The 144,179-nt window shown below is 38.3% G+C and overlaps 2 protein-coding genes across 4 annotated transcripts; one reads left to right on the top strand and one right to left on the bottom strand.

Moving 5' to 3' along the window:
* Positions 1-40,611: 40,611 nt before the first annotated feature.
* Ccdc59 (coiled-coil domain containing 59) lies at positions 40,612-47,404 on the bottom strand. 2 transcript variants are annotated; one of them, XM_076920119.1, is made up of 5 exons: positions 47,266-47,404; positions 46,853-47,029; positions 45,620-45,926; positions 42,530-42,629; positions 40,612-40,993 (listed from the first exon to the last, which is right to left on the bottom strand). In XM_076920119.1, the coding sequence occupies exons 2-5, from the start codon at positions 47,004-47,006 to the stop codon at positions 40,832-40,834; spliced, it is 723 nt and encodes a 240-aa protein (XP_076776234.1). In that variant the 5' UTR covers positions 47,007-47,029; positions 47,266-47,404; the 3' UTR covers positions 40,612-40,831. The 2 variants fall into 2 exon arrangements, with proteins under 2 accessions (XP_076776234.1, XP_076776233.1); XM_076920118.1 differs by lacking the exon at positions 47,266-47,404 and having other exon boundaries at positions 46,853-47,192.
* Positions 47,213-118,101, top strand: Mettl25 (methyltransferase like 25). Of its 2 annotated transcripts, XM_076920117.1 has the most exons (14): positions 47,327-47,465; positions 52,701-52,794; positions 53,368-53,497; positions 56,028-56,192; positions 59,136-59,242; positions 63,397-63,987; positions 66,664-66,811; positions 84,602-84,696; positions 87,324-87,353; positions 88,376-88,449; positions 100,227-100,320; positions 115,687-115,761; positions 116,442-116,513; positions 117,861-118,100. In XM_076920117.1, the coding sequence occupies exons 3-14, from the start codon at positions 53,422-53,424 to the stop codon at positions 117,945-117,947; spliced, it is 1,614 nt and encodes a 537-aa protein (XP_076776232.1). In that variant the 5' UTR covers positions 47,327-47,465; positions 52,701-52,794; positions 53,368-53,421; the 3' UTR covers positions 117,948-118,100. The 2 variants fall into 2 exon arrangements, with proteins under 2 accessions (XP_076776231.1, XP_076776232.1); XM_076920116.1 differs by lacking the exons at positions 52,701-52,794; positions 53,368-53,497 and having other exon boundaries at positions 47,213-47,465; positions 117,861-118,101.
* The last annotated feature ends 26,078 nt before the right edge of the window (positions 118,102-144,179 follow it).

Genomic DNA, 144,179 nt, shown 5'->3' with positions numbered 1-144,179 from the left:
AGTACAGGTGTCTACAATACAACACAATCCCCTCCCCTCAGAGATCAGGGAACCTGATGGAAGAGGAAAGAGTGGAAGAACCAGAAGAGATAGAAGACACCTGAAGAACAAAGGCCCTCTAACTTTACTGAGAAAAGTTCATATGGACCCATAGGAACTGAAGAAGCAAGAATAGAGTGTGCACTAGTCTAACCAGGTCCTCTATGTATATGTTACTGTTTTCAGTTTAGTATTTGTACAGGACTCCTTAGTGTGTGAACAAGTGGGTCTCTGGTCTTTGTGACTACTCTTGAAGCTACTTTCGTCCTAATGGTTTGCCTTGTCCAATTTCAACATAATGATTTTTGTTTTATCTTATTGTATTTTATTTTGTTATGTTTTGTCGTTGACTTTTACTTTTATCTCTAAAAGTGTATAATATTTTTAAACTAATTCCCTTGGCACTTATGAATGTTAACTCTTCTATATATGTTTTATCTTTATTTTTTGATGGGATAAGTTGTTTTTTCTTTTGGGCTTTATTTGTTTGTTTGTTTGCTTGCTTGCTTGCTTGTTTGCTTGCTTGTTTGTTTTTGTTTTTCCAGATTTTTCTTTAAATTTATTTTCTGAAACTCAAATAATGGCCACTCATTTCTGGCGGGAGTACAAGGTTGTATATAGTCACATTAGAAGACATTTGGGAATTTCGCATACAGATAAACATTCTTAACACCCAAGCCAGCAATCATACTTTTTAGTATTTTCCCAAATATAAGTGTGTTCAGATGATAATTTGCATATGAATATTATCAACAGCATTATGTACAGTTGCCAAAATATGAAGGCAACCAACATACGTTCTAGTAGATGACTATGTAGTACAGCTAGAAAGTGGAATATTACTCATAACTACAAGTAAATGATCCTATGGAAAGATACAGAGAATTCTTGAATGCACACAGGCTGAAAGAAAATCTGAAAAGACCATAAAACAGGATTCCAACAATGGAATGAGGGCATGACCTGATGGCTCCAAGGTATAGTTAGGATAAGATTTTTATGATAGATTTGAGAGAAAGTACAGCCAGAGGCATTTGGAAAAGTTCAAAGCCATGGCGGGGGTAGGGGGAGGAGAATGTAGTAGACTAAACATGACCAGAAAAATGAACTAGGCCATGAGAAGAGGGAGTGTAGGAGAGTGGAAGAGAAAGAGAAAAGAGAGGGGAGGGGGCCAAGAGAAGGGACTAAGAGGGTCCAGAAGGGTTCATGTGTGAAATGGGAGGGTTACGTAGGAATGAGTGAGAGGGGAATGGGATGGACAAGTTTGTGTTTGGGGTAGGTGGGGATGATGAGAAGAGCAGAGAGATGCCATGTGTACTGAGTGACACTGGAGGCCAGCAGACACTTCGGTATGCTAATAGGAACCACAGTTAGCCATTTGTCCCCAGCTTCCTTTAGACCTGACACTAACTACATGGAATCCTGGAAAAGGCAATAGTAGGCAATAAAACACCAGAGGTTGTCAGGAGTTATCAAAAAAAGAAGGATGCATACATAGGACAGAAGACTGTAGGACAGTGAATTATCCTGTGTAGTATGATTGTAGTCACAGGCTATATTACATGGGCTCAAATCCATAGGATGTACAACACAAAGAATAGCATTCTAAAGTAAACTGAGCCCCATGTAATAATGGCATGGCTGTAGACACTCATTATTTTAAGCTGTATACCACTCCATTAGGGGTGTTGATAGTAAAAGAAACTGAATGACAGAGCTCAGAGAATATAGACACTCTGTATTTCATAAATTCTTTCATGAGCCAAAATTGCTCTATTAATTAAAATTTATTAATGTATAAATAAAGAATACTGGATCAAGTATCAAAGGATTTCAACTCATTCACTAAGTGCTTATGAATTTGGGTGACAAAATAGTTATATAGCAAACAAAAAAACTGTACTATGTTGAAATATGATAATTAAGCTTCTTTCTAAAATAAGAATAACCTCTAGCATGTATAGTGTGCTTGCATAATAATGCTTTCAAGGGTAAATCTGTTGAAATTTTTATTCAAAATAATTTTTTAATCCTCTATGGTATCCAATCTCTTACCTAACTAAGTATTATTAATATCAAATTCATATTAAAAGCATGTATGTCACTTTGCAGGAATATTATTGTATGTATGATGTTACCCCAACAGAAATTATTCTAAAGAAAGAAAACAAATATATAAACACCATATATTATTCTAGTAGTTTTTTAAATTATTTCTTCTTTTAAATAAGTTCTAAACCTATATAAAAACCTCAATGTGCACTATACTGTAAATGTAATTAATAATCTCTATTTGATATGCAAATAATTATGGCTAGGCCATATTTAAATATTTAGAGATGAGAATTATTTAATATATAGTCTGAGTAGATATGACTAATACTCTTGATCAATGATCCTCTAAGTCTCCTCCTTTGATCAGCAATCTAATAACTTCTAGTGTTTCTAACCCAGTGCCTAATTAATAAAATATTCTGGGAATACTGCCAGATAATATAATTCTTAAAGCCCTTCAGCTTCTTCTCAGCCCTACTAAAGTTTAAGAGGTCATATTCTAAATATTTTATGAAATGATCCATTTAAGGGTCTGGGGTGATGGTTCAGTGGTTAAAAAAGGTTTGCTAATCTTCAGAGAGCCCGAGGAATCTATTTGGTTCTTAGCACTCACACTGGTCACCTCACAATTACCTGTAACTCCAGGTCCAAGGAATCTAATGTTCTATGCTAGCCTCCATGGGTGCCTTCACGGATATCACACACACACACACACACACACACACACACGCACACACATGCACACGCACATACACATAAATAAAATAAATATGAAAAATAGATTCAATACAGGCCAGGTACTTATAATAATACTAGAAAGGCTGTAAGAACACATGCTGAGTAACAGCTCCAGGAATAAACAGCATGTTCAATAACATGTTGGGCCAGCATGATGAAGTCAAACCACCATGTGATTGATATTCTTGGTTGTCAACGTAACTGAAACTTGAATGAACTAAATCCCCAAAATGGAGAGCACACCTGTCAGGGGATTTTTGCTTAACTTGAAGTAGGAAGACCTGCTTCCAATCTATATTTTTGAGGAGGACGATATGTCTTTAATCTACATCCTTTGAGTTGGAAAAACCCACCTCTAATCTGAGCCATGACTTCTGGTGAAACCTATATAACGGTATATAAGAAGAAAGTTTTTGCTCTTGACCTCCTAGCAAGTCCATTCCTTCACTAACATTAGAGCCTGCTTCTTCAGAATTCCATAATATACTCAATACCAGATAAGACATTTAGCCCCATGGACTGAACAACTACTGGATTTTTGGACTTCCTGTTAATAACTAGCCATAGTTGTATTATCTAGACCACAGCCTGTAAGTCATTGTAATAAATTCCCTTTCTTTACACACACACACTTTATATCAATCTCTATATATGTACATTATATGTACATATATAAATACACATGCACACACACACGTGTGTGTGTGTGTGTGTGTGTGTGTGTGTGTGGAAAGAGAGAGAGAGATTACAAGTTCTGCTCCACTGGAGAACCCTGACTAATATACCATTACTGTCTAACAGGTATGTGTCTCTTAATACCAAAACTGGAGAGAAAGCCTAAAAATAAGCAGCAAACAGACATTACATTTTATGCAAATTTCTTATTATTTATTAAATTTAATGAAGAATTTAATGAAAACACAAATGCTGAACATATCTCACAAACCTCCCGACTGCATTTGGTTGATAAATAAGGGAAGAAAACCAGAAATATAGATGTTATCTGTTGACATTCAATGAACAACATAGCTAAATTAGCACTTAGATATGGCCCATGAAGTAGCTATAACCATCATTTTTATCCAAAACTGTATTCAAGTATAGCTAAAAAGATGTAAGAAAACAAAGGGTTTTACAGTAATAATTGTCAACATGTTAAATTGCTATATGGTCACATGGCCAATAAATGAGTCAAAGAATATGTGTCTTCTACTCCTGGGTCAATGCTTATTTCAATATATTTAATCCCTTGTATATGTCTCTTGAGGATACTTACAGCAACACAGCATGATTGAACAGAATGGTACCACTCTGGAGACAGGAGAGTAAGTATGAGTCAGTGGCAAACAGGGACAAGCAATGGCCAAAAGAGAGGTTTTAAATTACCATCACAGCTAACTGAAGACACTGTGAGTCTAATGCAGTTCCATGTACAAGTATCAGTTAGTGAAACAGGCTTGACTACACTAAGATAACTAGTACTAGAATCACAGTGACTTCAACAATAAAGCTTTATTTCTTGCTCCATGGAGGGATGGATGTAGACCTTAATTTGCCTTCTCTTCTCTCCAGAGCCAGAGCTAATGAAGCTGCTATTAGCTGTAACATCACTGATCATGGCAACAGAGGGAAAGCACACTCTGGAGAGTCTCTTGCCGATGTTTAAATGATACACATCACTACTGCTCACACCTCATTGACCCGAATAAGTTACATAGTCTCACCCAACCATAATGGAGTATGGAAGCATTATTCTATGAGACATATATGAAGGGGTAAGAAAATCAAGTCATTGGTGAGTAACATTACTGGTAATTGAAGAAGCATCAAAGTTAAATTACCAAAAAAGGTTTTTGGTTTGGGGTTTGTTTGTTTGTCTGTTGTTGTTGTTGTTGTTGTTGTTGCTGTTGCTGTTGTTTTAAAAAATAAAACTTGGAATTGAAAGTCAGAAACAGTTAAGATAGACTGAACAATGTTGGTTAAGTCAGTGCCTGCAAGTAAACAGAGATATGGAAAAGCAGAAGAAACCACTCCCCAACAATAACAACAAAAAGGAAAGCAGGTATTAGGAAGTGTCATCTTAGGGTTTCTATTACTATGAGAAGTACCAAGATCACAGCACTCCTTATAAAGGAAGACATTTAGTTAAGGCTGGCTTACTGTTTCAGAGGCTTGGTCCATTATCATCACGTTGGGAGGCATGGGGCATTCAGGAATACATACTGCTAGAGAAGGAGCTGAGAGTTCTGTCTCTTGATCTGCAGGCAACAGAAGACTGTGTGACACACTGGGCATAGCTTGAGCATAAGAGACCTCAAAGCTGACCCCACAGTAACACACTTCCTCCAACAAGGGCATGCCTACTCCAACAAGGCTAACACCTCCTAATTGTGTCACTCCCTGTAGGCCATTCAAACACATTCAAACACATGACTTCTTGGGGGCCATCCCTATTCAAACCACCACAGGGGGTGAGAAAGAGAAAGGGACCAAGTCTAACAGAAGTCCTAACATATTTTGTGATCTTGACTACAGCCAAGACCACCCCATCTGCCCTGTAATACTATGGATAATTCATCTATTAATTGTCTTTTTAATATGCTTTGAGTAATTTCATTGGATAACATACAAGTTCTAATTAAGAGAATAACATTATATCTTTAATATCTCTTTATCAAATAAACTGCAGTACTGATTCTAACACAGTATGTTAATTTGTCTTAAAACTGGTGGACTGAAAACTGGATATGGTACTGAATGTCTTTAATCTCAGTACTCAGGAGGCAGAGGCAGGCATATCTCTAAATTCAAGGCCAGCCTGGTCTCCGTAGTGAGTTCCAGAACAGCCAGGATTTTATACAGAAACTTTGTCTCAAAAAACAAAAATAAATGGACAAGCCTTGTGGACTTCACTTTATTTTTCTTTTAGATGACACATTCATTGAGATAGAAATTACTTCGAACTTTAAATAAATATCACAATATGGGAAATAACAGAGTGAGTTATGTTTCTGTTTAGAATTATTTTTTGATGAAAGCAAACAAGCAAAAGCAAAATTAAAAAAAGCAAAAGCTGTAAAGACAGACACTTAAAAACTGATAAAATGCCAATTAACCAATCAACTGACTTATAAAGTTTAAAATATTACCTTAAATATAACAGTGAGAGAATGGTTTTTCTCACCTACCATGACATTTAAACAAAAAATTCAAAAATAGAAATCTTTGAATTTTCAAATTAGTTAAGCAAAAGATAAAATTTTCACATTCAGAATGGAATTTTATTACCCCTTCAAGATAAAATAGAATACAAAAATAAGTACTTAAGGTTATTAACATAATCCTTAAAAGAGCATTTCAGGTTAATAATACATGCCTTTGAACTCATTGCAAAATAACAATTATGGGAAATAACTCTTATTGCTAAGCTCATATGCAAGGAAATCATTTGGTTTACACTATGAAAAAAAAAAAATCAGACAGTCATTGATGAAGGCTGTCAGACAAGCTAAATTGTTAGTTTGGCTTGAACATTTCCCAAAGGAGGAAGTAATTTGACCAGAACTGCCAAAAATATGCCAACTACTTCAATGCATACTTCAATAAACATAAAATAATATTTATATATAATTGATTAAACATAAGATTTTGCAATAGATTATAAGATTCCACCCAAAACTGTTTTCTATTATTAAGAAGACCAGGAATGCTTTCAACATAAATACTAAAATCTGCCTTTTAAAGAATGTAGCAAGAAAATATGATATTAATCACCCAAAGGGCATATTTAATGATCTAAAGAAACTCATGTATTGCCTGCCACATGATTATGCTTTGATAATTTGTATCCTTCTATGACCTTATACTTTTCAGTAGCAAAACATATCTCTCCAGACAGAATTTAAGTCCTTTCTTTTATAATTATATATTGTAAAAATATGATATGCTTTATATCTATTCTCTAGCCTGAGTAGGTCCACACAAACAGACAAGCCATGAACTGAGTTCCTGTGGTGTGTGGTTCTCTGCAATGAGGGGTTATTGATTTGCTTTAAAAATAGTCGAGTGTCTCCTGGGTGCCAGATTTTATTTTAAGCATTTAAAATTCAGTTGGGGACATGGTAGATAAGTTCTCTGCTTCATTTAACTTCATATTAACTAGTGGGAAAATATTTTTCAAGCAGCCAAATAAATATGCAATGCAAGTGCTATGCAGAACCATTAAATCAGAAACTATGGGAAAACTACAATGTAATTCCACTCATCAGGAATCAGATTCCAACAGCTTCTTTTAATCTTCCCTAGTCACATCAACAAAACCATTTTCATTTATAACATTCATGTCTTTCTTTTATTTTTAAATGGTCTTAGTTCTACAAGAGAAGCCTGTACCTGTGTCATTCTTGAGGCTAAGAACTTATTTATAGAGAGGTCATAGGTCTTAGAACACAACCTGAATTGAAAATTTAAGGGTTCTTTGGAAAACCAGTTGTGTCAGATGGTGTTTTGCTGGGGCAAGGAGGAGAAGGGGTATTTTTCTGAAGCAGACACAGGTAAAAGGATGTTTTGCTAATGTCAGCTGAGACAGACTCACATGATGAGCCAAGACTGGTGGTGAGGCAAGACCTGTGGAGGACACATGATGTTTGGAGCGAGTATAAATGGACTGTGAGAGGGGATTTCTGGTACAGCTAGCTTCTTTGTTTCACAATCTTCGTTTTGCTGAAAGAGGCACAGCCCAGAACATCTCCTGGCATCCCTGATAATCCAAATGCCTCCTGCTGATTTGTGCTGATTTGGCTAAAGCCTCACTGTCTCTGCTAGGTAGTGCCACAGCTGCTGAATCATGTTTGCTATCCCAGCTCTACCGAACCAGACTGCTGGTATATTGGTGAAGTATTTGCCAGTGGAGTGAATTGCTGCTGCTGACCTGTGAACTGAACTGCCGGTTTCCTCACAACACAAATGAAATTTGCTCCAAAGAACCATTTCTAAACAGATCCACTTCCCTGTATCGTAATATCCTTTCTTTTCTTATATATATATAAATTATATATATATATATATATATATATATATATATATATATATAATTTCTTTTGTATACCCATAGATTAGTGTATCTCTCAGCCTTCATTGGAATGTGTCTTTTAGCAGAATGTGACAATTAACACAAAGACCCACAACTAGTCAATGAGCAGAGGATAGGAGATATGAAGTTTGAACGGGATAGCTACATCATACCTCTTTTTCTAAGGCTCAAAGATCATCATAGGAGAGGGACCTAAAGAGCCAGAGGTTGGCTTCAGTGAAACAGTGCTTTCCAGACACAGCAGGAAAGTCCACAGCACTTGTGGCAGCACATACAAGACCTCGATGAGACCAAGACATAACAAAATTGAGCACGGAAGGATGAGTTGGTCATGAGGTCCTACCTGTAGCTAAAGCGCCATTGGCACTTGATGCCTTCTAGGGAGAGGTTTTCTTTAAGGATACAAACCCCAAGAGGCTACTTATGCTAAACTAGATGATCCTACACCAGGCACTTTCAGGTAGCAGTCAGTGTATTCAGTGGGAGTGGGGCACAAAACAAACAAACAAAACTCAAGCAAACAAACACCATGAAATCAGGAAGTGAAAAGGAAGGTAAAGGAAGCATGAAGAGAAGGAGATAAGGAGTGGACTTGATTAAAACATGCCATACAGATATACAAAATGACCAAATAATAAAAAATAGTTATTTTTTAAAAAATAAAATTCATTGATCTTAATGATCTTTGACCCACAATGGTGCTTCTTTGAAGTGTATTGAAGAAAAGGAATTGTAAGCCAAAATAAACCCTTTCTTCCTTAAGTTTTCTTGGTCAAGAAAGGCACTGTGAACTTGAGAGTCATTGCCTATGCTCCAAGCCAAGTTTGGTTACCCTTTCTCAACAAGCTAATTAAAAGAACCAAGTGAATAGGGAAGAGGGATAAAGACCTGGGGACTCCACAAGGTCCATCTTTGATAGGGGCCCTAAAGTAAGACTGAAGCTTAAATGAAGGAGCTAGTGTGGCTTGTTTTTTGCTAGTTTGTGGGTTCTTCTTCCCTCCTCTCTTCTCTACTCCTTTCTTGGACACTTTTAACCCTGTAACAGTAGATAAGATTGAAAAAATAAATAGAAAGGAAAGGAGAGGACTCTTGAATAAAGTCAGGGGTTTGAAAAGGAATGATGTTATCATTAGACTACTTCTTGTTGATTAGGAGTGTCAAGTTACTTGGGGCAAGTTTGATTTTTACCATAAAGATATTTAATTTCTTCTTGTCATTTCTTCTTTGTGCATGACTACTTAACAAACTGTGACCAACAACCAACCAATATCCCACCAACAGCTAACCCCATCTCTCAGGGGCCTTGTATTTTTATACCCTCTGAAAAGTCCCCAGAGTTCCAAACATCACACAACGACAGAAAGTATCACACCTCTGCCAGAACATGATGCAAATTATAGTCAGCTGCTATGAAGCAGCCCCATATTACACACCTGGAATTAAAAGGAAAATATATTCAAATAATATTTTTGTGTTTTTTTAAAGAAACCAAAAGTCCAAAATTGTCACTACAGACTAGAGAGATGGCTCTGCCATTAAGAAGACTCACTGCTCTTTCAGAGAACCTTGCTTCCATCTTCAACATCCACTTGGTGTCTTGCAACCATCCACACTCTTGTTCTAGGGGATTGGTGTCCTTTTATAATCTCTCTGGGCACAAGGTATGCATATACATAATATATGTAAGTTATGTACATGCATATACATAAATGCAGGCAAAAACCCATGCACAAAATGTAAGAAACATTAATCTAAAGTTTAAATAAAGGACCAAGAATATGCCCAACACTGATCCATTATTAGGTTATAGCCTCATCTTGTAAAGTGATCTGGCAAGCAGTTAGAACTGTGAGAAATTTCTTTCCAAGAAACAAGTTCTCCTTCTGCTGGAGGCCTTTTTCTCCTCCTAACATAAGACTCTCATGGAAATTTCCATTTCTCTGCACCACATTGTTTCAAAAGTCTGATAGAATGAAAGACATGGTGTCTCTAGAATAATCTTCAATTCTTCCAGGTTAGTTTCAAGGGTGATTGGTAAAAACAATGAGAGAATTAAGTACCATGCTCTGTAAGGTGAACATCTGGACTAAACAATGAAGCCAAGAGGAAATTGGTAAGGGCTTTCTTGTTTTTCCTCATATATGACCTAGATAGTCATATTTGAAGTCTTGGAAGTAGGACTAGATTTTCCACAATCCCTGCTGTCATCAACAATTAGAATGAGCATCCTCTGTTAGATGGCGAAGGAATTTTTTTCACCAGCTAAAGTGGGATCTTATAAAAGTAGATTCTTGAGATCACTGAAGTGCTGCTAAAAGGCTTTCAGAGAATTGAACTCAACTAATTGAAAGGCAACCCAACAGATTTCCCTAGAGATATACTAGATAGATTTGAAATGTAAAGGGTTGTTGAATTCCTAGAGGTATCATCTTTTGAATGAACTTCAAAATGGAAGTGTTCACGTTAGTGGTAAAGGGCTTAATAGTGGCTAATGTCCACAGCAGGATAACACGATTAGGAAGTTTCTCTCATGTATACTTCTAAGACTGAAGGGAATGTTTGCATAGCAAGTTATTTTTTGTCTGAGTGAATTGGTGGTTATTAATAAATATAACTTTTAAAGAATGTTATGCTGCATCGAGATCTCTTTCACGTGTAGCACTCATTACAAATTGCTTATAACAGCATTCAATCATCACACATAAAATATTAAAATAGAACTCATTCACTAATTTTTCATTTCTACACCCTAGCTCTATCATCTTGCCAGAATTATTTAACAGATGTAGCCAACTTCCTTGGAGAATATACTGAATATTCTTCTTCAGTTTTCTTTGGATATAGGCATGTGGCAAACAAGGTTAAGAAAATAGGGTCTAATATATTCACAATTGTCCCCAGTGCTTTCACAAAGTCAGTGTCTGTGCAGGTCAGGTTCTATCTGGAGCCCCTGTGCTCAGAGCAAGCAGCCATGGTTCTCTGTTTAGGCCAGTACAAAGGGGAGACTGACTCTTTAAACAGTCACTACAAGACCCACATCACAACCTCATGCAAGGTCCTGTCCCTGAACTAACAACTATAGGTTCAAGATTTAAGTACAAGTTCACTGATTAAGATACAAAAGGAAAACATAAAGAAGAAGTGGGGAGAGAACTGTAAATTGTGATAGTTGTTAATTAATTAGGAGAAAAGAAAGTAGTAGAATAAGAAAAGGATTACAGTGGTGTCAAACTTAAGTAGCAGGTGAGAGAGTCAGCTCATGCAATAATGGTAAGAACTTATAATACATTTGATGAATCACAAAATGTGAAGTATGCCCAAGTGACAGTTGTAAGAATCCATGGAGTTCCAGAGTGTCTTTACATGATTTCTGTGTTCTCAGAAAGGCAAATTTCCAAACTAACCAAACAAACAGTTCTCTCATCTTCTCCAGAAAATTCCCTAGAGACGAGTGCTATCTCCTTGAACAGATTGGCATAAAAATTGCATGAGAATAAACCTGACAGTGTTAGAGACGATTAATGACTATGCCATTTTCAAACATGCTTTTATTCTAATATGTCATACATAAAAAATATTTCTACTTAATTTTTATTTTTCTTGTAGTAAGAAAACTATTGGACACTACATAAAATTAAAATCTATTGTCATTATAGAAATATTGGAAGATAATGGAAATCATTTGAAGAAAAGCCAACCTTCTACTGATAGGGATTCCATTATTAGACTTTAAATATTTTAGTCTATTCCTATGGACTTTGATATTATTGATTCAAAGCTCTATTAAGAAACAAAATTACACTGAGTGAGGTAACCCAGAGCTGAAAAGACAAATATGGTATGTATTCTCTTAGCATGGATGTTAATCTTTAAGTTGTCAATAAACATCCTATAATCTGTACAACAAACACAGGTTAGGTATAAAGTCACGGGGTAGGAGAGAAGGAAGACACTTTTAAGATAGAAGAAATAGTAATATAGAGTTGTGGAGAGACATGGGGGGATTCTGGCCCTCCTGTTCTCCACGGAGGCTCTTGGACATCTGCCTGTGGGGAGAAAGGAAGCAGAGGTTGAAAGCAGGGTCTGGATTGCTGTGACTATGGACAGAATTACCTCCAGAGACTGCTGGGATTGAGACAAATCTACTTTATTGTTTTGAGGATAGCATGGAGGCTGGAGAGATGGCTCAGCCTTTAAGAGCACTGACTGCTCTTCCAGAGGTCCTGAATCCAATTCCCAGCAACCACATGTTGGCTCACAACCATCTGGAATGGGATCCAAAGCCTTCTTCTGGTGTATCTGAAGAGACTGACAGTGTACTCACATAAAATAAAAAAGTAAATCTTTAAAAGAAAATGGAGGAGAGACAGATGGACTGAATGGAAGTAATTCGCTCACTGCCATGGGCACTTGATGAGGATAGTGTATATAAGGGCTTTTATAAGGACATGGGTGGAAAGGGCTAATTGACATGACATCGAATGACCAGGAAGGGCTGATTGGTCATAGGAAAGCACCTAATTATCATGCGGGCAGGAATCCAGAGCAGTGTGTATGTCTGTGTCTGTGTCTGTGTGTGTGTGCGCGCGCGCGCGCGCGCGCACACGCTGAATTATGTAGCTTTCCAGAGGCTTTTTAGAAAAGGTCAGACAAGGCAGCCAGCTGTGTTCAGGTACACTCTTTAGACAAAGACAGGCAGAGAAAAGGAAGTACCATTGAGAAAGGGAGTCCTCCATTTTATGATGAGCTTTGAAAGCCATCTAGTCATGGGAAACTCCTACCTTAATTGAAATGTTTCCCAACAGGGGGAGACTAGAATGGGAGGATTACACAGAGAGGATGAGTAAAGAGGTGAATATTAGAGCCAACAGAGAAAGGATAGCTAATACTAAGGGCCATTTGAGAGGTCATATGGAAATCAAGTACAATAGAATCACATATGAGAGCCCATAGAGAGAGGGACAGCTAACACTAAGGACCATTTGAGAGGTTATGTGGAAATCAAGCACAATAGAATCTTCTTAAAATATATACATATATGAGAAAAATCTCAATAGAATTGCCAAAGAATTGGGGAAACAAAGCCCCAAATAGACTTCTTTCGCAACCAAGTGAAATATTAGATATTAGAAATGATTTATGTCTAATTGAGTTCTTGGCCCAAGAGGAGACCCCATGGAAACTCTCAAGCAATCAAGGCTATTGCCAAGGCTTGTGCTCCACAAACTTACAACAGGCCGTACTGCTGAAGACAACACTTGCATATCGCATTGAACACAGAGAAGTTGGTCTGATGTCTAACTATAGTGCTCATTCCTATGGACTAGTGTTCATGCTACTGGAAGGTACTCTGCAGTGCTATCAAAAAAACGAACAGACAAAAAACAAAAACAAAACAAAAAAACCAACACCAACAAAAACTGTACCCAGCTATATCCTCTTCAGTCTACAATGGTGATTATTCTGCATGATAGGTTGATGGAATAAGCCGTGGAAGAAACCAGTCACTATCTGAGTGGATTTAAGACCCACTCCGTGATATGAAACCCATCCCCAACACTGTTTAGGAGTCTAAGAACCTGAAACTAGATAGGTTATGTAACTAGAGGAAAAAACAAATATTATGGTTGTGCTAAAGGAACATAGCCATAAGATGACTTCTAATGACATTCTTCAGTGTTCATCAATAGATCAGTGTCTCATGTAGCCAGCACCCAAGACGCTTTATCTTGAAGGAGATAGAAACTAATACACAGACCCACAACTAGACAAAGTGTAAAACATGAGAGACTTTGGAACACTCAACCCTAAATGGGATATCTTCATCAGCCCCTCCCCCCCTTTAAGGTTCAGGGAATTTTTGTGGAGGAGAATGTGGAAAGTTTGTAATGGTTACTGGGAACAGAGGACACCAAGGAACAAGGCCTTCTAGAGACAAAATAACTGATAGACATATGAACACACAGAGAACTCACTGTGGTGATGGGGACTGGGCCTACACAGATCCAAGACAGATGGGTTCCTAGCACTGAGAGAGGAACTGGACACAAGCCCTCATCCCTAACCCAGAAGGTATCTGCAACTGACAATGGCTCACAAAGAAAAACTCAATTTTCCCCAGTAGGATTTGACTGGGTATATAAACCACAGTTAAGGGTAGCTCCCAATGCCCCGCAGTAGACAGCCATCACAAAATACACCCAGTGATGCTATTGGAGATGTTTTGTCACATGATATTTTGGGTTGGCACCTGTATTGTGAAATGTATATGTTTTTCTCCCAATTCGAAATTGAGAGAGTTTATCCTATGAATTTAAAAAGTTTACTTTGAGATTTATGATTTGTAATACATTGTAAGAAATATCTTACCAGTTTTGATCCTGTTATGTCTGATAAGATTTATTTCATATGCAAAAATATATGTAAGTCCTTGTACTAAAATAAACCCATTTTCTTCTTTGATTCACTTTGAGGTACTACTTGATTATTCCTCAGTGCTAAAAATATATGGATAATCAAATACATATGCAAATGTTACAAGTGTATTTATGCACACATGTTACAGGTGTGAGGGTTTGTGTACGTGTGTGTATGCTTGTGTGCGGAGGCCAGATATTGATGTCAGATGTTTTTTTCTATTATTCTCTACATTGTATGTTAAAGCAGGTCCTCTCACTTCAGTCCAGAGTTCATCACTTCAGACAGTCTAGCCAACCAGTTTGCTGCAGGAACCCCATCTCTGCCTCCAGGGCTCTGGGATTCCAAGTAGCCTGCTATACTCAACTTTCCTTTTCCTGATTGCTGAGGATAAGTTCTGGTCCCCATGTGTGGTGGTTTGCATAAGAATGGCCCACACAGACTCATGTGTCTCAAGGCTTGGCCCATATGGAATGGCACTTTTAGAAGGTGTGGCCTTGTTGGAGTGAGTGTGTTATTGTTGGAGGAAGTGTGTCACTGTCGGTGTGGGCTTTAAAGTATTAGATACTCAAGCTCTGCCCAGCAAGGCACACAGTCCCCTTCTGCTGCCTGCACATCAAGATGTAGAACTCTCAGCTCCTTCTCCAGCACCATGTCTGCCTGCACGCTGCCATGCTTCCTGCCATGATAATAACGGACTAAACCGCTGAAACAGTAAGCCAGCCCCAATTAAATGTTTTTCTTTATAAGAGTTTCTGTGATCTGGATGTCTCTTAATAACAATAGAAACCTTAAGACACCATGCTTGTATGATAGCAGGCTCTATGTCCACAAATATATATTTCCCTTTGTACTTCATAAGCCTACTTTCAAATGAGCATACTTCATAAGAATACTTAAGTTTCCATGAGTCATAACTCCACTGGAGTATGTGCATATATGTGCCTCTGTGTGTGTGTGTGCTGAGAATTGAATCTGTAGTTTGCACATGCTAAAGTGAAGGAGCTGTATTCTCAACCATAAACAAAAATTTGAAAGTACTGCAGTTAAATTTGTTTCCATTAGCAAAGTACAAAACAAAAATGTTCATACTATGTAAAATATTTTTAAGTGGAAACTTGGAAATCTCAACAGTAGTAATTTTTAGAGTATATTATCTGGGCAATTATTTTAAATTTTAAAGTTTTTCTACACTACAAAATGCATTTGTTTAAGAAATTTTAGATTCAGCGTAAATTTTTAAGCCACTGTAAATACTTTGTTGTCCCTATTTAATTTTATTTAGAGTGTTATTTTTAAAGTATATTCACACATCATGTCTCTACATATTAAAATATGTAGACACACTTATACAGCAGAGACTGTATCTTGACAACAAACTGAACTATATCTGGGACAAAAATAAAATGGATACAGCAAACTCAGAGTAATGAATTGGCCTGATAGAGCATTAACTTAACACTAGGCTTCCTGACTTAAAAAAACATTGACACAACAAGCTCAGCTCTATCTGTGCTGTCCTGTAACAGACAAATGGCCCACAGGGCTTTTATAACCTTTGCCTGATTGAATTACTGTCCCTGAGAGGTTCAGTGGAGCGTTTCCTACTTCATGCAGTCTCCACCATTCTAATATTTATAAATAGCAAAAAGCAGCAGGCCACAAACAAAAACAACACTGGAATAACGAAGGTTTTCGAAACGCCCAGCAACAGCCCATTTATAAATTCTCATTCAATTATTCTCATCTTTGCTTGTCGGGTGCACAGGGTGTTCAAGTTTCCTGCAGAGTGTGCAAACGAGCAGGTACTTTACAAGTGTCTATTGTGGCTGTTCACAGACGACTGTTTATATGTCTGTTCTCATATTAGAGCATGATTCATCTTCAGAAGTCTATGGGTAAAAAATAACATGCACTTATTATTGTACAGTCATTTGCAATTTTCCATGGCTTTGATCTTTTAAAGAAATAAATAGTAGTCATATCAAATATACACCATGTTCTTTCAATTTCATGTTACTTGAATTGTTATATGCATAAACTAAATTTATGCCCCAAATTCCTCCCTTTCAAAAAAAGATCTCGGTTCATCCCTAAATTCAGCAATGCATGGAAGACATGAAAATATTTAGGTAAGTTTTGGTTGTCTAGGAGTAACTTTAATCAATAAAAATACCCAAGTGAGTAAATATTTTGAATTCTTTAAATTTATTCCATAAATCAGTAAAATGATTCACTTAAAAATTATTTTCACTTCCTCACTAGCAATACAGTTACTTGGCTGCCCTCTGCTGGCTTGAAGAGGATAGTTCAACTGTACAAAGAGGTGTATTTGTAAAGTAGTTTAGCATAGAAAAATGAAAAACACTTATAAACACTTTAAACCTTACACAATTATTTAAGCTATAATTAAAATCTAAATAAAATTTAACCCTTTATATACTTTTTCAGGATTAAAGCACAGCTTAGAGTCATAAGTTCTGGAAAGTGAGGGTATCAGCATGAAATCAAATTAATTGAAAGTTTTTAAGCAGGCAGAGGGAAAGACTAAAAGATTCCAAAGAGCAGAAAATTCTTTAGTAAGTACAAATAATACAGGTTAAACAAAGAGTCAGTCCTGTGTTAATAATTTATGATTCATATTTGTAGAAGGAACCAGAGACCTCAATCTACACACCTCACATAAAACTAAATTTTAGGTGGCAGACAGTCTAAAACTTTAAATATAAAAATCTAAATCAATAGAAAGACTACCTGCAGTTTGAAGAATTGCTTATCTTTAAGTAGGCACTGTCAAACATAAGAAACATAGAAAGTCACAGAAGAACTGACAGTCACAGTTAACTGCCAATGCATTTTTGGAAGAGGAACACTCCGTAAAGGCAAAGGCAAAGACTGATGTCAAAAACTGCAAAAGGCATAATGTACAATTTCCCTGATTGCAAAGTCTGACAATAGATTGGTGAGAAGATAAAAATAGCCCAATGAAAAATAAAGATTTATTAAAAAAAAAAAAAAAAAAAAAAAAAAAAAAAAGCCTAAAAGAAATTTGAGCTCATTGTGGTGATGTTCATCTGTTACCCCAGCACTCAGGAGGCTGTGGTAGAAGAATCACAAGTTCAAAGTTAACCTGACCTAGTCAAGCCTGCTTTTCTGAAGAGGAAGTGGAAATGTGGCCAGGGGAGAGAAGATATAGAAACAAAATTCTAAACCATCAGTAAGTGTGTAAATGTTTTTGAACCTACATTACTACTCAAGGAAAATAAAAATGTGTGATATATAATGAAGGTTATAAATCACTGATGGGCCAGTTAGGTCAAGTGTGTGCTGACCAAAATTGAAAACAATAACATCACATCTAATCTGCTATAAGAGTTATAATATATTGTGGCACTAATTGTAAATTAAAAATACACATAGATTCACACACACAAGTTTTGGTGAAGTAATTCTACTTAGTATTTATTTAACAAAGATTTCAATAGGTCACTTCCCAAGAACATGCAGATAACAACACATGATGTGATGTATTTTGATGTGGCAAAAGTAGGGAAATTCAAATGTGAAAGAAAAAATACCATTAAATTTTGGTATATCCATCTGTCTTAGTTAGGGTTTTACTGCTGTGAACAGACACCATGACCAAAGCAAGTCTTATAAATGACAACATTTAATTGGGGCTGGCTAACAGATTCAGTCCATTATAATCAAGGCAGGCATAGTGCAGGAGGAGCTGAGAGTTCTACATCTTCTTCTAAAAGCTCTTAGCAGAATACTGGCTTCCAGGTAGCTAGGACTAGGGTGCAAAAACCCATGCCCACAGTGACACACCTACTCCAACAAGGCCACACCTACTCCAACAGGGCCACAACTCCAAATAGTGCCACTCCCTGGGACAGGCATATTCAAACCATGACACCATCCTATTATACAATAATTAAAACGATCTTTTAGATACATATGCACTGATCATAAAGATGAGTCTGTCAGATGGATCATAATGAATCACTAAGGAAAGTATACATGATGGTTATATTATTTATATATGATTTCTGGAGTGTGTGTGTGTGTGTGTGTGTGTGTGTGTGTGTGTAAGAGAAGTGACAGGAAATGACTAGATCCTTTATATTAACCAATAAGGAGGTAGGAATGGGTAGGGTGGAAGTAATTTTCAGCTTTATATTTACTTCTAAATCTTTAATACTTGGTAATGTTTTAATTATTTCAGTTAAGAAAGTATTAATATGTCCATGACATAATAGCTTAGCTTGCAGAGTCATTAGGAAGTATTCATGTATCACATCTTTAAGGATGTGTGGTACAATTGCTCGGACTGTTTCTTTTTTGTTTGTTTGTTTGTTTTGTTTTCTTTTGTTTTTTTCTAGACAGGGTTTCTCTGTGTAGCCCTAGCTGTCCTGGAACTCACTCTGAAGAGCAGGCTGGCCTCGAACTCAGAAATCCACCTGCCTCTGCCTCCCAAGTGCTGGGATTAAAGGCGTGCGCCACCACCACCCGGCAATAATCGGACTGTTTCTTAATTCCTCTTCTTAGCACATCCTTACATGGGAGAACTCTCTAGTGGCTTATAGATTCAGGCTTCTAACCCAGCCCCTACCTAGAACTGTAGGCTTACAGATTACCCATAGTAAGCATCTCTCCAAGTGGCGTTTCATATGATTCCTTATGGTTGGATGTGATCACAGGTGCTGGCGATACTGAGATTCCCAAAATAGCTTCCAAAATCACCGTGCACTGTTTTGTTTTTTCTTCTTTCTTCAGCCTTGGCTCCATGCTAGGATCAACTAGGGAACAAACAGAATACCCTGCTTTGACTACACTTTCCCTGTCTTGGAGCTGGGCAAGGTTTTCTATGCTACTATTTTTAGACAGCTCTCCAGGTGATTCTGAAGCAAAGTGGGGATTAGAATCATTTGCATGCCTTAAACCTGTGCTGGAGAAAGGGTCTGGAGTCTGCCTCAGCCAAGCAAACTGAAAAGGAAGACGGTAGGAGGAAAACGTAGGTTTTTCACAACGGTGCTGTATGCTCATTGCTGGATTTGCCCCCCATTGCACACTATCTTAAAATGACTTCGATGAGTTGAATGTAAATGTATCTTCCCATTGAAATATTTTGTTTGGTGAGTTTCAATAATTTTATGTTGTACAACTACCACTGTGACCAAGAGTGATGACTAATCTTGGTTGTCAGCTTGAATGTATCTGGTATTAAGTAAAACACATCTTGATATGCATCCTTTTTTAAGTTTTTTTTGTTTTTTTTTGTTTTTTTTGTTTTGTTTTGTTTTGTTTTGTTTTTTGTCAGATTATCTGAAGCCAGAGGGCTCTCCTTGAACCTCAGCAGCACCTTGGAGAGGTGGCACAGATAAAAGAACATGAAGAAGGAAGTGATTATTTTGCCTGCTTGCCTTCACTCTTCCTGGTAAGTCTGTCTATACCACTGCTGTGGCATATTAATTAGAACTGATGTCTTCTGGATTCTAAAGTGTCCTAAAACCAGCTTTCAAGGATTTCTCCAGAACTTCAGTACAAGATAAGGACTGCTGAGACATCATCCAGCCTCGTGGACTGAAAAAGCACTGGATTTTTGCTCTCCAGTGTGACATGGCCACTGATGGACTCCTGAGACCACATTCTGTAAGCCAAACAAATAAATCCTTTTATATACATATGTGTGTATATTTATACAAATATATGTATACATACATACATACATTCTATCAGTTCTGATTCTTCAGATAACAGTCTTAGTTTGAGTTTTTATTGTTTTGAACAAACACGATGACAATAACAATTCTTATAAAAAACAAACATTTAATTGGGGCTGGCTTACAGTATCAGAGGTTTAGCCCATTGTCATCATGGCAGGAAGCATGGCAGCATGCAGACAGACATGGTACTGGAGAAGGAGCTGAGAGTTCTACATCTGAATCATCTGAGTCTGCAGACAGCAAGAAGAGAGAGACACCTAGACTGGGTTGAGCTTCTGAAACCTCAAAGCCCATCCCCAGTGACACATTTCCTCCAACAAAGCCACACCTCCAATAACGCCACTCCCTGTATGTCTATTGGGCCATTTTCTTTCAAACCACAAGAGGAACTCTGACAAATTCTAGAATAATTCAGTCACTATCACTCCCCAAATCTCCCCATACCCATTTATAATCTATCCCAAACCCTAAGCCAGTCTGAAATAGCCACTGATTTTCTTATTATCTATAGTCATCACTTTCCTAGACCATGGACAGTTTCTTACTTCATGCTTTCTTCACTTAGCAATATATATATAATCAGAACTACCAATACTGTCATATATAACTGTGGTTTCTTATTTCTTGATGCTAAGCAGTATTTCTCAGTTTGTTTAGTCTCTAGTAAAAAAGCATTTGGACGTTTTTCAATTAGACAAATCTATGTGTAGATATTGATTCATTACTTCATAAATTTCTTTGATTGTATTGAAATTGTGTAGATTTGTTTCATTGTATCAAAAAGTATAAGCTATACCTTTTTAAAAAAAAAAAATGTAGAACTCTCAGCTCTGCTTGCACCATGCCTGCCTGGATGCTGCCATGTTCCCACCTTGATGATATTGGACTGAGTCTCTGACCTGTAAGCCAGCCTCAATCATATGTCATTCTTTATAAAACTTGCCTTGGTCATGGTGTCTGTTCACAGCAGTAAAAGTCCTTTATCAGATACCTGACATAAATATTTTCTCTTAGTATGTTGTTAATCTTTCCAGTTCCTTAATATTGCCTTTGCAGAAGACCAAAGTCTTAATGTGATGAAGTCAAATGTATCAATTTCAAGGATTGTATTTTGACAATATATTTAAGTAACCTCTTCACAAGCTAAAATAATGAAGAGTCCTATGTGTTTTCTTCCATGGGTCTTACAGTTTTAAGTTTTATATTTAGGATCATGAGTGTTTTGTGTTTTATACAAAGCAAGACTGATGATTTTATGTTCTATTAAATTCTTGCAATATAAAAATGTTGTGCTAAATCACTGGCATGTGTTGAAACAATAGTGATCTTCACAGTGAGTAAACATGTCAAAAATGGAAAAACTTGATTTCAAAAATGGAAAACACATAAATGGATCGATCTCTGGACTTAACAAAGTTCCATTTATCTCAATGACTATTTCAGTACGACTAGCACTTTTTTTTTTTTTTTTTTTTTTTTGATGATTGTCACTTAGTGGGAAGTTTTGATGTCAAACTGCAACGTTCCCTAAAATGTTTCCTTCTTTTTCCAAAACTGTTTTGCCTTCTCCAAATATCTTGCCATTTGCTTTAACAATGTAACAATAGCCCAGTCCAAATGGAAGATGGAAATGGAAATTGACATAGTGTTCAACTTTGCTAAACAATAAAAAAGAACACAGAATTGTGCCGCGCTACGACCCCGACCAGCAGGAGAATAACGACAGCACAACAGGTTTCTTCTATCAGTGGTTTACTCAGGAGTTCTTGATAGCACAAGGATAAAATGGTGGAGTCCCCGGGACACCCAAGTCCACGGCTTATATCCACTACTGGGAGCCAACAGGAGACTGCCACGCTTCACCCAGCCATAGGCCCAGCACTGCACACGCAAGATCATCCCATGCACAAGTACGCCTCAATGCCAAATAAGGAGTTGTTTTTCTCAAAGCACTCAGGGGCTCAGCGCCATCTTTAGGTGTGGCTCAGGGAGCTCCCAACACAGAATATCCTGGACATTACCTGGGAATATGTGTACATGGTTTACTTGTGGTAACATGTTTTCTTCCAGAAGTTTTACAGTCTTAAGTTTTATATTTAGAATTATGAGTGTTTCATGTTTTATACAAAGCAAGATTGAGGATTTTATGGTCTATTTAATTCTTGCAATATATGAATGCCCCACTAAATCACTACCATGTGCTGAAACAATAGTGATCACCACACTCAATAACTGTGTCGAAAATGAGAAAATTGATCAATGCATATAAATGGATCAATTTCTGGACTTAATAAAGTTCCATTTTTCTCTATGACTAGTCCTGTACCAGTAGCACACCCGTTTTTGGATTAAAGTCACTTAGTGGGAGGTTTTGAAGTCAAACTTAAAATGTTTTCTTCTTTTTCCAAAATCATTTTGCCTTCTCCAAATATCTTGCCATTTGTTTTAACAATGTACCAATATTGTACCAATCTTCCAAAAGGAAGATGGAAATGAAAATAGACATAGTGTTCAACTTTGCTAAACAATAAGAGAGATGACAGAATATCCTGGACATTACCTGGGAATGTGTACATGAAATTGGTTCACTTATGGCCAGAAAGTTATTTTCTACTCATGGGCTCAATGAATGGGAATCTGGTTTTATTGTCTGACTGGTGAACATTCCTCCTTCTAATAGTTTTGATTTAAAAATAAAATGTACCAAAATGATAGTGGGTCTGGAGATATAGTTCAGTTGGCAACATATTCATCTAACATGCATCAGGCTCTGAATTTGATTCCCAGGATCCCATAAACTAGGTAGATTGGTACACACCTGTAATGCCAGCACCTAGAGGGAGAGGTAGGGGCATCAGAAATTTAACTTTCTTAGCCACATGGAAAGTTCCAGAGCAGCTTAATGTATTACATAAAAATTTGCCTGAATTCAAAAAGTCTAATATTTGATTGCTCTGATGAGTAGAATACTTACACTCAGTCACTCAGTCTTTGAGGAAGCTAATAATTCCTTTTGTATGTTTTCTCAAAGGCAGTGCTATATAAATACATGCAAAAAATAAAAGTCAGTCTAGATTCATTGAAAGGACTGTGGCAGATAGCTTTTCTAGAAAGAGTTTCATAGTTGCAGGCTTTGGAGTTTAAGCAGAGATTTCTCAAGCAAGTTTCACGTTGTATCAGAGAACTTAATTATGATGTCCAAGAACCACTTTGGCTCAGAAGCAGATTTCAGAGAAGCAGAACCAGAAGAATTAGTTTAACAGAATCACCAGCATATGAATGAGGCATATTTAATGGTAGCTATTGGGGGAGACAATATTGCTACTATTTTAAATGACTGATGTTTTGGTTGACTTTTTAAAGCACTGCCTTCCTTGAGATTAAGTTTTAATGGTTTTGATAACATTTCAAACATGTATATCCTATGCTTTGCTCATAGTCACCACCCTGTATTTTTCCATCTCCTTCTTTATTAATTACCTTTTCTCCTTCTAAATAGTCTCCGCTAAACCTGTGTGTGTGTGTGTGTGAGAGAGAGAGAGAGAGAGAGAGAGAGCACAATAATTTGTCTTTCTGAATTCAGCTTGTTTCGTTTAACACTGTAGAGTTATAATGATGCCTTCCCTGTTATTACTAATCTATTACTAACATGATTTAATAGACTATATTTTTACCAGTAGGTCCTTCTTCAAATGATCTTATTCTCCCCTCAGAACTAAGAAACAGAGACATTTTACTGTGTCTTCTTCCTATTCATGCTAATACTTTTATAGGTGATACTAGACAAATACAAGTGGTATAATGGAAAGTTATTGGTTTTGTTTGTTTGTTTGTTTTGTCTTAAGATGCTAGAGCTCACTATTAAGAAATAAATGATTCATTTCACATATGGAACCATTATACGTGACATCTGCATAGAAAGCTGCACTTGTAACTATTATATTACTTCCAAGATGCTATTTCTACAATTGACAGGCAACATCACTTCTGAGGGCTGTTGAGATGGCTCAGCAGGTCAAAGCACTTGCCACTAAGTGTAACAACCTGAATTAGATTCCCCAGGACCTATACAGTCAAAGGAAGGAACACATTCCTAAAAGCTGCCCTCTAACCTCTCCATGGATGCTGCAGCATGCAAGAATCCCCTTAATTACACATTAAATCATTAAAATATTTCAAACAAAGAAATGCTATTTCTTTTTTTTCTCTCTCTTTTTTTTTATAGGATATTTTATTTACGTTTCAGATGCCATCCCCTTTCCCCATTTCCCCTCCCTAGAAAATCCCTATCCCATGCCCCCTTTTCCTTTTTGCTTTTATACAATGTTTTAAAAATATTAATCAAAGGCTTTATAAGTTTGGTATTGCTCAATCAGAAGTGTAACCCAATACCCAACCTAGATACAGCAACTATGTATGACTGGTGGAGACACGTGAACATCTGCCTCCATGCCCCCTCCTCTTTCTCTCTCTATCACCTAGCTTCTCCTCTCCTTCTTCTCCTCTCCTTACTCCTTCTCTTCCCCTCAGTACTCCTTCCCCCTTAGCTCCTCCTACATATCACCCGTCCTGTTAAAATAAAATCTTCCTCTCTAAATACAATTAGAGCATAATTATGCCTATTTGTATCAGTGAGGTACAAGATAATCCTAATACCCAGTCCATCATTTTGTTGACTAACCAGAACTTCTGTCATCTCTCCTAACTAACACACTTAGTTCTGAACCTGGCTTTTTTCTTGGCTTTAGAAATTTAGAATGAATTTAGACATTTAGAATGAATGTCAGCTGAAGACCATCCACTCAGATCTTTTCTCTCAAAGTGAATAGCCAGGGTTGGCTATGAGACTATATGTTTTCAACCCCATCAGAAATCCAGAATGACTGAGTTAACTGAAATTATGGGAAGCACTAAGCATAGCTTCTAAAACTTAGACAATTTATAGAGACTGCTGAACACCTGGACAGTCCTTATACTACAGAATGTTGGAGCATCAAATCTTCAGCCTTCTGGCACAGAGTCATCTGACAGAGCTTAGTGATGCAGAATTATTAAGGGCTGATTACTCTGTCTAGGCAGATATAATCAGTCAACTATTCTGTAAGTGTGTCCTTTTCTGGACAGTAATTTGTCTGTAGATGGATAGAGGCAATTCTTGCCTAGTGGCTGTCTCCCCACAGCTGGAGTAACTCCAAAGATGCTCAATTTCTTCTTAGAATCCAAGACAGGAAGCTGTCAGGAGCAGACAGGTCTCTAATCAAAATGAACATTAATACAAAAATGTTTATAATGTCAATTCTGTGGACTTCTGATGTTTTGAAAACCAACTACCCATGTAAGGTAATCTGGACTCCTTGTCTGTTAACTCCTCTCATCTATTTCTAAATGAAATATAGAAAACACTGTAACAATAAACTCAAAGCCATGAATTTGCTATAGGCCCTTAACTCACAGGCTAATTATCTCAAATCAGTTTAAAAAGTTAAAGAAGGACTGGGTCTAAGCCTTGTATTCCTAAATGTGTTATACAGGCACAATGCCCATGAGAGTATCAATATTCATCTCACTTTTATATCAATAAGAAGCTCATACCAATAAAAACCTTAAATTTGAAGTCAAAGTAAATTTTGTACTATTCAAGAAATTATAACTTCATCTTGATAACAATTATACATATTTCTACCAATAGGTTATGGCTATGTAATAAATCCTAGCTAATCCTCCCTGTTCCAACAAAACCACTACTTTTCCCTAGAAAGACAGCCCAATATTAACCACCTTAGTCACCAAGCCCAGGGAATAGGGGTGCTGACTCTTCTTTAACTTCTTCAAGCTGATTAAGGGTGTTGAGATATTAGAAGAGGGGTGGGGGGAAGAGTAAATTGATAAGCCTCTGACGCTGTGTCTTCACTGCATCCAGATGGAATTCCAGGACATCGGAGGTCTGAGCAGGTCTGCTCAGTTTGCTTGATGAGTAAATGCACCAAGGCTGTGTATTCTGCAGCTCTGTGGTCCGTGACCTCTCTAGGATGCCTCTGGAGGCAGTTTCCTCAGGGGAGCAGATCAGTTGTGTGACTGCTCCAGCCTCTGGGATCTAGGCAATGAGAAATGCTATTTCTTAGAAGGCCAACGATTTTAGATTCTTGGGATGATATGATGGGAGAGCAAACAGCTAAAATTTAAAGGGAATTCCAAGAAGAACTGTCAAAGGAGATTTGTCTTTGCTTTTCTAGACTTGAGCATCAGGTACTATAGCATGTCAGCACAGCAGTTCCGACACTTGGGGTCCTAAATAAGAAGATCCTTTGAGCTTCGAACAAGGTTGGCAATATAGCAAGAAGAGGTAGAGAAGGAATGGGAATTTCCTTCCCAGTACAGCATCAGAGGTCCATGTCAAATAAATTTTAGTATAACACAGATTATTAATACAAAGGCAACAAGGGATGAAGTCGCAGTAATAGAAGGAATAAAGTTTCAAAGGGGCTCCTGTATCATAATAAGAGACTACTCTTTCTTTACAGCAAAAGATAAAAACAGGGATAGAATAGCCATTTACCTCTCTGCTAGTCTTGTTTTTGCAATGAACGCTCAGCTTGAGAAGATGCATTAATACAATACAAGCCAAAAGTTGTGAATTTTAATAAGTAGCAATCCAGCTAAACCACCACAAAGAGAATTAGGAGGAAGGAGCTGTAAACATCCGACTGCAATTTAAGCCGCCTCATGCTGTGACTTGATAGAATGCAAGTTTTATGTCCTCATCTCCTTTTAGAAACCCTAAGTGTATGTTAAAATATCAATGTATATTATGACCTAGAAATTATACCCTTCAAGTACAATTTAGGGAGAGCAGTATATTGTTGGATTCTTTTTAAATACAATGTATACATATTTAATTGGTCTGTTTAAAACAGTATCAATTATTTAAGGTTTCTGTACATGTTTTTATCATTGCCACCCAGCTCCCAACTCTTCCATATCCACTGTCCTTCCCTTCCCAGCTAAATTTGTGTCCTTGTGTTTGTTGTTGGTTAAAACCCTTCAAAACAAATCTGTATTGCCCAAATGTTCTTCAATAGATGGACTTCCGCTGGAGTGTACTTGCATTACCCACGGCTACACTCTAAACTGTCTCTCCTTCAAGCAGCTAGAACCAGCCAATAGTTCCAAGACTAGCGTTGGGATTTCATGTGCATCTCCCATCCCCATGCTGGGGCTTGGTCTAGCTTGGACTTCACAGGTCTTGTGCACAATGTCACAGCTGCTGTATATTCCTATGTGTAGCCATGTGGCTGTGTGGCTGTGTGGCTGCGTACAGAGGACAGTGTTTCCTTGTAGTCATCCATACCTCTGGCTCTTACACTCTTTTCACGACCTCCATAATAATTGGCAATGAACCCTGACCCTTAGGGAAGATGCGGTACAGTATGTATATTCCCTTTAGGGCTTAGTATTATGTAACCTCTTATTCTTCACACCTTGACCAATTGTGCGTCCCTGCATTTATCACCATCTACTGAAAGCAGAAAGCTTTCTTTGATTAGAGCTGAAAGATGCATGATATGTCTTTATAACAATAAGTCACTAGGAGTCAGCTCAGTAATATGTCCATTTAACAGAAGAATAGCCTGTAACCTGTCCAGCTATAGATTTTTGGCCTCAAAATCACACCAAGTACAGGTTTCATCTTCTAGAGCAGGACTTAGGAATTCAAGACCAACAAAAGTGCATTTGTGTTTGTGTGTGTGTGTGTGTGTGTGTGTGTGTATGTATGTGTGTGTGTGTGTGTAAATGGTGGAAGGAAACAAAGGAAAAGAAGACATACTATACCTGTTGGGTGTCTCTCAACAGGGTCCCTTTCCTTCTCTTTCCTTTTGTTCTTTCTTTTTTCTGTGCTGGGAACAGAACCCTGGGATACATGCTAGTAATCATTGGTTTTTTAAAAAACGGTATCCACTTGGAAGGCAGAGGCAGGTAGATCTCTGTGAACTTTAAGCCAGGCTGGTCTACAAAGTGGGTTCCAGGACAGCTAGGGATATTACACAGAGAACCCCTGTCTTGAAAAAGCAAAACCAAACAAAAATAAATAAATAAATAAATAAATAAATAAATAAATAAAATGAAGAAGAAAAAGAAAAAGAAGAAAAGAAATGAAACCTTGTAGTGATGTATTAAATTACATTTTCAGTATCCCCAAATCATTTTTGTACTGCACAGAAAGGAACAAACCTGTGGATCGTTCTATTAAGCAAAATAATCCAGACAAATCATTCAATTTTCTGTATCTTTCCTTCTTTCCTTTCTTTCTTTTGATGTCTTTGTTATTTTTGACATTTAATCTTTTCCTTAGGACACAGATTTTGTCAGTACACCATAAAAATTCATCCAAGACATATTCGGTATATAAGAGCTGATTTGTGTTATGTCCTTGTAAATAAAATAGTTAAAACAAAAAGTAACATCTTTAAAACTATGAGATGTACAACATTATAGTAATATGGATAACATATAAGACCCAGTTACTCTTCTAGGACCCTTGTATAATCTGTTTCTCATTTAAGTGACTCTGTAATGTTCATATTATCCCAGATCTACAGTCTCCATCCAACAGTTTTGAAAGCCCCACTTGGTTTCATTTTTTTTTCCACATGAGAGAAACCTGAACTGACTAATGCCCTCCTTCTCTCTCCAACTATGATAATAATTCATTATAAAAACAAAAAGAGTTTGCAGCCATTTACAAAAAATTCAAATGTTCTGGACTCTGAACACCCCACACTCATCCAAAAAGATTTAGAAGTGAGTTTTGAGCCACTTTCTTCTTCATGCCATAGACAAAGAAATGGGGCAGAGATAAAGTAGGTAATTAGACAAAAATCACACAGCTTGTAAGCAGTTAAAATGTGAATTGTTTCCATGTAAATATTCACCGTGAATGTAAAAGTTTTTCCCACCCTCTCTTTTTCCATGACTCTCACATCTTGAGGGTGGGCATGTGATACACAGCTTGACGGTCATTAAAATCCTAAAACTAAATAAAATTACTGTTCCTAATGTTGCCAGGTAATAAATAATTTTGTCTTTTAGGGAGAAGGTCATACCGGTTACCCAGATGACTCAATGCAAAAATATTAACTTATTTGAGTGTGTGTCTTGTTTGTTCTAATAGGACGGCAAATGCTGTGCCAGCACAGACAATCCAAAACCCTGCTGTGAATTACTATATAATAACCAGCTTGAGATATGGAATTACAGAGCAAGCAAAGCTTTTCAAGGGCTTAAATATATCTGTCTTGATTGAAATTTCACAGATGCAATTTCTAGAGCTATATCTCCCAGCAGCTTGAGTTGGATGTTAGGAAACAGTTTCTGTTTCTAACGCAGAAACTAAAATGTTGTGTGACCTTGAATGGAAACTAAGCGGGATTTTTCCCACCACATATTTCTACTCTTAAAATCAAAATCATATGTAAAATTCTGTTTTCAGGAATCATAAGTGGGGTAGATGGACATGCGTGCAGTGAATTGAGCCATTTTTAGGAAGGCCTGTGGGTAGCATTGATTATTTCAGGGTCTAACACTGAAAGTGGTGTGTCCTAGTTTCACAGAAGTGAATATTTGTCATCTGCAGTATAGCCTCAAGATAGAAGACTTAAACTCGTCCTCAGAGACCTTAATAGTGTTAAAGCGCTGAGTAATTTGATAATCGCAACTCCAAAGTCAGATGCCAGAAGCAGTCAAATTGTAAAAGTGTAAGGCAATAATCATTGAAGGGTTTAGATTCCTATCATACTCCATATGAATTCTCAGTGATGCTTCAGAACTTTGAGTCATTGTCGGGACAGCTGCACACTGAAAACAGATTAGTAATTTCAATCAAGAACAAAGATAAAAATCTCTCTTTTTATGCTGGATTAATAATTTCTAGAACAATCTATACTCTATGCTGCTAAAAGTTCTGCTTGACAAGAATGATTTCCACACGTGATTCATGTAGATACTCCACTTGCTAAGCCACTAATGTATAACCATTCTTACAAAACAAAGAATTTAGAGAAGTCTTTTTAGCTATTGGAATAATATACACCCCATGAAGAATATATTAATGACAACCACAATATTTTTAAATGATTAGCCAGGTATTGCTATAAAGTGTCAGTCTCTGCTCTCGGATTCACTTTCAATCTACTGATAGAGATTTATCTCCCAGAAGCTTGAGAAATTGAGCCAGCTCTAGCACAGATTCAATACTTAAATGTTGAGTTGTGTATCTTATCAATGGTAACTAACACACACACACACACACACACACACACACACGTATATATTTGTGATATAAGTGGTCATGAGCTAGAAACAGAAAGTTTCCAGCTTTCCAACAACTTACAGAAGGATCTGAAATAGCTTTACCCAGGTTTTCAAAGTTTAAAGAAACTTTGTTCAGCTGGGCAGTGGTGTCGCACGCCTTTACTCCCAGCACTTGGGAGGCAGAGGCAGGTGGATTTCTGAGTTCAAGGCCAGCCTGGTCTACAGAGTGAGTTCCAGGACAGCTCGAGCTACACAGAGAAACCCTGTCTTGAAAAACCAAAAAAAAAAAAAAAAAAAAAAGAAAGAAACTTTGTTCAAACCAAAGTAGGAGTCAGAATATAGTTAATAACAACAGCAGTTTCTCTGAATGAGAATACCTTAGTACCCCCAATTACTGTTGGGCTTCCTTAAAAGAGAGCCTTATGGAGATTGTTCTTAGTTAGGGTTACTATTGTTGTGATGAAACATCAGGACCAAAGAAACTTGAGGAGGAAATGGTTCATCATCAAAGGAAATTAGGACAAGAACTCAAACAGGGTAGGAACCTAGAGGCAGGAACTGATGCAGAGGCCATGGAGGAATGTTGCTTATTGACTTGCTCCTCATTTCTTGCTTAGACTACTTTCTTATAGAACCCAGAACCATCAGCCAAGGGATTGGCACCACCCACAATGGGCTGGGTTCTCCCCCAATCAATCATTAATTAAGAAAATGCCCTACAGGCCAGCCTACAGCCTGATCTTAAATAGAGATGGTTTTTCAATTGAAGCTCCTTCCTTTTGTTATTCCTAAAAGTTCACATAGAGGTCACAGTCCACTTTATGGCTTGTGTACCCAATACCAGTTTAGGCCCAAGTGGTTTGGGTTTTACTGCTGTGAACAGATACCATGACCAAAGCTAGTCTTATAAAGGGCAACAATTAATTGGGGCTGGCTTACAGATTCAGAGGTTCAATCCATTACCATTAAGGTGGAACTATGGAAGCATCCAGACAGGCATGATGAAGGCAGTGCTGAGAGATCTACATCTTCATCTGAAGGCTGCTAGTGGAAGACTGACTTCCAGGCAGCTAGGATGAGAGTCTGAAGCCCACAATGACACATCTACTCCAACAAGGCCACACCTCCTAATAGTGCCACTCCCTGGGCCAAGCATATACAAACCGTCACACTGGGCACATGCCTTGGTTTTTAATATGTTCCCTAACATCTTTAATGGTGGTTTGAAAGAATGCCCTTGATAAGCTCATATATTTTCATGCTTAGTCCTTGCTTTATAAGTTGTTATGGAAGGATTAAAAGATATGGCCTTGTTGAAATAGATATGGCCTTGTTAGAGAGGATGTGTCACTAGTGGTGGGCTTTGAGGTTTCAAAAGCTCAGCCCAGACCTAGTGCCTCTCTGTCTTTCTCTCTGCCTGCTTCCTTCAGATCAACGTATAAAGCCCTAGCTACTTCTCTAGTACCATGTCAGTCTGCGTGCTACCTTATTTTTTTGCCATGATGATAATGGACTAGCTCTCAGAAACTGTAAGCAAGCCCCCAGTTAAATGCTCTTGTTTGTAACAGTTGCCTTGGTCATGCGACTAGAACAGTGACTTAGACATGCTTGGGTAGAAAAAGGTCATTATCAAGGGATTTCTGAGAGGTAGTCACTTATTTCCATTGTTTAAAACAGGCACATGAGCAGTCTAAAGCTATAGGGTCCTGGGTTTCCAAAAGGTTGCTAGGTGTATTGTTTGGCACGGAATGTACATGCATAGTAAGAATCTCAGGCTGCCACATATATTAGTAGAAGAGGTATGTATATAGCCGAAAGCAAGTAGAGCCTCAGGTTCCTTGGGCCTTATTTATGCAAAGCCTATTCGAGACCTTGTAGAAGAGTCTCACCCTTACACATTTCCCTGGCTTATATTAGTTTTTCACCACCACTAATGCAAAAACAATTCCTCACTTCCATATATTGAACAATCATAATAATTTGATCTGACTCAAGATACCGGCATCCAAAACCTATCTGTATAAAAAAGGGATCCCTGTGGTGGCCAATTTTATCTATAGAAGTCGAACTTATGGACATTAGTCAAACAGCCCACGTAAACTGGGCCTATTACTTTTCTGAAGGTTTAGTAGTTTTATACATTAATTTGGAAACAACTCATTAATTTTGTAGATGGCAGTGCTATTTGTCTTACATATAATATCACAAGGCACTGCCCTTGAGTTTTAGTCTACACTAAAATGTAGTAATGTAAAATTTAAAAACTAAATGTTTTTAAATTTTTAGTTTTGTAGTTACCTTTCAAGTAAATGGTTTCCATGTGACATTTCCAGGCATACTTCCCAGACCACATCCTCAACTCTGCTCCTCATCATCCCTCCATCTCCCCTTCCCACATTTCCATTTACTCTTTTACCTCAAAGATTACTTCTATCTTCATAAACTGACTGTTTAATAGTTTCTAACTATTGTTCTTTTCTACTCGTAATCAAAAGGTATGAAGGAGTCTTAAATGCTTTCAGTTTTCATAACATCAAATTTTTGAGCAATTCTTACAGAATATCTACCTACTCTTTCATCTTTTATCTTTTGTGCCAATACAGGTTTGAGTCAGGGCTATTAATTCAGTCTCCTGGGAGGACTGAATGCAGCAGAATGGAGCTGTCTGGATGACTGAGATTTCAATGAATACAGCAAAAGAAGATGATACTGTTACCTTGACGAGTAAAATTCATCAAATGCATATCTTTAAGATCTGACTCGGCTGCACTAAACTTCCATTATTGCTCAAAGTATTTTCATTATAAAGGGGAAATCCAGTTTCAGGAGTGAGATTTGAACAATGCTAAACAATGACATTTAGCAGATAATGCAACTCGTGAGGCATGCACAGGCCTTCAGTTTGAAATCCTGCTGCCTCAGCTGCCCGAGTAGCTAGCCCAGGTCACCAAGCCCTGTTGCAAGCACCATATTAGCAGAAGCTTCAAATAGTTTGCCTGTAGCCATCTCTTGCAAACGTAATACATAGACTTTTTTTTTTTAACTGAAGGAATATGCTATAAGAGGCAATAAAAAGCTTCTGCTGGATTATTACTCATAATGTGCCATCGTCCCTGTCCCCCTTTTAAACAAAGAAGACACTCAAGTTGGAAGATTTTGAAGAGAAAAACAAAAGATAAAGTTTCATTCACCTGGGTAGCCATGAGGAGACTTAGGAAGTGTCATCTCAAAAAGTTCCTGCTGTGGGGCAGTGGGTTGTGAGAAGCAGCTGGGTGCTTGGTCAAGCATAGCCTGGAACCCTGGACCCTTATTGGAAGGCAGGAGTTCCGCTCTGCTTCTGGCCAGGTTCTTTTCATTTAGCTTCAGCTCTCCACAGCCCCTCCCACAGAGAGGTCTATGGCCATCAGTCACAAGGAACAGGCCTCAGGCCCTAGAGAGATTTACATTCTAATGAGATGCCTGAAGGCCAGAGGGTGGAGCCAATTAAGCATTCTTCCCCAGCCCCTCCCCCCTTTCTCCCTCCCTATTTAACTTAGGTCTGCCCTGAGTGCACATCCAGATTCAACTATCATCCATCATGTCAATAAAGCCATTTTGGAAACCCAAGGACTTTCTTGTGTCATTGGGGTTGAGCCATGAAGGCCTTTAATGAGCTGCTGTAGCCACAGCTGCCGTGCCTAACTTCCCACCTGGAAGAACTTTCTGCGTTTCCAGATACCCTAACCACATCCTGCAATGACTATTCTTTAAAAGGGTCTTATTATTTATTTTTCTTTCAATTACCAGTCAGTCTTTATAATATTTTCATTCTCTTTTAGTGATGTGGTCTGTTCTTTGCAGGGCAGAAAAGATCCACATTTATACAGTGATTCAAATAATTTCTCCAGCTTTGGGCAACATTGTGACTTTTTCTAGATTTTTTTTTTATATAACTGTTCAGCAAATTTTGAAAAAAAGATATACAGTTTCTTGTGTTCTATTTAGATCACGTAAGGATAGCAATGTACCAACTATGCATTATATAGCCAGCCCCTCACATACTGTTCAGATGAAATAATATTCAAAACATACTTAGAATCTGTTGGAGTGATGTTTTTGTACACTTTGTAAAGATTATCATTGTATTATTCAAATGCTGATTTCTATACAGGCAGAGAGTTGAGTACAGGCTAGACTTTATTATTGTTACTTTGATGAAACATCACCTGTCTTGGTGCTTTGTAAACATCCTTCTCCATCACCTTCTGATTGGTCAATAAAGAGCTGATCAGCCAATTACCTGGGCAGAGGAAATAGGAAGGCTGGACATCCAGTCCCAGGCAGGGTCCCAGGGAGAAAGAATTAGGAGAAGGAACATGTGGAAGATTTGCCACAAAGTCATAAGGAGAGAGCAGACATGGGGACACACCAGAGCAAGCCAAGACAAGACTAGATAGGCAAATAATGGGCAGTTGTTTTGTAGTAATAGCCTTAGAGGGTTAAAATAGCACAGAACCTGCCCAGCCTAGGCTTATAGCTTGTTAACAAACTTAATAGGTCTTTGTGTCAATTATTTGTCTTTGTGTTGATTATTCAGAAGCGAGAAGGGGAACATATAAGCATTTTGTGCTTAAATTACAATCTACAGAATCCTTCTGTTTAAAACATTTATAATTGAAAGAAACACAAGGATATTCCATAAAACTCATACATGATAGAACCTCCATGCAGGCTACTAATTTATACCTAAAATAGCAAACAAGTGCCAACTATTGTATTGCTATTATGTGTACTAGTATGTACTGTATACATACTTACAAAGGACGCATTATCTAGCTCTGCAGGAAATTGACAGAACACCTTGTCACTGGGAGCTACCACAGCCTAGGAATCCTTTCCATTGCTTCTACTTGAATTTGAATGTTCTTGAATATGAGTTTCCTTCTTTGACTGGCTATTTATCTAAACATAATGGGATGGTGTCAGTGTGGTTTTAAAGGACCCATTTAATCAACTACAAATATTCTAGTCATATCAGTAGAATCTCAAAGCCCCATAACAGAAAAAGCCTGGTGTAACAGTACCTCAAGAGAGGCCAGTCCATGCAAGAAAAGCATTGAGGCTCACTGTAATGAATGTGCTAACATCTGGTGAGTACTCAGTTTGATAATGCTATGGAAGTCTTGGTAAGTTAGTTGAAGTTGGCACATTGAGATTGGTAAATTTGTAGGACTAGTCAGGCTTATAAGTTATCAGTAAGTATTTAAAAAATACACCACAGTCGTTACCTTGGCATGTAAGAAATAAAGTAGAGATAGTTATGATAAAGTTTATCCACTAAGAATGAGAAGGTCCACTCTGAAAGCAGACATAATGCCCAGGATATAGTGGGGGTGTTACAGAACTTTTTGGAAAAGCAACACTGTTTTTCCAATTTGACTTCATAGGTTCCTTGGGCATCTTAGCAAGAAGATATTCTTACAGTATCTAATCGTTTCACCCGTGTTGAAGTTCCTAAAACATAAAAAAGCCTTCTACCATATGACACAACCATTTGGTACCTTCAGATTTACCAAAAGAAAACTAAAGCACTGACCCATACAAGATTTATACCCAAATGTAAATAAATAAATAAATAGCTTCAGTTGTTATGACCAAACACTGAGAGTACTTCATGTAGCAATCAACAGATGAATGGATAAAATATATCTGTCCAATAAAATATTCCTGTTTCAGTAGAAGCCAACTATTTGCAAATCTTGCAGTAATGTATATGAATTGATAAGTATTTGTACTGACTAGAAAAACTGCAAAAATAGAGCACAGTATAGAACCCTTGCTGCTGCTATTGTTGTTGTTATTATTATTGTTATTATTATTTTGAAAGTGCAGACTAGATTGTAACAAAATATGATCAGGTGCTACTTTGAATCAGTTTGGGGGCCACTGGAAGGATGGATTACAGAGGCCTAGGAAGAACATTCTGAAGCTGATGCTAATTGCTAGGAGACCATACAGAAGTTTCATGTGCAGATATATGTCAGAGTCAGTAAGTTTTCTATTTACATATTTAATAACACGCCTCAGTGAAGCTGGCAGCCCTATGAATGATTTAATGGTGGTGTTCTTAATGAAAGCAATTCAAAAAAAGCAGAGATCCCAGGGAAAAAAAAGGAAAATATTTATGCTTTCCATTTCAGTATGTTTTTCCTAATCAGGCTCCTGGAATAAAGAGAAATCTTCAGATGAAATCACCATCTAGGTTAACGTTCAAATTAAAAAAAGAAATTGCCCCTAGATTCACACTTTCAGACTTCATACTGTTAAAAGTTTAAAAAAAAATTTAAAGAAAATTGACGTTCTCCCCAGTTTCATGTTTCATTCACAAGACACTCAGCCAGAAGTGTGCCTAACTCTTGGTCAGAGCTGTCAGCAGGTGTAGCCTCATTGTCTATTTTAAGAATGAACATGAGTCATTGAGCTCTTCAAAAGCTAAATTGATTCAACACTAAGTCTAGAGTGTCTCTCGATGTTCAAAAGGCCTGACAAATTAATAAAACACCCAAGATCATCACACTTGTCTCATACCCTCATTTAAAAGGCAGCTACTCTGTACATGATTTAACTCCTCCAACCCAATTGTTGCTCTGAGCAAATGGAATCCGTATCAGAGCTTCTGAATTACAAAGTCATGGATCTAGAGAAATGGGCAGGACGGCTGACGATGGCTTTAGGCTCTTACCAGCATGGTATTCACATCAGCTGCACACTTAAACTGGAAGGCATCTGTCAATGAGGAGTTAAATTTATCACCCTTGTGCATTCTGTATGGTAGATCGATTTTCTCCTCTCAGCCAGCATGTATTTGAGATACTGATACAACCTTAAAAAACAAAGCATTTACAATGGTGCCATATCAACAACTGGGGTCCTTTAACTGCTTTTGCTCTTTCCTACTTACAATAGTCAAATTGCCATGTATACTGAAATTCAACAACTGGTATGAACAAACTAGACCTTAAACTTTTTCGGAGCTCTGTACTGTACACAAGCCATCTATCTTGAAGCTGTAAAAGCAGCAAACACTGATTAATCGATAATGTCTATCGTACCCAATTATCTTTTTTTTTTTCTGTCATTGAATCTGTGTTCTAAATAAGATTGTTATCTAGTTTTGAAGCCACTGCTATTCACACATGCATTTTAAATATAGGTCAAGGTCAAGCCACAACAGTCTGTATCTGAGGCTGACTCCTTCTGCCATTACCTTGCTTGATTTTAGCACTTAGGAGAGCATGCCAAGCCTCACGTTGGCTGCCATCTGCTGTGGCCATCCAGGACACCAGCTTTTATGAGCCACAGTCTCAAGCATAATGACAGAGAGGATTATTGGCTTTTAAGTTTGGGAAGAACAAGGGAGGAAATTCTGTGCCTTAGTTGAAGGCCATGTCCAGCACCTTTACATCCCATCTCATTTCGTGTCTGAGGCCAAGTATTCCACCTCTGTAGAATATTTTTCTAGTAAACAAGGATGCTCTGAATTCAAGCCAAACTCTCATCATAATACTTTAAGGATTGAAGACAGAAAGTTGAATGTGGTTGGTATCTTTAATGCCAGCACTGGGAAGGCAGAGGTAGGCAGATCTCTATGAGTTTAAGGCCACCCTGGTCTACAGAGTTCCAGGACAGCCAAAGCTATGTAGAAACCCATTTCAAAAAGAAGATGAGGATGATGATGGGGGAGTAGGAGAAGGAAGAAGGTATAGGAGGAGAAGGAAGAAAGGAAAGGGAAAGAAGAGGAGGAAGAGAAAGAAGAAGAGGAAGAAGAGGAAGGAGAGGAGGAGGAGGAGGCACAAAAGGAAACAATATTGCACTTTTACGAATTAAAGCTATGGCAAAACTTCCTGTGTATGGTAAATTCAAAGCCTGAAACCAGGCTCTGGGCATCTAAAGCTTCTTTGTGTTCATAGTTATATTTTAAATTTTTCTCTTGGTAAATTGGACATGTGTAGCTTAACTTTTTAATTATTTTGTTTTGTAGCACTGGGGCTTTAGCCCAGGACTTTGAGAGGCCAGACAAGCAATCTTCCTCTAAGCTGTAACTTCAGCCTACAGAACAAGTTCTCAGATACTACACTGCTCAGAACACTGGCCTTTTCCTTGCTACGTGTCTATTCCCATTTTTATCCTTTCTAAATAGAATTTGTTTTTATGAGAATGATGATCAAGAGTATTTGAAGTCTATCTAGTATGCTAACATGTGTCTATACTAGCTCCTAGAGATGTGGGAGACCAAGTATAGTAGTTGAGGTCAGCTTAGGCAAACAGCATGAGAATCCATCTCAAAAGATGTCTCAGTTGGTAAAATGACTCCTGTCCTGTCCAAGCAGGTAGATCTGAGCTGGGATTGCCCAGCACCTGCTTAAAGGCCAAAATGCTGTTCCTTGCAAACCCAGTGCTGGAGAGGCAGGGACAGGAAGGCCATAGGGTAGTGAGAAACTCTATCTCAAAAAATCAGGTTCTGGATGATTGAAGGCATCAACTGTTGGTGTCCACCATATATGTCCAACATAGTGACCCATGTATACTTGTACATATAAACATATAATGTAGTATATGTACATCTAACATATATACAAGTAGGGTAGGTTGGGATATGGAGATTATATATACTCTAAACCAACTTGTATGTTCTCAAATTTAAGTTACAATACTGTCCCAAGGCAGAACAAGTCAGCCAATATGGAGACAATATTTCCTCTGTATGGGACAATTAGGAAGAGAGAGGAAATATTATCCCCACTCCTCGTTAACTGTTTTTATATACTTCACTACATCTCCAACACTTTTCTCTCATTTCTCTTCTGCTTTATTTGTCTCTAGCTTTAGTGACCTTGAAGCCTTTTCTTAAGCAATTATTTTTCTCTCTGTACATGGACCAGGATGATTCAGCCTCCACACCCAGCTTCCCTACTTTTTTTTTTTTAAAAAACATTAAATTTCCCTCATGATGCTGAGGCTGAGGTTTTGGTAAGTGTAGCATAAGAATCAACAGCCATTACTGAGACAGTCTCTGCTAGTCAAACCTCAGGGTGTAGCTTTCAGATGAGCTATGTGGTTTTTTTTTTTAACCACACTCATGTCTGAACCTTTCATTTTGAACCTAATGCTGATTGCTGTCCTCAAACATCTCTGGATATAAACAAAATGAAACAAATCCAAGCAAACAAGACTAAAATAAAACAAAAAGAGCCCTCAGTTGCAGACCTCAACAATGTTATAAAAGATACTTAATCCTATTTTTCACTTAAATCTTAAAAGGACCAGATGTCTACATTTTAACCTGAAGAATCTAGAACACAGATGTGAATAAAGGAGTTCAAGGAAACTGTTTACTGTGTGTGCTTCCTTAATCAGATTGTGGCTTTCTGGGCTGTTCACGTCCAACAGCATATCACATATTTCTAAGCATTATTTTTCTATGCAGAGAGCAAGTTGTGTATTTCCTCAGTACATTACTGAACTTTTAAACTCATGATGAAGGCCATAACATGCAAAGCGTCTCTAAAAGCTTTAAGACAGTTTTAGAATGTATTTGCTACCATTTATAAAGCACACAGTTTTACAACCATTACTGTGCAGTCTTTTTGCTTACAATGCTGAGGCTTTCTAGTTCTGTGGCAACTGATGGCAGAAAGGTTCTCTCAGCTCACAGAGGTACCAACAGTGTTACATCATGACAATACAGAGCTTGATGACTGTGAAAATGCTGCATGTCTACCATTATCTAAAAGATACTAAAAAAATGTTTCCACTAAACAGAATGCTTCTATGAAATTCAATCCATAAATCAAATTTATTAGGTCTACCTTATTATGGAAATACAAGCTCTTTTAATGTACTTTCAGGTAGCCTAGAAAATCCACTTTCCTGTACCATGTACTAAAAATTAATAAATAAAAACACCAAAGGTGAGTCATTCCTTCCCTTAATTAAAATGACCTTAAACACTGAATAATCTATCAGGGCTAGAGGTGCCGGTCTGAAATCCCAGTCCTGACCGAGGCAAGGAAGAGCACCAGTTTGAGAGCAGAAATAAACCGCACAGAAACCCTATCTCAAAACTCCCAGGGGCTACAACAAAGCTTTAGTGTTAGTACAGCTGCCAGGTCAGTGCAAGGACCTAAGTTTAATTTCCAGTAACTAACTGAAACATGTTCACGTCACTGAGATATTTCACTGTGAGCTCAGGCCTCCTATTTCAAAGCAGTTTATTTCATACAAATTCCACTTAAGTTTTTAAAGATCTTCAGGATAAAGTCTATATAGAAATTTTTCTTTCACAAAAATAAAATTTAATTCAGCAATCCATTTGATGCCAGCAAGTAAAGTTCACCATGAGGAGGCTCCTGATACAATATAAAAGGATGCAACAGTCAGTCAGAATTCAGTGCTTATAAACAAAGTGTCCGCTTTAACTGTTCTCCTGTATTTTCTGAAGAAGGTACTCCATCTGTACATTCAGGTTAGGCTGGCCCTTTTTAGTCTTTTTGCTCAGTATTTTGAAAGCTTCCATTTTTTTCTTTTTGTAGAGCTTTTGAGCCTCTTCTCTCTCTTGCTTTCTCATTTCATATTCCTGCAATTGCAAACACACATGATGTGCATCAGTCATAAACAAGAATATAGGTCAGAAACTGTTGTGAGATTGCTGCGCTCTGCAAGCCTTGACAGCCTGTCTTTTCTGTTGTGTATGAGGGGAACTGACATAGTTGTCCTCTTTGCTTTAATACCATAGTGACATAAGGAACAGCACAGAGTAAGAGGGTCAGGCAGCACTTTATGCATTGGCATGTAAGTAAAAGAGAAGTCAAGTCTAACAATTTCACTGAGAAGTCAAATACTTAACAATTTCACTGTTTAAATCCACCAATGAATTAGCCCTCTAATTCTTTACAAAACAAACAAACAAAAACAAAAACAAACAAAAAAGGATCCTTTCCAGAGATTAACTGTTAATATCCTGGTAACATTAAAAAGTTCATTCCCAGAAAACCATACTTGTATTTTGTTGTTGCTAAGTAATTCAGATTTAACCTAGAAAATGCTGACTACCTACTTACTATATAAGTGCAAAACATTCTGCTAGACATGAATTGTACCATCTAAGGACTAGGATGCTCATTTCACTTGCTATGATGAAAATTCAAATCTATGTATAGAGGACTATAACTGAAAACGTTAACAGTTGTGAAGATCCATGATTCAACAAGCACTCTAACATTATTACTAGCATCAATGTAATAGCTGAAAAGACGCTTTACCATTTCTGGTCCAGGGAGCCACAAAATGATACACTATAGACTAACACTAGATTTACACTTACTTGTGACTACAAGTAATTATAACTAGCAAGGAATCGTACGTGCAATTTGTGAACCTATAGCACATATTATCCTTCTAAGAACCTTACAGTTTGCTGTGTTGGTCTTACACACAATGACTAAGCTCGGTGATAAGGATGTGACATCCTTGCTGGGGACCACTCTGTGGCAGAGCTTGGCTTTATAAACAGATCCTCAGGTGCTTATCATGCTACATCACATTACTTACAATCAGTTAACCATGTATTTATTTTAAACATACATAAGGATAAGAAGCTGGGCTTAGTAGAGCATGTGTTTAATCACAGCACTGAAGAGGCAGAGGCAGGTGGATCTCTGAGTTCCAGGCCAGCCAGAGCTACATAGTGAGACCCTGCCTCAAGAAAAATCTGAAAATTATTCATTAATTTTCTTAAATTAAGAAAATCATCAATATTTTTAACACTTAGGTCTCAAGAACTCAAATGTAAGCACATAAGAGTTTCAAGGAACTTGCTAAAAAACCCAGTTCCTAGGCCATAGTTTGAGAAACATTACCACAGATGCTCATTTTAACTTAACAGCAACATTTTTTTTTTTTTTTTGCTCGTTTGTTTTTTAAATCTTATCCTTGACCTACTAGGATTGTCTGAGTCAATCAAGGACTTTGAATATTATACAATTCTACAAGTCTACTGACTAAAGCATAAAATAAGTATTAAAGCAGACAGTATTATATGTCAATACTCAGAAGCATAGCGTCCCACATGTTGAAGATAAACTAGGCTAAATAACCACAAAGCAGGACTTACAAATCTCTTAGCAGCTCGCTTTGCTTGTACTCGCTCATAGTCTTCCTGTGCCTTTTGGTTTGAAGTTTTCTTTTTCTTTTTCTTTGGAAAAGTCACAGAACTTGCAAGATAGATTAAGATAGGTAAGTTATATCATTCAAAAATGATTCAACCAAAATTATGCAACTGTGTCAAATCCAGTATTCATATACAAAAACGTCACTAATTCAAATGGAAGGAAGCATGAAGAAAATACCAATACCAACTACAGTAGCAACATAAGGAAGATGCCCAAAGACATCAAAGCTAGAGAACAGTCACAATTACAGGTTAAAGGATGGTAAATGGGGATTTGGGGGGAGAAATATTTAACAAGCATAGATGAATTGATAGTAACCTGTTAGTAACAGAGGGTAAGTACCAGATGCAAGGAGGCATAAACAAACCTCAGTGTGACTGCTTTTGTCACCTTGTGTCTGTCTGTCTCATCTTACCACAAGTCATCCCTTCATTTGTCTTGCTCTACATTGAAGTGTTCTAAGCTCTTGGAAAGGAAAGTCACTAGTGTGTCACTTGTTACATGACTTGGTAACAACCTTCCTTTCCTGTGAGTCTCACCTTCTCGTGTCATAACTACAATCTATTTCAGCAGCTCCCTAGTTAAAAAATAAATGCATATGTCTTCTATTACCAAAGTGTATCTGGTGGTCTGCTAATGTTTAACTTTTCATAGTAAATAATAAAGTAGTCATGACTTCCAACTCACTCCCTCTCTGACACATGATTTCTGCTCCACCATTCCAAACTGTCCTTATCAAGTCAGTACTGATCTTCTAGCCCCAAACATCCAATAGGCTTTGTGCTTCCTTCTATTATCTACTTCTGAGAACTTCAGTGTTGGGCCTTGGATGAGGTAACTCCATTTAACCTGTGCTCATCAATCACGTAGGACACAGGTAGAGGGCATGATTAACACGTCTCCACCTCCAGAGATTTAAATATTAATGAGTTATTTAAAGGCCAGGGGCATAGCTAATTAAGTTATTCCCTCCCCTCTTCCCCCTCCCTATAAAAGGCCAGGTGAGCCTGGCTTTTGGGGGAGCGCTCATCATCTACACCCATTTGTCATGCCATGAACAATAAAAGCTTTTGGAAACTCCATGTGTCGCCTGGGCCTGCCGCCGCCAGATTGCCAGTTTCTGGAACCCCGAACCGCAGCCACTGCCGCCTGCCCACTGCAGCTGTGTGAATGTGGGACCCCGCCGCTGGACTCCTCCCCCCCGAAAGGTTTCCTCCCCACATTTCAGTTTGAGATAGTATCATTCTTCACTTCAAATTCTCATGCACGTGAGTGTTCCTCACGTAGGTTTGGGCATAGTGTACATGTACACTATGTACAGAGACTAAGGACTGCTCATCACTGTATTTGAGGAAAGGTCTCTCCACAAACCAGGGGGCTAGCTAATGAGCTCCAAGGATCTACCTGTCTCATTTATTATTTCATGACAGAAGAGTCTACTGAAAACCAAAGCAAACCAACCCTCATTTCTTCCTTCATCCCCACTGTATACTTTGTTCTTACTGCAGCACAACTAATGCTCAATTTTATTTTTTTTAATTGAGAATTATATATATTCACACAAAGTATTACTGAGCAAATGCGCCCACCATTTCTTCTCCAACGCCTTCCCCATCCTTTACTTTTCCCTCCTAGCTTCATGTGCATCTTTTATAATTTTATTAAACCGAGTCCACTTCCTGAAGCCAGCATGTGCACGTGCATGGGTGTGGAGCCATCGACTGGAGCATGGGGAATCTCTCAGGCATGTCTGTGGAAGACAGACTCCGCCTCCTCAGCCATAAATTGACAAAATCTCCTAAGCTACATATGGAACTTTCTGAGTCCCTCCCCAGTCCATGATGGAATTTTGCCTGGCTTCATCTTGCATATGTCATTGCCCTAGTTTTGAAAGACAATAGTTTGGTGAAAAAAAAAAAAAGTTAAGATCTAAAGTGATGCCTTGCTATGCACATGATAATATAGTTTTGCTTGAACTGTATGTGTCAAAGTTTTATAAACTAGCTCTTATAAAATCAAAGTGGTAAAGAGGGTCTTGTTTTAAGATAAAGTAGTATCAGCTGGCCTGAAACTCACCATCTACTCCGGCTTAACCTCTAATTATTCAGTCCTCCTGTGTTAAACCTCCTCAGTACAGGGATTATCAGGGATGAGTCAGCACTCATCCAGGAGAAAGTCCACGTGTTAAACATTTTGGTTGTTTCGTAGGATGGTATCTTACTATGTACCACAAGCTAGCTTTGAATTAACAGCAATCTTCCTGCATCAGCCTTCTGAGGTTACCAGCATATAAAGCCATGCTTTCCTTGGTTTTCATTAACTGCAACCTATTTCCTGTACCCTTTGCAGAAAATGCAAGTTAAGATACAGAGAACAGCAGTTAGCAGACACAAAATTACCACCTATCAAGTATGACTTAGAATACCTGATATAAATGAACATGACAAAATGTCATGAACTATAATGTTTAGGAACATCACTGACCTGAGAAGATGATCCAGGGTGAGGCTGTGCAAGATACTGGCCATAGTGGCTCTCAAAGACTTTTACACTATCCTTCCTGTCATGGTGGACACTGGTTTACCAGCATGGAAAGTCTGGCTTGATAATCCAAAGTGCCCATGGCTACACACTTGCATTATTTTTCTACTATCTGGTTATGTTGCCCATGCTGGCCTGGTCTCCGATTCCCAAATGTTGGGTTTACAGATCTACAACGTTAAACCCAGCCCCCGCCCCACATTAAGAAACACAAATTAATAACTGGGCTTAATTACAGTCCAATTATATTACTTGTTCTTGAGAGGCTGCAATTCAAAACTCAGATCTATTAATTCTCATTTCATATTTTCCCCATCTATGCTCAACTAGCCTACTGCAGTCATTTAACATTAAACAAGGAGACTCGGTGAAATATTATTACACAACTTAAAAAATGTGTTAGAAAAACTCTAATTCTTACACAAGTTTCTCTGTCTCTTCAATAAAACAGTATTTACACTTAAAGAACTTCCAAAGAAGAAAGTACATACTTTACTGTATTTAGCTCTTCTGGCTGAGGCTGGTGAACACTGGACTGTTCTTCAGACAAAGTCTGCTCAGTGTTGCCTTCCACTTCAGGCAAAGGCTGGTCAGCTTGTTCTTCTGACAAAGCCAGGCCAACCTTTCTTTGCTGTTTTCTGAGTCTTTCTTCTTCGGCTAGATAGAGGTGTTTCAGGTGCTCTGGGTAATGATCAGTGAACTGGGATTCCTGTGAGGTTGGTGCCTTCTTGACCTTCCCCAGTAATTTCTTATAATTTTGCTGGATCTTCAGTTTTCTCCGAAATGCAAAGCCTTGCCCTAGCATTGAAGAATTTCAGTCACAATTACTTTAACAGAAAGTGATAAATTAAATGAAGATTTTTTTCTTTTACATTATACTCAAATGATAGACTTACTTGGCTTTGCTTTAAAGATTAAGTTAGGCAACACATTTATTGATACTGAAGAGCAGGCTGGCCCTTTACCTGAATATAAGGCTAACATTTGTCAGACATCACATAAAAAACTTCTAAGTACAGTAAACTTAACTTTACAGCTCAGCTTGAATTTATAATCATATTCACAAATTACATTTTTCTTTAATTCACACAAAATCTCACTTGGGTCTTCAGTAAATACTGAAAATTAAGGTGGGGTAATCTACTATTTTCCCCTTGGAGAAATTTACTAATCACTTATTTTCCCAAATAAAACACAAAACAACAAAGCGGGGGGAAAGGGGGTACCTGTACAACTTTCTGAACACCTGTCAGTTATTATTAGATCGAACAACAACAAAAAAAAACACTTAGCCATTTGACTGCAATGAGAGGCCTAACAAAGACAAGACATCGAATCTAAGGAAGACAGCAGTATGAGACGAGGAGGGCTACTGTGGTTTTCACTTATTAAAGCTTTGGGGCAGTGTATGTTAAACCCGATCTTTCTCTCTTCCCTTTGCTATAATATAGATGCAAGTATGTCTGTATGCTACTCTGAACGTGCACCTCGACGCTCCGTGCTTCCCCTTAGACGAAAGAGCAGCGTTAAATGATATAAGTTGACAGCACCGTCCGATTCTTCCACGCACAGGACTGAGAAGCTCCCGGGTTTGGCAGGCTTAGGAACCGCTTCCCGGATCTCAAGCCGGACCCAGTCTACGTCCTTTTCCCAAGCCGGGACTCATCGCGCACCCTCGGATCCCCCGGGCCCGACGACTCCTCCACGGCTGTCTCCTTACGTACCCTCGCGCACGCTCCCCAGGAAGGCTTGCTGGTGGTTCGGCCGCCAGGTCCTGCGTTTCCCATTCTGGTTCCCGAATCTGACCTGAGGAGTCCCTTCCCCACGCGCCGCAAATCCGCCGGTTCGCCACCTCGAAGACGGTCGCCCGGGCGCCATTTTGCACCAGCGGGTTCTAGGAACTACGGTGGACGCCGACATAATACGTCACCAGGCAAAAGCAATCAATCGCCCGTTTTCCCCCCCCTCAAATTAGCGCCTGCTCGGAGCTCGACTGCTTCAGCCTGTGCTGCTTCCGGGGAGAGGGGGAGAGAGGTGTCCCGCGGCCATGTTGGCGCCACCTGCAGCCCTGGAGGGCGAGCGTCATGGCTGCGGCCTGCTCTCTCCCCAGGACCCCGGACCTGCCCACGCTGCACACCAAGTTACAGGACTTGCTGAGCTTCCTCAGGGGCGCCCTGGCCATTTCCAGCGCGCACACGGTGGACTTCTACACCAAGTCGATCTGGCAGGAGCTGGTCGACCTGCCCCCTGAGAGCGTGCTGGCGGCGCTGAGGAAGTCGGCGGCGGAGGCCGAGCCGCGTGAGCCGCTTCCCCTGGGGGAGGCAGAGGCGGGATCAGGTGAGTGGCGGGGCGGGCGGGAGGGGCGGCTGGCGGCGCGCCCCCTGGTGGAACTCGGCGGAAGTGGCAGGGACTGGAAGGATGCTGTCTGTCCCTTGCAGACGAATTGGAGGGATTGGAATAGCGAGGGTGGGCGTGGTCCGGGCGGGGTCCCCTCCTGGTTCTTGTCTGGGTGTCGGTAGAGTTCCACAGTCTAAAAGTAGTCAACACAGGGAAGAGGCGTGCCTTCACTTAATGAGTCAACAGTTTAGTTTTGGAAGCATCCGAAGACTATGTGACGATCCATACATACAACCGTGAAGTGAGTTTGGGAGACCATTTAAGAGCCGGTTCCTAATCAGTACAAGGACGATTGCATCGTGCATTAGGATGGTGATAGTGAAAGTTCTGAATGCTCGCTAGTTCATTCGAAAACTATGTGTATTCAATATCAGTTATGCGCCCTGATGTTTTCAAGGCTCTGGAGTTTCACACCCCTAAGAAACTTCTGCCAAGTTTCTGCTTTGGAAATAGACAAAGAACAGTAGCAGCTAGCTCCTGGAATTGCTTGTGCTTTGCTTCCAGGTTTTCCAGGTGTTGTCAACGTTAGAGAATATACTTCATCACTTAAGTATCCTGTAAATGCACACTGCCACCAGGGATGGAGATGGGCCTATAGGGGTGTTTTCATCATAGAACTTGAGAAATAATGGTTCTTTGCAATCGTTCTTGGTTGTTGGAAAGTTGGGCACCCTTTCAGTTTGCTCCCGTAGTATTCTGTGTTGATAATTTGGTTCATAAATTTTTAAAGAGCGGGAACTGCGTTTGCCTTAGCAACAGATGGATTCCAACATGTGGCAAAATACTTGGCATACATTAAGTGCTCCATAAAATATTTGTTGAACAAATGACTCTTGTTGGCTTTCGAAAATTAAAAAAAAAAAAAAATAAGCCAAAGAAAATGCAAGAAAACAACTTTTAAGTGCAGAACAAGACTTTGTTTAACTTTGTCTCTACCTGATGGGATATTACCTTAATTCATTGGTGCATATTGTATGTTCTGCAGTTTGCTTTTGCTAGGTGCATGAGTATTTTTTTTCTTTTTTCTCTGTCTCTCCGTGTGTGTGTGTGTGTGTGTGTGTGTGTGTGTGTACACCTGCCTGTCCTCATGTTGAAAGTCAGCTTATAGTATTATTTCTCAGGAGCTCTGCACCTTGTCTTTTGAGACAGGGGCTGACAATTAGGATAGGTTGGTCCCCAGTAAGCTTCAGTACCTAGCCAATTCTGCCCCGTCCCCCTCCCCCCTAGCCCAATACTAGAATTACAAGTCCATACCACCACGCCTAGCTTTTACTGTGGATACCCAGGCCCCAATGCTTATAAGGCAAGCATTTTTACTGTCTGGCCCCTATTTTCTCTTAATCTTTGTATTGCAAATCGGGAATTCCTTAATTTCTGATTTGTGACTTCACAGCTTAAATTAATTTACCAGGGATGCAGGCTTTTGTGGAAGATTAGACTCTCAATTTTGCATCGCCTGATTCCACGGAATAGCCTTTCAGTGTCCATGTTTAAACCCGTTGATTTGTTTAGCAAGCAATTACTAAGTCAGGTTTTCATGAGAATCATTACTTAGTCCTACTCCCTTCCTTCCTTAGCTTTTTTCTTGTCTTTTCCCATAAGCAGTAATGTTAAAAGTGTTTTGTCCATTACTTTAGAACAGTGCCTGGTCATTGTAGATGTTTAATAGATATTGACAAAATGTAAAGTGTAACGAGAAGGTCAGTGATACCACTTCTTTGCTTCCTTAGGCTAAGAATGAACAATAATATTTGTGTCCATGCATACGTGCATGCATGAAAGTCTAAGAACCAATTTGTGTGTGTGTGTGTGTGTGTGTGTGTGTGTGTGTGTGTCTAATGACAACAGAGACTAGACTGGACTATCGACCTTGAAAATGTCTCTGGACCTGATAACTTTTTGAGTATAAAACTCCCAATTATATAAATTCCCAGCTGTTTTACAAGCTAATTTATTGGAAGCCTTCCTTAGGCTTTCCTCATCTAGCTTTGTGAAGAGACAGCATGGTGCCATGCAGGCAGACATGGCTGGAGAAGGAGCTGAGGCCTACTTCTTGATCTCAGGCTGCATGAAGAGACTCCGCCATTAGGCCAGCTTGAGCTGCTGAGATCTCAGAGTCCGCCCCCTAGTGACACACTTCCTCCAACTACTTCAACAATGTCAAATCTAATAATGCTACTCCCTGTGGGCAAGCGTTCAAACACATGAGCTATGGCACCTCTCCTATTCAGTCCGCCACAAGCTCTTTCTAAACTTGTGAGGAAATCCAGCAGAGGAACAAGTTAAGCAAAGTTCACATCCAAATGGTCGAGAACACAGACCTCAGCAGTTGTATAGAGAGATGCAAAGTCAAGTATTCCTTTCAACTGGAACTTTATTCTCATTTCTCTCACAGCAGTTTAAGAGTTAAATTATTATAATGTTTACAGATGACTATAAGAAAGTCCTGTGTGTTGAGCATTGTCCAGAGGATACTTTTGGTGTGTATGTGATGTGATGTATATGCACATGTATGTGATATATATGTACATCCATGTAATGTGATATGTATGTACGTGTATGTAATGTGACACATATATGAGACACGGCTTTTGTATTCTCAAATCTAGTTGTGTGTCTCAATTTGTCAACATTTTAAATCCTTTTTAGCATATAAAGGGAGTTTGAATTAATTATTTTGGAAATTTTGTACATCTATATAATACGTCTCAATCATATCCACCCATCATTACATTGCTTTGTTCGCTCCCTCTCCTGCTTAACTCCTTACGTTCTTCTTCCTAATTATCCTTCTTCCTACTTTAATGTCTGTGTGTGTGTGTGCGTGCGTGTGTGTGCGTGTGTGTTTGTGTGTGTGTGTGTGTGCATTCCTGCATGTGTGACGTCCCACTGAGTTCCGTTAGAGTTGCTTGTATGAGTATGCATGTAGTGTTGTTTACTGGAGCACGAGCAATTTGCCAGTGGCTGGACTCCTGAGGAAAATGTGTCCCAACATCAACTGCCACAAGCCATAGAGGATTTTTACTCTTACAACATAAAAACATGTTTATATCTCAGTTGTTGCATTGCTCTCCAGTTAATCTCTCCAATACTATACAATAAAATTCTTACTGTGTGCCCAACAGTCAAGCTGTTCCTCACTTTAAAAAAACCCTTTTTTCCACATGTTGGTGTACATGTGTGGTATGTGTACATGTGTATATGTATGTTTTTGTGAGGGATGCACATGCATGTGGGTGTACATGTGGGTGTACCTGGTATTGATGTCCAGTTTCTTCCTTGATGCTCTCCACATGGTAGACAGGATCTCATGACGAAGCTGGAGGTTGCCTTTTTGGCTAGTCTGGCTGGTCAGCTTTTTCAAGGAGTCCCTTGGAAAAGCTGACCACAAGCTGGAATCATAGGGAGTGGGCTGATTAGTTTTGTCAGCTTGATAGGAACTGGAATTCTTTGGGAAGAGAAAACCTTAATTGAGCAGGTGCTCCCGTCAGACTGGCCAAGTCTGGTGGGAAGTTTTCTTTAGTCAATAGTTGATGTGGGAATGCCCGCCCAGCCCACTGTAGGCCCAGCTACCCCTGGGCAGGAGGTGGTCCTTGGTTATATAAAAAAGCAGGTTGATAGAGCCATGGAGAGAAAGCCAGGAAGCTTTACTCCTGCTTGGCCTCCACTTCAGTCTCTGCCTCCAGGGACCTGACTGCTGGAGTTCTTGCCTTGGTTTCCCTCAGTGTTGGACTGATTGGGACATGTAAGCCAAATTCATGATTTCTTTCTCAAGAACGGTTGGTTGTGGTCTTTTCCCAACACAGTAGGAAGTCACCTAGGACAGGGAGGCTACTGAATTCATCTGTCTTTCACAGAGAATAGAGGATCCTGACTGTGGTGTTTGTGATTCCGTGGCAAGCATTTCATCCCTGACCTTTCTCTCTACCCTGTTCTGTATCTCTAGTGTGCTGTAGGGTTTGCGAGTCTTCATGCCACCTTAGTGTCCATGACTACAACTTCACAGTAGTGCACACTGAATTACTTTGCTTTTTATCTATTTTTTTTATTTAGCAAATGCATTTCTAAATTTGTCGCATTCTATAGTTTATTTCTGAACAAATTAAGCTATGTAAAGAAATTTTAAATTCAACTATTATGGTTAATTCTAATTTTATTTCTAATTTCATTTCAAACGTAATGTAGTTCATTGTGAAGATGGTTTTAGAAGGATTGACTGTATTTATGCATTCATTATGGTGTTAATATTGGTGTGGTAACCATCTGCATGTCAGACCTTCTTAATATGTACTGTTTGACCCAAAAGCATGGGTTGAATGTTGAAATAATATATTTTTTTCATTTTATATACAACTATAAATTAAGCTAGAGTCGTTTAGGAAAAAAAGAAAAAGTCCTAGCATATAATTGGATCATGTAATGGATTCATATTAAAGCAACAATATGTATTGTATTTGTTCTCCTTGTACATTACAGTATGATGGATATTTGTAAAGTTTGTAGGATTTAACAGACAGATTTAACTTTTGGCTATTAAACAATTAACAATTAAACCCTGTAGTCAACTATCGTAGAAGTCAAAGCCTTAAAAACTTTTTATTAAATTTTCATGGGATAAAAATTTTTTTTTTAGAAAAAACACATTCAATTCGTCCACCACTTGGGGAACATTGTGCTTTTTATCCAAAGGGAAACTGCCATGAGGCTTTTGTGCAGTGCTGGAACTGACGGGGTTTGCCCCACAGCAGTGATGGCAGGGGTTTTCAGATGAAAGACAGTTTCACATCAGCTGGATGTGAATGGGAGGCACACAGAATGTGAAAGATAAAAAGATGTTTTCACTTTAACAGTAAGTGAAATGCTATTGATCAACACAGGAAGATGGAAAAGAGAAAGATATGTCAGGAATAAGAGTATTTGTAGAAGTAAATACAAAAATACTTTTATATCATTGTGAAGATAATTATCAAGAAGATACTCTTGCCAGTATCTTCCTGAAATTCTGGTCCATTGGCTGTGTGATTAATGATTTCCTCAACCCCGATAATGCAGTTATATCTGTAACTAGTACATATTTGTATCTTATACTGTGCTCTGTCTGCTCTAAGTCACTCTTGTCTCCCACTAACATTGTCAGCAATCAGGCTGACACGAGATTTTATGCTTCCCTAACAGGCTCAGTGGTGCTATTGAAGTCCTCGTAGAGGCCTCAGTGAGTACAGCCACTACGGAGTCTTAGGAGAATTCCGTAGTTGATGATGCTACAATAGTAAGTGAATTGAAATATGCTGTTGTTCATGCATGCATCCATCCATCCATCATCCATTCATTCATGCTGTGTGCAAAATACTTTTGCTTTATAACTGAACATGGAACAGTAGTAATTGTTTCTAGTAGATGTCACAGAACATCTTACACATGTATTTTACTGTCTTTTCATAGACATTAATTATCTCATATTATATTTTAATTTCTAATTATATTTTAATTTCTGAAACCAAGATCATTCTAGTGGAGAGGGAAATATTAAGAGGAGTAAAGAAAGTGGCTACAAAAATAAGCAAGTGTGTAATATCTTAACATACTGCTTCAGATTGATATCAGCCAGAGAAGTTGCCAGACCTGATTCTGATAGTCACATCCATCATAATGCCTGCTGTTGTTTTGCCTGGTGTGGCATGCAAAATAACGTGGGGATTAAGAGCAGAGTGTGAAGTCAGACTGCTGTGGTTTTTCACCCCTGACAGTGTGTGCACATTTGAATCAGTTACTATCTTGTCAAGTCTTAGATTTTTCCACTGCAAATGACATAAGAGCAACAATTAACTTACTCAAATGACAGGTAAAATATTTAACCGTGCCTGGAATGTGGTGTTAAACATTCAGTATCTTAGCAATGGGACAGTGTGGTATGAGACCTGATGGAGCTCGTCTTCCCTTGCTTCTTATAGGACACTCAAGTGTGGTAACAGGTAAGGAGTTTTGAAATCTTACTTAATTACCAGTATACACTCATTGGTTTCATTTCTATTTTTAAAGCTTTGTGCATTTTTCCTCAAAGGTTCTCATGGTCTGTGTGTTTGACTCCTGTTTTCCTGTATATATTGGCATCTGGTAGAAGTGTTAAAAGCAAGTTAGAGGTATCTTGGTATCATGTTTTGAAAGTAACCTCTCCTGCCTCTTTTCTATCATATTTTCTAAGTTGTTATTGTTTTTAAATCTTACTTTTATTTATTGTTTTGTGTGTGTGTGTGTGTGTGTGTGTGTGTAGTGTATGCATGATTTGTTAGCATGGATGCCTACATAGCATACCTTCCTGAGTCTGTGGAGGTCAGAGAACAAGGTGCAGGAGTCAGTTCTGGCCTTCCACCACATGGGGCCTGAGGATAGCCTCCAGGGCCGGCTTGCTCACCAGCTCTCAGTTAATCTGTTTTACATACTGCCTTGTAGCCTCTCTTACAAGAGACCCACCATGGGATAGTGATAACAAAGAAAATAGAAGCCAACACTGGAGTAAGATCAGGAACCTCCAGTAGAGGGCGCTGTAGGCAAAACAGTCAAGCCTTGGAGTGTGCAGGTGAAGCAAACAGGCTGCAGATTTTAACAATGAAACTTCCCTGTGAGGAGGAATGTCTGCACCCAACTGAGAAATAGCCGAAGCCCCACTGCAGCTGCAGCTTCTCTGCTCCTAGCTGCCAACCACAAACTGTCACACATCACCATGACACACGACACACAGTGCTGTGAGGACCGGAACATCCGGAACATCAACTTCAGCACTGGCCGGTGGCCGCCTCATGTGTGGATCACAAAAGAAAGGAAAGATCATTCTCCTTTCTCCTTCTCCGTGAATCTCTAAAAGCAACAAACCGAGTCTCTCTCAAAGAGAGAGAGAGAGAGAGAGAGAGAGAGAGAGAGAGAGAGAGAGAGAGAGGAGAGAGAGAGAGAGAGACAGACAGACAGACAGACAGAGAGAAGAGAGAAGAGAGAGAGAGAAAAGTTACCTCAGCTGTACTTTTATGATCAAAATAATTTTTAATTGTCAAACTCTCGACTGAGTAAACTGATTTTAACTCTAAAGATATAAGATTGAATCAGAATATATACCCCTTTAAAAATTAACTATTGTTGAAAACACTTTAACTTAGGCATTCAATAGCCCAAATTGGGGGGGGGGGCTGTAATTAAAAGCAAATTAATAGCGTTTAGTTCAAGTCAAGTTGGAATCTTTTCAAGAATTTTCAATAGGATAGCTAAGTTGATTTAAACATTCACTTTTCCAACAGAAACATCACATTTCTTTCTGTTGGCAACATTGCCCAATACTGACGATTATAACGGCCCCTCTGCTCACGGCCACTTAATAGTCTTATTCTATCACACGCTAAGAAACTGCTCCCCTGGACCCTGCAGATGTTGAGACTGCTCTTAAACCTGAAACTCTCACTTAGTAGTTGACTGAGTTTCCCCCACTGCATCATATCTAAATATTTTGATGTAGATTTTATTACTTTTGGCTGAATCAGTAAACTCAGCTTGTAAAATGTCCCAAAATCTATATTGAATAAACTCACCATAGTACCTTCGTGGTTTCATTTTCTATGTAATTGATTCAAAGTTGAAGTCACACATCTCTGCTATTTTTTTTAATAATAAATATCACACATTATAACACCAAATTAAGACATACTAGTTTTACAAAGAAAGCATGTATATGCAGAAGCACATAGTTTTTATTTAGAATTTGAAGATAACATGTCTATTGTTTTCAAGCTTTGTGTGAGAGCAACAGTTTTCTTTGTGTTTCAGTGGACTTTTAGTGACAAGGTTCATGACGTTATATATTATGCTGTTCATTTGGTTTTGGTAAATCAAAGTTGTTCCCCAGAGTGAACGCCTTGCACATTTGTTCAACACTGCATTTGTTGGTTTTGTGTGCTTGCTTTTAGTTTGTTACACTTTGATTTGGTTTTGAAAAATATTTTTTAAATGATTTGGACTGTTTTATTCACTAAGGATTTATGAACTGCTGTGTGTAAATTAGAAGGAAAAGGAAAAAAAAAAAAAAAAACTTTAGAAAGAAATTGATGTCCCTTGACAATGCCGTAAAAGAATACAACTTTGTGATACTGTTGAACAGGAATCAGGGACAACGGTGTGGGAGAGACGGACAGCTGAACATGCACAGCTGTGGGAATGAAAGAAAGACAGTTCAGAAATTAGATAATTACTCTGCAGACTTCAGACTTCTGCTGCTGGTGCTCCTGGAAAACACAAAAACCAAATTGTAATTTCATCTTTAAAGACATGATTGGAGAAAATGCTAAATCCTGGTTTTATGGAGGCTGAGAGTTTAAATAATAAACGCAAAGGAACTGTTGGGAATGTAACAGAGACTGAAAGTTAAAGCACTGTAAGCTGCCGTACAATCCCAGTTGTTCATTTGCTATTTTAAAAATCTCAAACATAACTGTTGCTAATCTTTTATGTCCGACTTTTTAGGTTTCACTGATCTCCCCAAAATATTTTGTGAAACTTCTCAGAAGCTGTTGAGTGTGGAAGCCTTTGCTCTAACTGCAAAACACTACTCTGTGCAGAACTTGGGACTGTGTACTCCTTTTGAGCAGTTGCTTACAGCCCTCCGAGTAAACAAAAACCAGAGAATTGGTATGTGTGATTATGATGTATACTTACGCGGTTTAGGTACTTAGACGCAGTGTGTGGCTCGTTGACGTATGTCTGTCCTGTATAGTCTTAGTTTATTTATTGTTGGATATTATCAGCCATGATAAATTAGCTCATACTGAAGAGAAGAGATTCCCTTATCCCGTATGCAGAGCTTGTATAGAGCTCTCTGCTCCTTCCTATGTTAGCCTCTGAGTGTCTCTACCACAGTTAGTTTCACACTCTCAAACATATTATATTGTGCTATTATAGATGTTAAAATACATGAATTAGTTTTTATTTCAGTGGGAAAATGGTTTCTCTATGGCTGGTTCTTAGGGAAGAATATGAAGAACGTGGAGGGTGGTTGCTGGGGAAATGTGTCTGAAAGTGGGGATTGTCCAAATTAAAACTCAGGTGGCTGGATAGATTAAAACTCATGTCCATAGTTATGTAAAATGTCAAAAGATACTCCAGTTAAAAGGTAGTGGTCAGGAGGCTGTGGTTTTAAAATCAGGCTGTGTTCCATGCTGAGGAACAAGCTTAAGTAGTAGGGACAATGGGTTAAATTCTGATTACATCAGTGATAAAAATATGTGACCTTTATTGTTTCCTAAGGTCTTTTATGTCTGCTATCTCATTTGACTCTCAGTTCACCAAGGTTTTTTTTTTTTTTTTTTGAAAGCTATAAACTTAGACAAACGTTGCTTGAATCTTGCCATGAATCCTGATAGTTTTGACCCAGATTTACCAAAGCCCTCCCTGTTGCTGTTAGGACGCCCACACATGCTTCTTTAACATCTGAGACCTTTGACCATCAGTTACACATACCGTATTACCTGAAAGTATTTTAGCACATGTTCATAAGAACCCAATACATTCCTACTTAACCTATAGCAAGGTGATTTATTCAGGACTTTAACTGTGTGTTAGTAATACTGTCTAATAAGCAGAATGTATTTAAATTTATCTTAGTGTTGCAGAAATTGTGTATAGCTTCTTTTTAAAAAATTTTTTTTGATTTTTTTTTTTTTTTTTAATTTTATGTATGTGAGTGCTTTGCTTACATGCGTGTCTGTGTACAAGTGTTTGCCTGGTGCAACCAGAGGTCAGAAAAGGACATCTGAACTAGTTTTGAGCAGTTGTGAGTTGCCATGTCAGGCAATCACCGTGTCCTCTGCAAAACTAACAACTCCTCTTCCTTCTGAGTCATCTCTCCAGCCTGCTTTTTTCTTAGTGTAGGAATCAGTCTGAGCTCAGTCATGACATATAGATGTAGTGTTTAAATCCCTTCCATCTAGAATTTTACCTCGGTTCCTTTTTCTTCTTGTTTAATTCTGACTCTGGTAACTTGACATATGCAGGAAGGTTTCTTTGATTATTTCACCATGATTAATCAGCTTTACCGTTTTAATTGGAATGCTGATTAACTTGCTTTTTCATTCACTTCACTAAGAGGCATATGTAATTTTGTCCTATTACCAGTGATTAGTGTTTGCTGGCCAAAGCAGATCCACGGAAGCCCTTCATTGTAAAGGGAGCTTATCTTCCCCTTCTAATACAATTTTTTTATTTTATTTTTATTGCTGTTCTTCCTTTATCTCGAAGTATTTTAATCAAAGTTATTTTCACATGTCCATGTTTCACTGGAGCAAATTACAAAGGACTTTGGGAAGTCATGGCTGGGGTAAGGGTGTTCTGGCTGTAGTTGAGTTCATCAGCAACATTTCTGTTGTCATTGTATCCGAAGCATAAGTACTTTATCCCAGAGGTTTCTAACTGGCCACAACTGAGTGACCTCTCATTAAGGATGGTCTGCCTAGCCTTCCCCTTGCCTTCTGACATTTTAGTAATATGTGTTGGGTATCAAAGTGAGAGAGAATAACAAATGTGACCAAGATCTACATGGATGTTGTCTTATACCAGTGAAAGAAAGCTGACATCACAGTGTAAAGACAAGCTAGTGACAGCAAGCTGCATAAGGGGAATATACCCCCATCCTGGAGTATGTCAGTTTGTGTTGTGTTCTAGGCTGGTATCTGTCATCAGAATGCCATTGTATTAAAACCATTTACTTCTGGAAACATCTTGTTAGTAAGGTTTACATTTTCCTATTGAAGAATAAGAGGTTCAGCCTATACGCAGGCGTGTTGCATGTGAACACTACCGCACCATAACAAATTTATTTCTAGCCCAACCCTAAATTTGTACTTGCCACCACCCAATTCCCACAGGTCTGATGATGCTGATTGCCTTGTTATATGTGCTTTATGTTCTAGAACATACAGTGTGTGTACTAATGTGCTTGTTGTTGAATGTTCAGCAATACTATATACTATATTCGTGTATCTAATAGTGTATATAATTATATACACTTTATAGTAGAAAATAGCCACATGTGGTTACTAAGCACTTTAAATATGGCTGATATAGCTTAGAAGTTTAGCTTGCATTTTCGCTTTGGTAATTTTATGTGTGAGTGTAAATAATCGTATGCTTGGTAGCCACTGTATTAGACAGTACAGATAGAAAAATGGCTGCTCCTTTGCCTGTTCTTGTAATTGGACATATTTTCTTGGTGTGTGGGGGTTGGCTTTATTTTTATGTATATATATTAGAATGCCTTTTCCAATTTTTTGCTTGATTATCTTTTTACTCTGTTACAGCTATTCTTTGATGACAAGGGTTTTTTGTTTTGTTTAGTTTTGGTTTTGGTAGTTTTTTTTTCACTTATAGTTAACTATTTGTTATATTAAGGAATGATTTTAATAATCTGTGAATTTTTATTAGTCCAATTTAAATCATAAATGTTAAATCATACATTTACACAGATACCACAATAGAACATAAGCCATTTTAATGTTTAATTTAAAAAGCTGTGACTTTTGTGTGACAACTGAAATTCTCCTTCATAGCAGTATTCTAATTTTCTTTATGTTTGTTCAGATGAAAATGTGAAGGCGATTGAGTTTATGAATACAAAAAAATCTCATGAGGTTCAGGCAATGTCAGAGCTAATCTGCAGTATTGCTGATTACTGTGGCTTAAAGCAGGTAAGAATATTTCCTTACAAGTCTTACCCATCTTCGGTGTCACTCAGATTTCCTTTCCTACTTTTACCTTTTATTGGACTGTTGTTCTCCACCCCATCCTCCTCTTCTCAACTTTCCTTTCCTTGTTTATTTCACTTACCAAAGAGATTACAGACAATACTTCAATCTTCACTGAAAGCACTGTCACGGAGCCACACCAAGCTAGAGTAAGGCAAAGGCTATTTGCTGTATGTTGTTTTTCAGAATGTTATGCATCTGTATTTATTTTGCATTTATATGTATTACTACATACACCAGTCCTGTGGTTTGAATGTGGGACACTCCCCATAGGCTCATATATCTGAACACTTGGTCCTGAGCTGGTGGTACTGTTGTAAAAGTTATGGAATCTTTAGGAAGTAGAGCCTTGCTGGAGGAAATACGTCACTGAGTTTGTGGCCCCACTTCCTTTTCTCTCTTTTGCCCTGCTTCCTATGTGTGAATGAAATGTGAGCGCTCTGCTTCCTGGTTACCAGGAAGCATGTCCTCATGCCCCTCTACCATACCTTCCTGCCGCGGTGGTGGTTAGACCCTCTGCACCTGTAAGCCAAAATGTAGTCACTGTCCCAAAGTTGCTTTTTGTCAGAATATTTTATCGTAGCAACAGAAAAATAATACACATGGAGTTGGGGTTGATTTATTGCAATGACTTACTGAGTCTTGTCTAGCTAATCTACGAATGGCTGTCTATGAACGGAATGTCTGAGAATCCAGTAGGTGTTTAGTTCACAAGGCTGGATGTCTCAGTTGATCTTCAGTATATACTGGAATTCTTGAGAGATAGGCTGTAATTCCAGTGAAAGAATGGACTTGCTGGTTAGGTGAGAGAGCAAGCAGGCAAAGAGAGAAAGCTTCCTTCTTCCATGTCCTTAGAGAGGCTTCAAGCAGAAGGCATGGATCAGATTAGAGGTGGATCTTCCACGTGAAAAGATCCGAATAAAAAAATGTGCCTTCGCATCTCAAAGGTCTGTCAGAAGTGGGTCTTCTCACTTCTAATTAACCAAAAGCCCTCACGGGTGTACCCTTCTATCTTTGATTTTTAACCCAAGATAGTGACAAGTTGACAGCCAAGAATAGCCATCACAGGTACCTAGAGAGCAAGACTCCATAGATTTTAGGGTCAAATCTGTAAAAAGAAAAAGTCAGAGAAGTCTTCTTTTCCTGGAAGGCAGTACCTAGGAAAGCCCCATCTTCAGCATACAGAAGCTATAGAACCTGGGGTCCAATGGGGCAGGCTCCATCCTCAGCTGCCACTTAGACTTGATGGTGTTGGCACATGATACTCATTTTGGAGGTATAAAAGATGTAAGACTGAGGTAGTCATGTTTTCTTCTTCCATGACTTTACAGGGTCATTGAGACCTGACAACATGTGACAGAGGCAAAGTCCCAGTGAGGAAATCCAGGGAGGCCATTGTAAAGGTGAAGTCTGAGTTACTGTGCACAACCTGAGATGTTGGAATGTCAGAACTGTGGGAAGACTGCCAAGGAAGGGCTGTATACAGGAAGGAATCAGTCTAAGAGAGAGATGGGTGTTTGAGGCAGCAAAGTCGAAAGGGTGGAGCTACCTAAGCCCTTTGCAAACAAAACCCAGATACTAAGCATGGAGCTACAAAGTTTGGTGGTTTTCCCTGGTGTGTTTCGGTATGGCTTTAGTTCCTCATCTTCCCTTTTTAGTGATAATGTTTGCTCTGTGTATTGGAAGTATGTATTTATGTATGTATATGTGTGTGCGCGCGCGCATGTGTGTGCCTGCATGTATGTAATGTATGTATGTACGTACGTATGTATGTAATCCCCTCTGTTCCTCCTCTCAACATTGGGTCCTTTTTCATTATAGCCCGAGTCCAGCCAGCGCTGCCTGTATTACTCAGGGATGTGGAGTTATTCACTGGAGCATGGTTTACCTGCTTGGGTCCCACCCTTAAAAAGACCTTTAAAAATGACTTTCCTTCCTTATCCACCATCAACTGTCAATAAGCCAAAAAGACTAGTCAGCCCCCTCCCTACTACGTTTAGCTATATATTCTAAATGGGCAGAGGCTGGCAAGATGATGCAGCAGAGAAAGCCACATACCTCCAAGTGTGACATCCTGAGTTCAGTCCTTAGGTGGAAGGAGATAGAAGGAAACACACACACACACACACACACACACACACACAGAGAGAGAGAGAGAGAGAGAGAGAGAGAGAGAGAGAGAGAGGTAAAACTATATTTTTTTCTAAATTTAAACTGTATTTTGTGAATAGCAAAAGCTTTAATTTTAGTGAAATTTATCTGAACTGTCTTGTCGTTCATGGTTTTGTGTCCTATATACAAAATCTTTGCCTATCTATAGATCACAAAGATTTTTTTTTTATGTTCTCTGGCAAAGTATATTATTTCTAGTCGTACAGGTTGACCTGTAATCTGCTTTTAATATTTGTTTCCTATGTGAGAGGCAGAGTTTATTTCCCTCCGTTTAGCTACTTCTTTACCACCGTATTATTTACTGAAAAGATTATTTTGTCCTTGGGCAGTCTACCTAATATTTCTAAATTCAGGTCTATTTCCAGAATCTTCCCCTGATGATTTATATCTGTTGATAGAGCACTATTAGTTTGTTTGGGTCATTGTTCTATGTTAACTTTTTGCATGTGTATTCATGTGTAGTGTGCCTCCATCTTTGTATGTGTCTTCAGCATGTGTGCATGATATATGTATGGGTGTGCTATGACAGCCCAAAGCTGACATCTGGTGGACCTTCCTTGGTCACTCTCAACTTTATTTATTGAAGCATCATCTCTTGTTGAACTCAGACCTTGCCAATTCAGATTGGCAAGTCAGATTGCTGGAGAGATCCTGTCCTGCTTCTTGGTGCTTTGCTTATAGATAGGTAGGCTCATGCCTGCCCCACTTTATGTATCTTCTGGGAATCTAAATTTAGATCATCATGCTTGAAAGACAATCTCTTTATCCACTGAGCCTTCTTCCGAGCCTATTATGTTAATTGTTGAACTAATAATATCTTTTAACTTTATTCTTTCTGAAAATCTGTTTTGTTACTTGCAGGTGATTTGCTTTCCTGTGTATATTGTAGTATATGATTTGCAGTGTCTTTAGACTGAATTAGGATTGAGTTGATCTCTGTGAGCTGAAAGAGAAGCATCGCCTTCTTAGTATTGAGATTGTTGGTTCGTGACATGAGCTATCTCAGCTATGTCTCTGTTTGACCTTTCAGGATTTTATATGACATTTATAGTTTTCAATGTATGCATCTTCTGTCCTTTGTTAAACTTACTGCTGGGTATTGTTATATTGTCTTGTTTTAAAACCTTTGCCTTCAGAATGTTTGTTACTGCTGTGTTATATATGTTCTGTTGGATCATTATTAATCTCTATTTACTTGGTCCCTTGTATTGTGGGACTTTCAGGGGTCCTGCTGGCTGGCCTGGTCCCTCAGCTAGCCCATCAAACTTAAGCAGATCTCTCCTCCACTTCATCTCTGCACTTGGCTCTCACTGCTCTGTTTTCCTGCTCTCTTTCTGCTTTTGTCCAGCTGCCTCTCTCTCCTCTGCTTCTTTTCTGCCCAAGCTTCAGCCTACAGCACTTTGCTGGTCAAACGAGACACTTCTTTCTTTAAAAAAAAAAAAAAAAAAAAGGCTATCAGCATAGTGGGAAAGATTCCTCCCCACAGCAGTGACAAACTTTTTACATGTCCTGCTAGCCCTGTACTGCTGGCACAGCAGTTAACAACTGAGAATACAACTTCATAGCCAGTTGATACAATGTATATGGTTATCCCAACACCTTGGCACATTGTTTAATACAGCAGTTATTTTTGTTGATGTCTAAAGATATTCTTTGAGATTTTCTGTGGCGATAATAGTGCCATATATGATAAAAAAAAAACATACTTTCTTCCTTGCTTCCAATATTATTTTTGTTCCTTAGTTGTTCCTTTGATTTACTGTACTATCTGGAACTGGAAAATGTTGGATAAAAATGATCAGTGATTTATTTTTAATAGAAATCAAAACATGAAATTAGCAAATATAGCATATAAAGGATATGTTGCATTTGTTACTCATCTTAATGACATATGAGGACTGTTTGTTCCTTTTTGTTTTCTTCAGGTAATTGACGTGGGTTCTGGTAAAGGCTACCTAAGTTCCTTTTTATCCTTAAAATACGGTTTGAACGTTTATGGCATCGATTCCTCAAACACTAATACTCATGGAGCTAAGGAGAGAAACAGGAAGTTGAAGAAACACTGGAACCTGTATCATTCTCAGTTAAGAACAGATGCCAATGGATTGCCATTAAAAATGCCAAAAGATTTGCAAGTACAAAAGGAAGTCAAGTGTAAGGGTGACTCTGAGAGTGTGCAGAGGAGCAGGCTTGGGAATCAAGACATGGCTGCTGATGTTTTGCCAGATTTTTCAGGGTCTGCAATTTCAATCAGGAGAAAACAGCAAAGAAATCTACTTGCTCAGCCAGTTGAGGAAGAAAATTTGTGTTTCGAAGATGCCTTTTCTTTCATAGACTTTTTGCCTGTAGATGCCATCGAACCTACTTCATCACAGGTGCCCGACACAGAAATGTCTGGACTGAGGAAAGAGAGAAGAAATGCTACATCCAAAGCAAGGGACTCAAGCATATATTCACCACTGACCTCTTTCATCACTGCCGATTCACAATTGCATGACATTATTGAAGATCTGGAGGTGATTCAACTTTCGAATTCTTTAGTTTACAAAAGTGCTGGTGACAGAATACAATTTGAGTAGCTTGTTACTGTACTAATGTGATCCTATATGACACAGTAATCCTAAGGAGCAAGAGTCGAATCCTAAACGGGCTTTCATGGTCCCCACAGCTGTCAACACTGAATAAGGGTATATATACTATGGAATACAAAACCTTCTACTCATTTCACTGGTAGATAGAAGGGCTGGCACAAATGCCAGTCAGGAAGCCACGTTATCCACAGCTTAGAGGCTCTTTAAACTCTAAGTCAAGAAATGTCTGTTTTCATAGTTTTATTATTTTGAATTGACACTTATAATAATTATAGATGTTTATGGAGTACACCATGATGTTTTTATGCACACACACAGTTGATCAGATCAGGAGAGTGAGAACAGATAGAGAGGTAATGAGCATAAAAGTTATTAACCAACATGCAGTTTCCTAGAGCAAGAATAGCTTGTGACTCTTCTTTAAGGTTTTAATGTTTTCTAAGTTATCAAGTTATGTAATTGGAAGACAGTGTATCTTAAATGCACTGTTAGATGTTAAAACAGTATTATTCAGAAGCTTCTAGAGATTATTTAGCCTAATTCCTTTAGAAAACAAAGTATCTTTTGAAGTTAATATTATTCTTTGTTAATTTTTAAAGATATTTTCAAAGGAAATGGCTAAACAAAGATTCCAGAATTCTTTAGATATTTAAATTTCTGTCTTACACAATTTTTAGAGGGTTTCCTGTTACTGATTTTCTTCTAAAGATGTTATTTTTATTTTTAAACTATATGTATATGCATGTGTCTCTATACAGTTTATGCATGTGAGTGCAGCAACTATATAGGCCAGAAGAGAGAATAGATGCCCTGGATCTATATTATAGGCAGTTAAGGCACCCAGCCTACATACTGAGAACAAAACCTGCCTTCTCCAAGAGTAGTACATGCTCTTAACTGCTCAGCCATTGTTCCAGTGCACCCCAGCCCCAGCTATGCACTTGTAAAAGGCACCAGTTACATGAAACCTTAGTCTGCATGCATTTAAAAACAATAAGTAGGTTATCTTTAACAATTTTTTAGGGTTAAAATACAAAATATTAGTGTATTTTGTCACTTAAATTTTTCAAAATGTTTTTGGAATTATATTACTAGAACAGGACAACCTAATTGTGGTAGCATATGCCAGAGATAGCATAACGACTGAAGCAAGGGGGCCCTCAATTCAAGGACAGCCTGGGAGACATGATCATAGGGAATCTATAACAAACTGAAAAGTTAAAGTTGAAAAATCATATTTTTAATGAAGCAGACTCTAAATTCAGCTATTTCCCAAGTTTATGTTCTTAGTGATACTGATATATTTTGTTTGTATAATTAGACTCATTGATGCTTAACCAGTTCTTTGATATCTCTTAAACTCGGTGTCATTTATATTTATTTTTATTGTTGTCATTTGTTTTATTTTGAGACACAGTGTTGCTCTATAAGCCTGCTAGCTGTATAATAGCCTGTAATTCATTAGGTAGCCCAAACCAGCCTCAATCTCATGGCATTCCTCTTGCCTCAGCCTCCTGACAGCTGGGACTTCTTACTGCCATGCCTAACTTTACCTATACCTTTATATTTAATTTTAATTGGTATTTAAAAATTGAGCTGTTAGACAAATAATTCTTTACCGAGCATTTGGGGGATATGAATTGTGGCTTGTGGGCTTTTTGTTTGTTTGTTTGTTTGTTTGTTTTGTTTATGTTGTGAAAGAACACCCTGAGAAGTTGGCTATGACTTTATTCAAATCATAAATCTAATACTAATGTGATCCATAGACTATATGTGTTTAAGGGTATCTCCTTAAATACTCAAAGGATCATGTAACTTCCCTGCAGTCTTTGAATCCAAACAGCAAAAGTACGTGGACACAGATTTTCTACAGAGAGGTCCTACTTGCTTTTGTTAATTTAATTTTATGATTCGTTTCAAACAAATCAAGAATAAATTACTTTGAGATGATTTTCCAGATTGACAAAATTATATGCTTGTGTACATTTATGCTCGATTACATGTGAGTACATTTGAATTAGGATTTGGGTAATTGGAAAAAATTTCATAAGACAAGTTTTACATAAAAGTCATGCTAGAAAATTGAGAGCAAAGATACATATCTTGATTTTTATTTTGTTAAATTTGATCAATGAATAAAGTAAGCAAATATGTTGGTATTTGACTAGAAATGACAACTTTGTACCATTTCTGTTTCTTATAACCATGTTTTACAAGGTAGGCAGCCTAAAGAAGTTCAACCAATAAAAGAAATTGGCTAGTATCATACAAACATTTCAAATCTCGGGTTATCAGAGTAGCTGCATTTTTGACCCAATTTTAACCTTTAATTTGCAATATCTAGTTGTTGAACAAATATTAGTTATAAAAGAAATGAGAGAAAATACAAATGAAGAAATTTTTAAAAAAGCAAAACAAACAAAAATCCCAACAGAAGCAATAGGAACAATTATTCATTTTGAGCATAAAATGATAATGTAATACTTTTTAGGTAGAATTAATCATTTAAAAGGTCCACATGTTTGAAAAGACACTTAAAATCTTTACCTGTGTAGTTTTTAACTCTCCTGTTAATTGCTATTTTTCTTCTTATCTCTACAGGACTGTTTAATGGTGGGGTTGCATACTTGTGGTGACCTTGCACCCAGTACTCTGCGGATATTTGCATCCAAGGCTGAAGTCAAGGGAGTTTGCAGTGTGGGTTGTTGCTACCATCTCTTATCTGAGGAATTTGAACACCAGCATAAAGGTAGTACGCACTCTACTTGTCATGATTTTCACTGATTTCAGTTATCAGGACTGTTTTCTGTTTCTGTTTTGGGCATTACTGCGACGTGATTGCTTGTTTTCTTTTGTTCTTGAGAACGGATCTCACTGTATGGTCTTGATGTCCTGGAGCTCACTATGAAGACAGTCAGGCTAGGAGCTCAAGGCTCCGTCAGCCTCTCCCCCCCTGAGTGCTGGAGGAGTTACAGCAGCAGTCCTCACCCTTCCCAACACTGGACCCTTTCAAACAGTCCCTCATGTTGTGCTGACCCCCAACCACACAGTGATTTTCATTGCTCCTTCATAACTGTAATTTTGCTACTGATCTGAATCATAATGTAAACATCTGAGATACAGGATATGTATATGTAACCCTGTGAAAGTCTAAGGGTCACGTCCTACAGGTTGAGAACTGCTAGACTTGAGGCTTATGCTACCATGCCCAGTCATTATTGTCACTTGAATTAGCATTTGAGATCGCATCTAACTTTGTTGCAAATTTAACATTAATAATATTAATGAAATTAGATACAATACCACCTTTATATTTTATGATCATTTCTTTGGCCATAAAAAGGATTTAATGAAGACTGAAAACTTCGTAAATATTTCTAAAATTCTATAATATACAGTATCTATTTTATAAGATTTATGTTTATAAATACTTCTAAGTTTTGCTTTCATTGTGATAGTAAAGTAATTTTCATAAATACAAAAATCTAACCTCATTCCCAGTTTTCTTCATTTCTGAAGAACTGATATCTTTTTAAAAAGAGTAATCAAAGTACTTAGATTTCTATGAGCTTGATTAGTACTTTTATTTTATTAAAATAGTAATATTCAGTTTGTGTTCTTTGGACTCTGCCTGCAAAGTAAAATGAAAGATGTGTTTGCAGCTTGCAATATAGCATTTGCTTGGTGGATTTTGAATGATAAATCTCTTCACAAGATATAGTTTCAAAACTGCTATTTCACATTTGTTTCGTATAATTTTTAGGCTATTAATAATGACTATTCCCTTATGAATTAAGTAGTATTTTAATTAAGTTTGAATAGGACATTGTTGTGGTTTGAATAAAAATGGCTCCATAGCCCATTGATTTGAATGCTTGGTCATTAGGGGGTGACACTACATGACTCTACCCTTCCAGCTTTGCTGACTCGAACATACTTCTCTGGCTGGCTCCACTCCCTGTGTGCAACTTTTTCTAGTAGACATCCCATGGCTCTGGCACTTCCACCATTCTTAGGTCCCCAGTACAATCCAGGCTTCACTTTTACAGCTTCTTGTAAAGGTTTCTTCAGGACTCCAAGCAGGAACTCCCCTGCCACACTTGTAGTGGATTTCTTAACCACAGAAGATTCTACAACCCCTTTTCTCCTATATCCTCCATGACACTAAAGCCAGAACCATATCGCTGATGCTTAGTCTAGATTGCTCTCAGCACTACTTTCTTCCAAGCTCCTATTAGGATGGCCCAGTAAGCCCAGAATATAGCAGACCACCACTTTTTAAATCTTGAGTCCCATAGTCTTCCCAAAAAGAGCATGGTGAGGCCTGCCATAGCAATATCCCACTTCTGGAATCTTCTTAGTTAACTTGTTATTGCTTCCAGCTTGAGAGAGTGAGTCCATGACCACCATGGTGGGGAACATGGGAGTAGATAGACAGGCACTGCAGCAGTATTTGAGAGCTCATATCGTGAGATAACAACCATGATGTAGAGAGAGCTAACTGGGACTAGCATGGGATTTTGAAACCTCAAAGCCCACTCCCAGTAATATCACCTCCTTCAATAATATCACAACTTCCCAAAGAGTCCCACTGACTGGGGACCAACCATTCAAATATTTGAGCACATTGGGACCATTTTCACTCAAACCACCACACTTCCCAAAGAAAAATTTTGCAATGAGCCATTGGGCTTCTTGTTTGCAGAATTAAGCATATCAAGTTAAACTTGTTTATATGGATGGATAAAATAGATTATTATAGATTGTTTCAAAGAAGTCATCAAGCATTGGGACAAAGTACTGTTTCCTGTCATATCAGCTGCATTTTATATAAGTAAGGAGGATGGCGTCAGAGCCAGTGTTCTGTAAAGAGAAACCATGACCATAACCTTATAAAAGAAGGCATTGACCTGAGGCTTGCTTACACGTTCAGAGATTTAATCCATTATAAGTGTGGCAGAAAGCATGTGGCACAAGGCGACACGGTAGTTGAGAGTTCTACATCTAGAGCTGAAGGAAGCAGAAAGAAAAGAAACCACTGGCCTGGCTTGGACTTTCTATACCTCACAGCCCACCCTCAATTACAAACTTTCTCCAACCCCTAATCCTTTCAAATAATGCCACTCCCTGGTGACCTAAGCATTCAAATACTTTAGCCTATGGGGGGTCATTATCCAAACCATCATTTGTGTGTAAGTTACTGCACATGACACTTCAAGAGTTATAAGGGAGGAGCTTTGGGAGTGGCTCATACAAGTCAATGTTTCAAGAGCTAGGACAATCAAATAGATAACAAACAGTTCAGCTTAGCAAACATTCATTGAATGTCAACTGTTTCCACTCTTATTTGTGGTAATAATACAAAATAATGTGAGGTGCCATCTTTACCTTGTTTTTATTTTTAAATGACAACTTTAGTAAAAGACGAGAGATTTAATTCTAGGAACCTTCTTAATAAGTTGTAAAAATAATTTAGACTAGAAAATGGAAGAACAATATTTAAATGCATAATTATTTTCTCTTTGTCTTTCTGGAATAAAAATATACATAGATATATTATACCTACATACACCATTTGTGTTATTTTAACACAAACATAAACCATTCTGTTACCTTATATTTCTTAATATACTTTGATGGTCTTTCATTATTCATTTACCATGTTTATATGGCCCTAAATAGGAAATGTTTGTTTAAAATCATGGTGGTTCTAATGAACAAGAAATTAAGAAATAGATTGGTAGTTCATTTTACAGTGAAGAAAACACAAAGTATGCCACCCGTGTTTAGCTCTAGTTTCTTCTAACTTTAGCTACAGTGGAGTGTAGTAAGCATTCTTTGCTGTTACTATACATATAAGTATAGTATCTGTCATACTACTATACTTATAAAACTATTATGTCTGTTTCAGAGTAGCACATCTTATCTCATTCTCAGGGGTTGAAAGTGTATTCCAGTGCAGTCATTTGAGGTACGTCTTGAAGAGTTGGGAAGTCGCTGCAGTAGTTCTCAGATCCAAGGTCAAGTCTGTGTTTCACTCTCATGCTCACTGCTTCTCCTCATAGCTGCCTCTGTCCTGTCATCTTCTTACCCATTCTGTTAATCATAGATTACTCTTTGAATGTTTTGAGTAGGTTAACTGGTTGTTTATACCCTAGAAATGGAAACCAGTGTTAACAGATTCTTGAGCAGCAGTCTTAGACCCTGCCTAGATAACGGTGGCTGTCTTCTAGCTACATTATCAGTGATAGAACATTACCATTGTTCAGTGAGTTCATTGGACATTTGAGGTCCCAAAATAGACAGAAATAAGAATTTTGAAAGTTGGTCATCAGAGACCAACAGCCACATTCTCAGTTTCTCTCCCTGTGTACTATTTAATGAGGAAATACATGATACCAATAGTAATAATAGCCTCTTATTTATTGTAAAATAGAAGTCAATGTCCGCATAGTTTTTTCTTATGTTTTGCCCTTTGTCCCTCGTGCAAAGCAGTAAGAATTTTAACACCCAAAATTCCCTCTTTCAAGTATGTAGTGAAAGGACTGGAGAACCCTGTCTTTCCAGATTCTTCTCTGGTGGCAGCAGCTGGAAAGGGTGAGCTTTAAGATCAGTATGTGGTCTACAGAAATCCCACACTGAGCCAATGCATACATTTCATATGCACTTGGTCCTACAACCTCTCAGTAGCTCATATTCTCAGTTTGTCTTGTTGATCTCTCTAGACCTCCTGAGCCTTCCTCAAAACTCAGATCCTCCATTCTAAGCACTTCAAGTGCCATTCGTGTTGAATGTCTACTGGACTTCTAGTGGTCTTCCTATAGAAGTTCAATTTCTAGCTCCTTTCATTCTACAAAACTGTCCCTGAAGCGTCTATCTTGGTGGCTATTCTGAAAAGCTCTTGCCATTAATTAAAGCATGAATTAATGAATGGGAAGACGTTCCTGATAAGAGTCTCTTATCTACGGAGAATTCTTGATATTATCAAATAGGTAGTAATAAACTTTGATCAGGTAAAAACAAATAGTTACCTGGTGTTACCTGTTTTTGTCATATACCTGAAAGCTGGGAGTTCTGCTTTTCAGTAAAGCAGAGAATAAACAGGATGGTAGTCTAACTGACATTTGAAATGGATGGAGGTATATGCAACATGAGTAACTACAAAACCTGGACATCAGGAAAAGAGTTGCACAGCCAAGCAAAAGGAGAAAATACACAAAAGCAAGTAGGAAGTGGTTTCTGTTTCCGTTGTTCTGTACAGAACTTTATCTGGACAAAGCCAGATAAACTTGGGATCCAGGTCAGTCTCTTGGCCTTGGCCATATTGCACTTCCATTTTCTCGTTGTAGTCTCAGCTGTAGTAAAATAGGGATGGGGTGAGCCACTCCAGCAGTTTTACAGCAGTGCTTAACTCTGATTCAAATGTGTTATCCATGGGTGCTAGAGAACGGCCTGTGACCACTGGAATTATCAGAATTTGTCAGGAGCTCCATGTGGAATTCTGATGAACACCACTGTGAACACAGTGAATTTATATAATTTAAATAATTAAGAATTTAAATAATTCTTTTAAGACATAGAATTTGAGAAGATGGTCTGTAGAATATGTTTAAGAAAATACATGCAATATTTATTTTAACTTTTTCTATGCAGACTTAGGTGACACACATATTCAGATGCCAGTTTGCAGACTAGAACCATATCAAAGTCACCGTGCAGAAAGCCAGCCTCAGTGTTCTAACAATGCTCTAAGAACAGGCCTCTAACTTTCTAGCAAACACAGATTCAAAAACAGAGAAAATTGTATTGTAAATCTGGAATGAAGAGTTTGAAGCTAGACACATTCATGGTGAAAAGCCTGAAATAAGCAAAGAATATCTCTGAGAGCTAATCGAATTGATGAGATTTAGACTCACCATAGAGACCAATCTCCTGTGGGCAGCTGTGACACTGCCTAAATTAGATGAATAGGTTAGTTAAAATGGGAAGACTCCCCCTAAATATGGATGGGACCATCTCATGAGCTGGGACTCTTGACTGGATAAAAGGAGAAAGCAGCACAAGCACAGGCAGTCGTTGCTTTCTGCTTGCTGGCTGTGGGTGCGCTGTGACAGGTGCCTCCAGGGCCTGCTGCCAAGATTCCCATGCCCTGATGGACTGCATGGTGACCTATAGCCAAAAGTTAGCAGTTCTGTGATAAGAAAGAGGCAAGCGACTAATAGAGTATCCAAGAGAATTTTCATAGCTTACAGTTCTTCATTAGTGAGCACATTGTGAGTGCGTGCGTGCGTGTGTGCATGCATGTGTGCGTGTGTGTAGCAGCCAATGGAATACAAATGCAGCCAGCCTTTCTTTGTATATGTAATATAGTTCCTAGCATTCTTTTTAAATTATTTTAGTTTTGTTTGTTTTGTTTTTACCATATATAAGTGTTTTACCCACATGTATATGCACCGTATACCTGCAGAAGTCAGAAGAGGGCCCCAGATTTCCAGATGCTTCTGAGACACCATGTGGGTGCTAGGAACCAAACGTGCATTCTCTGCACAAGCAACAGTATTTAAACCACTGAGCCAGCTTTTCAGCTCTGGCACAAGTGTTCTTTACAGAAATAGGAATATGTCACTATATAGTTTAGTCGTTACATAAGAACAGCTGTCTTTGCAGGGCAAGTGGTTTATATGCACAAGGCTAGCATACTTCCAGTCATATATCAGTCTCTAGGCTCCATGGAGTTCTGTGAGAATGGACAAACATGTTACGTGTCCCTCACCTCATATCTTACTCACCTGACTGGTTATTGTCACTTTATTTGAGCAGCTGTTTGGAACTTTGAGTTGTGGGGTAAATTTGAGTTTTTCATAGTCTTACACAATTTAGTAAAAGATTCTGGTGTGTACACTGCAACTTTTTTATGATCATATTGACTATGTAAACAATGTGTCTTGTATGAATATATTTACCACATAACACTGTGGTAGACCATAGAGGTGGTCTGTCATGAATGTGAGTTTTCAGAAAAAAAAACAAAAACAAAACTAATGTTCTGTAAATCATTAGAATACTAAATTTATACCATATGTTTTATAAAGTGCCTTTAGATACTTTACATTACAAGCCAGTAGCCCCAAAGTGAACATTAAGTAACAAAAACAGTTTTATTGCAGTGTGTTATAGAATATTTTCCAAAGCTTAACTGATGTTTTAATATTTTGACTTGGTATTGATTATTACCATAATTAAGTGGAACTAGTCGTAGTATTTCTTCTCCTAGAAGGAGTAAGTAGTTTTGTCCTTCATTTTCTTTAGTGTGTGTGTGTGTGTGTGTGTGTGTGTGTGTGTGTTCACTTTACATCCCACTCACTGTCCCCGCTGAGTCCTTTTTGGTCTTTTTCTTCTTCACATCTTGATCCAGCCTAGTTTTTTCCTATACAAATGGAAATGGAATACGATGAAACATGTCTGAAATGCCCCAGATCCGTGCAACTCTTCCTGATAAAGGAACCTTAATCACATCCCGGTATCAGGTATCAGTTATCAGGGAAGTTAAGCCCTTCTGTAACTAGAGCTAAGGGAGGGGAGTCTCATGTACTCTAAATAATAGTGATACAGTTGAGTTAGGTGGAGGTATGACACACGGTTGCAAGTGCAGCCTGAGAGCACAGCTCCTAGGCAGTGTTTCTGTCTGATGTGGTTTGAGTTTGGTTTTGTCACTCTTAATTTTTTTTTTTTTTTTTTGAATTAGTGTTGGGGGTGTGGAGAAGGCGCCAGGGCTTGTGTGCGAATGTCGGAGAATGCCTTTGTGGCTTCTGTCTCCATTGCCCACCTTCCTGGGTTCCGAGGCCTGAACTCAGGTTGCCCGATTATAGCAGCAATCACGCATCCCCGCTCAGCCCTCTCACTGGCCTGCTTGGTGTTCTTCAAGCTGTCCAAAGTACTGGAATATCTGCCACGTTTCAGTTTGGTTTTGCATATTTGTTTGTTCAGCCTAACAGAGTGGTCTGCATCTGCCCTACTCTGGCATTAAAGTGTATCCTTAGAAATGATCAGCGCTCTGAATGAGCTTCTCGGATGCGTCTGAGCAATGAAAGGCAACTGCTTTAAGCTTATGCAGCTATTTCACTGATTTGGAAGAACTGGGGGAATAGAAAAAGGGCAGGTAGCTAGAGAGTCGGGTGGCTTCATTGCCCTTCTTCCCTGGCTTTCCTAGAAGCAGCTCGGTCCTGGGACGTAATCATGTGCCCTTTCCCACGTGCTCCCACCTACCCCTCGGAAGTCTGCTGCAGTCATGTGGGGCAGAAGCTGACTGGAGTTTGCAGGCAGTCTTTGACGTGTTACAGGGTTCCCTACCACCACGTTCTTCATTTGGCTCAGTAGTCTCTGGGTTTATTAGGCAGTAAATGGGTGCACACACCTTTTGGAAGCATCTTTCATTCTGATACTTATATTTCTTATCAAACAAAAGTTGCCAAGGGTGAAACTTTGAACCACTGTTCGGGTTTTGAGACTTGGTTTCATTGCTTTATTAGAGCCGAGTCATCTGAACAGATCTAGAGCTTGAACAAAAGCAGTTGAGTCTGCAATGTAACATTTGAACTTCTAACATACTTGATGAAAAGTGAGCTGCTGCTATGTCTCTGTTCTTCCTGACACTTAATGTGCGGCATGAAACACTGAAGATGACTATAGGCTAGGGAGATATGACTGTTCTCGTAGTAGTAAATGTAATAGCAATGAATTAATCCTGTCATTGCTTCAGTGTTTGTGATTACTGTCTTATCAATATAGACCTGACAGTATCTCTTGTCCTATGTCACTGTGTACTTTACTAAGTGAATATATTTGACTGCACATAACTTTCTAGCTGGAAAATTTAAAGATGTTGAAATAATATTGTCTATCAAATCTGTGTGTGTGTGTGTGTGTGTGTGTGTGTGTGTGAAATGTGTACTGAGATTAAATTTTATCAGATTAACATGATTTTAATTGTTATATTCAGGGAGTTTGTTGGTTTTTTTGTTGTTATTGTTGTTTATTTGTTTGTTTGTTTGCCCTGCATGGTGTAGAACTCAATGGCTGGTCCAAACACAGAAATCTACCTTCTCTGCTTCTGTCTCTCAAGTGCTAAGATTAAAGGCATGTGCCATGTACCACACCCCAGCTGGTATATCCACTTTTAATTTCTTCTTTCTTTTTTTTTTTCTCCCTCCCTTTTCTTCCTTCTCTTCTTCCTCCTCTCCCTCCTCCTCCTCTTCTTCTTCCCCCACCTCTGTGGTTAGAATTAATTTTGTTTTTCTGTTCTGTTACCATTTGTGGGGGTCACATGAGCTCGAAGAGAAGAGGTTGAAAAGCTCAGCATAACCCAAGACTGTAAACAGCATTTGCTTCCTGAAGAGCCACATCTTCAAAGAGAAAACCGTATCTTTTAATATTTAACACTATCCTATGTGCTGTATAGCAAGCACTGAGAATCGCAACATGCTTCCAGTGATGACAAGAATGGATCAGTCCTCTGAAACTGTAACCAAGCCCCCAGTTAAGTACTTTCTTTCCTAAGAGTTGCATTGGTCATATTTTTTTTCACAGCACTAAAATAGTAACTAAGAGAAACCAACATAGGAAATAAAATTACTAATTTCTAATAACTGATTCAATATGAAACTAAAGATATTTGGTAAGAGAAATAACCATGTTGACCACATTAACCTCATACTTAACCAGAATCACTGGTTCTGATTCTTTACTGCTCGTAAGCTATAGTTTCTTTTTTCCAGTATTTCTTGAGAAGGAAGAAAAGGGTCCAAATGTTTTATAAGCCCCAAAGCTCCTATTCCTTTTCCCAGCCTGTGATCCTTTACCAGCAAAGCTTATAGTATAGAACATATATGTGGGTAAAATTATATATTTTTCTTTAATAAGAGTGGGATAATCACATATTTTGCTATGATAACCAAAAGAAATACATTTTAGGCTTGTGATACATATAATCCATGAAAAGACATATATATGTCAGTGTGAATACAGCCCTGGGTTCCACTCTTCACCACACATATCACACACAATGTTATGATCTACTGTATATTTAAAATTATAGAACTATAAAAGAAATGCTTCAATTTTATAAAAAGGTATTTTTCCCTTCTAAGTAATATTTAAATTTTAATAGGTCCTTACACCATGGCGTAGGTTGCCATTTTTCTTCTACTGTGCTCTCATAAATTTTGTAAAATGCTGATGACAATTCACCAAATTGATTTTATAACTCATCAGTGGGTTGTGGCTAGATGTATGTTGGTAAATGATTGACCTTAATAAAAGCTGATATATATGTATGTGTATATATATATATATATATATATACACATATATATATTTATATTTGTTGGTATATATATATATTTATATTTGTTGGGGTCCACACTAGCCCCACGTTGGGGAGGCCAAAAACGTCGCAGCCCAGGCAAAATGTTGAGGCCCAGGCCAACCCACGTTTGGGTGGCCACTGTATCCTGGCCCAAGCTGCTGCTCCGGTCTGCGGGTCGGGGTTCAGCAAGAGCGAGGGTGAGGGCAGACTCAAAGAATGGAGACCAGACAGGGTGTGATTCAATCCCGTTTATTCTTCAGTCTCTCTTCCTCTAAGTGTCTCCTGTCTGATTCTCCCTCTATAGTCTGATTCTCTCCGTCTGCCTTTTATATGTCTTACTTCTAAGCCACACCTTTTGGTCACACCTTTAATCATGCCCTTAGGTCTTGTCTCTAACTCTGATCTCTATACTTCTAAGTCATACTCTTAAGTCACACACCTTTAATCTCACACACCTTTAATCTCACGCACCTTTAATCTCAAGGTATCTAAACCAAGATTATCGGAGTGTTCTCAGCTGTTGTAGGCTATTGTAATCCAAATCTCATGTCAGGGTATATGGCTCAAGATGGCTGCAAAGCTGATAGCCGCTTTCTGCTAAAAGTCGGCCCCCAACATATAATGTTTTCTGTTGTTTTACATATTATATATAAGGCATATAAATTTATGTTTATATAAATATATTGTCTTTATATTTACATATAGTATATTTATGTATATTATATATAATATATAAAATATATAAACACATTTGTTAATATATATTAAAACAAATAATAATTATAATATATATTTATATACAACCAACAGCATGATCAATACACCAGGTGCTCTAACATCTCAGTTGTTACTGATGTGTAAGGATATTAAACATATGTGCCTTAAACCCCATCTTCACTCATTTTTTTCCCTATTGCTGTAATAAAATACCCTGATAATAGCAAATTAAGGGGCAACGGACTTACTTCCCTTTTGGTTGCAGAGGGATACTGTCCAGCACACAGCAGGCAGGGGAGTCTTGGCAGCAGGAGCAGAAAGCTGGGGAACTGGTCACAGTTCATTCACTGTGGGAATCAGGGAGGAAACAGCAAGTGGAAAAGGTTTCAAAGCCTCACATCCCACTCAAGTAGCCCACTTGTAGTGAGGCCCCACTTCCAGAAGGTTTCACAGTATGAGCTGGGAACTAGTGTTCAATGTGTGAGCCACCGTGGGCCATTGCCCATTCCAACCCTGCACCTTCTCACAGTGGAGCTGGGTGGAAAATGTTTTGGAAGCATAGAGATGGTAGCTCCTGAATGTCTACAGCGGTGCAGACGCACTGTGCAGCAGGGTTACGTGTCTAACCAGACTTCTCCTGTATAGTTTTAGTGTTACGTCCTTTAGTAAATCAGCTTGCCTTTGGAGCTCTTCTGTAAATTAGTGAAAGGAGAAGTTAACTCTCATGATCTTTGCCTCGTAGTGGAAATGATTTTGGTATTAGAAATGATTGATTTGAATACAGCTGTCTAAAGCAGGGTTGTTAATTAAACTTACCTGATTTTTATCTAACATTCTGACTTAGTTTTGTCTCATTTTCTTAATTATGTTGGCTTTACATAACCAAATATTTGGTTTCCTGCCCAAATTCATTTGATTGATTCTGGGAAATTTAAAAATCTGCTCCAGTGTTAAAGTGCACATAAATTCTCTGTTTCTCAAAGTTTTTATGTTGGTTTCTAAGAAGTCAATCTAGCAATAATTTATAGCAAATACATATATGAGCTTTCAATTTTTTAGTCAGCAATATTAAGTTTAACAGTTAGTTGACAATTAGAAAGTATCAGGACCTGTCTCGGTCTCATCTTGAAAAAAGGATCAGGCCTGGCTGGTTTTGGTATTGTTCTTTGACAGGTATAGAGCAGGGAGATAAATTGTCCTGCCAAACTTAAGAGTTGCCTATTTATATAGATTTTCTTATATAGCACATTGCTGATTTTTTTTTTTTTATGCTGGACTTATGTCTCAGAAAAGTTTTTGGCAGTTGCATGGGGTGAATGCAGATATTTTTTAATGTATTTGGCATTCACTGTGCAGTTTCTTCACACCAACAGCTGTATCTGATCTCAGTCAGCTCTATGTTTTCTACAGTGTTGGCAATGATTTATTTTTTGCCCTAGGGTATCTTTTAGCTGTCTAGCACTTTCTAGAAATGGATTTTTAATATACTTTCCTACTTTCTTACTTTAGTTTGCACCTCATTATTTTCTTCAACTAATATAAAATGTTTTTGAAGCTTATGTAGGGTGGGGTTAGTCAGCACAAAAGTCCATCTTATGTTCACTCATAGTAAGTAAAAGAAGCCAAAAATATGAATAAATAAACCTGAAACTAAATATGACATATCTGCTCATAATTAAGAAAGAAAATAAACAAACAAACAAAGGCAAGCCTGGTAAGACAGCTTGGCTGGGAAAGTGCTTGCTATAGAATCTTGAGGACATGCATTTGATTCCAGTGTGCACAAAACTGGCTGGTGACACACACTTGTAATCTAGTGTGGGAGCCAGAGACAGCAGGATTCCTCGGCTCACTGGCCAGAACCCAGCCCAGTCAGTGAGCCCCAGGTCTCAAAAGGAACACAACGTGGCAGGCTCCTGAGGGACAACAAACTTGATCACTGGTCTCCATATATGTGCACCTGGACACAAATTGCACTTACATACAAAGCACACAAAACACACAAAAGCAATAGTAAAGAGAAAGAGTTTCAACTGTGAACATCAACAAATATTAAAGTTAATAGAGTCGGCTGATAGATTTAAAACTAGTTTACAGTACATTACACTTATATGCTCATCTGAATTTGGAAACCTTAGAGAAAATGCTCTTAAATATATATTGGCTAAAAATACATTGCATTTGGTGGGGTTTTTCTGAGAAAAATCAAACACTAATTGTCTAAATTTTTTCCTTCATCTGAAACAACAGAACTAAAAGCACCGTCTGATCTATAGTATTTGTATGAATTATTTCAAAAGTTCCATGTATTTTAATATAGTTTGGGTTTTAATAAAACACAGCTTCTTATGGCAAAGGGAACCCCTGTTCTGTGCAGTGATACACCTCACTGGGGAGCTGTTGTTACAGTGTTTACCAGAGCAACACAGTCAGCTGTGCCGGTCTGTAGTCATGAGTGGAAATAGAACAGTCGTATCTGGGCTACAGTCCTCACAAACATTTTCAATCTAGATAGAACGCTAAATATGCATACTTTTTCGCTGTGTGTGTATGCTTTTATATATATACATATATATACTTATAATTTACATATGTGTACACTGAAATTATATATCCATCTTGTATTCAAAAGAATAAGTGAAATCATAAAGTATAGATTATATAATACAGTGGTTCTCAGCCTGTGAATCATGACCTCTTTTGGGGTGGTGGCATATCAGATATCCTGCCTTTCAGAAATTTACATTACAATTCATGACAGTAGAAAAATTACAGTTCTGAAATAGCACAAAGTAATTTTACAGTTAGGGGTTGCCACAAACAAGGAACTGTATTAAAGGATCACAGCATTCAGAAGGTTGAGAACCACTGATTCAGTGGAACTAGATACAGGATTAACAAGCAGGAAAATGATTTCATGAATAGTGTTATATGCAGTGGTGCAGTAGTCAGATTCTCATGTATTACATATATACCCACAGACATTTCATACACACATATTTTATGCACACTTAAATAATGTGATTTAAGGAATTGATTCACATTGATTATGGAAACTGAGAAGTCCCACATTAGAAAGAATGAAGATACTAAAAAGCTAATTGTATACATCCCACCCTAAGTCTGAAGATCTGAGAACTTGGAGTACTGATGCAGACATCTGAGTTCAAAGTCAGAGTACTGGTGTCTCTGCTGGAGCAGTCAAGGAGAAAAAGACAGTTCAACACTTACCCACCTCCTGCTTGGTTATGACCCCCCAGGGTATCGGATGGTTCCTCCTCACACGAAGGAGGGAAGTTTCACTCACTTTATCTTTCCAGTTTAAGTCTCACCAAAACTCCATTATAGACATATCCAAAGTAATGATTAAGCACGCACATGCACATCTTGTAGCACTGTAAGTTAGCATAAACTCGATGTTTTCCAGAGAGAAAGAAATCAAAAACAGTACATTATTCTTTGCTATCATCCCGATGGTGATGTGAGCATTTTATTTTGCCATTGTGACTATCCCCTTTAAAGTATTCCTTGAAGCAAAAGCATGTTTTTTAGGGATTCAGTGTCAGGAAGGACCAAAGGTCCTTAACATATCCACAGAATGAAGCCATAACATTGAGCACGTGACCTTTATACTGTCTTGAGTTCTAGGACCTTTATCTACTAACCCCTTACCAACTGGCATTGTTTTAGCATTGGCATTTAAAGCATCTTCTAAAGAGACCAACATTTTAAACTCATTTTTCACAAGATAGTAGGAACTCCTTTTAAACGTGCTTTTTATTTATGTGCTTTCTCATCTACAGATACAAAATTTATTTTTACATTTTATTATATTCTTTATTATGCTATAGTACATATATACGCATATACACATTGAGATTTAATCATGATTATCTGTTTAGTTTTAATATATTTGAGAAAGCAGTGAAACATGATTACTTCAGAAATCTTAGCAGTCTTCATGTTAAATTTATTTTTAGGTGATGTTTCCAGTGCCATTTGAAACAGCCTTATTTATAAACTGAGATCACTAATATAGGTGAACAAAATTAGCAGTTGCAGAAAGTATTAGGATTAGGCTATAGGAACATCTGGCACAAGATAGAAAATAATTAGCCAGCAATATGATATGAAGAGAATTCAACCTACAAGTAAGAGACAGTGGTATCATAGAACCCAGATAATAAGACTGCTTTAAGGAGAGGGTACCAAAAACTTCTAAAAATTCATAGTAAGAAATCCATCACTGAGTTTAGGATACATCCACAGTATAATTTGCTGTTAGCTAACTAATTTGCAAAGGCCCAGTTTGGGGACTAAGCTCTACAGTGATCAAGAGTACTTGCTTGTCTTTAAATTAGGTTAGGTTAGGTTCTCATTGCCATCTCAGGCAACTCACAGTTGCCTATAATACCAGCTCCCGGGGCTCTGACTCTCTCTTTTGGCTTCCTTGGACACCTGTGGACATCTGTATGCACTTAGCATACACACATACACACATACACACACACACATATACACACAAACACACAAATAAAAATGTAAATAATTCTTGGGGGGGGGGGGAGACTCCATTTCCATTGAGTTTATCTTTTATATGCTAGTGATGAGGAAGACAGAAGGTGTTGAGGTGGCCTAGCTAGGTGTCTGCCCCCGTGAGTACAGGATAAACCAGAGGAAAAGAAAGTAAACAGTAGTTTTACTGTAAGAAAGTAAGTAGGTGTTGCATGTCAGTCCAGAGCTAATGAAGATGAGTGGGAAAAAGTAAAAATCTATGTGAATTTGGGAATTACAGAAGGAAGTAAGAGAAAATTATTCTAAAATTCCAGCTTGTTTAATTAGTGGGCGGGGATACTGTTAACCCAGGGAAAAAAGACAAGTAGAATCCCAGAAGAAATTCCTAAATGTCGAAAGCCTACACATGATAGCAGTAAGGACTAATTGTATTGTGAAAGAAAACCTGAAGAAATATACTTGCCCTAGCAGGACCCACTCTCAAGTCATACCTCTTATTTGGGATAATTGTAAGCCACTCAAAGCACGCGAGTGGCCAGGCCTGTCCCCTGAGGACCTCCAACCACGAGGTTCTACCCATAGAACATTTCAACTTCCCTAACTACTGAGCCCAGGCCCAACCTACGGAGTAAAAAAACCCAAGCTCTACACTTAAAAACACACTAACCCTCACCCTAAAAAGCTCCACTCTCCAAGAAACACTATATAAACCCTGTCATCTGCCCAGTTCTCAGCTGCTGCTTGCCCTATAGAGGCAGCTACCCTCCTGGGTTCTTCTCTCCCAATAAATCTCTTTTGTGAGATTTGTTGTACAGTGTAACTTTGTGGTGTCCTGTGGCTCCCAACTGCCAGGATACCTCTCCCTTTAGAGCTGTAACACTTGGAGGAAGTCTTTCCCCTCGGAGCTGTACTACTTACAATAATTGCCTCTTTACAATTCATTACTAACTCCAAGATTCTATCTGTGCCCTAAAGCTGTGTTCGCAGTCAACCCTGAGACTTCATGTTTACAGCCACAATAATTTATTATTTCTCAGAGTTCCTGTAGTTAAGAGATTAGGGAATAACTTGGCCATGAGTTCCTTACTATTAACTTTTTTCCTGATAATGATATGCCCTTTCCAAGGTTTTGTTTGTTTGTTTGTTTGTTTGTTTCAGAAATTCTGGATTCTTTTCAATCTAGTTAAGGAATTTTTTACAGTCTAAATTTTATCACTCTAGTTGAGTCTGTTTACCTATTTCCCAGGCAAGTAAACATACTTTGTTATTGAATGCATTGCAAAGCAGTTGGGCCTTTCATTATAAAACCGTTGTTTGGTTGTTGGAGTATTTTTTAAATATATTTGTACTTTTTTATTTTATTTCATATATTCTCATTACAGGTTTTCTTCCCTCCCAGTTCCTCCCCATCTTCCCTCCCATCTGGGTCCACTGCCTCCTTTCTGTCTCTAATTAGAAAAAAATAAAACAGGTGTCTAAAGGATAATACGAAAATCAGTATCATAAGATACTATTGTTTGCACCCTCAAGAATCCCATAAAAACAGTATGAAAGCCATATTATATACACAAAGGGATTTATGGTAAATGTGTGTGTGTGTGTGTGTGTGTGTGTGTGTGTGTGTGTGTGTGTGTCAGAGAGAAGGAGAGGGAGAGGAGAGAAAATTAAAAAAGGGGAAAACATGACATTATGAGACGGGGAACTTGCAAAGATACTGTTGGGTTTGTTTTCTGTTCTCCATCTAGTGATGGACATGCTGCCTGCCAGCCTGCCCTTTAAGGGAGTTAGTTCCGTTTTCCCTGTGAGAAACCCTTGCAGAAAACTCAATTTCCATTTGCAAGTAGTTTTCAACCAGAGCTTCCTTCTGAGGTAGTGCCCACTTCTCCTTTCAGCTCTTGAACCCCATCTGGTGCAGAACCCTGTAAACCTTGTGCATGCTGCCTCAGTTTCCATGAGTCTGTATATGCGGAGAGTTTTCTGATTTAGATGGCCTTGTCTTCTTGGTGTTCTCCATTTCTTCTGGCTCTTTTACACTTTCTGCTTCTGCTTCTGCTTCTCCTTCTTCCATTTGGAGTTCCCTGACCCTCGAGAGGAGGGATTTGATGGAGACATCCAATTTAGAGCCAAGTGTTCCAAGGTCTCACTTTCTGTATAATGTGTGTATGAGTGTTATTTGTTCCCATCTGCTGCAGGAGGAAGCTTCTCTGATGATGGCTGAACAATGCACTGACCTTTGAGTATAGCAAAATGGCATTAGTTTCTTTGTCTTCCCAAAGTATAGTGACTTTATCGACGTAAGGTGTTTGAGCCTTAGCAAGTTGTGTATGTCTGAGTTAATTGGCAGTAGAAATGTTGGGTTTCTTTGTCCTTGTTTGAACCATGTAAATGCAGTTGAGCCAAATGGCAATGCACAAATAACATTACAGCTTCTTAAAACAATGAAAAAATAAGAACTCATACAGCTGTTCCATTCCAGAAAAGGGATCACAGTGACAGGAACGATGATGCTTCAGTGTTGTTAGCAATGAAGTCATACTGTTCTTCAATAAATTGCCAGCTGTTGTATTTTCTTCCTCTTAGAAAGATGGGCCCGCAATAAATGTCTAGTATATCATTAGTTGTCTCCTATGGTTACACTAAGCAGGAAGACTGTTGAATTTTAAGTTGTTTTTGCTAAATCTTATATAAATAGTTTTTGGCAAATTGGTTAATATCACAGCTGAAGCTCAACCACAAGGTAGCTGTTGTTGAGCAAATACATTTGATAACATTAACAAGCTGTCAGTTGACAGACTTGGAATGCACTGCTAAACATCTTGTCACCACTTCATTTTCATCACTGTTTGACTGCCTCAGTGACTGATTGGCTCTCAGGAGATTATTTATGGCCACTGGAAGAGGAAAGAATTTTCTTTAAATAATCCTTATTTTTCCCATCTGCAGGATATGCTAAAGAAAAGTGGGGATTTCCAATGTGTCACTATCTGAAAGAGGAGAGATGGTGCTGTGGGCGGAATGCGAGAATGTCAGCGTGTTTGGTATGTCTGCTTCCTAGAAAATATGAGGACTTTATCCAGAGCTTATGCAATTCTTTATTGTTGGCAACAATTGTTTAACAGCCATCAGTGTTCCTGAACATTGCAATTGTGAAAATATGATAAAGGTATTCACCCATCCACTTAACATGCAGTGTAATAGAATAGTTTTTGTGTGGCTGTTTTATTTATGATATGAAGTATATCAACTGTAAGTCTTAAACACAGAATTAGTTCAGCACTTTATTATATAGACCTTGACAGTGTCTGTATATTTGTAAATCTTTGCATATTCTAATTTTTATAGAATAGGAAAATATTAAACTGTTTTTATTTTGTTTGATTTGAATGGTGTCCTTAAATATAGAACATTTAGCCCTTGTCGTTGTTTGCCTATGTTACCATGTGAGTTTACAAAAGGGCAAGCTAGATGTTAAGGGTGAGTATTTACCACCAGAAAGCTTAAATGATCCAGTTAGTTAAGAAGAATGAACCTAGGAAACTCAATTGGAGAACCAATTGATATTATAGTGTTATATTCTTAAATATTCTGAACATAGTGTTCTTATCACATACACACAAAAAAACTACAATAATGGAGATGTGAAATGGCTTACCTGAACTAATCATTTTACTATGTATATGTGGGCATCACTATATGTTGGTTTACATAAACATAGAATAAGTTTTTAAAAATAAGATACAGTTGGTTGAACACTTTGTTTAATGTCCAACCATTAGATGAATGAATTCTCTCAAAGCCCATTACTACTACATTACTGGCTTACTATTATGTGCATATAAGTAACTGCAGAGGTTTTGTATCCTATGAATAGCTTAAACATCTATTTCTTCTCAAATAATTTTCTCACATAGCACATTTAACATACTTCTCTGGAAATTTCTCTTCTTTCTTCATTTTATGTGTAAGTGAAACACTGAGATTGTTGTTAGAGTAACAGTCATTCCTGGAAGGCCATGATCGTGGAATGCTGCTCACCAGGCATTCACCTAAAGGCAAGAAATTGGAATAGACAGTTTTAGGGGAGTTAACTTGATGAACATTTGTTGTGTAACATACATGGAAGCACATTTCCATATGGTGAGCATCCCCCACCCGATCTATGTGGCATGAGGAACGGAGGTATGAGTAACGGGTCAAGTAGGGTTAGCTTGTGATCACTTGCCAACTAGCCTCCCATTTTCAGGTAGACTTCTGCTCATGGTCATGCCAGTGATCCTGTGTGTATATAAAAACTGCACTTACACAAGATAGTCTGTACAGTTCATTCTAATTCAAAACCTGTTTGAACTATAGCTCAAAACCTATTATGGAAACCTTAAAATCTGAAGCAAAACATGGAGTTTTAAAATTTTAGTAGCAAGCTTATGTGTATCAGTTATACTTTATCTATCTTCTGTTTGGTTTGTTTTTAATTAAAATTTAAAAACAAATTTTAGTTAAATTCTTAACTTCTAATAATTGTGGAAATGCATATCTAAGAGATGAAAAGTTTTATAAGGGCTTTATTCCACATATAAATTATATGGTAAATATATATATTTAATGATTTTTAAGTGCTAGGATATGTTTTTATAAAATATCTGAGTTCTTAAGTATAAATGTAAAATCAGTAACATAAATTTACATAAGTGTGCTACAATGCTCTATTAATTATATTTGTGTCACTGTGACTATAATTCCTAACGGTGACAATGTAAGAAAGCTTTCTTTTGGCTCACAGTTTCACGGGGTCTCAGTTCACTATGTCAGGAAAGGCAGGGTAAGGTAGCCCAGTTCATGTTAGTAAGAGCATAGTGTTCACACCACTGCACATCTGGAAGCAGAGCCACCATGACTCTCTAGAAACTGGGTATAACCTTCAAACATCCATCACTAATAATTGATTTCAACCAGCTGACTGTCTCTGATACATTCCATAGCCTCCCAAAATAACAGCAGCACCTAGCAAGCATTCAGAACCCTTGGAGACAAGCACACTTTTAACAAGTTCATTTCTTCTGACACTAGACCCTATGAAAATGCTTTAAATTCATATAACACACAGATTATATCTCTCCCCTAAAATACTCTTACACCTACAAACTGTTCATGTTTATTTGGGAAAGATGAAATCAAGAGATCAAGGGGGTAACTTACTGGTACAATACCTGCTTAGTTAGAACCTGGGTTTAATTCCCAACACTGGAGGAAAACTAAAAAAAAATGAAATTACATGTCCCACAAACTATAAGATATCACAAAAAAGTTTATAAATACATCTTTGACTATATCATATATAAGAGCAGCTTTGGATCTGATTACACCAAACACCAGTCAGACTCTGCCGTATTTCCTGCTAGTTCTTTCTACAATTCAGAGTGTATAATTAGAATATAAATGTGTTTTTATATATGACACGTTTCCATTACAAATTAGTCGTAATTTATACAAGCATATGAGGTAACATTCTTTAATAATATTAATGCTTTTAACTATGTAAACTTATATGTTATCACTTACTTAATCTTTTTGATTGTCACTATTGCAAATTCTTGTAGAGTATATTTATAAATCTCCTAAGACTAAATATGTCAGCTGACTTTGTCCTGTTTCTTTCTTCTTTAAGGCGTTGGAGCGGGTTGCAGTTGGCCAAGGGGTAAGTGAGAGTGTTTAATGTAGCTGATGAACAAATGTAGGTTTTCCCTCAAGCCCTCTTCAGACTTGACCTGCTGTTGAACTTGAAACCTGGTGGATTTTAATAAATATCACCTCTGCTTGTCATCGCTGCACATTCTAGTGTATACATGCTCTGTGTATTTAAAGTAAAGTAAACTTTCAGCATGATACATTAAGGTTTGAGGGACGTTTACCCTTTGCCCTCGTCCTATGTATCACATACAAAATACATGTGTCAGAGGGTACACATTCTTGTTTTTTCCTCATTTAAAATATACTGTAAGTGTTAGGCGGATTTATTACTTGTCAAAAAAGAAAAGTCAATTCTAAGACGCATCCAGTTTATTCCTAGAATAGCCAGGTACAGGCTGCATGGGAAATGTTGACAGTCTTCCCCTCCCTCCCATCTGTACTCACCAGGATGGAGCAGACTAGTTAGTCCAAAAATGAGCTTTGAGCACTGGAAGGCACTCTATAACTCACATCATTTCTCTTGGAAAGCAACTGTAAAGCATCATTTGCTCACAATAACTTGGGAATCATAGTTGGTTTTGTCCTGTTTGCTTTTCTCTGTGAATTTTACGTGTGTGTGTGTGTGTGTGTGTGTGTGTGTGTGTGTGTGTCTTGTTTAAAATGTAGATGCATATCATACAGTCTGTCATTACTTTCTCATTCAACTCTTTATTTTTTATAAAATATACATTTACTTAAAGTATCTTTTTGTATTATATATATTATCTCAATATAAAGGAGAAATTGTCATCTCCTCTGTAGCTATGCCAGCAAAAAGTGCAGAACTTTGTAAGTAGTTTGTAACTAACAATTTTTCAAACAAGTAAATTTACAAAACTACTTGGCATTTCAGTAAGACACTATAATGTCTTCCTCTCTATTTAACAACAAGATCAGGCTTGTAATGTTTACTAGACCCCAAGTCTTTAGTATTAACTTTGTTTCTAAGTTTCAATTATTCTTATACATATATCTTCATTTTTTTTTCAGCTGCCTACTGAATCACTCTTCTATCGTGCTGTTCTTCAGAATATTATTAAAGATTATTATGGCATCAACAAATGGTATGAGAATTTTATTTTGTCATTTTGCTGGGGCCCAGAGATAGTTTACCTATAACATGAAATACCTTTGGTTCAATATCAAGCAACCACACAATGAGTAAATAAATAAAATACCTGTGTTATATTGTTTTTTTTTTAATATTTGGGTTAATTTATGAAGGATAAATTATAATTAGTTTTACTTTGTTTATTCTTTGGGGGAAAAAACATTTTGGAGAGTGCATAGGGTTTATTAATGATTACTAAAGGATAATTAGTGTAGCCCAGAATTGGCCCAAGCAAAGAGCAGCAAGAGTATCCTAACGGTAAGTACATTTCATCATCTGCAACAGTGGAATGATAGTGCCAGCCTCAGGGGTTTTCCACAAGCAAGAATGTGACCGTGAAAGTAAAGCATGCGGTACAGTGTCTGGCAGTCAGTAGAAGTGAGGAGTTGCTGCTTCCTCCATTAGTAACAGCTTGTTCTATTAATATCAAAGGCCTTGGATAATCCTTCCAGTGATCCTTTGTTACTAAAGCGGACACTGACACTCAGATACTTAACGAGAGTCCATCAGAAACCCAAGAAGTCCATGATTCAACTGGGCTCAAACCAAGGTATTAGGTTGCCAAATAGAAACATTTTTGAATGCAAATACCCAGGTTTGCAAGTTTCCGTTGAGTGGAGTTTAAATTGGACAGGGCATCTCTCGACATGTGGCTGAACTCTTGGGACCGCAGAGCAGAAAGATGCAGTGAGGAAAACTACAGCCTGGAGGTTGCAGGGTATACTTTTTCAGTGTTAGGGAAGATTGTACAATGACTTGTGAGCATATTCAACCCTCTGTCTTCTTTCTTCCAACCCAACTTTCTGCCCGTTCCCTCTGTCCCCACATCCAGGTTAATTTGTGCTGCCCAAATAATTTTAGATGTGAGTTCTTTCTCTGGGGTGCAGTTGGCTTACCAAACAGGGACTATACTAACTAAGCCTTCCTTTCCTAGCATATGTCAGCTGCTAATAGTCCTCAGTTAGGGGTGGGGCTTTGTACCCAATTCCCCTCTCCTTACTAGGATTAAGTCTGGCTTCAGCTCTTGTGTATGCTGTCACAGCTGCTATAAGTTTCTCTGTGCAGCTGCCCTACTGTGCACTGAAGACCTGTTTTCTTGGAGTCATCTACCCACTCTGGCTCTTAAGCTCTTCTGCCCTCTTCTGCATTGTAGAGTCCTGTTGGTTAAGGCTAAGGCTGAAGAGAAAACTGGCACTCTGCTCTCTGGTGATTAGAAGTACCTTCTCACGAACAACTTAGTCGTACAGAGACCACATGAGAAGCTTAATTTCCTCCCTGTCAAGCTGCCCCTGCCCCTTTCTCCTACCAAACACAGTAAAACAAAGATTGAGAATTTACAGTATTTCTCAACAGTAATCAGATACTCCAGTGTCGATGGAGATCACTTGGGGTCATAGCAGTAGCAAGGATGACCTCCACCAAGCATGTAGAGTATCCATAGAGACCGACTCTGCAGCTGTTTATAGCACTTTATTCATAGATATACAAACTGAAGCAAACAAACAAATAGATGTCCATCAGTGGATCTGTTGTTAAAACAGCCCTTGATAGCTCCTGTCAGAGACTACTCACTGGGCAGCAAAACAGAACGAAATATTGTTATATACAACAACCTGGCTGAATCTCCAGAGAATGTTGTTGGAGGAAAAAAAAATTATAAAAGTATATATAATGTGTGATTCTGTTTTTACCCATTCCTGGGGATAGAACATAGCTCACTGGAAGAACAGTATGCACAATTACATGGGTTTAGTCACTGCACCACTACAGGGCAAGGTGTTGGGAACAACAAAGTAGACCCGTTCAGTACATTCTTGAAATGACAAAGTTATAGAAGTTGCAAGGTACTGCTGATTTCTGGGGGAAAGGGGAAGCAGGTAGGATGGGAAGGAGTGGGTGTGGTTGTAAGACCCTGCTGTAGTGGAGATGCTGTCCAGGCTCTTAGATCAGTGTCTACTACTGTACCGAGGCATGGGAAGCTACATTCAGGGTACACTTAGGCATCTTCTTTCTTTCAACTTTGTGTGAGCTTACATTTTATGATAAAACATTTCATAAAAGCAATGGGAGACAGAACATACAGCAATGGCCCACATAAGAATCCTAGATGTAAATAAAGTAACAGTAAATGACAAAATGAAGGAAAAGGAGGGTGGAGCATGACTTTGAAAGAAAGAGAGGTGCATGTATGGGAGGGCTTGGAAAGTCTTTTAAATAAATGTATGGAGCAGAAAAAACCTACAAATTATTAAACAGGAGATCTTAGAATTAGAGTCAGATTTTCAGAAAGATGGTTCTTTACCCAGGCATCATTTAAAAGCATAATTTTTAAATACCACTAGAATATTAACTAAAAATGTCAGCCGTATCTGGGCATAGTCAAACACACCATAGCCCCAGCTCATCAAGAGACTGAGGCAAGAGTATTAAAGTTTAAAGGCAGACTAGACCATATAGAGAAATTCTGCCCGAGTGACCAGAAAAGAGAAAGAAAAATAGTATATCTAATTAGAAGCCTAACTATGGTAAGTGACGACACTCATGAGGATTGCAATAAAAGAGAAAATGTATGTACCAAAAAACTAAAATGCAAGCTCTCAAGCAGAATACAGGCTCCCTGGGATCCAGAACCTTTAAGGGCAAACACAGTGCATGGATGTGTTAGTACATACACAGAGTTTACCAGCACGTATACAAGAAAGCTGAATACCAAGTAGAGCTAAGACAGTCCTGGAGCGGAGGAGGTGAAGGTGGGGGAGAGGTAGGCGCCGTCCTCTTGGTAGCTTTATACATGGGAAGGAATAAGGTGGCAGGACGGTACAGCACAGTGCAGGGGGGGTCTCGAGCTCTTTAAGTTCTTGGACACTTTGATACAACTGTAGTCCTGTGCTTTAGTAATCATGCAGAGTCTCCCTTCATTCACTTATATCCTCACTTTTTGCGTGTTGGGGATGAACCCAAACATGCTCGGCAAACATTTTACTGCTGCACTGCATCACTGTTGTCTTCCCCACATTGTTCTCGTCTGTAATGAGGGTCATAAGAAGCAGATCGTTTTTTCTGTTTAAGTTATGAGTTTCCAAGTTTACTCATATTTTTTATATTATATTTTTATATTATATTTTTTAGTCTTACCAAATAGTAAAATAAAAACCTAGATCTTTAAAACTTTTTCACGAAATTACAGCAAATTCTTTCATCTGTACAGTGTAGTCAATTTAAAATTCCAAGGACTTTACCTTTTAAACTGAAATGTAATTTGAATATTTACAAAGGACAGTCTCATACATGATGTTTGAAGTCTTTAATGTGTATTAGCATGTAAAAGGTACCAGGTGAGTCCATGGCTCTCTGGTGGTGCTGGAGAAACTGAGCCTTGAACATTCTCTTCTTTGTGTGCTTGCATTCCTTTATCCCGTGTTCTCAAACTGCACACAGCTGTTGGCCGGAGAGCATGTGTGCCATCCCCGTGCTCATGCTCGGAGGGCTGTATTCAGGGAGAGCGTGTGAGCAGTGCTGCCCTGCTCTGAGTCGAATCTTAATTAGATCTAATGTATTCTCTTCTATTAAAAGAAAGACCGCCTTCCTCCTTAGCATGCTGACCGTGCTTGGTTCTCACATAGGGCCCCTGTAATCTGCCCTGAATTTCCTCTCAGTTTTCTTTAAACCCTTACATTTTTCTAACATACAGAAATTATTTGATAATGTTTCACCTTTATATAGCCAGTCTAAAAGATACTCATTGTCGCATTGAAAGCCACTTCTGATCAGTCACGTGTATCCTTCCCACTTACTATACCCCTGGCTCTTGGAGTGGCTGCCCATGCTCCCTGGCTGGTCTAGATTGTTGCATTCCTTGGGTAACTATTTCTGTGTCTCTCGTGCTTTTTGGGACACTTTGATCTACCTAGCATATTCTCTTCTTACCCATTTCTGCCACCTTTTCCCCCAGAACATGTAGCACATGGCATATTTAGTGTCCTTTCAACTCCACACAGGAGTTTTATTTTTTAATTTTTAAACCTTCTTTCTGCCCATTATACATAAACTATAATAAATGGCTTCTAATGAGTTTCAAAGTAAAATGATTTGTCCCTCTCCTCAACCACCTGTTAGCTGAAAAGTCCTCTTCAGACCACATTTCCCCTTATTGTTCATCTCCCAACTCACTTGGTCGTACATGCTTCCTTTCCTTTCCAGAATATAAAAGGACTCTTACTACTTTTCTGCTTCCCTTGAGTATATTCTGCTTTGTTTGACTTCCCCCACTGGAGCAAACAAGCCTTTTCAGGAGCCTTGATTTTCCTGTTGCTGATACCACACGCATGACTCCGCTCTTAGCCTTCTTTGCCTGAGATCTGTGTTGCCCGCAGTTTACCGGTCTGTGTTGGAGCATACTTCTCTCCTATTCTAGTGAAACAATTGCTTGATGTTTCTTTAAAATGCCAGAAGAGTTAGGGCGTTGCATCTCTCTTCCCTGGCAGGAACATGGCAGCATCCAGGCAGGCCTGGTGCAGGTGGAGCTGAAAGTTCTACATCCTCATCTGAAGGCTGCTAGTAGAAGACTCACTTCCAGGCAGCTAGGATGAGGGTCTTAAAGCCCAGGGTTTTAAGACACACCTACTCCAACAGGGCCACACCTTCTAATAGTGCCACTCCCTGAGCCAACCATATACAAACTGTAACATATACCATATAGTAGATAATTTGGGGACACTGGATTAAAGGATAGGGTTGTATTTTGTTATTGTCGTTAGGTTGCTTGCTTGTGTTTTTCTTTCACAAATGAAAGATTAAACCTGTGTCTGTGTCCATATCTCTGTTGATGTGTGTGCCTTTGTGTTCAAGTGCATACAGGTGCACATGGAGACCAACAGCTGATGTCTGGTCCTTCCTTGACCATTCTCCTTTAAGACAAGTTCTACCACTAAAACTGAAGTTCATGATTTGTCTAGGCTGGTTGGCCTATCTGTCTCCATCTCTCCAGCTTACCAGGGCCGGGGTTAAAGGCACAGCTGCTGTGTCGAGGTTTTTACCACAGGTCCCCATGCTTGAACACCAGGTACTAACCAACTGAGCATCTACACAGGTTCTTGAACATTTTGCTTTTTACATAACATATTTTTAAAAGAAATTATTACATCTCTGTTTTTGTTTGTTTCATTCAGTTTGGGAGATGCTGTCCATGCAGCATGGCACTGTGTGGAGGACAGCTTGTAGGAGAGAGCTCTTTGCTTCCACCACATGGGTCCTGGGAATGGATCAGGTCATGAGACTTGGTGGCAGTGCTTTTACTTGTTGAGCCACCTCACCAGTCCCCCTCGAAGATTTTTATGTGATGAAAATAAAGTGCCTGTGAGTAGGGAATTTCAGAAAAAGACTGGAGAGGTGAGTCAGTAGATATGGCCACTCGCTCTTCATCCAGAAGACCAGAGTCAGAGTCAGTTCACAGCACCCGTGTTGGGCTGGGAACATCATTTGTAAATTCTAGCTCTAAGAGAGCTTCTGTCTTCTGGTGCTGCCTCTCTTGCACATACGTGCACACACATACACGTACACGTAAGTCTAAACGAAAGGGTTTCAGAGATACAGAAAAGAAGGAAAACAATAACTCAGATCCTTAATCTTATGCATCTTCTGAAGGGAAATATTACTTAAATAACAAAAAGATTTCTATTTTATTGAAATATTTCAACATAAATTAAAACAGTGAATATGCGATGTAAGTAATAAAATTATCCATGCAGACTGTAAATAACATCTTGTTTCATAATGAAAAAAATGAAAATTTTCATTTCATTTTATGTTTATTTATAATTAAGGCACTTTATATTTAAGGCTGTTATATTCTGAATTTATCTAGGCAGATTTCATTGTTATAAATGATGATTATAAAACTGGAGGTACAGACTAGTTACAGCAAGTTTTTACAAAATGACCAACATTACTAAAAAGCATAATATATCCATATTTGATTTGTATATATCTTTATTCCACTCAGTTTTTTTCTGTAATTTAAGTCTTGAAGGTCTTGGGCCTCCATCTTTTTCTCATGTAACTAAAAAAATTCAGTATTTATCCTTAGAATCATAGATGCTTCTAAATGCTTGTCAAGAAAATTCTTTTCTTGCAACTACAAAAGAATAGGTCATATTCTGCATCAGAAATTCCATAACTCCTTTTCCATAAGTGTGACGGGGGTTGCATGGCTATTCTATACGGACATAGGCATAGGAAGGGGCTCTGAAATATCCTTATATCATTTTACCAGTAGCTCACAGGTGACCATTCTTCACTGTAGGTTAATAATATAAAGCACAAGTTTCTTCCTTGCTCTGCAGGATGGAACATTGGCTAGGAGTTACTAACTGAAGTGTAGGAACAGGCATCAGGCAGCTTGCTAAACCTCTCCACGTTATTTTCCTTAATGGCGTTAGTAAGAGCTAGCCGCATAGAACGATTTGAGGGCTAACTTTTAAGGAACAGTGTGTTCTTTACTTTGCCCTTCACATTGTGTTTTCATTTACCATTTTCGCCATGTCCTAACTTATTCTTGTTTCTGTCGTTAGGCTTGCCTTTGTTTGTGTTCCTACAATACATACAGTAAATATAGTAATACATGTTCCTGTTATTCTGTAATACCGTTTGTTAGGTTATTCGATTAATGAATGGATCCACTATTTAGATCCTTCTGTATATGCTGACTATGCTAGGGGCTAGCGATATGCTCATAAACAAAGCAGTAGAACTTTTCTTCAGCTGCTTAGAATAGTGGTTCCCTCAGTTCAACCCCCGGGCCTCACACAGGCTCTCGCAAGCTGATTGCTATCCTCCACATAGGCACCCCAGCACAGCTATGCTCACAGCCGTATATGTCATATCTTGTTCATGAAATGAATACTTACTTGTGATGTGCTAGTGTAGAACTTTTACAGTGAGCTCAAAATTTGGAATTAAGAAGGCAAAAAAAAAAGAATAAAATTGTAATGTTCATTCCCTTTGGAAAAGCCTAGTAAGTTAAAATATCAAGGAGAGAATAATCAGAAAAATAAGAATATGTGAAAGAAATGTTTGTGTCAGGATTGTGATTTCACGTGGAGTGCCAGAGAAGGCTTCCTTAAGGAAGCGGTGCTCGAGGTCGGTTCTGAAGGGAGTCTGGCCTTCAAGGACAGAGCTGGAGAGTGGAATGAATGTTCCAAGAAGAGTGTTTATAGTTTAAAAAGAAGCATGCTCAAAAGCTGTGTGAGCGCCAGTGTTGCCGAGGAGACAGTGTCACACACAGTGGAGAGCTCGGTGGGAACCACAGAGCAGGCTGCACTCCGGGCAGGGCTTGCAGCTTACCCTTATTATTCAAGATGCATGAGATACTCGGGAAGAGCTTAAAAAGCAAGAATTAGTTCAGCCAGTGACCCAACCAGTCTTTCTACTTGGCTTATAGTTTCTTCCTGTTATTGCTGAAGATAAATAATAATACAAAGGTTTCAAATATCTTATGCAACCAATTATTGTATAGTGTGCTAAAAGTAGTCTTAGCAATAACTGAGATTTTGGAGCTATAAAAGAAATAAAAATTGAATATATTTCTTTTATTTTTAAGCAGTCTAAACTAATAAATCCTGGTATCAAACCAGTCCACTTATACTTTCATTCAGATGCTAGCCTGCAGTGCCATCTAAGTCTGGTAATTTTGATGTTATTTAACCAACTCCTAGCCTAGGAACTATTGGTAGTTGCTAGTTACTAACACAGGAAGAAAGTTAATTTTCTTTAAAGTGTTGGACTCTGGTAGGTTGATCTTATGCCCTTGGAAGTCCATGTATCAACAAATACGTGGGAAATATGAATTAGACTTAATGGATAGAAAAAAAAGACAAAAAATTGGGTGGGTAGAGAAGGGGGATGGATCTGGGAGGAATTGGGGGAGGAATGAATAGGTTCAAAACGTGGGAAATTCTCAAAGAGGGAAATTTAAACAAAATTGTAAACACGACACAAATACATCCTGAATAAAAAATGTGAATTAAATGTTTTCATGGAAGGCTAAAAAAAATTTTCCAGGAGCTTAGGGGATGGCTCATTGCATAAAATGCTTCCTGTGCAAACCTTAGAACCTGAGCTGGGAATCTCATGTGTCCACATAAAACCACACTATAATACAAGCCATCACAGGCCTAGAACACAGTGGCAAAGCAAGCAAGCTGTCAGGCTTCCTGGCCAGCCAGGCTAACCAAAGTTGGCTTCCAGATCAGTGAGAAACCCTGTCTGAAAAAGTAAAGAAGAGAGGAAAAGAGACACAGAGTAACTCAAAAATAGGACTTCAGGAATGATTTTGTTTTTAATAGAGCCAAAGAGAAGGCTCACTGGCTAAAAGGTGCTTGCTTCAAAACCTGATGACCTCAGTTCAGCCCCTAGTCCTCACATAGTGGAGTAAGAAAGGGCACACAGTCTATTGCAAGCTGCCTGCTGTCCTCCACATTAGGCACCGCGGCACGCCCATGCTCACATGCACAAAATTATGTGATTTTATAATAAAAAGATAATATGCATGGAGATACCGAATATCCTGTCTCGTTCTAAGGACTGTACATGTATTATCCATGGTAATGCTTGCAGGGTCTCTAATAAGGAAATGCTATTGCCCTTAGGAAGCTAGTCCATGGCAGAACTAGTGGAACTGACAGCTACAATTTTGTCTATGTGTATATATGTGTATTTCTCTGTTGAGGAACTCCATAAGGTAAGGGTGAATAGTGTACAATAGAGTCTCTTCACTAAGGGAAAGACTTAATGGCTTTTACCTTTGGGTGCAAGGGTGGATACCCTAGATGCATTCTTAAGATGAGAAGCAGGAAGTGACATTAGATGGCATCTTTTGTGACTAATCAGTTTAGTTCAGTATTTTGTGATGTTTAACCTGTACCTATCTACTATATCAGTATCCATTAGGCATAAGATGTAGAACTATTTGTCGAAACTGAGAATGACATTTAACCCTGAAAAACATTTGTTTTGGCCTCCTCAGACTGTACCTAGTCAAACGTCTTCTCACTCAAGACGTGGTAAAATAACAGGTTAAATGAGAAGATAATGAGGACTATAGAAATTCAGAGTGAGCAGACAGTTAAGTACTTTGTGGAAAAAGCCTAGGTGCACATGAGCTTTTCCGTGTGAATTCCTAATACAGCTAAGGAGAGTGGGGAAGCGCCTCGCTATTCAGAAATGATTACTGGCACAGACAAAACAAGCAGAAGTGTGGTAGACAATCCAAACCAGTAAGCAAGCATTTAAAAAGAGAAAACCAAAGTCTACAATGATGGATGCTGTGTGAGAAGGTGGGGAAATGTTGCCATATATGTGGGTCCAGGTTATATAATTGGTAGAATACTGATTCACAACTTTTGGGGTAGAAAAGAGGCAAAAATACTTCTTCTAAAAAAAAAAAAAAAAAAGTCTTCTAAAAGCATGTAAACAGAAATAAAGAAAGAGTTAAAAAAAAAAAAAAAAAAAAAAAAAAAAAAAAAAAACAGGTGTAGAATACTGGTGGAGTGATGGGGGCAGGAGGAGCCAAAGGGGGCAGGAAGTGGGAGAGGGCAGACTTTGGGGAGGAATAACAGACAGGAGAGAACATGCAAAACGCCTTATAGAAACCTACTGTGGAAGTTTCCAAAAGTACGTACATATGCATATACCTATGGAAAAAAGTTTAAATGCTGTTACCCTGTGGCAGGGAGCCGTCCCCTTCCCAAATACCAGAGGCTGTAAATAAGAACCCCAGTACCATGTGTGAGGTGCCTCTTTTGGTAGTTAGTTAGCCAGTGAGGTGCCATAACCCACCTCCCAAAAGTTACAAGCTACTGCCATTTATTTTGGTTACCTTCCAGACCATGATAGAAAAATCCTATTTTTTAAAGACACCACGTACTTGAGGTGTAGGATTAGGATATGGAGAAATTGAGTTTATACTTACCTGAAGCTCACTGGCTATTTTCAATGTCTAGAATGTTCTATGCATACTGGCGGGGCAGAAAGATCATCAAAAGTCTTACTCAGTTGTGAACACTGAAAACTATGATAACAACTGGCATGGCAGGATATGCCACTGACGTGGCACAAATGGCATAGGACTAACCAGCAGCATTCTGGCTGGAATTAAAGCCCACCCGACAAGATGGAGCTCATGCCTAATTCTGTTAACTGGGCCAAAATCCCATAACTGCCTAGGTCCTGAACCCTAGTGGACAACCTAATACTATTGTTCTGCTAAGTGGACATAGCAGTCCACTGCCCCACCACCATGTTCTTATCTTCATACACATAGGTTAGTCTTTATATCTCATACAGGTCTCAATCCTCATCAGAGAAGCTGACTTTTGCAGTAGATGGCAGTTAATATGGAGATCAACTAAAAAAGTGCAGAGAATAAGAGACTATAGGGTGCTTAGCTTTAAATGAGGCATCTGTATCATACCTCTTCACCCTGAGGCTCAGGAATCATTTCAGAAGAAATGGTGAAAAAAATGTAAAAGCCAGGGGTAATAAGGCCATATCTGCCAGGCATGACAGCATCACTGAACTCATAAAGTGGTGACTCAATACATGATACATGAAACCAGCCAAATCAGAAACACGAGTGGAGGATGGGATCGTGGAATCTCAGCCCTAGCTCAAGAGATATTAGCAGTTGTTGGAAACTGGGAGACAGACAGACAGTTTTTTATAAGACCCCAGAGAGGCTACCCATGTTCAATAGATGATGCTATAACTATGCACATACACCCAACACTTAGTGGACTTTATGGGTTTACTAAAAACAGTACTTCCAGTAGAGAAGGAAAGGCGATGGTGGCTTAAGGGAGGTAAGGGGAGGAGCTAGGAAGAAATAGGGGTGCATTTGACCAAAGTATGTGCACGAGTATGTGTATAAACTTCTCAAACAGTAATTAAAAATAATCCAAGAAATACTTGGAATTATGATTATTTGACATAGTAAATAGAATTGATGTTGCTGTCTTGAAGTGTGGCTGATGAAATCTAAGATGCATTGCTAAGGTAGAAGGGTAGAATATAATGTGTAATCATGGGTTTAATCTTTCACGGGTAAATGAGGCTTTATTTACCACTTTTCATTACATACAGGTACTGATTTTTTATGCCTCTGATTTTTACATTATTCTTAAGTTGTAGCCAAAATTGAGAGATGTGATAGTCCATCTTAGTATTATTTAAATTGAAAACTATTTCATGATACTTTGTTTAAATTGCACCAAAAATCTGTAAGGCATAAATGATAGTCAGACCCCAATTGGCTGTTAGTGTTTGGTAGCTCTCTTTGAAGAGCTGTTGAAATATTGCCCCTGTTACAGCGTGTAGCCATAAAATGTGCAATGTAATGTCAAGCCAATAAAAGGAAAATGTGTTTTGAGCACAGTGGAAACTTTTGAGAACCTTGTTAAACTGAGATTTTTAATAGTATAAGTTTGAAACATCTCTTACATAGTATTGTGTGCAGAATATTATCTTCCGCTGCTGTGTGTTCCAAGAATTCTCAGAAGCAGATCCTGATATAACATCACTTACAAATGTCACAAAAGTATTACTTCATTTTTTATCACATCTGGATTTTGTGCCTTATAGATGGAAGATATTTTAAAATACTCAATGTTGAAATTTAAAACTTATCTATACTTTTAAAGTGGAAAAACTAAAAAGATATTTGCTTTTGTTTTGCAGTGAACAGCACGTTGGTAAAATTTATTCCAAATGTTCTTCTTTTCTGGAGTATGTCAGAATGTCTCTACAGAAGCTCGGCTTAGATGAATCCAAGGTCAGTAAGTGATTACCCTTTATTTTCACACAGTACAAGAATTCCTGGTAGACCAGTTGGTTGAGATGGGATAGAGTCATTTGTTTTCTGCTTATCTCCCTCCTATGAAAGAAACGTCTCGATTATATTTGAAATTAAGCCTCCATGAACTTTCTTGCAACTCTCCCTCCCTGTTAAATATATGGAAAGTTTATCATTGTGTATCACCAAAGAGACTTCTTCTTTAGGTTATTTAATTAAAAGAGTGATTTCACTAAATAAAGTAGGGTTAAAAACGAGAACATTGTAAATGTAAATTAGAATTAAAGAAGAAATGATTAATTTTAAAATTATTTATTTGCAGTTTTGTGGATAACTATAACTTTCATTATTAAATTCAGAGAGCCTGTCAATATGGTCTTTCTGTTAAGTTGTAACATCACAGTAGCTCTGAACTAACATTGTTGATAACATTGCTTAAGTAAATAGTAAGCTAGTTGACTGTAAGGGGGAAAACAATATAATTCAAATTATATATTAACTAATAAGTTAAATTGAACTGTTACTCTGGCATTATTAAATTGATTATAAATTGGAAAGTAATAATATATTTCTCAGTTTCTTTCCTGGTTGATGTGATAAAATGCCCTGACAAAAGCTTTAGGAAAGAGAGGTTTAGCTCACACCTCTAGGTTACATCTTTCTATAACAGGCAAATCACAAGGGTAGGAGTTTGAGGGAGTTGGTTATCTCATACCCACATTCATGTACAGAGAGTAACATCAACTCACTGTCTCTACTATTACACAGTTCAGCAGCTCCTAATTAGGAACTGTGCTACCCACAGTGAGCATGTCTTACCATCTCTGTTCTGTAATATAGTCAATATAATCCACCATAGACATACCCATGGATGATCAGGATGTAGACAGTCCTACATTGAGAGTATTCCCATGTGGTTCTAGATTATGCCCGGGTAATAATTAAAAGTACCAGCACACTATGAAATTATTCCTTTGAAAGAGAAAACTTATACAGACATAATTATTATATCAAAGTTAAAGGGTGTGATTGTCTACTGTCCTGGTTGTCATTGTGAGATATTTGTTTATTTATTTCTTAAAGCAACTAGACTGGTAGTGGTTTTGTCATTGTATTCCCTATCTAATGGTTAAGAAAGAGCTGAAAAATTTAGAAGTAAACTATTGAAAAGATACATGTAAAACTCATTCAATATTTATACATAGTTGCTGACTGCATGACACTACTTACTATTTATCTCTATTTGTGTATTATTATTTAAGACCTAATGGATGTAACTCTGATAGTTTTACCTAATAAAATGAAGCCTCCTTTGCTTTTCAATGATTGATTGCACTCGATACTATGGTTTACTCAAAGTGAAAACATGCTATGCTATCCTTTTCCAAAAACAACACACGCACACACACATGCACACACACACACACACACACACACACACACAATTCAGGACTAATATTTATTCTTCCTTCTTTTTTTGCCTTCTCAAGTTTATTATTGATAATAGTAACCACAGTAAAAGTTCTTCCATGCATCTATTATGTGTAATTATTAGAATATTTAACATTTACTAAGCACTTTGAGAGCAATGTTGTGCTAAGGATATCACACTGCCTCATTTTCTCTTCACAAAAACAATAACTGAAATCATAGGGCAAACCACCAATTCCCCCAAAGTGGAGAGATATAGGAGACTATACACCTAGGAGCAAACTCTGAAGTTTGGTAGGAAATGAACCACAGTTAGAAAATCTGGCAGCTTCTCAGAGGCTCAGGGTGGACAGTTCTAAGAATGAAAAACTTGAGATATCCAGACAATTTTAAGTGGTCTCCACACTGTTGAGATGTTTGCCTCTAAATATAACCCAGTTCTGATGGGGAAAAGGACCCTCATGAGGCAAGGGAAGCGAAAGAATAACCGTTTTTAAATAAGGAAGTGATTCTGTTCTTACCAAGATCCACTTGTAAAGAGACAGTATTTGATCAGAACACAACTACTGGAACTTCATCTACACCTATCTGAAGAGGGCAAGGGAAGTATCCAACATTAGTCAGTTCTATCAGTTCTGTCCCACACAATAGGACGTGAAAATACGGAGAAGTGCTGGTAAATTTCACAGTCCAGAAACACCTTCAATGACAAACAGATGCAAGCATAAGAGTACAAAATACTTCCTACCACCACACAACTAATGACATATTCACGACAGTGCTCTTTACACAGTATATCATTTTTATACCAAACATTTACAAGGCACACTAAAGTCAATAAACAATTTGAAGAGATGGAAGTCATCACAGCCACATTGAGATTGACAAGGACACTAGAAATTATAATCTGCAATTGCAAATGGAGTAACATGCTAAAAGTTTGGATTAATAAAGTAGACATCATACAAGAGCAGATGGACAATGTAAGCAGAGAGATTTGGGAAATAATTAAAATATTATTAAAATAAAAATACTTAAAAATATTGTACCCATGCAGAAAGACTATAAAAGCCAGAGGTGGCAGATGCGTCTGAAGAACAAAGCAGGATTGATGACCATATAAACTCATGGTCTGTGATCGCATGTGCAAGACCTGCACAGCTCTAATATAGGAAACCGTGAGCACCGAGAAGAAGTGGACACAGAGTCCCACCTCTAACCAAGAAGCCATTTGCAGTTGATACCTGCTGGGAAAGGAAAATCTCTCCAGTGGGCTGACAACCATATTCTGCAACAGGCAACATGCTTAGGAGTAGTTAACTAACACAAAACAAAACTCCATTTTTTTTTTTTTTTTTTTTGGTTTGGGGGACTTTTTTTGTTTGTATTTTGGGGGGCAGTTCGTGTGTGTGTGTGTGTGTGTGTGTGTGTGTGTGTGTGTTATCAGGGTTGGTGGCCTGTTTCATTTTGATAATTTTTTTTAAATCTCACTAGTGTTTGTTTTGATGTTCATTGTTTCTGGATTTGGACAGAAAAGGAAAGTGAGAACATGAGGTGTTAGGTAGGAGCAGAGTGGTAGGATCAGGAAGGAGTTTTTAAAAATGAAAAAGAACAATCAAAATGTATTGCCTGGGCTAGAAGGAAATATTTCTGAATAAATGACTGAATGGATGAATAAAGCTTAGTATAAGCAGACAGTGACTTACAAGTATACCGAACACAACAGAGGAAACCACCTCTGAAGTTGAGGGTATGCAAGCAGCGAACTCAGTCAGACTGTAAAACAAAAACAAAGGCAAAAAACAAACAAACAAAGGAGTCCAAGTACTGGACAAGCTAAAGGTTTATTAGAATGAAGAAAGTAAAAGGAACAGAAGAGATACTTGAATTGCTAATGATGGAAATGTCTTCCATTTGGCTAGTTATCAGACCACATATGCAGAAATCAGAGACCACCAACACCAAGCAAGACAAGTAACCAAAAAAATTCATCAACAGATATTTTTAATCAACAGGAAATTACAGCTACTTTCCATTTAATATGAGAAACAACATTTTCTTAATAAGACGAGAAACAAGATTTTCTTCCTCCATACTTTTCAACCTCATGCTGTAGCTACTGGCTCACTCAGTCAGAGAGAAAAGGAATGAATGGTATTTGATTGGGAAGAAAGAAGACTGTTCTTGTTCAAGATGGCGTGATAATGTTCATGGAAAATCTCCAAAGAAACAACGAGTGATTAAAGTATAATAATTAAACAAGGTAGGATATAAAGTCAATATAGAGAAAATTGGTTTCCTCTGTACCAACAAGGAACAAGTTGAATGTGAAATTGAGATACATCAGCATTTAAGTGAGCAGCCTCTCCTAAAGTGAAAGATACATAGTTTTTCTAATAGAATAAAACGACCTGCCTCCTAGTACAGAAGGAGAAACAAGTAAGTGGAGAGTAGGAAGATTCACTGTTCTCAAGATGTCAGTGCTCCCCAACTTGGTCAGTGTTTCCAGTACATCTCAGTCAGTATTTCAGAAAGGACCTTGTAGATATAGAAACTGTTTCTAAGTCTTTTGTAGAAAAGAATCAAAAAGAGCTAAACAATATTAACTGAAAAGAAAGCTTACAAATTGCTACTAGGTTGCTTTAAGATACTTGTAAAGACAAGTGATATTTGGAAAATGATAGACAAATGGGTCCAGGAACAGAACTGAGAGCCCAGAAATAGACCCACCCAAATGCAGCCAAGCAGTCTTTGGCAAAGAGACAAAGGCAATGGAGTAGAGCAAAGACCTCTTCTCCACGAGCTGTTCAGACAGCAGGACAGACACAGGTAGATAAGTTACTCTAGAAACAAACTTTACATCTTTTCCCAAATCGAAATGAATCACATACGTAAATGCAAAATATAGGTCTAAGACACTTACAGAAGGAGCAAAATCACAATTCATGAAAGTTACCTAGACCTATGAAACGGGTACTACTGAGAATGGATCCTACTGTAAAGTCCTGGGCAACAATGATGTACAGACTGTCGATAGCCAACACATTGTTCTTGTGACAGTGATAACGCGGGTGTGCTCGTGTGCTGTTATGGCACATTACAAGTGTTCTGAACTTTCCTACAAGAAATAGTTTAAGAAAACCTTACTCACAGTAGCTGCTTCTATTATTCAAAATTCATCTAGAAGGAGTCTCAGGAAAAGACAAGTATCACTGAATAAAAAGACTGTCTTAAACAGTTTCTTGCTTTTAATTAGCTAATGAAGATGTTACTAATGGCCTACTGGTTTTTTTACAATCAGGTGACCCCTCTTATTTTGTTTTGTGTTTTAAATATAACATGGTTTGAGGGAAAACAAAAGTGTAAGCTGGAATAGACTGAGAAAGAGGAGCCAACACACGTCGAAGGCTAGAAAACAATGGCAGACTAGGAAAGGATGCGAGTTGATAAGAATTTACTGGGGATGAGTAGTTGTCTGAGTTTTAAGCAAAAGAGATTTTGAAAATAGTGCCTTTAGTGTTTGGAAACAGGGAAAGTGATAAAACTAAAATTATATTTCTGATATATATATATATACAAATATTTCATTTTGCATGCATTCCTTGAATAGAAGTATTAAAACTAACATTTTCACCACAACCAATAGATATTTGTATATAACATTATTTCAAGAACTCTTAAATGCTATATAAAATTTTAATATTTAAATATACCAAAAGAATTAAAAGAGCTTTGACTAAATCCATAATTGTTTATTAATGGTATTTCTGTGTAACTCAGTGGGCAGCAAATGTACTGATGTGCACTTAAGAGTGCAGGCAAGTGAATTACCTAGAAAATTTAAATTCTAGTTATAAGAAATTATATTAAACATAAAAGGAAACCAAACATTCCTAGACATCTCTTTCCAGAGGACACCAAGGCTGCAAGTGCTTGGTTTACAGTGGCTCTTACAAAGCATGAAGGGTTTCTCCACGCGTCTATAGTCAGTTGTGAAAGTCAGGAGTTGACTTAGACCTCAGAGCCTTTTTCAAACTCTCCACCACTGGCCTGTGGATAAGAATTCTTAGGGATAAGCAGCTCCATGTACTCGGTAGCACCTCTGGCCTCTGGCCACTAGATGTCAGCAGTAGAACGATTATAATGAACTTGCCATTTGTCAGGTTTGCCCCCTGTTGAGAGTCACTAATTTTGAGGTTTTTTTTTTTTTTTTTTTTTTTTTTTTTCACTCTGTCTGCAGCTACCTAACAGTCACATTATGTACCTATGTTTTAAACTGCTGTTTACCATCACCAAGCATGGGAAAGGAAGGGCACACTGATGCAAAGACTAAGATACTGTTTTATCCTTGAAGACTTTTTAATCAAAATGATTCCTTCTTTGCTCTTTCATTTTGGATAGTTGTAATAACCTTGGAGTTATGTTCGTTGACCCCCTTCATAAAGTATGGACTATTTTAAAAGCACATTTACCTTTCTCCAGGAAAGTTAAGCCTAAATATGTACCTCTGACAACAATTGTGGCACAGTGTCAAGTACCTGTGCAAGTAGTAGGTTTACAGGCGTTTTGAAGGCTGAATAATATTTTACTCTGTGTGTGTGTGGGTGCCTGTGTTTGTGTGTGTGTGTGTGACTGTCTGTGTGTGTGTGTGTGTGTGTGCGCGCGCACGTGTGCCTGTGTGTATCTACTTGTGTGTGCGTGTCACATGCACAGGGTTTTTTTCAGTCCATTAATCTGTCAGTGAAAGACTAGATGGTTACTACATCTTGGCTCTCATGAATAATGCTGCAGTGGGGGTGGGAGCACAGACAGCTTTCCGAGCACAGATCTCATTTCATTGATTTGTGCCCAGAAGGAATATGATGTCTCAAATCTTAGTAATTAAGACCCAAATGTGAAAGAAGAGGAGGAAGAGGAGAAAGAGGAGGAAGAGGAGGAGGAAGAAGAGGAAGAGGAGGAAGAGGAGCAGCCCCCCATAGTTTCCCTTTCATTTTTAAAACAAATCAAAACATCTATTTTACTTTCCTTAAGATTCAAATTCGCAAAGAACACCTGTGTACATAATTTTATGATTTCTAAAAGTAATATGTATATAAATGCAATCTTCTCTTGTTTCTGCAAAGAAATACAATGTCAATAATCTTTTGAGAAATAGTATGGTAAGTTGCTTATACCATGGTCACATGAGCCTGACTTTATCTCCCATGCTTGCTTGACAGGATTTAAGAGATTAACCTTTTTTCATTGGTTGTGTTCTTCTATCAGTCAGGGGCAAAGCAGATGGCAGTCCTTTGATCATCCTAGTTTGATGCCTGGCTTGGTGGACAAAGCTGTCTTATGCCTAGACCTCATAAAAATCAAATCAAAGCTAGGCAGGGAAGCGCTAGGGGAACAAGACAGACAGGAAGTGGGTCCTGCAAATCATTGGAACAGCACAAAAGAGCTGACCCGGGTTTGGGATGGTGGATGCAGGTGAGCCAGCCTCAAGGGCTAGAGCTGGCCCTGCCACTATCATGAGGGGGTGTGAGTGCGGGTGTGATGCCTCACCGTCCTTGTCCCTCACCAAGCATGGCAGTCCATGGGCCATGCCAGTGGGAGAGCATATCCTGCCCTTCTCCTGGGCAATACGGTAAAGCTGACCCTGGTGTAAGAAGCAAAGGTGAGCCTGCCCTGAGAGGGTTGGTCTGGTATGAGGTGTGAGGGTGGTTTGAGGGAGATGCTCTCCCTGTCTACCCACTCAACGCTGGCAGTATCTAGGAGAACTGACCCTGGGATCATGAGAGAGCAGGCCCTGCACCTCACCTGGGCAATCCAGTGGAGCTGGCTCTGATGGTAAAGGCACTGTGAGCCAGTCTTGAGAGTAAAAGAGCAGGAGAACTGGCCCAGCCTTGCACAGGTTGCACCACCTTGGAGAATGGGCCCTGGAACTTGGGGCAACAGTGCAGCTGCCTCTAGAGGTGTGGGTGCCAGTGAGCTGCCCTGGGGGCATTAGAGCAGGATTGCTGACCCTGCCTCCTGCAGTATTGGGTGGCCTAGCTGGAGCCCAAGGCCAGATCCAGGTCTCTGAATTGGCTGACCCCAGAATCTGTATCATCTGTAAATGCAAATACATATGCATATGCATCTATGCTGTATGAAAAGGCCTGCCCTGCTGTTCCAAAGTTGAGGAGCTCCATGACATGGGGAACAACAGGGAAACAGGGAGGAGTTCTGCTGTGGATCAGATACTGATGATGTTACAGAAATGGGAGATCTTGAACCAGACCAGTAACTCATTGCAACGAACATGTGCAAGTGAAGATGTGTGGACAGAGGGATACACTGTGGACACACTGTGACACACTACAGATTCCAGGATGAGATGTGCTTTATGCTTTATTTAGTTGTTTTTGGGTGTCTGAGGTTTGGGGAGTGGGTGTGTTTATTTGGGGGAGGGGATTGAAAGAACAAAGGGTGGATATGAGGGGACACGGAGATGAATGTGCCTGGGGTACATGATGTGAAACTCACAGAGAATGAAAAATTCTTTAAAAATTAACCTTAGCTCTAGAGCCACCTCTTTTAATACTTTTTGTTTCTTTTTCTTTTGGTTATGTGTATGAAGAATGGTTTTATTTATTTTTGTTAGAATATACTTGTTATACCAGCTGGTTTAAGTAATTGCATGTTTTGTTCAATATATTACTCACTCCCTGCCTGTTTAGACTCCTTATCACAGAGCCCCCTTAGTTTGCATGTCACATCTGTGTTATGTGTGTGGTGTGGGCGTGTCTGTGTGTTTATATGTGTCTGTTAATTACGTTTCATATCTGAGAAAAAAGTACATGACATTTGTCTTTATGTATTTAGTTTGTTTCACCAACTCTGTTCATTTTCCTAAGAATGACATAATTGCATGCTCCTTTATGTCTGAATAAAATTCCATTACTTATGTATTCCACATTTTACCTCTTTATGTATTGCTGAACACTTAAGCTTTTCTAAAAGTTGGCTGCTATGAGTTGTGCTCCGGTAATCGTGGTAGAACTCACTTCTCTTTAGTGGAATACTTTCCATTCCCAGGTATGGCTGGGTCTTATGGTAGTTCTGTTTTAGTCTCAGACGCTGTCTTTAGAGTTGTGCTGCTCTAAATATATGTATATGTTTCAGTATATATTTGCCATCTCTGTCCTTTATTATATGAGGTATAGTCCTCCTTCTAACCTCTGGTCTGTGTAATATACTGTACCTATTGGTTTGTGTATGTTGAATGATGCTGGCTCCCCTCAAATGAAACAAACTTGATTATAGTGTATGATTTTTATAATGTATTTTTGAGTTGAGTTTGTAGGTATTTATTAGGATTTTGTGTGTGTTTCCATTTTCATTTACTTCTAAGGATTTTTTAGTTTTCTCCTTGATTTCTTCAGTGACACTCCCCCCACCCCCACCTTGTCATTTAGGAGCATGTTTCTTGGTTTCCATGTGTTTGCAGAGTTCTGTAGTTTCGCTTACTAGTTACTACTATTTTTTATTCCATTATTCCTAATAACATATGCAAATCAACTTGATTCTTTTGTGTTTTAATGACTTGTCTTAAGGCCCTAATTGCAGTTTGTTTTAGAGAAAGTTGCAGTGACTTCTGAGTGTTATTTTATATCCTGTAGCTATTAGGAACAAAACCTTTTAGATGTCTGACATGTCCATTTGATCTGTGACATGTTAAGTCTCAGTTTCCTTCATTGAATTTCTATATGAATGATTTTCTGTTGTTGAAACAGGGTATTGAGGTCACCCACTCATGTCATCTGTAGGCCTGACTGTTCTTTATGCCCCATTGTTGGTTTTCTCAAAGTAAGTGCTCCAACAGGAGGTGAACATGTATTTAATTGTTGATTCTTCTTGATGGACCATATCCTTTACTAATATGTAGTAACCTAGTGACCTTTTTACCTCCTTAGACTGTCCTTGTCTTTTTGTTTTCTTTGTGAGGGATCATGCCTGCTTCCTACTACCATTCACTTGATACGCACTACTATATCCTTTGGTTTTCTGTGTGATTCTTTATTGATGAGTTGTGTCTTTTAAAACAAATGCCTGGATCTTTTGAGTTGATTCCATCAACTAAATGCCTTAAGTGGAGCATTGAGACCATTAACATCTATCTACGTTATCATTCAGCTGTTTGCTGACCACTGTGACTACATTTCTAGTCGGTTCTAATACTGTGTTATTTTTCTTTCTTTCTTCTTTATCTTAGACATGTGTTGATTACTGAATTGAAAATGTTTGATTCTGTTTGAGCTCTCATTAATTAAAAAGATTTATCTGTGTGTATGTGTGTTTATATGCACATTTATATATGGGGCCAGTGGAGGCTAGAAGAAAATGTTGGGTCCCCTGGATCTATGTTCTAGTCACTTGAGTTGCCCACCATGGGTGCTGTGAGCTGAAATCTAGTCCTTTGCAAGAACAGCAAGTGCTCTTAAAGACCAAGCCATCTTCTGCCCCATATTCTCCTTTCTTAATCTGTTCCCCATGAGATGTATTCTTCCATGTGCTCTTGTGTTGTGCCTGTCTTCCTCTTGTGTGTGGAATTTCTTTCTTTAAGTATCTTCCGTACTGCTTGCTTAGTGGGGGTGAATTGCTTTCACTTGTGCTTATCTTGGAAAGTATTTTTCCATCAATTTTCAGCTATATTTGCTAGATAAAATATAATTTATCTTGACAGTTATTTGCTTTCATGACCTAAAATATGTCCATGTGTTTCTGGTTTTTAAACTTGTTTAAGTTTTGCTGTTACTGTGTGTGTGTGTGTGTGTGTGTGTGTGTGTGTGTGTGTGTGTGTGTGTACATATGGGAGGGTACATACCTTGGTGCAGTGCACATGTGGAAATCAGAGAACAGCTCTGTAGAGTCTGGTCTCTCCTTCCACATTTATGTGGGTTCCAGGGAGTAAACTCAGGACAGCAGCTGTCACCTCTACCAACTGAGCCGCTTCCCTTAGTTTTTAAGCGTTCTGTTAAGGCATACAGTCTGAGTTTTTCTCTTGCTTCTTAGTTTCTTGGTCTCTAGCTTTAACATTTTGAAAATCATGTGTCAAAGATTCTTTTTTGGCCATGTCTATCTGGAGTTCTAAATTGCTCTTGTAGTTATCCATTCCTGTCAGTCCCCACATTTGGGAGTTCTGTTATAACTGCATTACGCGAGGAGTTTTTTTGTTTACCTTAGTTCTTGGCCACTTCTGTGTTGGCCAGTGGTATCTCAGCAGCTTTCATCTCTCCATCTAGTGACGGGAAATAAGTTAGGTAGTTATGACGTCACTACGTGTGAAATGGTAAAAAAAAACTGAACAATTGTGCAACTTTCGTGAACTCATCCTGTGTTCCCTCTAAGTTGCATTGTGGCCACCTGTGCTACACTGCAGTCCTTCTTACTGACCTTTTTAAAAGCAGAGTAAATAAATAAACAGAGATAAATTGCTCTTAAAAAATAATTTACGTAGATCCTTGTATTAGTTACCTTGCCAGTGCTGTGCTGAAGCACCATGCCAAGACAAACTGGACAAGGACGTGTTTATCTGGCTTATGGTTCCAGATTCTGTCATGCACGAAATCGTGCCAGGTGACAGGAGTGGTGGCAGGAACAGTTGAGAACTTATTTTTTGAACTTCAAAAAGAAATACAGAGAGCAAACTGGGACTGGTGTGTGACTTCAGAGTTCCAGAGCCTGTGCCAGTGACATCCTTCCTCCAGCAAGGCTGTGACTAAACAGTTCCACCAAGTGAGCACCACGTTTTCAAACATCTGAGTCTGTGGAGGACATTTGCACCACAGCCACCACAGTCTTCTATACACAAACATGGGCATCATGACTGTCGACTCTTAATATCGTTCTTTTAAAGAGTAGACCCTGAAAATGGGGTGAAAAAGGAGCCCACCAGTAAAAAAGCTTTGCAGATACTCTTGGCCAGCCAGCCAAGGTCAGCATCAACAGTGACAAGTCAGGTGGCTAGTATGGACCCTGGCTATGAGGCATGGACGTGGGACTGTACTCCATGTCCTCCTCGCCCTGTTTGATTTTTGAGGGAAAAAAATCTAAATCATACTAAAAGAATATTATGTAATATATGTAATATATGACCAATAAGGTCGTCAAACCCAGAGTGACACAGTGTCAAAGCTAATGCAGCTAAATGTTATACAACATCCTTTGTTTGATTCCAGAACTGAAAAAGTAGTAAAATGTTGTGTAAAAGCCAACAAAATCTGAATATAGTATGGGCTTCAGTTATTAATGAATTCACATTAGTTCTTAAAATAAATATACCACTGTATAAGATGGAGAGATGGGAAGAAAATCAAGAGGAATTGGGGTAGGGGAAAACCATAATCAGAATAAAGTTTTGGAAAAATTTTTTTCAAAAGTAAAATACATATATGGAAATGATATATACAATTATCAAAACTCTACTGAAACATGTTTGTGTGTATGTAAATGTATCCTCATGCTGAGATATGTATGTAAGTATGTATGTATGTATGTATATCAGCATGAGGGCTACTGACTCAGCATTTTGGTACACTTGCTGCTCTTTCAAAAGATCAAGATTTTGTTCTCAGTACTCATACAGGCTGGCTTTAGTGCCAACGGATCTGTCGCCCTCTATGGTCTCTGTGAATAGCTGCGTGCACACAGTACACAAACACACACGCGCGCACGTGCGCGTGTGTGTGTGTGTGTGTGTGTGTGTGTGTGTGTGTGTGTGTATACATATATATATAAACATACACATACAAACATACATACATACTCAGGCAAACATGCATGCACATAAAACAGAAAACAATATTTAAACACCATGAGAAAACATTTATGAATTTTTGCTTATGCAATTATTGTGCTGAAGTATTTCAACATGTTGAATATTAGTGATAATGAAATAATTGACTTGATTTTAATTCTATAGGGAAATATTGAGACATAATAACTACACTTCTTTTTTTCTCTCTTCTTAGAGACTTTGAGGTATTTTATTTTAAATATTATCTAATAAAGGCAAAGCAGTTCTGAAAAGCTGTTACCTGGGCACAAAAATTTCATTTTTCTAAGATGCAGGCATGCATGGATAGAACAACTCAAAACATTCAAGGCCACAGACTTGCTCACCAGTTTCTATGCAACACTCTAAAGCAATTTGGTTTTTACTCTTTCTTAATTCTCATCCAGCTACCTCTCTCCAGGTCTTTATTTTCCACTTCACACAGATAGGTAGGTAGGTAGGTACATACGTACGTACGTAGGTAAGAAGGAAGAGAGAGAGAGAGAGATGTTTAAAGTGAATGATATATACATGTATATATTTGTATATATGTGTGTATGTTATTATATATACTATATACATATAATTTTCTGTTCTTGAAAATAGATTATTTTCTCATACAATATATCCTGATTATAGCTTTCCCTCCCTCTACTCCTCCAAGTTTCTCCCAACCTTCCCTCTCACTCCAGATCTACTCTCTTTTTTTCTCATTAGAAAAGAACAGGCAAACCCTATCTCAAAATGAATAAATAAATAACAACAAGAAATTGCAGGTAGCCAGGCAGTGGTGGTGCACACCTTTAATCCCAGCACTTGGGAGGCAGAGGCAGGCAGATTTCTGAGTTCAAGGACAGCCTGGTCTACAGAGTGAGTTCCAGGACAGCCAGGGCTACACAGAGAAACCCTGTCTCGAACCCCCCACCCCCAAAAAAAAGAAAAAAAAAAAGAAATTGCAGGCATCTAAGAGGTAACATTCAAACATGACAAGATATAGAATATGAAAAAGCTATAGTATCAAATAGTTGGAGTTAAGTGGACTTTTTTGTTTGTTTTTTCAAGACAGGGTTTCCCTCTGCAGCCCTGGATATCCTAGAACTAGCTCTGTAGACCAGGCTGGCCTAGAACTCACAGGAATCTGCCTATCTCTGCCTTCTGAGTGCTAAGGTTAAAGGCATACACCACCACCACCTGGCTTTAAGTAGACTTCTAAAGGCAAAATCGAAGTCACTGGGAAAGAGTATTCTAATTTAAGACAACTAACTCCATAGCCCATACCTTGTCATACTTAACATTGACAGGCATCATTCACATGAAGAATGTTTGTTGAACATGTTTCCAACAATGGCAGTTGTGAAGGAAAGGGGCTGGAAAGGAAGAATAATGAGGAAGTCCAAGCTTGCCAACAGATAAATTTATTTCTAAAGCAGGCTACATATAAAGGCAGAGGAAATTCAAGCAATTACAAGTTAGTGAACAGTTGACAGAAGGATGCTTCCATCCAAATTTTAATTCTTGAAGTTCTTCCAGACAGGATGCATATGTTCAGGTGTACAAAATCTACTGGGTAGTAACACATATATAATCTCTATATATGTATACATTATCCCAATATATAAGCTCTGTTACAGCCAGAATAATTCAACAAATTACAAGGAAAGGTTGGGCGATAGAAGAGAGGGCCTGAGATGGTTGTTTGTTCATGGTTTCCACTCCAGGTCTTTTAACTGACCATTCCTGTGACCATGTCCCATGGTCCTCACACACAGTCCAACTCAAACTAAGGGGTTTGTTAGGGGGTGAAGATTGGACAGCAGGAAAGAGAATTATTTCAGTTCTTCCATCTGTCATTTAATGTACGTTCATACAAGAACAACACAGTTCACATTTAAAGTAATTTTCTAATGCATAAACAACCATTCCCCACTTTTTACCTCTGAATAATATACACATACTATACAGAATTATCACAGTGCGGAGCCACTTTATAGGTCATGTACAAGTGTGCATTCAGCAGTTAAACTTTATGGTTAGTGAGTCAATTGTTTGCATTTCTGAGCTTTTTAATGTCAGTTATATTATGACAGTAACAATATAAATAATACATAATTGATGAAGTTACATAATCAATCAACTGAATGTAAACACAATTGTTTTTATAAGGTAAGTATCTTCATGAAGTGCTGGCCAAAGGGGAATCACCAGATGAAACACCTGTCAAAATACATGAGAACACTAGGAATCCTGGTGTACCCTGGAATCCCAGTACTTGGGGGTCTCCAATAAAGTCACTTCTGTAAGTTGCCTTGATTATGGTATCTCATCAAACAGTAGAAAATTCAGGAAGATAACATGTCAAAACAAGTAAAAGGATAAAGAGTCAAAAAGAAAAAACTTTAAAGGATTTTAGATTTTCCTCATGTGGGTCTAAATGTATCTTTTCAAATTCTTCTGGTGCTCTGAATTTCTAAGTCTTGAAAGTGCAGAAGGGTGCAGTGGCGCTCAGTGGCAGCTGACGGCCTCACTTAGCTCGCAAACGGGTTTGCGTGAGTCACAGCCATAGACTATTTCTCCTCCGTGCCCTGCGATCAGCAGCTGAGAGGCAGTATGAATCATGTATGCCTTTGCTGTGTCACTTGGGATTCTCCATGTTGCTTTCTCTTGGTGCCAATTGAGAAGAACCAATTGCCATGGGTTGTGGTGGAGGTTCTTGTTGTTGTTGCTGCTGCTGTTGTGTTGTTGTTGTTTAGCTAGCACTTGTTGATTCTGCTGCTTAGAAAAGGTAATGTTAGAGAATTACATTCTGCAAGTTTTAGCTTCGGATGGTAAAATTATTGTTTTCCAAACATAGCAATAGATGAAATATCTTATCACTGTGTACTGAATTTGGAAACAGCTAAGACAGTGTTATTTATAAAATGGTATGATTACATCAGTTCAGAAAGTTTAATGAAAAAATATTATTATAGTCACTTGCCTAAAAACAGTTTTTCTGACAGTAGGGTTATCTTAAATTGATACTATACTTATTTTACTTCAGGGTTTCTTAAAGGAATTTTTAATTATTTAACTTAACCATTGATAAATTTATTGCTACTGTTTTTATTTCAAAGGTCTCTGAAGAAATTATAATGGACTACTATGAGAAATATAAGCCTAGGATGAATGAGCTAGAGGCATTTAATATGGTAAGTCATACATACACACACACACATCAATTGTATTCGCTATGTTGCTAGACTCAAATAGTAGCCTATTAAATTTTATTATGGGCCTGTCGGTGGTGGTGGTGGTGGTGGTGGTGGTGTGTGTGTGTGTGTGTGTGTGTGTGTGTGTGTGTGAGAGAGACAGAGAGAGACAGAGAGAGACAGAGAGAGACAGAGACAGAAAGAAAGGGTGGGAGGGAGAGAGAGAGTTTTATTTCTGTAAGAAAACTGTTATTTGGGATCATTTCCTATTTCAGAACTATATTAGGTGTTAGTAATGTCATAAAAGAAGCACATGGTAGATTTCTTTTAAAGTGCATCATAAATGCACAGAGTGATGCTTCAGAGTCCTTTGAACACATGTTGATCTCCAGAGTAGTTATTTCACAAGCTTTCCTTTTAATGAATTGCATTCTTAGGAGTCCTATAAAAGCTTTCCATCGCATGATTGCTTCCTGGTTTCTACCTCATGTCTCTGAGAAGTCATTCTTTTTCTGTAATTAGTAAAGAAACGCTTTTGATCTGTAGTATTCATTTTCTGAAGATGTGCAGTGGTTATCAGATATCTGACGTATGTAAAGTTTTGTGGATACATTTTCTCAAACATAAATGTTAAACAAACAAACTTTTAAAGTACCACTACCTTTTATGTTTTCTTGCAGTTGAAAGTTGTGCTGGCTCCTTGCATAGAAACACTGATTCTTCTTGATCGACTTTGTTACCTGAAGGAACAGGTAGATTATGTTATTTTTCATTATGCAACATAGATTTCAATATGTGAAATGAAATAAGTAAAATCATATACTGGGATAAAGTTATTTCACACAAATTAGTAAGATGATGTCTCTCATGCCCTAATACTTTTAATATACATTCTATTTTCTGCTTTATGGATACACATATGTACAGCAGATGTTTTCAGAAAATTGCTATAATAAAATTGATGTTCTTTTAATTGTACAATAGTTAATATTCATAGGCAGTGAATACAAGCAACCATATATGTTTTAGGGCCAAAATTAATTATGAACAGATATTGAAGGTTCTGTGTAGAGATTTCACTTTGTAAGATTTTAGCTTTTAATGTACTTTGGACATATGTGTACTATAATGTACAAATGTCTTTGTAATCAAGGAAGAGTATTTCTCCCCCACGACTGGATTGTTTCATCTGTGTCGTGTGGTCTGCTGAGCTGAGGTCAATAATTTACTTTGAACTGTTTGATCTTTTTCATGGAATCAACTTACTGCCCACTATAAATCCTTTATTTTAAAAACCTGATTTTGTCATTGAATGATTTTTCTTTTCGAAAGGCTTCTTGAAACAAATGGATTAAATAAGTGTCTTCCTTTTAACTTGTGGTTTTACAGATTAAGGCAGTTTTTAAGTATTTAAATAATATACTTTTCTTAGCCTTCAGTTACTTCCAAATCACTACAAAGCCTTGATCCTCTAGTTGAGGTGTGAAACTCTCAGTACCTATTTTAATACTCATTTTCATTCTCAAAAAATTTGCATTGACCTAGGTAAACAGTTAAACTACAACAAAATTGATCAGTCCAAATAAAATGATACAAGCATATGATCACTCATTTTGAATATTTAAATGAAAGTTCTTGTATTAGTTTTAAAAATCTAAGCTATGTAATATAAAAAAGAAAAGTAAAAAGAGTGATAATCATCCTGCCTTTCAGACTTAATTATTAAATGTTAGGTATATTTTATAATGATGTCAGACATGTAGATTGTGCATGTACATGTGTGTACACATTATTTACACTTTATAATAATTGTTTAGTATATTTTTTAAAATTTATATAGCATTTCCCCCTTTCTGTACAAGGTGAACAATCTTTTGTCATAAAAAAAAATTCATTTAAAAACAGTATTTGTTATTGGCCTTCTCCAGCTTTTCTATATTGAAACAAAAAATACTGTGGCTGTCAATCTCAGCATAAAAATTAAGGCCTTTGGTTTCTACTTATATTTTCTATCACAGTCTGATTCATCTGTGTATTCTGATTCATCATTTTATTTACTCAAAAATGGATGTATATGTAAATTCTTTATCAATTTTCAGGACGATGTAGCCTGGTCTGCTCTTGTGAAGTTGTTTGACCCTGTGCAGTCTCCCAGATGCTACGCTGTCATTGCTCTGAAGAAGTAGTGTGATCCCAGCTGAAGCAGGGTGTGAGACAGACTGGTTGGGGACTTACTCAAAACCTGCTTTTCTAAACATTTATATCCTATTATGTAAACATTTTAAAATCTATATTTTAAATAATAAAATAATGGCTAACAATATAAATCCTAGTCAGTTTTTTCATTCTCAAAGCATACATTAATAAGAACTTATGTAAGTATGATCAATATTCCTGAGTGTGTCAATAGTAGATTGCAATCCGATTTTAATTTCTGTTGAGTATTATCAGACATCACATTTTGAGTTTTATTTACTTAATAAAAAAAATGATAATCCCAAATGTAGTTGTTATCAAATATGCATTTTCCAGAACGTTTTGGAATAGTTTTCCACATTGTTATAAAGTTTCTTCATATACATATGAAGAAACTCATGAGCAGGTCAGTTATAAAATAGGCCTAATATAAAGCATATTGTAGACTGTTTATCAGGTACATGTGGTGATACTCTCTTTCCTTAAGGAAATGTGCATCATATGAGTAGTAAGCACTCACTTAAGGATCCCTGAGGTGAGGCCATTTATCCTAAAATGAAGTGATGGGGTGACACTTAGGGGAATTGAGCTGTGCTCTGTGAGAAGCCAGCTTGAGTGAAGCCAGATTGAATGGGAAACCCTTCCCTGCCCAGTGTAGAACAAGCCCCTTCCTTTAGCAATACAGGAAGTTTCTCTTGTGCACTAAGGAATGGGACAGCTGGATAAGGCGTCCTCAGTACTCAGCCGGAGAGCTCTCCTAGAGACTCTAGAGAAGAGAAAGCAACTGCTGTTGTAAATGATGGAGCTGCTCCCTAGGACGAGAAGGATTTTATTTCTTTGGGGTTACATAAAGAGTTTCTAGCACACACACACACACACACACACACACTTACAAATGATCAGGAACTTTTCACAGCTAGTACTTTCCTAATCCTAGCTACTTCAGACTTCTTTTTATCTGAGGAGAATTCATTGTGTGGAGGAGGCAGGTCAGTTGTGAGGAATTCCGGTGTACTAGTCACATACGTTAATGATTATCTGTACTTTATCAGTCTTACTTCACCTTTATGAATGTACGTATACACCTCCACCAAAACTTCCCCGCTAAAGAATTACAAGGAAAATCCCAGACAGCTCGGGGTTTTTCATGATCCATTTATTATTTGTAGAACCTAGGAATCTTTTTTCTATACTAACATTGTAGGTGTGCCCATTCGCATATCTTTGATTTGCTAAGAAAGTCTATCAGTTCAGTTTGAACTTGACTAAGTTGAGGTGGTTGTTTAGGGATTTGAGAATTTTGTTTTTATTACATCTTTTTTATTTACTTGTTTTTGGAGGGAGGGGAGTTAGACTGTGCATGGAGGTCATAGCAGTGTATCAAGGTCAGAGCAGCTTGGGGGAGTCACCTCTGTCCATTCACCATGTGGATTCCAAGAATCAAACTCAGCCCATCAGTCAACAGTGAGTACCTTTACCCTTGAATCATTTCCCTGGACTTTGTTAATTTGTTTCGTTTTCTTTCTTTTTTTTTTTTTATTATTTATTGGTTATTTTATTTATTGACATTTCAAATGTTAGCCCCCTTCCCAGGTTCCCCTCTATAAAACCCCTCTCCCCTTCCCCTCCCCCCTGCCTCAACCCACCCACCCACTCCTGCCTCAGCATCCTAGCATTCCCCTACCCTGGGTCATCGAGCCTCCACAGGACCAAGGGGCTCCCCTACCAGTGATGCCTGATAAACGATTTTCTGCTACATATCTAGCTGGAGCCATGCCCCCCCCCCAACCACCATGTATACTCTTTGTATGGTGGTTTAGTCCCTGGGAACTTTGGGCGGGGGGGGGGGGGGGTTCTGGTTGGTTGATATTGTTGTTCTTCCTATGGGGTTGCAAACCCCTTCAGCTCATACAGTCCTTGACCTAACTCCTCCACTGGGGTCCCCACACTCAGTCTAATAATTAGGTAGGTGCATTCGCATCTGTATTGGTCAGGCTCTGGCAGAGCCTCTCAGGGGACAGCTATACCATGCACCTGTCAGCAAGTGCTTCTTGCATCAGCAATAGTGTCTGGGTTTGGTGTCAGCAGATGGGATGGATCCCTACGTGGGCCAGTCTCTGGATGACCTCTCCTTCAGTCTCTGCTCTGCTCTTTGTCCCTGTACTTCCTTTTGACAGGAAGAATTCTGGATTAATATTTTTGAGCTGGCTGGGTGGCCCCATCCATGAACCAGGGGCCCTGCCTATCTACTGGATCTACTGGATATGGTCTCTACAGGTTCTTATTCCTTTTTGTTTGTTTGTTTGTTTGTTTTAAAACATTTATTGTCATGGTGGAAGAAAAGGAATGAAGCTCTACCCGGTGTCCTCGGGGCAAGCCTAACATTAAATACCTTTTGCAAGTAGAAGGAGGGTCTGGGAAGGAATGCTTAATTGGCTACACCCTATGGCCTTTAGGTAACTCATGAATATGGAGATCTCTTGAGGCTCTGTGATGACTGTTAGTCACGCCCTCTACCTGTGCTACCACAGACCTCTCTTTGGGAGGGATTGTGTAGGTATTGTCCTATATGCCTGAAAGGTTCATATCAATGGAGATCTTCATCCTCATGTCAGGAGCCTGGAGTCTGGGAGCCTTGCAAAATGCATGCTGTCCCTTGCAAGGAAACCTGTGAAGTCTCTGACCTGCTGGGTCTCTGGACATCTCTAGCCAGTGCTGGACCAGAAACCAAGATTTGGGGAAACTTACATGTTAGTAAGGAAAACACGTCTATCTAGATTAATCAGATATTATTACCCTCAAACTGTACAACCTGTAAAACAATTAATTGGTTCAATGATCCCTCACCTTCCCAACCCACACCGTCAATTCTCCTTACCCTGTGACTTGTGCTAACCCCTACAGCCTGTGTAGTGTTTTCTTTTGATACTTCTACCTCATCCAAAATTTTCACCTCATACAAATGACAGTCACTCCAGTGATGCCGCTCTACAGGTTCTTAATCATTGTTAGTGATGTGATTTCTAGTGTGTCATACCTTCCTGGTGGTCCAATGTTTACTACTAATAGAATGGATGAGCTCTCAAACCTGTGAACCTAATAAACTAGTACAAACTTCCTTCTTCATTCTTCCTCTTAGTGAGGAGATTGTGCCATATGGTTATCCCTAAAAATATACTGGCTAAGTAAGATATATAGAGAGATAGAGATAGATAGATAGATGATAGATAGATAGATAGGTAGATAGATAGATAGATAGATAGGTAGATAGATAGATAGATAGATAGATAGATAGATAGATAGATAGATAGATAATAGACAGGTAGTGTAAGACCCCCCCATCCCCCACAAGGGAGGACCTCCCTCAAGCCTCAGGAATTCTCAGCCACCCCAAAACTCACAAGACACCATTCTTGATGCAACAGCAAGAGGTATATTTCGGGATCAGTCGACTGAGGCCGAGACTCGTGACCCACGCAGGGGCAAAGGAGCGTTGACCTCGTGGGCTGGGAGTGGAGGGTTTATATAGATCAGAACCACAAATCAAGGAGGGTGAGGGGGTTAACAAACATAAAAATAGGGGAAAATTCCAGAGGAACTCAACCTGTGAGTCAGGGTCATGTGGAAAACACTCTATATACTCATTCTTCTCAAAAATGTGGTCTTGCCATGTCACTGTGGCCTTGCCCTGTCATTGTGGCCTTGCCCTGTCACTTGCTCAACTATTTCTCAGTTGCTCTGGACATGGCCCTGCCATTTCATCATGGTCACTAGTTTTTCAGAACCACCTAGATGACTTGCATTCCTCTCCTCCCTTTGTGGTTAGCCAGTTCCTGAAACCGCCCAGTCTACATTTTCAGCTTGCTTCAGAGAAGATTTTCCATGCCCCTTAAAGTGAGGCCTAAAGAAAAGCCTATATACATTTTATAAAATGATTTTTATAATTTTTCACTCTACAGTAGGTAGATACATAGAGATAGAGAAAAAATATATATATATACACACACACATACACAAAGAGAGAGGGGGAGAGAGAGAGAGATGCATGCAATAATAAAAAAGAGGCCATGAATTTGAAGGAGAATGGAGAGGAGTATGTGAGAAGGTTTAGAGGGAAGAAAGGAAAAAGAAAAATGCTTTAATATCAAAAACAACCAATATAAATGTATATGTGCATATAATGAACTCATCTGACATATTCATACTGGTCGGCTGAGAATGCTCCCCGTTTTAACAGCTTATTTCGTTAGGTATCCTACGAACATACATTCCCTTTATTTCCTAATATTATGTGCAATACATAGTTATTTCAGAACAGAAAGTCTAGCTAGCCTTCTTTCTTTCCCTTTGTAATTTTATTTCTATAAAAATTTAACGACCTTCTTTTGCAACCACCTATCCACTTAACATTCATTTCTCATACAGATACAAAGGCTTCATATGTGAGTACAAGATTTGCTAAGAACATGAACTCCAACTATTAACAAGATTTATAGTATCTCACCTATGTTTTAATATATTAGCAGAAATTCTATCAGTTAGACATCCAGTACCATAAGACAATATATGTTATTGAGATAACACCCATAAAAGCAATGGGTTACATACATGAATCCACACTACAGTAATTGCAGTCACCCACCTCATAAAAGCTGTCCTTTCAGAGTTAGTTCACAGTTCACTGAAGAGCATGGTGTATTGGTAAGAGCACCAATCTGACCATCACTTTCTGGATGACCTAATACAGGAGCCTTAACATCTCCCGGCTCATTTGCAAAATGGACCCTCATTAATATACATGTTGCAAATATTTTGTGAATGCTTACCATCTATCTGTGATGGACTCTTTGGGTTATTTTTTAGTGAATAAACAAGACTTTGAAAAGGAACTCAGTAATATTACCAATGTGTATTCTGAACACTTTGAGACCTGACATGTTCCATATTCTATTTTCTTAGACTTTGGAATATTTGCATATCCAATAGCTCCATTAATATAAACCTATAGTTCATTTGTGATTCATATGTATTTTATACAACCTGAGAAGAATTTTTCTCAATTTTCAATAATTTTGTATATAAAACACTTTCGTGGCATGAAATTTTTTAGGTGCGACAAGTATGTTGTCTCTATGTGTAACAGAAAATACTACGAATTTTAGATCGTTTCAGTTTTAGGCTTTTCAGATTAAGAATCCTCAACTGGAGGACCATAGTTTAGAATCCCATGATTTTAAATCATTTAAGTCAAAATGATGTAAATTGGATAAGAAGCTCAACTCTTCAGTGAAGCTCAACTCCTTAATCTTCTCATCTTTCAATTTATTTTCCCTCATAATGTTGGTATGTTTTGTGTGATCCATTTCCTCAAAAACTCACATTTAATACTTCAACTCCAGCAAAGGGAAATGAAGCCTCTGGAAAGTGTTTAGGTCCTGAGAGCTTTTGGGGGTGTGTTCACTCTTTGTTCTTCAGGTTTTCTCCTCAGAAGACACAGTAAAAAGACCCACATCAGCATCCAACACCATGATGGACTGTCCAGCTTCCAGGATTGTAAAGAATGGATTTTTATTGTATATGAGTAACTCGGTCTCAGATAACGTTTATAACAACATAAAACAGAGTGAGGCAGCTCTGATGAGGGCTGGACTAATAAGTGCTACTGAACTCCAAGACAGCCATCAAAAATGAGATTAAGTCTTAATCCCAGCACGTGGGAGGCAGAGGCAGGAGAATTTCTGAGTTCGAGGCCAGCCTGGTCTACAGAGTGAGTTCCAGGACAGCCAGGGCTACACAGAGAAACCCTGTCTCGAAAAACCAAAAAAATAAAATAAAATAAAGTAAGATTAAGTCTATTAGAATTGGCTGCAGCAACCGAGTTGGCCAGCCTGACAGTCTGGTTAGTCTTGTCGAAGGGAGATATTTATAGTATGTAAGCACCTTCACAATGGTGAAAAAGACTGGGCTTTGTAAATGTCTGGACACCATTGTCCAAGATGTGTGTGTGTGTGTGTGTGTGTGTGTGTGTGTGTGTGTGTGTGTGTGTGTCAGTGCCAGCATCTTGAAGAAAATCCTGATAAGTAAACTTGCTTGATAAGTGAGCTCTTTACCAAGGTAACATTACTTTTCTGAGATAAGCTAATATGTAAGAATTTCCTGAAACAAACAATGGGGTTATTTATTGCTTTACAGCATTATCTTTCCCGGGCAAGGTTTTCCTATAACAAACAAATAAATCACGGTGACGCAGGTGGTTTCAGTTCTTAGACCCAAGAGCTCCATCACATTGACGCAGGTGGTGAATTTCGAAGTGTAAAGCATCTACTTCCTGGCCCAGACTGCATGCTATTTAATACTTGCATTAGTTAAGTATCCTAGAGGGACAGATATGGGAACTTCCTCGTGTTTATAGCATTGAATTAAAAGTTAAAAAGTGGGTCCTAAATTCTAGTCAAACGACTTGCAAATGAGATTACCTCTGTTTGAACTTGAAATATTATCAGATGAAAAGCAAAGTTTTATAGCACTTTTCTGGCTGAGATAATTCATTGTCCTTTAATTAATAATCATTTGGGTGGGCTAGGGAGTTAAACTTGGGCCCTTAAGTGTACTTTACCAGGTGCTGTACCATTGAGCTATATCTCAAGGTTAATATTCATTTTATGTTAACTTCTACCGTCTATGTTCTCTATTTCCTGCCTTAGTTATCTATCTATAGGCATAAACAGAGACTTACCACAAAAAGGTTATTGCCATATTATATGCTTCAATAGATTGGTCTTTGATTTGGAGTTCTAGTTCTAGCACTGATGATGGTGATGGTGGTGATGGTGATGATGATGACAATGATGATGATGAAGATGATGATGATGATGATGATGATGAAGTAGTAATACCCCTTTTAAGCTTCCGTACTTAAGCCAGCATCTCTTTCATGAGGCATGAAGTTTCATATTTTCCTTAAATGGCTGTGAGTTTTAAGTTTACCATTCTTTTTTTTTTCCTCAAATTTTTGTTATTCTCTATTCTTCTGAGTTAATTTTCCGAATGTAAGAAAATATTTTTTATTTAAATTCTCCTCAATGTTAGCTCGTTGCTATAAAATAACATAAGGATATGGTTGCCATAAATTATTTCAAAAATGGATATAGCCAAGAGATGTGCCTTTACACAGGACAGCGTCTAGTCTAAGTCCAACTACTGCTGATCCTGCCTTTAGTGTTATGGAGGATTAGAATAGATCCGAACACAGGTGAGATGCCTAGAATATGTCCACATATAACATCTAAAAATAAACCCTGCTACCATCGTGCTGTGCTGTCATATTGCCTTATGTTATCCAAAAGTTGGTTGGAAAATTAATTACTCTGAAACAGGCACAAAACCTAAAGCACAACCAGTTCACAGTGAGTCTGGAAAATGAACATATCATAGTCACATACTAAATATGTTATAGAAAGTGCTTGATGATATCGAAATGCCATGAGCTTTGTTTAGACATGGCCAAACATGCATACGTACATACACACACACACACACACACACACACACTGACCCTCTATAACGTTCATAAAGTAGGTCTGTCATTATCCCTGTGTATACAGACAGGAACTGGTAGAAGTCAATTTCTTACCAAACACTCCATCCATGGCTTATATTACTCAGTTTTGCCAAGAATTGCCTACTCGAAAAAGTAAAAATATATAGATAAACTAAAACAACTAACATGTAGAACAGACCCATGTGACTTCCACATATTTCCAATGTGGAAGCATTGTCAAATGGCACTCTTTGTTGTTGTTATTCTGTATACTTACTGTTTTAACAATGGTATAAGGTGGGGGCTTGCTTTTCCGGTTTTGCCTATTTGATGTTCTGTGTGCTGCTTATATCTGTATGCTCATATTTCTTCTTAGTCTGCAGAGGTTTCATCCATGATCATGGTGAAGATCTGGTCTATGCCATTGATCTGGGATTCTTTTCCCATATCTATGCCTATAATTCAAAATTTGCTGTGTTCATGGTGTTCTGAACTATGGATTTTTTTTCATAATCTTTCCTTGTGTTGTCTGACTTCTCTTCTTTGTCTTTGAGACCTAGTATTGGTCTGTAATGTAATTATTAAAAAGAAATATTATGCAAATGAAAAGATTAGGAATGCATAAACAACACACATACAAATTAACACATTCAAATGTTATTAGATAAGTAAGAAAATTGATACAACTTTGACAAAACTAATTAGGTTTAAAACAACACTGAAATCAGGAATGACCAAGAAAAATGTTGTTATAAATTTCTACATTAATCGAGGAAAAAAAAGTTAGGGATAACATTTTCCCATGAAATTTAAGCATTATATAATTATTTGGAAATGTTTTCTAAAAACAAACTGCTTCAAGAAAAACAAACCATTAATTAGCATATAGCCATATAATGGAAGCTGTAATCCCTTATTGAATCTCTGCTCATCACTAAAAGTACTATGTAAATGGTGCATAATGTTAACCCCTGTTTATTGGCTAAGGAAGAATCTAATGCTGCTTAGCTGAAATGGCATAGCATCAAATTACCTTCTAAATTATTCACACAAACAAAAACTACTCTCAGCCTTAATCAGACAAGCTTCTTGCAGAAAATGAAGGTGAATGTAGAGACCCATTACCATACAAGATGCTAAGACTAAAAGATGACTAAGTGTCCAGCCCTAAACAAGATATTTATACCACTTCTGAAGGATCAAGAGATGAAAGAACTTAAGACCCAGATGATAGGGAGTTGAAACATGCTAAGTTTTCATGGCAATTAGGAAGTCATCCCAGGTGTTCCTACTGATGCTGGCCACAGAGTCTGGGCCCCCTAACAGTTAGTTATAGATGGAGAATGTCCTGCCTCTTACTGTTGATCTCTTGTCAACTAGAGGATTCTCTGTGAAAGGCAGAGAAATAACATCCAGTTTTGTTGCTACTGGTGAGTCCTCCAGGCTCTGATGGTTAGTTCTGAACCCAGGATCACACAGATGTCTCTCACCTTTATGGGAAACAAAACAAAATAAAAAGTTGTGAGTATGAGAAATAAATTAGTTTAAAAAAAAAAAAAAAAGGAGGCTGACTGACAGGAGTGAGGAGAAAGAAGAGGTTGTGAAGGACCAGAAGTCATTGTAAACATGCATGAAATCATCTAAAAACCAAATTGATTAAATAAAAAAGTCTACACTTAACATTAATCATTGTAAACAAAAAATGGAAAATTTCCTAATCTTCAAGAGTTAGTAATCTAATTATTGAAACACATATAAGAAATACAGAAGAGAGTTAAGATAATGGTCCAGTCATTATTTAATGACCTTGGAGACTCAAATAGGAAACATGCTTTATAAACTGGTAAGAGTTTGCCACGAACAATACACTAATCTACTCTGTGAAATACTGCTCTTTGTTAACCCGTGGCTAAATCCTCAAGCCTCCACAGATGGTTTGCACTTGGCCAGTAAAACTACTGTACAGGAATTTGTTAATTGACGCATTTATCTCAGTGGGTTTTCTCATTAAATTTGCAGATGTTCTGTCAATGAAAAACTGTTTAGTGTTCTTACTAGAAGTTTCCAATGTACAATCCAGCCTGAGAGTATTAACAGATTGCAGCATAGAACAAACAAGCATGTATTTAAATAATCTCACGGGAGCAAAGGCCTTTAACATGTATAGAGGCAGCTGGGATTGAACGTGCTGAATTTTAAGAAAGCAGGGAGAGATGCAAATTCCAGGCTAAATCTTACTACATCGCTTTCCGTTTGACTGGGATGGGATTCTGTGGACCCCAGTTCATGGTACTGAACTATAAGGGCACCTGTGCTCAGAGTTCGCTGCCCTCCACAGAAAAAGCTTTAGACTTCTAATACCTCTGTTACACTCAGTAAGAGTTGAACTGAAAGCTAGTATGCAATCAAGCAAAGTATACGGATATCATGTATTTCAAAGAAAGATACAACAATTTATGGTATCATTTGATCATAAGATATGTCTTATACTCTGGTGGCTTCAGTGTATTTTAAATTTTGCTATATGATGTAAGTTTATATTAGCAGAACCACCTGGGTAATATATATATATATATAGATAGATAGATAGATAGATAGATAGATAGAGAGAGAGAGAGAATCTAGAGAAGATATAGATAGAAGTATATATATATATATATACATATATAATTAATTCCATCCTCACCCCATTTATTGAATATAATGACTTCTCATACAATATATTCTAGTTACAGTTTTCCCTCCCTCTACTCCATCCAGTTCTTCCACACCTCCCCTCCCATTCAGATCCACTCTTTCTGTCTCCAGTTAGAAAAGAATAGTCTTCTAAGAGATGACAACTGAACATAACAAAATAAAATGTAGCAAGAAAAAAAAAACATAGCTTCAAAGTTGGACAAGGCAAGCCAACAGAAAGAAAAGAGCCCCAAGAGCAGGCCCAAGAATCAGACCCACTCTTTCCCACACTCAGGAGTGCCATAAAATACTCCATCTATAGCTCTAATATATATGCAGAGGGTGTGGTATAGACCTGGTGGGTCCTGCTTCAGTCAGTCTCTGAGCTCATGTAAGCTTTGCTCGGTTGACTCAGAGAGCCCCAGGTATCCTCCATCCTCTCTGGCTCTTACACTCTTTCCCCTCATCCTTCCATGGTGTTCCCTAAACTCTAAAGGGAGGGATTTGATGGAGACATCCCATTTAGGTCTGAGTGGTCCAAGGTCTGTCTCACCACATAATGTCTGACTGTGGATCTCTGTATTTGTGCCCATCTGGTAAAAGAGGAAACCTCTCTGGTGGTGGCTGAATAAGGCGGTGATCTGTGAGTACAGCAGATTGTGTTTGGTCTAGGTTTTGTCACTACTATTTCTAACATACACATATGTTTATTTAATATAAATACTCCTAAAAGTCTTTTTAAATTCCCCTTGGATACATTTTAGAAATACAATAATTTATATTATGTTGTGTATGTTTGTGTACATGTGTGTGTGTGTGTGTGTGTGTGTGTGCATGTGTGTACATGTGTACAAGCAAACACAAGAGCATATGTTGGAGAGGACAAATGCTAAAGTTGGTTCTCTCCTGTCACCATGTGGCATTGAAATTGGGTCACCAGATTTGGCAGCAAGCACCTTTGCCCACTGAGCCACCTCTCTGGTATCACAGTTAATTTTTTATATCAACTGATACTTCAGATCCCCATGCTACCATGTTTTGAAAAGTCCAACGCAAAGGCTTTGAAATCAGTTACAACTCATAAAAGCAGCTTTGTGCCTACCCACGACAAGATTGGTTTTTCCAAATGTGTTCGGATTTCATCCTCTACAACCAAACTTGTTCTTGTCTCCACTTCCTCTTGAAGCAGGTCCTCTGTTTTATAAGGCATTTGTTTTATGACTCCTCCCTGCAAAACAACGTCAAAACCTGACACTTTTCAAGTGCTGTATCTAGCATCTAGAAAGTATCTGAATATAGCCCATTTGTAGTCTTCTGCAGTTTGCATCACTTCTAGATTACATACACTAATACCTAATCCAGTGTAAATGCTATACAAGTAGTTGACATACTGCATTGTAGGAAACAATACAAAGTGTGTACAAGTTCTTTGCAGACTTGTTTGTCCTGCTTCCAAAATGTGCTTAATCTACAGTAGATCAAATATGCAGATTTCACATTTGATTTGTCTGCACAGTTCCTTCTCTCGTATTTATTAAACTTGCTTTAAATAAACTTCTGCCCCTATCTCTCCTCAGATGCAGCTACACTCTTTCATTGCTCGGGCCAGAAATCCTGAAATCCTTTTGCTTGTCTGGTTGTCACATCATGGTCCCCAATTTTATTGTCTTCCAAACTGAAAACATCCTCAGGGTGTATGGGGGGCAGGGGAGGATTGAGGAATTATTATCATGTAGTTTTATTTTAATAATTTTCTAATTTTTTTTTTAGATTTTTTGTGTGAATTTTAATTTTATGTACCCCAATTCCACTCATCTTCCCATTTTAAAGGTCCAAAAATCTCTGAAAGAAGACCCCAGATTCAGATAGTATGCAAAAACAAAGGACATTTATTCTGCAGAAACAACCAGCATGTTGGGGGTCAACCATTCTTTGAAATGGCAACCCCATACAAAGGGGCTCAGGCCTTCTTATAGGGAACCAGAGGAACTCTCTAGAAGGGTTAGGTAATCTAAAATGTCATTGCTGGGTGCTAGGGGTTCACAGGTGGTCAGTGGTCTGCATTTCTATGTCAGGAACAGTTAGCCATAGGATGAGATAGGGCTGCCCAGCACAGAAGGACAGACGGTTCTGAGATAAGAAATTTTCGCATTTTTGTGGTTAGCCCCAGGCTGTTCTTTGGGAGGAAGTTTTATGATCTTGTTCTGGGTTTTATGGTCTATCCCTGGAGCTGATGTCTTATGGCCTAGTTTCTAGAACTTAAAGTCTGTTCCTGGAGTTGGTGCCCCCAAATCAGGCCTGGTCCTTAAATGGAGAAAAATGGGGTTTATGCTTTTCTTTCATCATATCCTCCCTCCACCCTTGCAACCTTCCCACCAAAAGAAAACGAACAAAAAACAAAATATCTTCCCATGGAAGCTTTGGTGTGTCACAGTGTGTCCCACAGTACATCCTTTTGGCAAAAAAAGGCATGACCTGCAAATGTTCCTTGCAATGAGTCACCAGTCTCGTTTGTGAGCTCTGGCTTCTGCTACAGGAAATCCTCAATGGGACTCCTCTTGGTTATCTTATTGTTGCTTGGCAGCTAGCTGGCCTCTGCAAGTCCAGAAATCGTAGAATCTTCCTCTTCTCTCTTCTCTTCTCTTCTCTTCTCTTCTCTTCTCTTCTCTTCTCTTCTCTTCTCTTCTCTTCTCTTCTCTTCTCTTCTCTTCTCTTCTCTTCTTTGTTTTTTATTGTTGTTGTTGTTTGTTTGTTGTTTTTTGGTTTTTGGACTCAATATTTTTTATTCCCCGGCTTAGGGATTGGATCGATTGGATCGGGAGGAACAGAGGGATAGAGGAAGCTGTCAATCAGTTTCCCTGCTGCCCTTACAAGACAGCTCCTGGTGGGTTAGCAGGGAGTGCCTGCTGGGCTTGGGGGCTGGGATAAAACTGTAAGTTGGGGGAGGGGGAGTTAGGAGTGGAAGATCTGTGGGATCTACTGGAGATAAAGTGCGGGGAGGCTGCATGGGCAGTCTGCAGCACAGCTGAGGATGAGACTAGGGGACTGGATCCAGGGAACAGAGGCAGAGGTGGTCTATAGTCAGCTTGTCTGGTTGCCTGGCAGGAGTCAAGAGAAGAGATTTTAGTCATGGAAGCATCGGTGCTCTCTTCCACTTTACCTCCAGAAAACAGAGCTCAAAATTACAGTCAACATAGGACCTCTTTTACTATATAGAATAGTGTTGAGTGTGTTCTGTAAACAAAAGCAGACCCCCCAGAGAATCCAGGCCTGCATCTACATGATCAACTGCTGTGACTGTTAGAAAGTTCGAGATGGTATTGGCTGAGAGCAGATTACACTACACTGGAGGGTTTTGTTTTATTCATTTATTTTTGAGACAGAACTGCCTCAAACTTGCTGTGTTGTTGAGGATGACCTTGAACTCCTGATGCTCTTCCCTCAGCCTCCCAAGTGCTGGAGGTCATATCTACAACTGGCCCGAAGAATACATTTTAATGTTTTGAAGTTCAAGAATTTTTTTTTTTCAGGGCCAGAATTTTGAATAGGAAACTAAACTTTTGTAAACAAGTATTAGATAATGTTGCTCTCACTGATAGCGATCGAATGCTGTACATCTTGCAGATAAACATGAAATTCTTTTTTTTTAAATATGCTTCATTTACTAGATGTATAGCACAATTAGTATCTCCCTTTATTACCACAATCACTTGCCTTATGATTTGGTTATAATATGTTGGTTGTAAGTGTTCAGCAAAGAATTTGGTCACCTTACTGAGATGCCAAACCTACTCCATTTTGAAATTGGCTTCTATTTTAAAAGGAAAAAAAAAAAAAAAAAGTCTGAAAACTTGACATGCAGCTGAACCCAAACTACACCCAAGTACCAGGAAGGACCCCATGGCTTGTACTTGGCTGAAGTTACTCCCTGGTAACTTACAAAAGTTAATCAAAGATTAGTCTGATTATTTCAGATGTATAATATAAAACCTTGCTTCAGAGCACCCACCTGTCAGCTTACAATAATCATTCAATTAGTTGTTTGCCAGGATGATCCCTAGCCCCTCCGCCTTCTACACCCCCAACCCCACTCTCCCTACACACACACAGACTTCCATTTTCTACAAAACCTTATCCCAATGAGAACTTGGGGCTGCTTCACCAAACTGCCCAGTGGGTCTATGGTAAGTAAGTACAAACTCAAGTTTGCAATAAAGAGACGCTAATGTGATTACATCAGAACATCGGAAATGGCTCCTTGGTAGTCTTTTGAGATTCACAAACGCTTCCTGGCACATTACTAGAATCGATGGAATCTTCTTCGCTTCCTTTTGTTACAAAAATTAAAGCTCACTCTTATGAAGCTTTGCTCTCAGTAAAGTAAGCAAAGTAGTGACATGAAGTTCAGGAGTTATAGAAACCTCATGTCTAGAATGCACCGTAATTTTTATCCCCTAACTTCCCTGCAAGATGCTATTGTGAAAGATAAAAAAGGCTGTTGGGGCCAAACGAGAATCACCACCCTAGAAAGACAGGAGACAGGAAGTCAGGTCTCTACAACCAAGAACAGGCTGTGACAAATATTGAGATGGAGCAGAACTTTCACACCTGTGAGCTGGGCACTGTGGAAGGTGTTTTCACACTTATCTAGTCTCTCAACCCCAGAACCAGTGATTTTCTATTGTGTACTCAGTATGTGAATTCTTAATATCAAAGCACTCGTCTCCATCCAGGGAGGATGCGATAATATTTTAGAAGGTTTCATCGATTCCCTATTCACTGGAAGGATTTCATTATCTTGAAAGCATGATTGAACACAGTATGTATCAGCCTGCGAATTTCTCTTTTGTTCTTTCATCCTTTTTTTTTTAAATTCCCCTGATGTCTAAACCTTGCCAGGCTAAGTAACTAAAGAATAATAGTATTTCCAAAAAAAGAGAGACAAAATCACAGGAATGTGTTTTCCATAGAAATTTGTTAGTATAAGAAATACAGTTCAAAATCTTTCAGTTCATGAGCTTAAAAATATGATTCAGGGGTATGAATTTCATTGATTCCAAATACAGTATTTTAATTTTACTGCAGTGAGTAACATGTTTAGCTTTTAATATCTCAAAAGTATGTAAGTTATTATTAGAACTTTTCAATTCTAGGATAAAAGTTTTAGCCTGAGGCTAGTTTTGAAAGAACTGAATACTAACAACAGTGTTAATTCTAACTTATTTTGAAAGATTATAGAAACCAAGACATTTCCTGTCCAAAATAGTGACTTTCATTTAAAAAGAATTCTTAAAAAAAATTTCTAAAAATAAAACCTAACAGTATTGGGAATTATTCAAAACTAAATGTTTTGATGCTTTACATAGACACTCAGGGGCCACCAAAAGAATGCGCGAGGTTTTGTAAAGAGATCTATTTGTAAATAAAGATTGAAAATCTAAGGCATTCTTTTTTCAAAACAGCAGTCACTATAACCTGAGCTTTAGTGTTACATGCTATGACCTCAACTTCAGTGTTACATGCTATGACCTTAACTTCACTGTCACATGCTATGACCTCAACTTCAGTGGTACATGCTATGACCTTAACTTCACTGTCACATGCTATGACCTCAACATCACTGTCACATGCTATAACCTCAACTTCAGTGATACATCCTATATTACTTGGTTATCAATACTAATCTGTATTTCACGGACCAACCATATCAGTATCTCTAGAGGCCTTACTTCAGAATCAGTCAGAATCATCATGTCAAGCAGATCCCCATGTGTTCAGTATTTGAGAAGCACAGACTTAAGGAAGCTCCCTGAGAACGCGTTATGCTCAGCATAAAGGGTCCTATCTGGATCTGTAGTGTCTGTGTGTCCTAAATCTAAAGCTCTTGCAAACCTCCTGGACCCAACACTATCCTTGCCCTAAATGGGCTCATGTCTAGGCTCATGCTCTGGAAATTTGAGTCTAAAAAGACATGATTTCCCTCCTGTTGGGCATTACCAAAGAACAGATACCAAAAAAAAAAAAAAAAAAAAAAAAAAAAAAAAAAAAAAAAAAAATGGCCGGAATTAACTAGACAAGATCTACCACCTTCAGCTGATACACTTAGTAAACATTGTTCAAGACAGTTTGTTAACAGATTTGGGATTCAGAACTATAACCATTACCCCTAATTGACCGTGGCTACATCTTTCGATTGTGAAGGAACTAATGTAAAAATAAAACGTCACAGGGGCCTGTAGTTGCTATCTTCTGGAATAAGTAAGTACTGCAAGTTGGAAAACTTCATCTATTAGCAGGCGTCCATCTCTCTTGTGAAGTCCACGAGCCTCATGCTGAGCTCTTCCTGTTTGTCTTTTCATAGTCATAACAGTATCAAATCAGGTGGCACTGAAACTAGCACAGAATTTATTAAGAAAATTGAGATAAAACTCAAATTACCTTAACATATGAGGTGTCACTTTTGCAAGTCTGTGAGAAATGAGCAAGGAAATTAGCCCTTGAATGAAAGAATCCTGACATTTTAAACTCCGTAGATGTCTCTGCACTTTAAGACAGTGCCTTGCAACCTTGCTAATGCTGCCACTCTTAAATACAGTTCTGTTGGGAGCCCACTTTAGTAGAAAGCGGCTAGATCAACTTTGCAGCCATCTGGAACCATATACCCTGATGAAAGACTTGGTTGTCAAAAGCCTATAACAGCTGAAGCACACTCTGATAAATATATTGTTTATCCCACATAGCTTGTTTTGCTGTTTAGTGACCTCAGCTGTATGGTGCACGTGGTAAAATGTTTTCACCTGTGTTCTCCTACTTGTGTATATAAATACCTCAGAATTCCCTTCAATAAGGGAGACATGAGAAAATAGAGAGACTGAATCATACCCTGTCTTGTCTCCATTCTTCGCGTCTCTTGCCCCAAGAGCCCCACTCTCTCTCTTGACCAGAGCACTTAGCCCCCAAAGCGTTGAGGCAAAGTGTTGAGGCACAGTTCCTCATGTTGTGGTGACCCCCAGCCGTAAAATTATTTTCATTGCTACTTCACAGCTATAATTCTCTTGTTGTTATGAATCATAATGTAAATATCTGATATGCAGGATATTTGACATGCAACCCCATGTGAAATGGTTGGTCATCGCACAAGGGAGTTGCAACACACATTGAGAACTGCTGCTTTTTAAAAAAGGCAACAGAGATATAGAGATAGAGATAGATGATATAGATATAGGTAGATGATATAAATATAGATAGATATATAGATATAGATACATACACACATATATATTACTTACTATTCTTACTGTGGAGCAAATACTTTTATTTGTTCTTGGGCATACATTGTTTATGTTTGCCTAAGCACTCAACCTGTCGTTTTGGTTAAATTTTTAAGTCTTTAACATTTTCTATTTGTTATTATCTGGAGGGACAGTGTGCCACTGCTTCTATGAAGTACATGTTCTCGCCGAGAGAACACCGTTGTTTAGTTGGTTCTCTTCTTTCACCTCATTGTGTGTTCCAGGAATCAAACTCAAGTGGTCAGACTTGCATCTTCTGGTTGGGCAGCAAGCACCTTGACCCACTGATCCATGCCACTACCCCATCTTCTGAATCTTTCACTCAACATTATATAACAGCCCATTTTATATGATCTTGTGCTGCCACTATGATTAAAGTTTTAATGGACTCATGAGGTTCATCCATCCTAATGAAATTTATTCTTTTTTATTGGTTATTTTATTTATTTACATTTCAAATATTGTCCCCCTTCCTGGGTTCCTCTCCACAACCACCCTATTCCATCCCCCATCCTCCCTATGTGTATGAGAGTGCTCCCCCACCCACCCATTCCTGTCTCACTGCTCTATCATTACTAAGACTGTGAGCCTCCACAGGACCAAGGGCCTCTCCTCCCCTTGATGCAAGATAAGGCCATCTTCTGCTACATATGCAGCTGGAGTCATGGGTCTCTCCATGTGTACTCCTTTTGGTTGGTGGTTTAGTCCCTGGGAGCTCTGAGGGGGCTCCAGTTAGTTGATGTTGTTGTTCTTCCTATGGGGTTGCAATGAAGTATATTCTTATCCACTGTTTTATTTTCAGCCTTTTAGGTTGCTTTAAACCTCTTGCTGTCAATACTTAGGATTGCTCTAAGTTCCTTATAGCCTAAAGCATTACTGTTCTTCTGCCCATTTGGGCTTTCACCAGAAACATCCCATGAGTTACATTTCCTATATTATTAATTAGGAGCTTTTCTTTTCTTTTTTATCCAAAGGGGGAAAAAAAAAACACTTTGAAGTTGAAACTTATTTATTGATTCTGCTTACCTTGGGAAGACATTGATAGTTAAAAACAAGATCCAAAAGCATCTTATGATGCAAGCTCTGAATAGCCTCCTGAGTAGTTATTTGTGCATAAACTACCAGGAAATATAAGGATCCAATCTATTAATGGTTTGGGAAACAATCACTTTAGGTAAGTAAAGTCTTCTATGTTGGGGTTTGGTGTGGTACTGCTACGTATTCAAACACTAAATTCTTTTTTTGTGGATCATTGGCATTTTATTCTTTATATACATATGTATATATGTATATATATATATATATATATATATACATATATATTTTTTAATTATCAAATCATAATTTTTACTTTTTAACACAGAGGTTATAAACACAAAAATGCAGGATGTGGGGAAGGGGATGACACAGGAGCATAGGTGTTCAGGGGGAGTACAGATATCTTTCAGAACAGGTATCAGCTGAATGAAGGTTCAGGGGACAGGTCACTATGACTCTGCCTATGATTCACTCTTCCTTATCTAAGTTGGTACTATCCGCCAAGGCTGCTTATTTACAAGGTCTATGACTTCTCAGGCTGGTAAATTTCCACAAAAGCTGCCTGTTTACAATACCTTATAGCCATCTGTTTCAGTGTTTTTCCACAGAGACCCAAGACTTTGTGTTAGCAGGCATGTATGTCAGGCCTATTGCTGATTTTAGGCTTATGACTGATATTAGGCCTTCATTGTATAAGCAGGGCTGCCTGGGATATCTCCTCCCTTCTCCAAGTATAGAAGGGCCATGGCAATTCTAATCTTGCCAAGGTGGGGATAGAGGCCTGACCTCCAGTAATTAAAAGGGACCTTGTAATGGCTCCGGTCCTCCTGTCGTTATCAAGTGAGGCATGAGGGCCATACCCATCCCGATGTCTTTTTCCTGGAGAGGGGATACATTTGACATCAACCCCTATGCATATATAATCTGATAGCAAAATCTATTCAGATACATTATCCTAAGTTAGCTATGGAGGACCATGAGCCTCAAGATGAGGTTGTTATTCTATCCAGGGTGTTCCCAAATCACATCTCCATCCAACCTAAAAGAGGGGACTTCTGCCCCTAGACCAAGCAGAGAGGGGCCACCCAGAACCCCCTCTGACCGGCAATCTGAATTCTTGCTTAGGCTGCGAGGCTAAGCACTGCAAGAGAATATAAATAAAAGTTAGAAATATCTTTCTGGGTTCCCTGAGGGGCAAATGCTAAATTCTATACCTTAAGATCTGGCTGCCCCAAGACAAGCAAATTCCCCAGTACACCAGCCTTTGTTATGTAAACTTTGAAATTATTGGTTAATTTAAAATGGCTGCAGCCAATTTCTGGAGAAAATGGGAGAGGCAGAGTTTGAACAACCAGTTGGTAGTGGTAGTTTTGCAGATAGGAACCGGGAGGAGAGGAGAGAGGAAAATAAGGAGAGAGAGGAGGGTTAAGAAGGAAGAAAAGGCATTCAAAATTAATTGGCGGTGTGTCGGTGTGTGTGTGTGTGTGTGTGTGTGTGTGTGTGTGTGTGTGTGTGTGTGTGATTCAAGAATTCAGAGGGCTCTGGCTGGTAGCTAGGAGTGCGACCCACCTGGAACACAAAGCAAAACTCACCACTATAGCCCACTAAATTTTTGTGGCCTACCCTTTACACAAATGCTCACTGACTCTTGATAAATCACAACAGTAGCTTGATGGAAGAAGTTTGAGTCCCAGAATGTCTGCATAGAAGAAAGAGCTGCTGTGGATCCACACTGTGGGTTTGTTTAATGCTTTAATTGGACTAATGCATGTTAAAACGTGCTCTCACATGATGCTCTTTAGGTTTGAAAGTAGTTCAAAAGAGTATATGGAAGACTGCAGGAAATGTTTTTATGATTCAATCCTCTCTTGCTAGTTTTTGTGTCAACTTAACACAACCTAGCGTCACAGAGAGAAGAGAGCCTTAATTGACAAAATGCCTTCTTGAGATCTTTCTGTCAGCACTCCTGTAGGGATGCTACTTAATTAATGGTTGATGCAGGATGGTGCAGCTCATCGTGAGTGGGGTTATCTCTGGGCTGGCAGTCCTGAGTTGTGCCAAGAAGTGGGCCAAGCAAGCCATGAGAAGCAAATCAGTAAGCTGTACTCCTCCATGGCCTCTGCATCATCTCCTGCCTCCAGGTTCCTGCCATGTTTGAGTTCCTGCCTTGATGTCCTTAAATGATGAAATGTGATATTTAAATGTAAGTGAGATAAACTATTAATTAAGTGTAAAGAAGAAGAAGAAGAAGAAGAAGAAGAAGAAGAAGAAGAAGAAGAAGAAGAAGAAGAAGAAGAAGAGAAAGAAAGAAAGAAAGAAAGAAAGAAAGAAAGAAAGAAAGAAAGAAAGAAAAGGGAGAAATCAGGAGGCCTTCATTGGGTGTGCCAAGTGAAATGTTGCCCCCAGGAGCAGAAATGACCTAGGAAGACTCAAATAGTAAGTATTTGTGAAGCACAGCTGGGAATTAACAGTCAAGCAAATAGAAACATAGATTAGGGGTAATTCCCCAGTAATTGCGCTAAGCTAAATTAATAAATCATAGTCGCATATATTTGGAAGCTACACAGGATTAGAAATAATTAATTAATTATACTTCTACCATATATACACATATATGTATATATATGTATATGCATATATATAAATGTGTCAGGAAAATTATTTCAAATACCTTTCATAGATGTACAAATGATCACTCACCAGGTATGTATAGGCTGCTTTCTATGTGCCCTATATAACTAAAAGTCCATTGCCTAAATATTGTAAACTGTCCTCCTATAGCCAAAATTACCTCTAAGCTAGAATATGCAAAAGGTATACCAACTGAAATTCTGAAGGATCCAGAAGCCTAATGGAAATAGATAGCATAATGAAGAATCCCTTACTCACTTGTACAAGCTAATAGGTGTCAAAATGGCCATTTTGACAGCAATAGAAAAATGTGTCCACTTTAGTTATAGATTTCACAGAGCCCCTCAGAATTTCCATTTTATTGGCCTCATATACAGCCCTAAGGTGTTATATAAGTCCTTCCTGGCAAGCTGGAACATGTCGATTTTTTTTTGACAGTTTCGAAAGTCTCTTATTCTAACTGATGTTAAAATAAAGCATATTATACATTAACATAATTCCACAAGCAAGTCTCTCTGAAGCAATTTTCTCTGGTGACCCAAGCTGTTTGAAAAAAAAAAATTCAGAGGTGATTGGAATTGTCGATCTTTGTTACATACGTGCATACTGTTTATGCACAGTCTCCTTGGCAACAACTCAATATTTAAAAGCTTTGAATGTTCAAAGTGGCACGATGAAGTATAAGAATGATGCCAAGCAGATACTGGTGATGGGTAGCACTCTAAGCACTCCAAATGTTTTAACTTTTATGATCCTTAAAATAACCTTAAAGGGAAAAGGCGATTTTATTTCTCTCACTTTACTGAAAAGGGAGTTGAGTTGTACAGATGACAAGCAACTCGCTCCAGATAAATAAGGTAGAGAAAGCTATAAAATTTATATATATATATATATATATATATATATATATGATGTATATATATATACATATATATATATAATGATGACATGTCAAAATCAAGCCTTCTAACCTGAAAAATCTATCATTTAATTATCTAAAATTCTGTCTTACTCTTTAGCTATTTAAATGCTTTCTGTGCTGTTCTTCTAACCTTTTCAATAATCCTTTGAAAACTGCAAGGTTTCACTCAACACATAACCCTTGAGATCTTAAACAATTAATGATGCCCTTGTGTCCTACCTCTAAATAAATACAACTTAAGATTTCCCAACTGTTTTTGTAGGTGAGTAGATTATTTGACTTTATTTTTTTGAAGTAAACCAGTAAAATGAAGGAAAAGATACATACAACTAAAATAACATTGTACTGTCTGGCTTTGTGTCAACTCGGCACAAGCTACAGTCATCAGAGAGGAAGGTGTCTCAAATGAGGAAATGCTTCCATGTGATTCTGCTGTCAGGTGTTTTCTCCATTAGTGATCAATGGGTGAGGGCTCAGTCCATTGTGGGTGGTGCCATCCCTGGGCTGGTACTCCTGGGTTCTATAAGAAAGCAGGCTGAGCAAGCCAGTGAGCACCACTCCTCTATGGCCTCTGCATCAGCTCCTGCCTCCAGGTTCCTGCCCTGCAAGAGATCCTGTCCTGACTCCCTCCAACCATGATCAACAATATAAAAGTGTAAGCTGAATAAACCCTCTCCTCCCCAACTTGCTTTTTTTGGGGTCATAGAGTTTCATTAGAGCAATGGAAACCCTAAATAAGACACAAATGCAAATAAATTTTGAATTTCTGATATCATAGACATTTGCTTTCATTTTTGCATTAGAAAACTAAGAGTTAAAATCATTTCTCCCAACATCACTTGGATAAAACTTGAATATTCTAAAACCCAGAATAAATAAGTAGTTACAATGCTCAGAAAGGCCACTCAGTGAGCTGACTGATAAATTGGAAATCCCATTCTCCTTCCCTCCTTGATTAGCAGGAGTGACTGCTAATATGTAGGCACTCTCACAGGACTGCCAATCCTCTTGGTGATCAGGTTTATAGATTAGGATTAGGCTTTGGGTCTTCTCAGCTTCTTGATAACATCCTCTCCAAAAGAGGACTCAATGACTTTGAGTCTTCCTACTTCTGTGCACATACCCAAATACTGTGAGAAGTTCCCATGAATTCTCCTTTATAGGATCAGCTTCTAGTTTCTCTGGAGTATATTTTTTTCCAGCCTTTGGAAGGTAAACAAACCTAATAGAAACTATGGCTATACTTCTAGTGTTATTTGCTTGATGAACTCTGTGTGTGTGTGTGTGTGTGTGTGTGTGCAGTTTATTTGATGTAAAATAGGACTAAGGTTCACTAAAACCCAGTATTTTTGGGGGGGGGGGGACTTCCAGATACAAATTTGCATATGCTGAATTTAACAAACTGTTTAGGTATTCAAATGTACCAGTCAGCACACAAATAATCATTGTTTACAAAGTTAAAAACAATTAACATAAAGGTAGAAATTGGTCTACGAAGGTCACCCATCATAGAAAGGATGAGACGGGAAAAATGGGAAATCAGTCCTGACTGCTGAAGAACACTAACAGCAGAAGCTATGGAGAAGGCCAACAACAAAGAAGGCCAAGGAAGCACAGAAGGGAAGCACAAAGACCAGAGGGAAATCATCACGACAACCAGAAAGATTCTGTTCCAAGGCCTGGGAAGTGACCAGCTGTCTGAACTATCTGAGAGAGCCAAAACCATTGAAAAATTCCCTTTGAAGCTCATCACTGATACTTTCCCTCATATTTTAGAAGCTGAAGAAGCCATATTAAGTAGATGAGGAATTACATATAAAATCAGCTGTTTCAAAAAAAAAAGGAGATAGAATCATCCGGAAGGGACAGTGTGAATGAGGGTTCTAGAAGTAGTGATTAGAAGTGGCAGTTTCAAGAATGAAATGATATGGCTTGAATTCAAATTTTGTCTTTTATTAGATGTATGACATTAACTTCTCAACGCGTTCACATCTATTTTACATCTACCAACTAGAGAAAACATAGGTCTATGAAAGAGAGAGAGATCAATAATTTAAAATTCTTGCATATAGGAATCCCTAAATATTAAATAAGTAAATACTAGAAACAACCATTGTATAAATTCATAACAGCATGGTAGCAGCATGCGTTTGGAAGTTGACTGATCCAAATACTTAGTGTGGAGATAAAACCAGAGCAGTTAATGAATTCTAGAGAATAAGGATCTTTAATGTTCTTGTTAAGGAATTGGATTTCTTTTCAAGCCACGAGGATTCATTCAGGAAGGATAGAACTATAGTTCTTTTAAGATCAGCATGTTTTAAATGGATCATGCTTGTTATTCTACCATCCCTCTGTTTCTTCCTCTGAAAGGACATTTCTGCCCTAACCTGAAAAACATTCTATAATTTTCCCATGAAATATTAAATCATGTTCATTCTATATCTATATAGAATAGCCTGTTCTATATCTGTTGACTGCCACTCCTATCTAATCCCATGCTAGTGTCTAAATTCAGGGCAGCCCGACTACTCTCTTCTGTTCTTTGGCATCTGGCTCCTAGTCCTGCCTAGCTACTGACATCCCATTTGCTTACACAGAAAACCCCAATAGTGCTTTTAGTATTTTAGTATATAAAATCATTAATTTAATTTAATTGTGGCATTTTTATTCTTATATAATCATCATATTTTTCTTCCACTGATTCCGTCCCTCCCTGAAATAGAAAACCTTCCTTATTGTATTTTTGTATCACGCATTGTGTGTGAGTATGTGTGCATGTATGTGTATGTGTGTGAGTGAGTGCATATCTCGATCATTCAAGAGAAAACATGACATGCTGTATTTTTCTAACCTTACCTATTAACTTGTCTTGTTTCCCTCTCTTCCATATCTTTTAGAGTCTTCAGGTACATTTCTTCCCACCAAAAGTTTCACTTCTACTTTCATATCATACATATAAACAAATGGAGGGAAAGATGATGGACGGGTGGGTAGATGGATGGATAGATAGATAGATAGATAGATAGACAAATGACAGATGTTTTATATCTAGATGCCTCATATGAGAAAAATGTGGTGTGAAAGCCTTAAGTGCAACATTCAAATCCCCTGCAATGCTTCCCCTGGCTACTTCTTCAGCGTAATCTTTAGCTGCATTCTATCTAACAAGATTTTTTAAATTACACAGAAAATTGTACTCATGGTTATCTCCATCTGGACATCATTCCCTGGTTCCTGTTCCAAACAAGGCTAGCTTCCCTTCCTCCTGCTGTCGACACTTCCTGTGCTATCCTCAATATTTATTATTCTGCCTCCCCATTTGGATCACTGAATCACTTTGCTTTTATTATGTCTCCACGATACTCCAATACAATGCACTTTAGTGCACTTAATTTAAAAACCTTTGTGTTCAACCTGGAAGGGCATAAAATATGTGATCTTATCTTTTTGTCCTCTGCCTGGTAGTGAAAACATCCAGGAAATGCTCAAGAGAAGTGGAGGATGCAAACACACTTGACTTTCTGGGAATGAAAAATTAGCCTATCCTCTGAAAGAGAAGAATACCAGGTAAGTTACATCATGAAATGTTATGTAAGTTTCCACTTCATTTATATTTTAATTCCCTCCACACACCCAAGCCTTGTAGGAAAGGTAGCATCCTCTTCCTCAAAAACTGTAACATTTTATCAGCAATTAGAAGCAGACATGGACATGTAAGCTCCTGGTTTCCCACAGGATAGCTAAGCAAAGGCTACATGTCCTGGACTAAATAGAGATATCCTCAGCTACAAAGCCTTCCTGTCACATCCTCATAATTCACAAGGCAATGAGATATGGGAAGCTAGGATTTCTTCCATTGAGATAAAGGAAAGTGACCCTGTCACAGAGGTATGGTCGCAGGTATTGCAGCAGACAGGAGGCAGAGAAGGCTGTCACAGCTTTTAACAGAGCTGAGGAGTCAATTAGTCCCTAATTAGCTGAGGAGACACTGCCTTTGGGCTAACAGAATTACTGTAATCACACTGGAAGCAGAAAAGTGTCTTACTAATCATCTTTGTTTGAATATAACTAATGGCTTATTTAATCAAGAGAGGGAAAAGATTCCTCTGCTCTAGCTAGG

Source organism: Arvicanthis niloticus, chromosome 22 (genome assembly GCF_011762505.2).
Source record: "Arvicanthis niloticus isolate mArvNil1 chromosome 22, mArvNil1.pat.X, whole genome shotgun sequence".
Taxonomy (NCBI): Eukaryota; Metazoa; Chordata; class Mammalia; order Rodentia; family Muridae; genus Arvicanthis; species Arvicanthis niloticus.
This window is presented reverse-complemented; position numbering and strand designations above follow the sequence as displayed.

Coding starts and splice junctions, on each gene's coding strand:
- Mettl25 (XM_076920116.1), top strand. CDS start 47,213: ATGGCTGCGGCCTGCTCTCTCCCCAGGACCCCGGACCTGCCCACGCTG. Junction 84,697..87,323: donor CGAGAATGTCAGCGTGTTTG/GTATGTCTGCTT, acceptor TTCTTCTTTAAG/GCGTTGGAGCGGGTTGCAGT. Junction 115,762..116,441: donor AGCTAGAGGCATTTAATATG/GTAAGTCATACA, acceptor GTTTTCTTGCAG/TTGAAAGTTGTGCTGGCTCC.
- Ccdc59 (XM_076920118.1), bottom strand. CDS start 47,048: ATGTCGGCGTCCACCGTAGTTCCTAGAACCCGCTGGTGCAAAATGGCG. Junction 45,927..46,852: donor CCTGGGGAGCGTGCGCGAGG/GTACGTAAGGAG, acceptor CTTCAATGCTAG/GGCAAGGCTTTGCATTTCGG. Junction 42,630..45,619: donor GAAGAGCTAAATACAGTAAA/GTATGTACTTTC, acceptor CTATCTTGCAAG/TTCTGTGACTTTTCCAAAGA.